This window comes from Miniopterus schreibersii, assembly GCF_964146895.1.
Source record: "Miniopterus schreibersii genome assembly, chromosome: 10".
Lineage (NCBI taxonomy): Eukaryota > Metazoa > Chordata > Mammalia > Chiroptera > Miniopteridae > Miniopterus > Miniopterus schreibersii.
Genome location: NC_138110.1, coordinates 65,031,542 through 65,175,346, shown reverse-complemented (window position 1 = coordinate 65,175,346; position 143,805 = coordinate 65,031,542). Strand labels below are relative to the sequence as shown.

At 43.0% G+C, this 143,805-nt stretch overlaps 4 protein-coding genes across 8 annotated transcripts; 1 reads left to right on the top strand and 3 right to left on the bottom strand.

The window, feature by feature from the left end:
• Positions 1-27,262: 27,262 nt before the first annotated feature.
• Positions 27,263-81,318, top strand: RNF24 (ring finger protein 24). Its single transcript, XM_081148360.1, has 6 exons — positions 27,263-27,532; positions 56,336-56,485; positions 69,124-69,166; positions 70,954-70,995; positions 74,412-74,491; positions 75,440-81,318. The coding sequence occupies exons 2-6, from the start codon at positions 56,343-56,345 to the stop codon at positions 75,576-75,578; spliced, it is 447 nt and encodes a 148-aa protein (XP_081004486.1). The 5' UTR covers positions 27,263-27,532; positions 56,336-56,342; the 3' UTR covers positions 75,579-81,318.
• A 3,525-nt stretch (positions 81,319-84,843) lies between these two features.
• Positions 84,844-103,359, bottom strand: PANK2 (pantothenate kinase 2). 2 transcript variants are annotated; one of them, XM_081148358.1, is made up of 7 exons: positions 102,507-103,359; positions 95,725-96,077; positions 92,657-92,910; positions 91,442-91,618; positions 88,393-88,516; positions 86,865-86,990; positions 84,844-84,978 (listed from the first exon to the last, which is right to left on the bottom strand). In XM_081148358.1, exons 1-7 carry the CDS (start codon positions 102,775-102,777, stop codon positions 84,928-84,930), a joined length of 1,356 nt encoding a protein of 451 aa, XP_081004484.1. In that variant the 5' UTR covers positions 102,778-103,359; the 3' UTR covers positions 84,844-84,927. The 2 variants fall into 2 exon arrangements, with proteins under 2 accessions (XP_081004484.1, XP_081004485.1); XM_081148359.1 differs by lacking the exon at positions 86,865-86,990 and having other exon boundaries at positions 102,507-102,881.
• A 6,778-nt stretch (positions 103,360-110,137) lies between these two features.
• Positions 110,138-127,684, bottom strand: MAVS (mitochondrial antiviral signaling protein). Of its 2 annotated transcripts, none has more exons than XM_081148356.1 (7): positions 127,600-127,684; positions 123,484-123,658; positions 121,853-122,027; positions 120,241-120,413; positions 119,344-119,500; positions 114,815-115,314; positions 110,138-113,889 (listed from the first exon to the last, which is right to left on the bottom strand). In XM_081148356.1, exons 2-7 carry the CDS (start codon positions 123,598-123,600, stop codon positions 113,446-113,448), a joined length of 1,566 nt encoding a protein of 521 aa, XP_081004482.1. In that variant the 5' UTR covers positions 123,601-123,658; positions 127,600-127,684; the 3' UTR covers positions 110,138-113,445. The 2 variants fall into 2 exon arrangements, with proteins under 2 accessions (XP_081004482.1, XP_081004483.1); XM_081148357.1 differs by having other exon boundaries at positions 123,484-123,613; positions 127,600-127,664.
• A 5,679-nt stretch (positions 127,685-133,363) lies between these two features.
• Positions 133,364-140,704, bottom strand: AP5S1 (adaptor related protein complex 5 subunit sigma 1). 3 transcript variants are annotated; one of them, XR_013999606.1, is made up of 4 exons: positions 140,401-140,704; positions 139,139-139,330; positions 137,057-137,848; positions 133,364-135,011 (listed from the first exon to the last, which is right to left on the bottom strand). XR_013999606.1 is itself a non-coding variant. In XM_081148355.1 (3 exons), the coding sequence occupies exons 2-3, from the start codon at positions 139,312-139,314 to the stop codon at positions 137,422-137,424; spliced, it is 603 nt and encodes a 200-aa protein (XP_081004481.1). In that variant the 5' UTR covers positions 139,315-139,330; positions 140,401-140,704; the 3' UTR covers positions 136,125-137,421. The 3 variants fall into 3 exon arrangements, 1 of the variants encoding a protein (XP_081004481.1); XR_013999607.1 differs by lacking the exon at positions 133,364-135,011 and adding an exon at positions 135,038-136,113; XM_081148355.1 differs by lacking the exon at positions 133,364-135,011 and having other exon boundaries at positions 136,125-137,848.
• Positions 140,705-143,805: the final 3,101 nt, after the last annotated feature.

The following is a 143,805-nucleotide window of genomic DNA, read 5'->3' as shown; positions in this document are numbered from 1 at the left end:
GCGTCATGAGAGGGTTTCAAGCAAAGATAGAACACAGTCTCACTTAGCCTCAGAAGGGTTACTCCGGCTACTGTGGTGAGACTTGCCTATGGCGGGGGTGAGGTTGGGGGAGAGAAATTAGGGTGGAAGCAGAGGCGAGGATGCTGCAGAGATCCAGGTGACAGGTGATGGTGGTCCAGACCAGCTGATAGCCAAGGAGGAAATAAGTGGTCAGGGGTTTTGAAGGCACATAAGATGGGGTTGCTGATAGCTTAGTTGAAGGATGTGGGCAAACAGAGGAGTGAAGGTTTCTGGCTGAAGTAACTAGTCCAGAACCATAATGAGATGGGGAAGACTGCAGAAAGAAAGGGTTTAGGGATACAGATGAGGAGTTCTGTCTTGGATATGAATTGTGACTGTGTGGGGGAAACGCAACTCCTCTGTCTTTCTAGCTGAGGTCTGTGGCTAACTTGGCGGGAAGTTTTCCAGTGGGGCAGGACAGCAAATCAAAACTCTGGGAGACTTCACAGTCCTTATATTTGCTTAAGTTGGTTTAATAATTGTTCCTCTCTTCTAGGACTTTGAGAGTAATGGCTATTCTGATCTTTATAAACAGCAGATTCAATAATAATAAAATAGCAGTGAGTTTCTGTTCCAAAAAACAACAACAAAAAAAACCTCTCGGGGAAAATAATGCTTGACCACAGAAATACTTGTACATGAATGTTCATAGTTTTATTCATAAAAATTAGAAACTGGAGACAATCCAAATGTCTACCAACAAGATAAGAAAATATTCATAGGCAAATTATGGCCTATCTGTAGAATGGAATAAATTCAGCAAGAAAAAGGAACAAACTACTAATCCGCACAACAACGTGGATGAATCTCCAATGCATTATGCTAAGCAAAATTAACCTTGCACAAAAGAGTACGAACTGTATGATTCTTTTATGTGACATCAGATTAGTCATTTCCTCTGGGGAAGAGTTGGGATTCACCAGGAGGGGCACAAAGGACCAGAACCAAGCTCAGCCTCTTGGGAATGCTTCCCAGAGCTCTGAGTCTGGGGTGAGGCCACAGAAAGCAGAGACAGTTGAGAACATGGCCACAGTCAGAGACAATGGTGCCAGCAGCAGCAGTGCCCAGCCACATTCCTCCGGTGGGCAGTCCTACTGATCAATCCCATCAGTCACCCCCCTGTAATCTTCTAATAAATCCTTCTTCTGCTTAAGCTTCTCAGAGCCATTTCTGTGGCTGAAACCAAATACCCTGGCTGGTAAATGCTGTGTGGAAAGCGCCCAGGAGTGAGTGTCAGATCTGGACAATATCCTAAGTCACTCTGGTTCATCAAGTCTCACCACACCAGTGATCAGACAGCCAGAAGGAGCTTGTCCCATGACCAGCCCAGTTCACAAGGGATAGCCATGGGGTAAGAAAGAACCCTTGGAAGGGTGAGGAGAGCTGCTAAGGGCAGCTGCAGGGCAAGCCAACTCAGCAAAAGCGTCTAATTTCAGCTGGATACGTGGGGGTTGTGGCAAACCAGCCTTGCTGGACTTAGTGGCAGGGCAGGGATGTTCATGGGATTGAGCTGAACCCACAGAGTTGGATCCTCACAACCTAGGCTGAGCACTAGGCAGTAGCAGCTTTCAAGGAATGAGGTCCCTGTGTAGAGAATGTCTTCTAGGGACGAAGCACAACCTGGGCTTCAGGGAGTTCTCAGGCAGAGGAAGAGACAGAGCACAAGGTGTAGAATACGACTTAGAGCTCACAGGTACACATGCACAAGTGCACGTGTACACACACACATACACACTGCACATATACCATGCACACACGGATTAGCCCCCTTGAAGGAGAACACAAGTAAAAGGTGGGAAAGTGCCAGGGCAGTCCTACTGATAGGGAGGAAGCCAAAGAGAGATCTGGCTGTGTCCACAAGGCAGCTTCTGTGGAAGCTTTGGTCAGGCTGGAGGCTGCTATTATGTTTTGGGCTAGGTAGAGTGTCCAGCTGGGGCAAGGGAAGGAGGATGGCCTCCTGGGATTTGGGTGTATCAGTTAGCTAGTGCTGAGTTGTGCAAAACTTGGTGGTTGAAAATAATAAGCATTTATTATTATTCATGAGTCTATGAGTCAGCTAGACAGTCTTGTATTGTCTGGGATCACTCTTGTGTCTTTACTGATCTTGACTGGGCTGTCTGACACATTTGGGTGCCAGCTAGTGGTTGGTGTAAGATAGCCTCAGCTAGGAAAATTGTCTCTGCTCCATGTGGTCTCTTTTCCTCCCATAGGCTAGTCTGAGCATGTTCACATGGTCATAGCAGCATTCAAGAGAGCAAGCAGAAATAGGCAAGGCTCAGAAAGGGCTCAACAACTTCTATCACCTTCCATCAGCCAAAGCAAGTCACAAGCCCAGACCAGATCCAAGAGATCAGGAAACAGACTCCACCTCTCAATGGGATGAGCTCTGAGATCAGGTCATAAAGGATGTGGATTCAGGGAGCGGTGAAGAATTAGGGCCACTTTTCAAATCACTCTGCTACATAGGGCAAAGGTGATCCTGGCATAGAATCCCCAGGTTTTCAAGCAAAACCCTCAACCACTCACTGGCTGCTTTGAGAACAGCCTCTGGCCCTTCTCCACAAGGGCCCCTCCCTCACTGGAGTCTGGACCAGGGAGAAACAGGGGGACAAGCCACTAGGAGTCCTGGAGGTCAGTCCTTGTCTCTGGTTCTGAGTGGGTACCAGAAGCGAAGGTGAGGCAGGAGAAAGGTCAAATGAAAAGAAAGAGTAGGAGGCTGAACATTCCCTTTCTGGCAACAAGGTCCTACCAACAAGGACAAGAAATAGGGGACAATTTTAGCACCTCTCACCCTCTCTCCTCCCTTGTCGGCTTCTCCTGGGCACCAAGTTCCCACGGATCCTCCTGACATCATCCAGGCCTCCCTCCTGGTAGGTCCCAGGCTCCAAAACCAAACCCTCTCAAATTACCCCAACTTCTAGCTTTTCACAGCTCTTCCCCTCCAGTCCCACTCATTATAGCTGTTGCAGAGGAATTAATCTGACAAAGCCTATCTCTCTTAGGGTCAGGGCAGTGTGGGCCAATGTGTTTCATTTCTAAGTGGCAACAGTAATGATACTAACAGCTTCCATTTATTGAGCACCTACTGTGTGCCAGGTCTTACGCTAAGTGTTTATCAGAGATTATGGGATTATGTTTATAGGGGCTAACTAGAGAACTCACTCGCTGGAGAGGGGTTGTAAGTCCTTGTCTGAAAGAGTCTGGTGATGATTAGCAATGTCTGTCCCAGATGTGAGAGAGGGCAGTGACAGCAGGCGTGCCCGGGTAGGATCTGTCTTAGTTCAGGCTGCTATAACAAATTACCATAGACAGGGTGGCTTAAACAACATACATTTATTTCTCACAGTTCTGGAGGCTGTAAAGTCCAAGATCAAGGTGCCGGCAGACCTGGTGTCTGCTGAGGGCCTACTTCCTGGTTTGCAGATGGCCATCTTCTTGTTGTATCCTCACAAGGCTGAGAGCAGAGAGAAGCAATTTCTCTTGTGTCTTTTTTTATAAAGTCACTAATCCCATTCATGTAGGCTCCACCTAATGACCTAACTACCCCCGAAGACCCTATCTCCTAATACCATCACATAGGGGGTTAGGATTTCAACATACGAATTTTGGAGGGACACAAACAGTCTATTACACCATGGCTGTGACCTTAGGCAAATTACTTAATCTCTCTGAACTTCCGAGATGATATTCACAGGGTTGTGAAAATTAAATGAGATCATGCTTATAAAGCAATTACCAGAGCACCTGGTATATAGCAAGTAGGAAATAAATGTTTACTATTTTAATCAGTGTTCCGATTACTCAGTCTAGAACAGGGACTACACATCTTACGTCCCTAGGGGTGAGGCAGGGTGAGGCTGCTGGCATTGTAAAGAGAACTCTGCACTGCAAAAGGTCAGGCTGCCCTGATTTTCAATGAAAAGACTCTGTTTGGGAACCACGTGAATAGCAGATACTGCTTTTTGGATTTTACCACTTCCAACCACCAGTAGCTGTGATTTTTTTCCCTGAGAGCTTTCTCTGGCCACTTGACCCCATTCTGATTATCTGTAATCAGGGAGTTAATATCCAACCCCAGTAGCTCTCAACTAAGGACTGATGGGAGTTGGTGTATAACAACCCCAGCTCCCTCGCCCCTCTGATGCCATCACTGAGCTGTGTGCACTGCACTGTCTACCAGACTTGCTGAGCAGGATTAAACTGCAGTCACCCACAGTGACTGAAATGCACTGGCTTCCTTCTCTCCCTCGTCTCACTTCTGAATCTCCTACTAGAGATCTTGGGACGAATTCACAAATAAGTTTCTTGCACTTGAATCTTTGTCTCAGGCTCCTGTGGAAAAGCAGCCTAAGAATCCACCTTTGGTGGGGACAGCTGTGCCACATTAGTTAGTGGTCATCCTCTGCTCAGCAGCTCAAGCCGCCTGAAAATTATAGACCCTTTGGGCTGCTCAATCAGAAACCATCTCCATCCCCAGGTATTCCAACTACAGACACCTTAAAGACAATTTTTCTCTCCTTTAAATCCCACTTCACACTCTCAGGGGCTCCTCTATGATTGTCAAGGCCATCTTGACCTGACGGTAGGGGTGACCTTGAGTGCCACCTCTAATAAATTAGTAGAAGCTACCTGGAGGCTCTATCCAGGGTTGGAGTATGCACATATAATTAGTGATGTCTGCCTTGAGCACTGGAATGGATAAGCAAAGGCCTCATGTCCACAACCCTGGCTCTAGAAGTAAATTAGACCCTCCGTGAGGAAGTTGGCTAAATTTTTCTTTAACATTCCTAGTCCACCAAGGCTCTCTCTGCCTCTTCCTGAGCCACTTCCTTCATCTGACTTGCCCCATCACAGTCAGCAAGCCTGTGTACTAAGCATGACCCCCCTTTTCTGGATGAGGAAACTGAGGCTCTGAAATATTAAGTGACTCTCCCAGCCCCACAGAACAGAGGTCTTTATTCAGGTCTACCTGACACCAAAGTCCCTACACTGTATCCTCTCATAGAAAAGGCAGTAGTAAAGGTCTTTAACCAAAGAGAACAGCCCAACACTCCTCTTTCTGTTAGAGACCTTCTGCCTACTGGTACACCCATCCTTTGTTGTCTTCTCCAGTCAGGTGGAGTAGAGGCTCTTTGGGGCCCAATGAGAAGCCCTACCCCCACCCCCAGCAACCCCCTGCCATTCCTCTGCCAGGCTTTGGCTCTACCTTCTGGGGTCCAGACTCTCTCATTTCCACCTGGGAATGCTATTTCTCAAGTATTTGCTGTCCTTGAGCAGCTGGCTCTCAGAGAGGGCTGGAGGCTGCCTGGGAAAGCTGAGGCGAAATTCTAACTGAAGCAGACATGACTGGGACACTTCCAAACCTCCAAGTTATGGAAAAATCCAGCAGCGGCCTTCCCAGGGTGGTGATTCAGCACTCCCACAGGCAGGGGGCTGTGACTGGGGGCTTCAGACCACAGCCTCTGCTCGGAGCCTGCTGACCAGGAGGCCTGCCTGCGGGGTTCAGCTCCCATTCTCTCCCAAGGAGCAGCTCAGGACTTTAAATACATTCCTGTTGCGGCACATCTGGCCTCCTGCTCCTTAGAGCCAGCAACTCTCTGCTCTGAGAAGCCTGGGGGCTGAGACTCAGACACACGGTCTCTCTGCCCACCAGCACAGACTTTAACTTGCCCCTCCCTGCCCCTGTGGAGATACCTAACAGGACAGCCTGTTGCTGGTGCCTGGTTTTGTGGACTGAGACAGCAGCAAGAGGTGTACAAGTGAGGGAGAGGGTGACAAAGCCACCAAGCTAGGGACAATGCAGGGGGTCAACAGGCTGACCTTGACGTCAGCTAGACCTGGCTTTAAATTCCTCCCTAACCAATGTTTTAGGTCATATTCTCTAGAATCAGAGATGGGGATTCATGCACACATAATTTACTAAGGAAATTATCTCAGGAGAAGGGAGGGAGGGAAGCAGGACAGGGCAGGGGAAGATGCTCACCAAGGATGGGGTCTCAGTGAAGTCTAACCTCAGCCTGATCCCTCACAGAGTTCTGGGGGCTAAATAGCCCAGAGTTGACCTCCCTTGAGGTAAGCAGGCCAGGCTTGTCCCCCTGTATCAATCAGTCACTGTCTACCTCTGGAGAATAGGGGGTCGGAAGTAGGAGAGGGGGGAAATAAGTTCCAAGAAGGTGCTTATTAAAAGCTGGGCATCAGCCTGGCTGGGCATGGCTCAGCGGTTGAGGGCCCACGTAGGATCCAGGAGATTGCAGTTTGACTCCCAGTCAGGGTACATGCCCAGGTTGTGGGCTCGATCCCCAGGCAGGGGCATGCAGGAAGCAGCCGATCCATGACAACTCTCTCATCATTGATGTTTCTATCTCTCTCTCCCTCTCCTTTCCTCTCTCTGAAATCAATAAAGATATATTTTTTAAAAAGCTGGGCATCAGCTTTTAGCCACCACACCACAGCACCTGGGGAATGAGACCCAGGTAGGGCACTAACATCAGCTCTTACACTAGGCAAGGTTCAGTTGACTCTTCTGTAAATTGGTTCGGGAAGAAAAGGTCTTGCTGCAAACTGGCTGCAAGCTGCCCAAATTGTTTGGCCTTACTTAATTTTCTTGTCTCAGTTTCCCTGTTCCACTTGCCTAGGAATTTTCCTAGCTTCTTACTATCCTGCTACATACAAAATGAGCATAAAACTTACCACACAGGTGTGTTGGGAAGTAAGCATAAGGCCCCCAACACAAGGTAAGTCCTTAGTGATGGGAAGCTACCATTCCTATTGCTTGTTGAAATTATTTTAGTGAGGTTAATTTTGTGTGTCAGCCTGGCTAGGCCATGGGTACCCAGACATTTGGTCAAACATTATTCTGGATATTACTGTGAGGGTGTTTTTGGATGAGGGTACGTTCAAATCAGTGGACTTTGAATAAAGCAGACTGTTCTCTATACTGTGGGTGGGCCTCATTTAATCAGTTGAAGGCCTGACTAGAGGAAGAGCCTGACCTCCCCCAAACAAAAGGTAATTTTGCAAGCAAACGGCCTTTGGACTTGAACTGTAACATAATCTCTTCCTTGAGTCTTCAGCCTGGTGATGGCTCACTCTGCAGATTCTGTACTTACCAGATTCTATAATTGTGTGAGTCAATTCTTTAAAATCTTTGCCTCTCTCTCTCTCTCTCTCTCTCTCTCCTTCTCTCTCTCTGACAAAAACAGATAGAAAGAAGAGCAGGAGGTGGGCAGCCCAGGGCTCAGTAACACTGTCCCAAGGGCATGTCCCTATCACCACGCAATCATGTTTGTAGGAATTTCATGAATTCTTGGGAATCAAGATAGAGTCCACTCTCCCAGCCTGCCCTGTAGCCACTGCATCAGTTCCCCAAGCAACCCCTTCAGGCAGGCACACTACTCCCCAGCCATCTCTCACCAGCCCTGCCTCCAGCTTCTCCCCACCTCACCCCTTGCTAGTCTAATGTGGTAGAGACATGGGGTAGGGGCGAGTTCTCAGAAAAGGGAGAGGGAAATCTAAAGGAGGAGCAATTGCCAGAGTTCACTGTTCCCACCCACTCCTGGTGATCTCACCAGGATGCTGAGGACCCAGGACTATCTCAAGGGGACAAAAGGGGATGTGAGGACCCCCAAATACCCTCTCCAATTAGCCTTGGCTCCATAATGTCCCCTCCTTTCTTCCTGCAATGAGGACTGGTAAATGCATTATTGTGCCCTGCCTCTGGCCTCTACAGAAAAGTTAGCACCTTAGACAGGGGCCAATAGTGGCCCCAATAGGAAGACACACCTTTGGAGAGAGCATGGCCCTGCTGACACCTTGATTTCAGACTTCCAGCTTCCAGGACTGTGAGAATAAATTTCTGTTGCTTTAAGCCACCTCATTTGTGGTACTTTGTTATGACAGTCCTAGGAAACGATACAGGGAGTTCACTAGATACTGTCCAACAGTTTGACAAAGTGCCAACAACTAAATTTCTGAGGGAAATCCAAGGATTAGATTCTGGAAATTGGTGGTCACACCCATGTACTGCCCTCCTCAGGGAGCTGTCAGAGCAGTCGGCTGCATTTCCCCAGGCCAATCATCCACCTTGAAACCATCACCATTGTCCTAATGTGGAAATAAAAGCTCAGGGAGGGTTAGTTACTTGCCCAAGATCACACAGCTGGCAAGGGGTGGGAGCAAGACTTGAATTCTGACTCTAAAGCCCAGGTTTTTGTGACACATGGGCCCCAAAGAGTATCTCCACCTGACACCACAAAGGCAGGTTCCTCCTCAGAGCTCCATCCTGCTGGCTCACTTCCTGATGCCTCAAACTGTGAGTCAGAGCAGCTGAAGACTTTATGAGCCCTCTAATGGGCTAACTACCTGACAATCTGATTATGCAAAAAGCCACATGTGAAACTCCCGCCCTCATGACCACATAATTTATAAGGAAATGAGTCTACCTTCTCCCAGGGCCTTTGGCTGCCTGCCCTTCATGAAGAATTAGGAGAGTTTTTTCAGGCCAAAGCAGGAAGCAAAGAGGACCTCCCTCCAGCCCTGCCCCACTCTCTATCCCCAGAACCTCCTCTGCTCCAGACTGCCCGTCCATCTGGGCTTCTACACAGTCGATTCCCCTTGCAGTGGGGACCTTTGGAGGAAGGAGGCTGGAGAAGAGGCAGGAGGAGGCAGTTGGGGGAAACAAAAGAAAGAAGGGGGTGTCTGAATGAAGAGACAGGCAGATGGGCTGGAGGGAATGGGGCCCTTCAGCTCCTGATACTCAGAAGCTGGAGCTGAGACAAAATCTACCAAATGAAACAGAAGTCTATTCCCTCTGTCCTGGATTGCCAGATCCAGACAGCAGGCTGGGTCCAGAATGGGACAATGGCCACTGTGCAGCAGTTCTCAGGACAGCTGTCCACCCCTGTTTCTTCCTCCAGCTTTCTGAGCAGAGGCTTCTCCGTTTTCTCTGATTCTCTCTGACCTCGGTCTCCTTCACTGCTTCTTCCTTTCTCCCCCACACCTAAGTCCTGGAAGCTGGACGTCTGAGACCAAGCTGTCAGCAGGGCCATGCTCTCTCAGAAGGTGTGTCTTTCTGAGGGAGTGGCCACTGTCCCGTCTATGGTGCTAACTCATCTGGAGAGGCTGGGGGCAGAGCACAAAAATGACTATTTGTCAGTCCTGATGACTATGGAAGGATCCAAAGGGTAGAAAGATAAGATGGAAGCATTAGAAGGAAGCCACAGTCACTATCTTCTCCGGCTTTGATCCCCGCAAGTTCCAGGGTGGAGGGAAACATGGGAGAGGGTTTATGGGCAAAGAGGTGGGGAACGGAAGAGGAGGGAGAAGAGAGAAGGGCCCCAAGGAGGAGGAGAGTGTGGGATATGTGCTTCTCAGCTGCTCCCCTGACAGGCCTCCCTCAGCAGGTGACAAGGATCCTGAAACCCCTGTTAACCCCTGCCAAGAAAAGTCTTTTCTGCCTCACCCACTCACCCACTCCCTCCTTCATATCCCTAACTTTCTTTTTCTATCACACTCGATTCCCGGACTCCATTCACTCCCCTCGTTTGCCGCTGTTTGTATCTCCAGTGCAGAGAACTTTGTCCAGCCCCTGCCAGCAGCTCAGTGTTTATGACATGAATTCATAGAAGAATCTCATTGATACACATGGAAGACTTTTAACAGGGAACAAGAGGCTTTATAGAAGCTGCAAATTTATAATTCTTCCCCAGCCTGCTACCAACCCGATGCCGGCACTTCTGAGTATGAAACCGTGGCCCCGTTTCCCATAACAAACCTACTTTCTCTTTCTTTCTCCCCTCCCGGGTCCCAGGGCCCCGCCCGCTCCTCTCTCCCTGCCATCCTGGATACCGTGAGAAGGCTCCACCCACCCTCAGTTGGCCTAGAGTTCCAGGCCACACTCCCTTCCTCTATTTTTATCTCATGTGCATTCTTGGCAGCCTTTAAAAATTCTCTCTGTAAAAATCCACGGGCTCCACCCTTACTCTGCCTCTCTGCAGCCCCACCTCAGACAAGGCCACTTCCTCAGAAGCGAACCCACCCTGCCTGTCTGTTCACTGCTCCTCTTGTTCCTTCCAGACCCCTGTCACCATTACCCTCATCTCACCTCTTTCACCTGCCTCCCCCCAGACAGGCACGCACAGGCACACAAACATACAGGCGCACATAAACACATATGCATACACATATACATATGTACACACACAAACATGCACTATACATGCACACATTATATGTATAACATATTATATATACATACATATATATAACTCCACTGAAATATGTCTTCCTCTGTTCATTTCTTCATTCTGTATCATAGCCCCTTTTGTCACCTTCCTCTTCCCACACAATGCTGGCTTACTCTAAGGAGGTGTTGCCAACTCACAGGCCCTTTATTATGGACCCTTACCTGTGGGCACTATGGTAAGCAGAATAATGGCCCCCCTCAAGAAGTCCACGTCCTAATTCTCAGGACTTGTGAATATGTTACCTTATATGGCATAAGGGTCTCTGTGATGAGATTAAATTAAGGATTTTGAGCCCTGGGTGGTATGACTCAGTTGGATGGGTATAGTCCCTTGCACCAAGGGGTTGCCAGTTTGATTCCTGGTCAGGGCACATACTCAGGTTGTGGGCTTGATCCCCCATAGGGGGCATACAGGAGGCAGCCGATCGATGTTTTGTTCTCACATGGATGTTTCTCTCTTTCCCTCTCCCTTTCTCTCTCTAAAAATCAATTTTTTAAAAAATCTCTAAAAAAAAAAAAAATTAAGGATTTTGAGTTGGGGAGATTATCCTGATTTATCCAGGTTGGCCTGATATAGTCACAAGGGTCCTTATAAAGGAAAGAGGGAAGGAGGCAGGAGGGTTAGAGAAGATGTAATGATAGAAACAAAAGAGAGAAAAATGTAAAGGTGTTACACTGCTGACTTTGAAGATGGAGAAAAGGGCCACGAGCCAAGGAATGCAAGGAGCTTCGAGAAGCTGAAAAGGCAAAGAAACAGGTCCTCTCCTAGATAAAGCCTCCAGAAGGAGTACAGAGCTGCCAACCCCTAGGTTTAGCACAGTGAATCCCATCTGGGACTTCTGACCTCTAAAACTGTAAGGTAACACATTTGCGTGGTTTTAAGCTCATCTGTTACAGCAGCAATAGGAAAATAATACAGGCATCAATTTGTACAACTCAAGTAGTAGCGTCCACCTGAGTAGCTGTTCATGGAAGCCCTGTTTGGTGATGCCCACATATAATGCCCGTGCTGGTTGCAGTCTGTCTGTGACTGAAGGATAATGGTGCCCTTTAACAGTTGCCATAGTTTAGATTCACCCTGGAAGAAGACTGAAACAAGAAATTGTATGCAAGCAGTTTAATTGAGAGGTGATGCCAGAAAACACTGATAAGGGAGTGGGAAAGTGCAACAAGGAAGGTAAGGCAGCCAATAAAGGTGTGTTACTAATGAGTTACTAGTGTAGGAACTCTTCCCACAGAGGAACTCTAAGAGTCAATGTGGAGCATGCCTCAGTGTTAGCCTACCCCCCACCCCCCAGGGAAGGGAGCTAGAGTGGTTATATACCTATTCCCATCAGTCACTGGTCTGAGGGCTGCCTGGAGGTGGTGAGAGAGTGTTCTGGTCTCTGGGCAGCACAAGCAGAACCACTTACTTGCTTTGGAGAAACCCTTCAGGCAAAGAGACATGAATTCTAGTAATAGAGCACACTAAAGTAATGAGTCCCAAGCAGTGAGGTGGGTGCCTATCCAGTCAGCAGTGTGTCCCCCACCTCAGAAAGAAAGCACCCCCATATTTGTGGCCTCCATACCTCTCCTGACTAGAGTGGAAAGGATACAGGCCCTGGTTTCTAATGAATACAGCTCTGTGGGATTCTGTAGACTGTCTCTCAATTTGCGTTTGTCTGGGGTTTTATCATGACTGGATTGATATAAGAAACAATAGTGTGCCCTTCTCAGTGCATCACATCAGGAGGTACATAATGTCAATAGGGTTACAACTAGTGATCTTAACCTTGAGCCCTTGGTTAAAGTGGTGTCTGCCAGGTTTCTCTACTTTTATATTTTTCCTTTATAATTAAATAATATGCTGGGGAGATACTTTGAGATTGTGTTTCTCATCAAATTTTCTCCCACTAATTTTAGTAACCATCAGTGGATCTGGCCTGCAACTGTTATTACCATAGGGTTTGCCTACCGTAGGGTGATTTTCTATTTCCCTTATTTTTTAGACCTAGTTTTAAGTTCTTTTGCACCTCAGTTTCCTCATCTGTAAGTAGAGGTAATAATTTTTCCTGCTAGAGACAAACAGCTACATTACATAAGGATCAAAGGATCCATTTGCCAGGAAAGCGCAAGAATCCTAAATGTGTGTACACCAAAAAGAGCATCAAATTATGTGATGCAAAAACTAATAGAGTTGAAAGGAGAAATAGACAAGTCCACAATTATAAGTGGAGACTTCCCATTCACAGCAAATGATAAAGCTATTAGAGAACCAACAAGACGTAGAACTGAACAACGCCATCAGCCAACAGGATATAATTGGCATATAAAAAATACTGCACCCACCAATAGCAAAACACATGTTCTTTTCAAGAACTCCTAGAATGTTCACCAAAATAAACCATATCCTAGGCCATAAAACAAACCTCAACTAATTTAAAATAATTAACACAGACAACAATATGATGATTACTAGAGGGGAAGAGGGGTGGGAGGAGGTAGAAGAAGATAAAGGAAGAATAAATGGTGATAGGAGGAGACTTGACTTTGGGTGGTGAACACAATGCAATATACAGATAATGTATTATAGAGTTATATACTTGAAACCTACATAATTTTATTAACCAATGTCACCCCAATAAATTCAATCAAAAATTTTTTAAAATAGTTGAAATTATACATACAAAGTATGTCCTCTGATCATAATGGGATCAAACTCGAAATCAATAATGGAAAGACAATATGAAAATCCCTCACATGTAAAAGCTAAATACACATCTCAATAATCCATCATCAAAGAGGTCTCAAGGGAAAATTTTTAAAATACATTGACCTGAATTAAAATACAACATATCGGAACTGGTGGGATGCAAATAAAGCAGTGCTGAAAGGAAAATTTAAAGGGCAAAATGCTTATATTAGGAAAAAGAAAAAGCCTCGAATCAATAATCTAAACTCCTACTTCAAGAAACTAGAAAAAGGAGAGCAAAATAAACCAAAATCAAGCTGAAGAAATGAAATAATAAAGAGAAGAGCAAAAATCAGTGAAATTGAAAACAAGAAGGCAACACAGAAAATCACTGAAACAAGAAGCTAGCTCTTTGAAAAATTTAATAAAGTTTATAAACTTTTTTAGCAACACTGATAAAGATAAGAAGGGAGAAGCCAAATATAACCAATATCAGGAATAAAACAGGATATCGCTTCATTCCTTAAGCCATTAAAAGGGTAATAAGGGAGTACTAAGAAAAACTTTGTGCTCAGAAGTTTGACAACTAAAAAGAAATGGACCAATTTCAATCTACTAAACTACCAAATTTCAACCAAGATGAAATAGATAATCTGAATAATCTTATAACCATTAAAGATATTGAATCTGTAATTTAAAAGCTCCTGAAAAAAATCTCCAAGTCCAGAAGTCTAACAAACACTTAAAGAAGAATTAACCCAAATTTTACACAACCTCTTCCAGAAAATAGAAGTGGGAACATTTTCCAACTCATTTTATGAGGTCAATATCACCTTGATACCAAAACCAGACAAAGACTATACAAAAAAAGAAAGAAAAGAAACAAAGAAATAAAGAGAGAGAAATCATGAATAAGTTTGGAGATATAATGTACAACATAGGACTATACTTAACAATACTACATTGTCTATTTGGAAGTTGCTAAGAGTAGATTTTAAAAGTTCACATATACAAAAAATTGTAACTATGCGAGGTAATGGATATGTTAACTAACCTTACTGTGGTATCATTTTGCAATATATACATATGTAAAGTCACTGTTTTATACCTTAATTTTATACAATGTTATATGTCAATTATATCTCAATATACCTAGGGAAAATAAAATAAAATGTACATGGAAAGGCCCAGGCCCTAGAATAGTTAAAACAAATATGTAAAAGAAGAAAAAAGTAAGAGGAATCAGTCTTCCCAATTTAGAGAGTTATTTATATAGCTATAGTAATCAAGAGTTTACGGTATTGGCAAAGGGTAGACACATAGATCAGTGGAACAGAGTAGAGAACCCAGAAATAGATCCACATGAATATGCCCAACTAATATTTTAAAAAGGTGCAAAAGCAACTCAATGAAGGAAGGATAGCTTTTTCAACAAATGGTGCTGGAACAGTTGGGCATCCAAAGGCAAAAAAAACCCAACACACATAAACACCTTCAACCTAAATATCATACCTTAAACAAAAATTAATTCAAAACGTGTCATGGGCTTACATGTAAAGTGTCAAATTTCAGAAAAAACTCAAGAGAAAATCTTCAGGATCTAAGGCTAGCTAAGCGTTCTTAAACTCGACACCCAAAACACAATCCATAAAACATTTCTTTTGATAATTGGACTTCATTAAAATTAAAAAATTTTGCTCTGTGAAAGATCATTTAAGAGGATGAAAAGAAAAGCCACAGACTGGGAGAAAATATTTTTAAACCAAGTATCCAACAAAAGACTAGTATCTCCAATATGCAAAGAGCTCCCAAAACTCCACAGTAAACAACAACGACAAAACAATTCAATTAGAAAAATGGGCAAAAGATCTGACCAAACATTTCACCAAAGAGGATATGCAGAAGGCAGATAACTACATGAAAAAAAGTTTGACTAATTATCCACTAGGGATATGCAACGTCAAAGTACAATGAGATGTCACAACGCACCTACCAGAATAGGTAAAATTAAAAGTTGTGACTACACCAAATGTTGGTGAGAATGAAGAGTATCTGGATCACTCATACACTGCTGGTGGGAATATAAATGGTACAGCCACTGCAGAAAACAATTTGGCAGTTTCTTATAAAACTAAACATACAACATATATCAAGATGGCGGCGCAGGTAACGGCTGCACCCGCCGCCTCCCGCAACCGCATCAAAATGACAACTAAAATACAGAACCGCCATCACTCAGAGCCTCCTGAAGTCTGGCTGAGCAGAAGCCCCAGAACCAGGGACCTGAAGAAGCACCGAGACCGGGACGAGGGGCAGAGACGCGGCCATGGGCCAGCACCTGGTGCCCCGGGTTAAACCCGGGAGGGAATCTCCCCGGGGGAGGTTTCCCAGGGGAGCGAGGGGTCCCAGCCCCACAGCAGGCCCCCAGCCCAGGGCTCCAGGGCCAGGAAGAGACGTCCCCACAACTCCGGGCTGTGAAACCAGCGGGGACTGTGGCTGAGGGTCGCGGAGGCTGCGGGAGCCCCAGCAGCTCCTCTAAAGGGCCCGCGCACGGACTCACTCGGACGCTCCCTCTGAGCCCAGCGCCGGGCAGCAGCTTGAAAGGACCCGGGACACTCCGGGAGGAACTGACCTGCCTGAAATTGGGGCGAGAGGTGGAGGGGCAGCTTCCTCCCAGGCAGAAGAGCTGGCAGAGGCCATTGCTCCTGTGGTGAGTCCTCCCCAACACAGCCGGCAGGCAGGCGCCATATTTGAATCGCCAGCACCTGACTCGCACCTTTGGCCCCGCCCTGTGATCCTGGAGGCCCCGCCCCTCCCCACCTGCAGCTCATCCAGGCCATTTCCAGGGGCTTTTCTATGCCAGTGGCCTCTCCAGTCTCATGCTTAGGACTTGCGTAAAATCTCTCAAACAAGCAGCAGCGTGCCCCATACAGCTTGACAAGCGGCCCCAGGCCTGGCAATAGCGGCAGCCTGCATTGGCTCATAGCTTGGCCTCTCCTGGACACCTCCAAGCCCAGAACAAGTAGCTGCCAACTACAGTTTGCTGTGTAGCTTATGCTGGGTGGCCCTGGGCAAGGCACTGGGACAGGCTGACTTTGCACCTCCCGGGAGGCCCCAGAGACAGTGCACCTGGTGGTCAGACTCAACCACGCTGGATTACAACCCTACCACATCCACGAGCGACACACTCAAGAGGCGCACTTGGTGAATACGAAAGCTCCACTGAAGTAAATCCTGTTCGTACAGGTGTCTCCAGCACAGCAGCTCTTTGGCTATAATTGTAGCTGGTCCTCACAGCTGATTGGCCTGGGGGTCAATTCCTCCAAGTGATGCCAACAGCAACCAAGGCTCAACTACAACAAGACAGTGCACACAGCCCACACAGGGGAGCACCTAGAAGGCCCAGCTCAGGTGACTGGGGAGGCTGAGGTGCTGGACCCTACAGGACACCTACTACACAAAGCCACTCTACAAATTCCAGGAGACATAGCAGCTCTACCTAACACATAGAAACAAACACCTGGAAGCAGCCAAAATGTGGAGGCAAAGAAACATGTCACAAAGGGAAGAACAGAAGGAATCTCTAGAAAAGGAACTAAATGAAATAGATCCAAGCAAGCTAACAGATACAGAGTTCAGAATTTTGTTTATAAGGATGTTTAAGCATATTATTAGGGAAATAACTGAGAAAATTGATAACATAATAAAGTACCAATTTGAAATGAAGGCTACATGAACTGAAATGAAGAGTAATTTACAGGGAATCAACAGTAGAGTAGAGGACACTGAAAATCAAATCAGCAATTTGGAACATAAGGAAACAAAAAACACCCAACCAGAAGAGCAAAAAGAAAAAAGAATCCAGAAATATGAAGATAGTATAAGGAATCTCTAGGACAACTTCAAGATTCGTATTATTGGGGTGCCAGAAGGGGAAGAAAGAGACCAAGAAATTGAAAACCTATCTGAAAAAATAATGACAGAAAACTTCCCCTTCCTGGGGAAAGAAATAGACTTACAAGTCCAGGAAGCACAGAGGGTCCCAAACAAGAGGTACCCAAAGAGGCCCACAGCAAGACACATCATACTTAAAATGCCAAAGGTTAAAGACAAAGAGAATCTTAAAAGCAGCAAGAGAAAAGCAGTTAGTTACCTACAAGGGGGCACCCATACGACTGTCAGCTGATTTCTCAATAGAAACCTTGCAGGCCAGAAAGGAGTGACAAGAAATATTTAAAGTAATGAAAAACATGGAGCTACAACCAAGATTACTCTACCCAGCAAAGCTATCATTTAGAATTGAAGGTCAGATAAAGAGCTTCACAAATAAGAAAAAGCTGAAGGAGTACATCACCACCAGACCAGCACTACAGGAAAAATTGAAGGGTCTTCTTTAAGAAGAAGCTAATGAACAAAAGAATCTGATGAACTAAATAGATCCAGAGACATTGACACAAGCAACAGACAATCATATTTCAGAGGAAAGAGGGAAGGGGGGTGGAGGGTGGGAAGAGATTAAGCAAAGAAGTTATATGCATATATGCATAACCCATGGACACATTCAATAACGGGGTGAAGGCCTGGGGAGGGAGTGGGAGCGAAGTGGAGGGGTCAATTGGGGGGGAAAGTGGAACACCTGTAATACTCTCAACAATAAAGATAAATTTCTAAAATATATAAAGAAGTAAAATAAAATAAAACTAATCATGCAAGTTCCATGTGACTCAGCAATACATTCCCAGGCATTTATCCCAGAGAAATTATATTTTCACAAAAGCCTGTATACAAATGCTCATCACTATTGTACTGTTTTGACTATGCATAATAGTGAAAACTGGACACAATCCAGATGTCCTTCAATGAGTGGGTGGTTAAATAAGCTGTGGGGCATCCATACCATGGAATACTACTCAGCAATAAAAAGGAACAAACTACTGATACATTCAACAACTTGAATGAATCTCCAGGGAATTATGCTGTGTAAAAAGAATCCCCAAAGGTTAAATACTGTATTATTTCCTTTATATAACATTATTGAAATGATAAAATTATATAGATGGAGAATCTATTAGTAGTTACTGGGAGTTAGGTACAGGCAAGAAGTGGGGGGGTAGTAGGATGGATGTGATTATAAAAAAGCAGCACAAGGGATCCTTGTAGTGATCAAACTTTTCTATATATGGTGTTCTATATGGTGGTGATTACATGAATCTACTTATGTGATAAATTTTATAAAACTAAATACAAACGTGCCTGTAAAACTGGAAAAAACTGAGTAAGATTGTTATATTATATCAATGTCAATTTCCTGGCTTTGGTATTGTGCTGTAGTTATATAAGATGTTATCATTGGGGGCAACTGGGTGAAGGGTACAAAAATATTTCTGTATTAGTACAACTTCATGTGAATCTACAATTATTTCAAAATTAAAAGTTAATTTTAAAGAAAGTCCACTAAGAAAAAAATACTAGAGGAATGTATGTGCAGACAATATGACATGATTGAGAGAATACCTTTGATTTGAGAGCAATCACTCACCCACACCTACACTAGAGTAAATCCCCAAGCTGGGTACTGAGGAGAGCTACATGATGGTGGATGTCTGAGAAAAGAAGCTCTACATTTTGTCTTCTTCTCCAATTGGTGTGGGAACTCCAAGTGAAAAAAGAACCCTGGGTAGGGCTCAGGGTGGCAATAAGATGCCCAACAACAACAACAAAAAGACTGCCCAACAGAGATGGCTGTGTGCACATAGGAAGTTGAGCCAGCCCTGTCAGGGTTCCCAAAAGTGTGGAAGTAATAGAATGAGTTGCATACATCTGTTAATAGCCCAGAAAATCTGAAGTGTCTGGATAATCCACCATGTCCCCTTGGCCTATCACAGAACCTTAGACTACTCTGTGAGTCAAGAGAGGAACAGGAGTTGGTTGAGATACCCAGCCCCCAAGGAATCGCAGTCAAGGATGAGAGTTGTGCGAGCAAGGACTCTTGTGAAATGATCACCAAAACAAGGTCAAAAGAGCAACATCTTGTATGATGCTGAGGCGGACAGTGATGATGCAGACCAGACACTATCTGCCAATGCTTTGGATTTCTGAAAGCACCCCCAGAAACTCAGCTGACAACTGGCTGACATCAACACAGAATGAAGTTCACAATAGAAGTTGTATTGGCTCCCTTCCTTTCCCTGCCTCATTTCTTCATTCCCCTAACTGGTGCTTCCTGGGATCACCTCCCACATCAACTACTTACATTTGAATTGTCTCAGAATCTTCTTTGGGTGATAACTAAAAACAAGAGAAGTGGTAATTGCTGATCAGTGTTTCAAACTAAATGTATTGTGTTAAATAAAAGAAGCCAGACTCAAAAGGCTTCATACTGTATGATTCCATTTATATAACACTGTAGAAAAGGTAAAACTATTGGGATAAAAAAAAATAGATCAGCGGTTGCCAGGGGTTAAAGAGTTGACTACAAAGGAGTAGCATGAGAGCATTTTTTTAGGGTAATGGAACTGTTCTGTAGCGTGATTGTGGTGGTGGTTACATGACTCTACACAATTTTCAAAACCCATAGACCCATAGAACTATGTATCATGAAGAATAAATTTCACAGAGACACAGATAGCCTTAAAGACACATGGAATTCACTTTGTCCATCTTTGACATTTACAGAGGATGATCCTGAGGTCCAGGGAGGGAAAGAGACTTTCTCAGGTCCCACAGCTACTTCAAGACAAAGCCAGGACTGGATACCATGCCTCAACAGTATTAGGCTAGTGCTCTTTTCAACAATAAGTGGGGTCTCTGTTATTTAGCCTATTTCCTAAAAAGTCTCTGCCTGTAAGAAAAACTTATTATAAAGATGGCACAATGGCAGTGGTCATCTTGGTGATGGCAGTTCCTATTATATCTGTGTCTTGAGTCTCTCTGCTCCAATTCTCCTCAGTTCACCCTATATTAGCCTCCTAGGGATTCCTATACCTCTGCCTATGTTGGATCCCCTGCTTCCTGTATTCTGTGTCTTTCTCTTTGGTTTTCTCCTTCAGTTTGGTAAAGTACATCCTTCAGTTACTTCCTGAAAAAAGAAAGCATAAGATTGTGCATATTTAAAGTTGTCTTTTTTTCTACTTGTCTCTTGATTGATAGTGAGGGTGGGTATAAAATTCTAGATTGGAAACAATTTTCCTTTAAAATTTTGAAGATATTATTCTAGTATTCTACCTCCCAGTGTTGCTGGAACAGTTCCAGTGAAGTGTGAAGCCGTTTTGATTCTTGAGATTTGGTATATAACTGTTGTTTTGTGTGCTTTCTTAAATTCAATTTGTGGAATCTTCTCGCACCTAGAATTCTGAAATTTCACAAGCTCATGCCTTGGTTGGGACTATTTTTACCCATTGCACTAGGCACATGGTGGGCCCTTTCAACCTGGAAATTTGTTTTTTCAGTTTGAGAAATTTTTCTTTAATTATCTCATGGATGATTTGCTTCCCTCGTTCTGGGATGCCTACTATCAGATGCTAAATTGTCTGGACTATTCCTCCTACGTTCCTCTTTTCTTTCCTATTTTTTTCATTGCTTTGTTTTTTGGGTCTATTTTGGGGAGGGAAACCCAGATTTTAACTCCCAAACCATCTGAGTTTTTCATTTCTATCATGTTTGTTTTTTATATTTTAAAAGTTTATTTTTGTTTTCTGCCTTCTAAAATGGCATCTTATTCATTTTTCAGAGGTGCAATATTATCTCTTGTCTTTGAGAATAAATCTTGGTTTCTTCTAAATTGCCCTTTTCTATTTATTTCTATTCTTAGTTTGCATGTTTTTTTTTATTTTATTGTTACTATTATTTGTTCTGTCTTCCATGTTATCAGTTTTCCTCAAATGTTCGATAATCTGTAGTAGATGTTATTGGTATCCTGCAGCTACCCCCAGCGGCTGTGAGTGCTGGTTGTTAATGAATCAGAGTTGCCCCTTTCTCTAGAGCAGTGATTTTTAACCTTCTTCATCTCATGGCACACATAAACTAATTACCAAAATTCTGCAGCACACCAAAAAATGCGGTATTTTTTGCCAATCTGACAAAAAAAAGAGAAGTACAATTTTTATTGATTTATAAAAATAATAATAGTAATTACCTACCCATTTGGCTCCAAAGTGACTTTTTAAAAAATCAGATGCTTATACTTATATACAAGGATTTCTGGTACCAAGAATTAACCAATCAGACACAACCTTATTATGCAACATGTCCAATAAGATGCAACTCTATTATATGACCTATATATTTATGGTTCAAGACAGGGCATTCACACTGGAGGGCTACTATTGTGTTGGCTGTTGTCATTTTTTTAATTTGACAATCTAAGGGAAAAGAGGTCAGTGGCCCTGACTAGATAGTCGGGCGTTGCATGTTTTAAAAATTCTGTGGCATACTGGTTGAAAATCGCTGCTCTAAAGAATTGACTTCAGCCAGGAGCTGCTTTGTCTGGAAGGTTGTGGCCACCTCCCTGGCAGCCCACAGCCAATGATTAATATGTGGACACAAAAAAACGCCTCTTGCATCAAGGTGAGATCAATTCTGTGATGCAGTTCACATTCCAGGGCTCTCTGTGGGATCAGACTGAGGCTAGACTCCAGCTGAGACCACAGCCTTGCTCTTAGCTCTTTTTACTGCCACTTCTAGAAAAGTTGGGAGGTAGGAAGGAGGGCTTCTTCTGAGAGACTACTCTCAATCAATCACGTGCACCCAAACCTCCCCTTCAGCCTCTATTTATAGGGAATCTAAAACATCATCCTTAGCTGTCTGCTCTTGATTAAGAGCAAAGTTTATTGAAAGGCCTGAGTGTGGGAGTCAGACTTGTCAACTCAGAAATTCACTATAGGGACATATGGGTGGTCATTTATTGGAAACTCCAATGCCAGTATCCTTAGTTCTTTCCTTTATGGAACAGAAGTACTTTAGGGCTGGTCAGAGTACCAGAGAAGAGGGGTGCAGTGTGGCTGCCAGTGATTGGGAAGTGAGCAGAAAAGAAAGCTGAGGATCTCAGGCTGCAGTGAGCAAATACTCACTTAATGCCCCTGTTCTTCTCATGAAACCTTTGTCCTCAGCTGTGCCTGGTGTCCTCAGCCCAGAGACCCTCTGTTTTACCCCCTTCAGACTAAATCTCCAGCCCTCTGCTTGGTGGGAGAGGGGCCCTGCGACATGAAGGGTGTGAGAGAGAAGCAAGGACTCTAACTGCTTCCCAATCACCTTTCACCCAGTTTTCCTGATTTTTGCTTGCTCTGTTCCAGAAGTATCTAAGACTGCCAATTCCTTTTTTTTTTCTTTTCAATTTTTAGTATTTACCATGAAAGTAGGTATGTTCTTAGCTTTCTCTGGGTTTCAACTTTCTTAGGACTGCTAAATCAATTACTATTCATCCATCTGTTTTCTAGCTCCCAAAATTCTTTTGGCTATTGTCTCTCCTGTTCTCTCTGTCCTCATAAGTTTGTGTCTTTTTTAAAAAATATCTCCTTATAGTAGTTTTAGTGGGTTTCAGGAGGGAGCAAAAGTAGATGTGCAGATTCAATTCACCATCTTAACCTGGGCTGGGGGTGGCCTTTGGTCATATTAAGAAGATATTTCCTCCCAGCATTCTCCTCCTATGAGCCCCATTGGATGATAGGCCAGTGAGAACTCTAGATAAAGGAGCCAGAGGCATGTGATGGAATCTGTGTCTCGATGGAGGAAACTCTCCCCTACAGAATTCAAGCTTCTTCCCCCAATCATGGCCTTCACCCGCCTCTGAGGGCATAAAGGGCTGAGTCCAGATTAAGTAAGTGGGTGGAAAGGGCAGAAAGCCAAGATAAACGAGGGAAGCCTGTCTAAAGGAGGTGCTGCAGTTGTGTGAGAAGCAAAGGATACTGGATCTCATCTTTCTAATGAGAGAGTTCATCCCTTCTAGCTCTGCTTCTATGACTGTAAGGCCAGAAGTCATTCCAGAAAGCCTGACTGTTTCTTGCCCTCCTTCTTTACTGTCCCTTGCTTTAGGATGAGGTGATGGTGGCTGAAAGCTATTTGGGTAGGTTGGATAGGTTGAAAAGAGGGAAGAAATAAGCCACTATAATTCCTTTTCCTGGAATGGTTGTGGGCAAAGATATCATCTCACTTCACTTCCTCCTTCAAGCTCAGACCTAAGAACCCCAAAAAGAGAAAAAGTTTGACACAGTTGGGTGCAAGAACTTAGGAGGGCCAGGAATTGTGGTGCTGATAGTAGAGGCTGTGTATCCAGTAGCAGGAGGAGGTGAGCTAGGCAGCTCACCTTGCTGCACCGATGTAACTTGAAAGTCCCCTGACAGTCATCTCTAAGCAGTGGGAAGTCAATGGATAAATACTCCAGCCTCTTTCGTCATCACCTGGGAGGACAGTGTGAGAATGTTACCACAAAGTTTCTCAGGGGGTTCCCAGCAGGATGGATCCCCAGTTGCCCATGGCAATAACTGGCCCATCAACACACCTTAGTTTTGGCTTCTCTTCCTTCCATATCTTGCTTTCCCATTTCTTTACTCCTATTTCCTGGGATCACCTCCCAAGTAAATTATTTGCACCTTAGCCCTTGTCTCAGGGTCTGCTCTTGGGAGAAGTCACACTAAGACAGGTGTCCTCCAACCCAAAAGTGAGTAAGAGCAGGCTGCACCACCCTGGGAAACAATGCTTCCATTTCATCTCTCTGTGTCTGGTCTCAGCTAGAAGGAGCTCACCACACAGGATCCTAAAACACATTTATATTTTTAGGAGCTCTGAGTTTTGTTTGGGTCATTGGGCCTGTGTGTGCCAAAAAAGGCAAAGGGAATTGTTGGTGGCTAGGAAAACAGAATGCTTGGCTCCTGCCTCAGATAGGAAACACAGCTCGGCTCAAAGCTACTGTGCACACAGGAACCTACACTTCCTCCCCGACTCACACTGTTTCATAGTCATGTACACTCATCTGACATTGAGAAGCAATTCCCATCACTCTAAGGGCAGGGTCACAACCCAGCTAGAGGTCCACATGGGCTGTGAGGAGGGGAGGACCAATGGGAGGATTCTAGCAGGAGGAGGCCCAACAGGAGACTCTTTGGAAAATCTCCTATGAAATGGCTCAGGGAACATAGGACCACACCTCAGTCTCTTACAGAAATGTGACTCTTCTGCTGACCCAGTCCAAGAGGTCAAAGCATTGAAGGGCCAGCCCTTGAAGGGGTTATTCAGAGCTCTAGACAATTAAGCAGTCAAATAATTGGCCAATACGAGGGATGTTTTTCTAGGATAGTGCCCACCATTCAACAGATGGATGGGCCCCACCAGGTGGGGAGAACAGTCAGAGGAGTTGGGCTACAGAGAAGCTTTGATTTCTAGCTTCTGTATGAAAGACTGATTTTTGCCTTTATTGGTAAGGCAGTCACTCAAAAAACTTGTATTGAGCCCTGGCTGGTGTGATTCAGTTGGTTGGAGCATCGTCCCCAAGAGATGGTGGGTTCAATTCCTGGTCAGGGCACATACCCAGGTTGCGGGTTCGATCCCCAGTTGAGGCACGTGCAGGAGGCAAATGATTGATCTCTCTCCCCCCTCTTCCTTTCTCTCTAGAATCAATAAAAACAAAACAAAAACTTGTATTGAGCACCACATCCAAGATGACTAAAATCAGCCTCTGCTCCCACTACAGTTACCATCAGAAAGCTGCTATTCCAAAATTAGTCATAGACATTTCATTTAAAATTAGATATCATCTCTTTCCCTGAAGGTAGAGGAGTGTTGACCATGTGGGTAGGAGCAGGGTTTTGTGAGAGATGGATTGGGGATGTTGAGAATGCTTTAAAGGAAGTATAATATAGGGAGAAGATGGGAGAAAACTGGGGAGAGAGATAGAAAGAGGGACACCCTCTGAAGGCCTAAGCAGTGAATTCTTTCCCTCCACCAAACCCCATCTTATGGAACAAGGGAACATGTTAGTTGAGAAAGCAACTACTTCAAGTCCTGGATGCCTGTTGTTGTGGGGTACCCACCTAAACTACCCATAAAAAATCCACATACCACCCCCTATATGCATTTTGGCTAGAGAAGGGGTGGTGGTAGAACCTTCTGTATCACTAGGCAGATAGGATCATGGACTAGTAGGTGAATCTCCAGCTGGAGATACCAGGAGACCAAAAACTCTGACTTCTACCCCAACATGGATAAGGGACAATCCACAACTGAGGACAGAAGGGCAAGATCCTGTCAAATGTGTTGTGGAAACTGTGAGGCCAGGTTCCACCTGTCCAGTCCTAAGGGGAGACTTCCTGGCTGATCCAAAGGGCAGTTGGGCTAACTGATGCCTCAACAAAATTTTCATAAGATGGGCCTCCTTGAAAAAAGCAACTGAACACAGCTCTACTCCTTATATCCTTACATTCTCTCTCCCTCTCTTTTTTTCTCTCTCTGTCCTGATTTTCACAAGGACAAAGGACATGAAGCTGGAGCCACTCCACCCTCTATCCTACAGCCTGTTTGGACTAGTGAATTTCTGGCCAAGCTTTCTAAACAAACAAAACAGGTTTCCAAACACTGGTCAGGGGAAGGAAGCCACAAGAAGGGAGGAGAAAGAAAAGGGAGCTGAGCTTTTCTCTCCTCTCTGGAGCCTCCCTTGCCCACCAGGGAACATCACCTCTCTCAGAAACTACTGGGTGACCACTGTACATCAGTCAGCTGCTAGGTCTTAAGGAAACATTGTTCCTACTGTCGAAGGGCTCACATTCTGGTCATGAAGGAAAATATGCAAATAAGTAGGAGCCCTAAGAGTGCCTGGTGCTGAGAAAAAAGTTGGTATAGGGCACCGGTGAGGATTCCAAAAGAAAGCCTGTCAACAAGGAGGGAACGGGAAGGAAGACTTCATAAAAAAAGTGACTTGTGAGTGTTCTTAGATAAGTGGTGCTTTCATAATAAAGAGAACAGCAAGAACACAGGCACTAAGGGTGAACACCATGGTACTGCTCTGGAAATGCCTGGAAAATCAGCCAAAGTGACAAGCGGGGCAGAAAAAGAGAAAAGAACAGAAACATAGCAACATGTAAATAGCGTGTAAGTTGAGTTGCATAAGCAGGGACTGAGATGTCAGCAAAAGACCTGGAGAGAGAAGAGGAGGCCTGATTTAGACAGAGTGAGAAGTTTCAGTAAATCAGAGTTGAGAAGGCCCTCCTGCTCCAAATGAGAGCTCTGAGTGAAGGGAGAGAAGGGAAAAGGATATCAAGGCTCTTGGCTTGAGTGGCAGGGGGGATGAGTGTTGACAGGCAGCTTTAAAGGAAGACTGCTTCTCCCACATCCTTCCTTTGGCTGTACTCTACCTAGCACATGCCTTCATCCATCTCTCACTTTGGGGACTGTGACAAGGGGGTAACTCCCTGAGATGTTCATTGATGTTTGTCTTTACTTCCCCCTTGCTTTGGAGGTTTGTGGTTTGCCAAAACAGAAGGAACTTGTTTGCAGGCACTTTCCATGATGACTTTTGCTTCCCAACATTAAGTCACTGAGCTGTTTATGGTTTATGTAAAGGGGCCTGGAAGGTAGAAGGTAGGAGAACCTCAGAGGGGGACATGGAGACTAAGGGAAAGGGAGGCCATCCCTTCTGTAAGCCCTGAGCTGCAGTGCCCACACAGTCAGCTGAGGAGCCTCAGAGGGGATGGCTGTGAGGTCTGCAGGAGCCTCCTAGTATCACCAAAGATTTTTTTAGGCCAGGACTGACACAGCCAAGGGTCTGGGAACAGGAGGGTGTGTCCGCAGAATACACTGTCTGCCAGAGAGACTTCCCCAGATCCTTGGAGCTGCATTAGATAGTCCCTAGGTCTTGGAATTACAGAGGGGGTGAGCCAAGGTCAGTTTCTTGCCTGCCCTGTGGAGTGGGAGCTAGGGGCTGAGGGGACTAGGTCAATGCAAATAAACAAAGGAATGCACTCTTTCCTGCATATCGATCTCCACTATCTGGTCAGATTCTGGGTCTCATTCATCACTGAGGTGCCAGCACTCAGCTGAGAGGACCTGCTACAGAAGAAACAGATGGAGGAAGCGTGCATGGTATTTCCATCAAACTAATGGGCACTCCTGTGCGCTGGGCCTCGCAGACTGGATGCCAGGAAGGGGATGGCGTTCCAAGGTTTCACTTTTAAAACTACTTATAGGACATGCAAAAGTACTAAAGATTAAGCCAGAGGGTCTATCCTTCGCAGCTCCGCCCTAGGGACTTTCCCAGCCGGCAAGGCGGGACCAGGCCCAGCAGAAGAGCACCGCGCCTGCGCACTGCAGACCCTGGAGCCGAAACGTCCTCAGCGAGGGGGTGGCGGGGAGAGAGACCGGGGCATCCGGGTCCCTCACCCCGCCCCACTGCATGAATGAGAGGCGCGGCGTCGGCCCCTCCCCCGCCGGGCCCGCCCCTCCCCCGGCAGCCGCTCGCAGTCCGCCGCCGCCACCTCAGCCGCACTAGGTCTCACAGACTCTTGCCGCTCGCAGCCCGCTGCCCGGCGCTGACGGTCCCGCACGCCCACTGCTGCCGCCTCCGGCGCTCCCGAGTGAGTGAACGCGCGAGGGCCAGGGCGCTGAGGCCCGTCGCCCCCGGGCTGGGGCTTAGGGGACCGGGCGGGTCCGGGTTCGGGATGCTGAGGAGACCGCGGGCCCGCGCGCCCTCGCCAGCCTCCCACACACTCGGGGCGCTGCGGGGGGGAGGGGCGGGGAGGAGTGGGACAGCCACCCCGGGCCCCGCGGGGCGCGGACGAGGGTCCGCCCCGGGTCGGAGGGTGAGTCTCGCACAAAGGGCTTGCGCGGGCTGTCATCGGGAGGCCACGGAGGGAAGGTCTGCGACGCCCCGCCCGCCCCGCCAGCCGGGGCCGGGCGTCGAGCCCCCGGGAGTGGGAGGCGGCTGGGATGTGCAGGAAGGCGGGGACGAGGGCGGCGAGAACGGCTGCCTCGGGGCTGGCCTGGGGGGCGCGGCGTGGCAGTGTTTTCCTGCTCCTCCCCTTTCTTTGTGGCGTTTGTCTCGTGCCCATTTGTCACTGTATAGCTGTGGTCTAGGGTGCGATCTCCCGCCTCGGCTTACTCATTAATTAAAGGCAGGTGCTGGTCTCCAGTCTGTGGGTGGGGGGCGCGTGAGCTTCCACACGCTTGAGAATTAAGGACCCTCCTTTGTTTCCAGAGACGGAATGGTGTGTGTGTGTGTGTGTGTGTGTCCTATGAAATGAATCAGAGATCATTAAAAAGGGTTCGAGGGAAAAAGACATATTACTTAATCAGACTTTCACCCAATTCTGTCTCTAATGTTCTTTCAAACGGTGTTTTGTTTGTTTGTTCCTTGCTGTAAAACCAGTGGGTTTCGTTAATTGAAAATGTATGTCTGTATTCTCATATATCTGTATATCTAGAACACTTTGTTTTTTGGGTTTAGTTAACGGTAAAATACTCGTATGTTTGTGCATGAGAATACTCCAGTACATACAGGAAACTGCTTTCTGGGTTTAGTTCACTTACAATATATCCTGATACTCATATGCTCGTCTATAGAAATACTCTAATATATACCTAGGACACTGTTTTCTCAGCTCCTCAGTACAGGCAGATTTTGTTTCTTCCTGCCTCTGTGTTAATAAGAAGGTGGTCCAGCAGGTTCTGTCCACCTTGCTTTTTTTTTTTCTTAATGCTTTGGCCCAGGGTTTTATTGCATATTACCCTGGCATGTGCCCTTGCTTTGATCTGAATTTTCCTGTATTCTGTTGTCTGGTTGTGCAGCCCAGCTCAATGGCTCCTCTTACAGGACTACTGGAAAACAGAACACCTTTTATCATTGTCTTCATCCCCAGAGAGAAGGAAACTCTGCAGGTTCCCACAGACTTTCCCTTCATCAGTAAGACTGCCTGCCTGACTTTGTTCTCTCCGTAAAGTTACTAAGACCAAGAGTTACAGGTTGATGTAGACCGATTAAAAAGAAGCAATTCTAGTAGCACCAGTTATTCCTTGTTATTTCCTTTGGACTTTTTTCTCTTTTTAAACCAGATTTTATAAGCTTTAGAAGATAGTTGATTGTATTACTAGTTTTTAAATACTTTTTATAATACAGTTTTACCCTTATAATTTTGCAGAGTGATGGGAAATTAGCTAAAGTTGGTTATAAGAAACACACCTCCAAAATATATTTTGATTGATTTTTTTTTTAATAAATATATCTTTATTGATTTCAGAGAGAGGAAGGGAGAGGGAGAGAGAGATAGAAACATCAGTGATGAGAGAGTCATTGGTTGGCTGCCTCCTGCATGCCCCTGACTGGGGATTGAGCCCATAACCCAGGCCTGTTCCCTGACCGGGAATCGAACTTCAGTCTCCTGGATCCTAGGTCAGTGCTCAACCTCTGAGCCATGCCAACCGGGCTTGATTGATCTTCTGATTCAAAATAGTGGTGGTAAAAAATTAGAAGGGCTTATTGGATGATATGAATAATTGAATTGGTTCAGTTTTAAGATTTTCTTTAAGATTCTTTTTTAATCACGGGTATTTTAATTCCTGGTAGTTTTCAGTGCACAATAAAATCTGAACTAAGCAGTCTTCCATAGCATTGTTTATGTATAATCTCTATTAAAAACATTTGCTTTGAATTTGAAGGGGAAAATTTCCATTGGTTGTATTGGGAGCCATTATTCTTGGTAAAATTCTTAGCTTATGTTAGCATGGTCAAATTCTCTTTTTGTAAATGTTAAAATGAGCCCAGCCAGGCATGGCTCAGTGGTTGAACATCAACCTAGGATCCAGGCGATCAGAGTTCGATTCCCAGTCGGGGCACATGCCTGGGTTGCGGGCTCGATCAATGAATCTCTTATCATTGATGTTTCTATCTCTCTCTCTCCCTCTCCTTTCCTCTCTCTGAAATCAATAAAGATATATTTTAAAAAAGAACAAAAAAGAAAAAAAATGTTAAAATGAGAAAAGTTGACTTTTCAGTTTAGAGAACTTTTGGTTTTATGATGTAGAATTTAAATAAAATTTTAATATCAATGAATTTTACTCAAAATAGGTTAACTTAAAAACAAGGGGTTCATTAACTTCCTTAACTAGTGTCACTAGTATTGAAGCAACCCCAATAATTTTATAAACTGCCCACAGTCTTTTTTTTTTTTTTTTTAGGAATCCCTTAAAACAAACCATAAGAGGAAGTCTTAGATAAACAAAGTAGTATAACCGGAATTATCACTGAAATAAGTTTGCATAGTACCACAATATTGTGGAACTTTAATTTTGCAAGAGTGACTTAGCTATTGTTTGAATCAGCAAAAGGAACCTAAAAACATCCTGGCCTTGTTCGGCGTTCTGTTAACCAAAATCTTTACCAACCCATAGTTTAGCATTTCCTATAGTATAATGATTAAAGAAAAGTTTCTAAAGTAATTTCTGTATCATCAAAATAGATTAAATTATGTTAAATGCTGTTTTAGTAGTAAATATATTCTTTATATTCATTAGAAATACTAATATTGTTATGATAGTGATGGTAATAGTAGGTATGGTGACAGTTACCCAAAACTGGGATACATTATCCCCCCAATAATGTCTGATGATAAAAAGTAGAATATTTTTTCTATTGAGCATTTTCTATCACTAATTGTTTTTTGTTTCAAGTGGCAGTTTATTCTAAAATCAGTAACAAAGTAACATTATTATAATGTATTAGCTTAAACTATATGAAATTGCCATTTTTTAGCAAAAAAATGGAGTAGTCAAAAATCAGCAATTTCATATGGTTCAACCACTTTCAACTCTCAGCAGTTTCTTCTGGTATTTATCTTTATTTCATTTTATTGTTTAAACTGCTATTTCTTGATTTTTCAACTTTGGATATTATCTATGGACTTCTGTTTTGGAAATTGAGGACTTAGTTGTCCCATACAGCCATCCTTCCATTCCCCACTCATACCTATACTTTACAGTTCCCAGTTAAGTCTGTTTTCAGTATTTATATGACTGTGACAATGTGTGGTATTCACAGATGAGCCATGTAGGGTACTAATATTACATATTCTTGTACAACTTTTGTTTCTCCTGAATTAAATAATTACCTCTTTTATTTATTTTTCACTTGCTTAGTTTTCTTTGTATCAGTCATTAATTCATCCTCAAATTCTATGACAGCCCTAGCCAGTTTGGCTCAGTAGTTGGAACATCGCCCCGTGGACTGAAGGGTGTTGGGTTCCATTCTGGTCCAGGGCACTTTCCTCCGTTGCAGGCTCAATCCCTGTCCCCAGTCAGGGTGCCTGAGGGAGACAACCAATCAACAACCAATCCATGTGATTCCCACATGTATACTTCCCTCCGTCCCTCCCTCCTCCCCCCCCTTTCTCTCCCCTTCTCCCTCTCGCTCTCGATTTCTCTCTCTCCCTCCCACTCTTTCTGAAAACTAATGGAAAAAATATCCTTGGGTGAGGATTTAAAAAAAAATGTATGACAGAACTAATAATCTTTCAATATTTTCAAATAACCTGTGTTTTATTTCTTTTTTCTAACTGTCATCTAAGACTTCCCTTTGTTATCATACTGGGAATTCCCTTTGCCTTCTTCCTGTGTTAGATCCTTTATTTCCTGGATCCTGTGTCTCCCTCATTCTTTAGTAGCTTCCTCAGAAAGGGCACATACAAACTTTGAAATTCCTTCCTAAATTCAGAAGTTAGTTGTATGTCTGGAAATGTCATTTTACCCTCACACTTGAGTAATGGTTTAACTGGATATTGAATTATAGATTGAAAATTAGTGTCCCTCTTTTGAAAGCATTGTTCCATTAGCTTCCAGTATTGCTCTTGAGAAATCTAATGCCATCCTAATCCCCATTTCCTTTTTCCTCCCACTCTGGAAAGTTTTAGGATCTTCTGTTTATCCCTGGTGTTCCTGATATTTCATGATGTTCTTTGAAACATCTTTTTAAATTTTTTTTTGCTCATGAGACGGATAATATTTTCCCTAAATAACTATATGGTATACACACACACACACACACACACACACACACACACACACACCCCATCTCACCCAATATGCTGTTTTTTTATGTTGTTGACATGCCTCCATCAAGAGGTAGAGTCTTTGTTCCCTCTCCTTGAACCTGTGCAGATATGAATGCTCCCCAGAATGTCTGGTCTTAAGACAAAATCATGATTTAGGAGTACAGTGGAATGATCAATAGCATGCACCTTGTGGGAGGGAGGCTGTTTTTTATTTTTTACTTTTAAATGGAATCATCACTGGCATCAGACAAAATTTCTTCAACCAATGAAATGCGGTCACCTTTGGAATCAACACAAAGGCTACCAGGTGCATTTTTAAAAACCCATTGTAGGATGTGACAGAACCATTCATGACCAAAAAAGAAACACTCTTTGAGCTTCATAAATATGTCATAACTAAATATGACATATATTATTTGCAAGAATTTCTGTGCTGAGAAGATGGAGATAAATGTAGCTATGTAGACCACAGCTTGATTGGACATTGTCAGTGACTTTGTGTTTATCTCATACTTTTTTTTCTAACTTTTTTTTACCCATCAATTTTTTTTCTATTTACAGCTGCCTTATCCCTCATCTAGCTTTTTCATGAGTGCACATTAGTGGCTGAATATTACTGGAGAACTTCAGAGTCATGATTAAAAATCTGAAGTGGGCTCTCAGCACTGCCCAGGAAAAAGCTACCAGATTCCTAATAAGATTTTTTGCCTATGACTAATAATTTCTCTCCACTCTTTAAACTCATAAGCAGCCCACCCCTTCCCATACTGATAAGCAGGCTTCATACTTCATTGAGGGTTTAGAAGTTATTAGACAGATACCCCTCCTCTTCCCCTCACTAAATCTAGAAATTTACCTTCCTTAGGGACCCGTGTTTTCTGTTGTCTTCCTATCGGAGGCCAACTCCTCTCCCACCGTATTCCCCCTCATAAATTCTCAAGAACTTGATTCCTGCATTTGTGCCTGCTCTCTTGCATTAGCAACTCTCCAGGATACCATTCATGTCAACATACACACATGCTCTGATATTGCCCATCTTTGAAAACAGAAGAAAAAATTTCGACAAGCAGCTTTTCCCTGACTTCCCATTCATCCCCTTCTGTTTACCTGCATGTGTATGTGTCTCAGAAGTCTGTATTTCCTCCCTACCTCTTGTGTAATACATAGCACTCTCTGAAAATACGTTGTTGACTGATATTTTTGTCTCTTACCTCTCCACTGGAAGGTCAGCTTCAGGAAGGCAAGGACCTCATCTATCCTGTTTACCTATGTCCCCCAGGACAACAACTGACACAAGTACCTACTCAGTTATATTGGCAAAAAAAGGCACAGCTGGCTTTTTTTTTAAAATATATCTTTATTTCAGAGAGAGAGAGAAGGAGAGAGAGAAACATCAATGATGAGAGAGTCATTGATCAGCTGCCTCCTGCACACCCCCACTGGGGATCAAGCCCACAACCCGGACATATGCCCTGACCAGGAATCGAACCAAGATCTCCTGGATCCTAGGTCGATGCTCAACCACTGAGCCACGCTGACTGGGCACAGCCGATATTTTTAACCTGGTAGAATGAATAGCTCTTTCCTCTTAAAAATTTCTAACAAAATAAATTTTTATTTATTTTTTTAAATTATTCACCACTTTTTGCTACACTTAGGGTTGAAAAAATTATGAAGACTGTATTAATGATTGAGTTTTTTTCCTACATTATATGACATTTCATTCTTTCATAAATATAATTTAACATTGGCAGTCTTGCACCTGGATTCTGGAGTCAGACTGCTTGGAGTTGAATATTAGCTCTCACTTTTTGCCATGTGACCTTGGCAGGTTTCCTAACTTCTCTGTTTCCTCATCTGCAAGATGTAAATAAGAGTAGTACCCACCTCGTATGTTTGTTATGTCGGTCAAATGAGATAACATGTAAAGTGCTAAATTCAATACTTGGTGTGGGGGTAAATGTAATGAAAAGGAATTATAGTTATTTGTATAGCCTTCTCCAATTTCTAATATTTGATATGACTTAGTCACTGTAATATTTTTGTCCAGAGTACTTATATCTCCTAGAGTATATTGACTATAAATGTGATTCAGTTGTTTTTAGTTTTATGGGTTTTTTTCTGATTCTATGCCTCTCTATTTCCCAGATTATCCCATGCGATAGATTGGTAAAATGATCTTGTGTGGTCATTTGATTAATCATTTTGATCACTTGATAAAATATTATTTCAAGCCAAGTCCTGTTCTTTATTTGGCTTGCCCAGGAGTGAGGTTCCTTCTTCATGTTATTCCACATTAAGTTTTCTTATTTTTGGAAATGGAACTTTTTAAACATCCAATACATCATCAACAGATTTTTTTAAGTAGCTGTAAGACACTGTTGTTTTTTCACTTACTAGCCAGCTGGGAAGATAAATATGTATAGCAATACAAAGTCCACCCTAGGGGCCACATGAGGGATAAAGATAGGCTTTGAAGAAGTTCAGAGTAGGAAAAGTTGTGTCCTGCCAGCCTTAAAGGAGACTTATACCTTTTTGCATGTTAAAATGTCTGTTTTAGCCTATTCCCACTATTATTTGTCTTGATTTTTATTTTGAAAGTTTGCTTAATAATCATGGGAATAGTTTAGATTTTAAGGCTAATAATATTCAAGCTAAAATTTAGAGCAGTTAATTTTAGAAATTGATTCTTGAAGTAATTAACTTAGCAGTTACTCTGCCTCTTTCTTTTCTTATTTAGGTAGGCAGTGGGGACTCCTCCAATTATCTGAGCATTTGTGACATCAGAGTGTAGTGTTGGGTAAATTTAGGGTTCAAAAAGAATGCCAGATGGTTTGAAAGGAATTGTGAGCACTCCAACTAGTGCAGTCCATTGAAAGCCAGCTGGCTGAGCCTCATCTGCTCTGGAGGTAGGAACCAGACACTTTGTTCCATGCCAGCTGGCCCAGGAGTAGCTGGCCAGTGGCCTTACTTTGGTTGGCCATTCCTGGGAAAGCCAGCCTGAGCCCTCCATCTGCCCTAAGGCCAGTCTGATACCAGAGAGTTGCTCTGTGCCTCCATGATGCTCTAGGCCTAGGGAGTTGGAGCAAGCCTGAATGACAAGGAAAGGAAGACACTTTTTAGAACCTCACATTAAGTTGTGAACTTGCTCTGGAAAAGTGTAATGCACTTGAGTTTGTTTTTTTAACATATTTATAGAGTCTTTTTTGTTTTAATGTTTTTATGGATTTCAGAGAGAGAGAAACAACTGTGATGAGAGACAATCATCAATCAGCTGCCTTCTGCACACCCCCTACTGGGGATCGAGCCTGCAACCCAGGCATGTGCCCTGTTGGGAATGAAACCATTACCTCCAGGTTCATGGGTAGGCTCAACCACTGAGCAACACCAGCTGGGCACACTTGAGTTTTTATGGATTCACTACTGTTAGATGTATTCGAGTTGCTATGGCTAAAGTATCTATAGTGAATGTTTTCATATTGTAAATAACTTCCAGTTGACCTGCTTTCGGAGTTCCTGTTTTTATTTATTGACTTTTCTTAAAGTGAGGTTTGCCTGTTCCTTTCGTTGTTTTCTTCTTCTAAAGCAGGGGTGGGGAACCTTTTTTCTGCCAAGGGCCATTTGAATATTTATAACATCATTCACAGGCCATACAAAATTATCAACTTAAAAGTTAGCTATGAAAAAAGCTCCTAGATTTATTGAATTTCGAGTCCCGTCTGCAGTTGTCTTGGCATGGCCAGACAAAATGACATTTCCCACCCCGTTCTAAAGCTGTGGTCATTTGGATTAGTAATAATTTTCATCTGTCATAAAGCTTACTCCTATATAAACCATGGACTTCGTCTGTAGGAGGTTAATTATGTGTGTTGTCTTAAAAACTGTGTCTCATTTTGTCTGTTATTTATATTTTCCTAAGTAAACAGATGTTTGTATCAGATACTGTTCTTCCTTTATCAAACTTATGTCATAATAATTTGAGAACAAAGGAAGTGCAAGTATGGTACTACAGGTATGAGCATTCAATTCATTTGATGACAGTGTTTATTGAATTCTCAAAATTAATAACTTCACAACAGCCTATCAGTATGTTTTATGTTACCTTAAAAAAATTTTTTCTGCTCTAGCTGATTTGTCTCAGTAGTTAGAGCATCGGCCCTTGGACTGAAGGGTCCCAGGTTCGATTCCGGCCAAGGGCATGTACCTGGTTGCAGGCTCAATCCCCAGCCCCAGTCAGGGTGTGCGGGAGGCAACCAGTCGATGTCTCTCTCACATCGATGTTTCTCTCTCTCTCCCCCCTTTCCACTCTCTCTGAAAAGCAATGGAAAAAATATCCTCGAGTGAGGATTTAAAAAAATTTTTTTCTGAATTTGGAGATTGAATGGTGCTGCATTACTTATGTTTATTAAATTCATCCAGGAAAACCAAAAAATTATGAACTACCTATACCTCCTTATTGTTCTTACCCAACTCTGAGAATAAAAAATTATGCTCAGTGCTGTAAACTTGAAATAGAATCTAGGTATATCCAGATAGGCTCTTCATCATAGATTGAAAGAGTTTGGGAGACAATGAAATACCAAAGTATGAGCTAATTTAATTTATGGGAAATGGGTGGGAAGGGAAGTCAAAGGTATAGACTTTCTTTTCCTTTAGTGCAAAAGAAATTGCAAAACTTTTTCAGAAATTTGTTGGACATCTCATGCTTGACTGTAATTAAACAAAAGTTTTTGGTTAAACTTATTGTCCTTGAAAACAAGCCTGAAGGAAGTTTTATGGTAATAAGAAAGATATTTTTTTTTAAATCATAGACGAGTATATCAATAGCCAGGGACAATATTGTACCCTGAAAATCATCTTTCACCTTAGCTAACCTATGCCAAAAATATTTTATGCCAGTAGTTTTACATGCATTGCTTATTTACTCCTTACAGCAGCAACCCTCAAAGGGTTGTTTATGGATGATAAAACAGAAAGTCAAAGAGGTGACCTGTTCAGGTTCAAAAAGTCAGGGGCCAGGTTTAAAACCCAAGACTTCATCCTTTAACCCACCACATAGTGCAGTTGATGTTGTCAACTTTCACAAGAATATATATCTTTACTATTTAGATACTATCTTGCACTGGCATTTTTGGAAGACCATTGATAAAGAAAATTTCAAAACCTTTGCAGAAAATAGCTGGAGAATAATATGAGATTTGGGGAGCATCTATATTTTGATGCTCTTGAAATAATCACTGCAAAACTACTGCAGTAAATAAAGATGAAAAAAATAAAAATGACTTGTTAGACTTAGAATGGGACAAAGAAGCTATATAGTTTCCTAAGGTTGCCCTAGCAAATTGTCACAAAATTGGTGGCCTAAAACAACAGAAGTTTACTCTCTCAAAGTTCTGGAGGCCAGAAGTCTGAAATCAAAGTGTTAGCAGGTCTGCTACATTCCCTCCAAAAACTAGGAGAGAGTCCTTCCTTGATTATTCCAGCTTTTGGTGGCTCCACATGTACCTTGGCTTATAGGCTACATAACTCCAATCTCTGCTTCTGTCTTCACATGGCCCTCTCCTCTTTCTGTCTCTAATAAAGACACTGTCATTGGATTTAGGGTCCACCTGGATAACCCCAAATGATTTCATCTCCAGATCCTTATCTTAATTATATCTGCAAAGACTCTTTTTCCAAATAAGGTCACATTCACAGGTTCCTGGGGTTAAGACATGAACATATCTTTTGGTGGGGGTCACCGTTCAACTGATTGCAGGTGGTAAGAACTTCCTTGGTGATCATTTTAATTTTGACTGCTCTATCACACAGAATCCCATATTAGATGAGTATTCAGTAGACCATGATACAAAATGGAGAATGGTATTGGAAGTATCGAAGGACCAAAGACTGAAGTTCGGAGGAAGGTTGGGGGAATAAAGGAAGGCTTCAAGGAGGCTGTATTACTTGTAACATCTTGAAGGATAGATAGACTTTTATGAGATGGTTGGGGTAGCCTGGAATATGCAGATAGTAGTAGTTGCAAAGATAGGGAGCCATCTTCATTTGACTAAAGTGTGGTACTTGGAGAAATAGTGGAGATTATGGTTGAATAATCCAAGCCAGTTCATGGGAGGCCTTTAGTGTTAGTTGATAAATTTGTACATTGTTCAGAGTTGCTTATCCAGGAGAACACTATATTACAAGGGTTTCTAGAAGGCCTTCAGAGCTATGATAAAACCCTTTGAAAAATGTGTAGATTTTTTTTCTATAGAAAGATTTTCAGCTTAAGAACCCCTGCTCTATTAGAAATAAAATCTTGCTTTATGCTTTGAAGATGTTTCTGGAAGATTATTGATTTCCTGTTTGGTTTACTTTAAACTACTTGGAAGATAATTTGAAAATGGAGCTCCACAGAGTCTTAGTCAACACTATCTGTGGAATACATTATAAATTTTGCATACTAAAAGTTAAAATATGCTTTCAGGAGGGATGTGAAGTAGGTCCTGGGTTCATAGAAAACTGATCAAATGATTACACAAAAAGAAAAACAGCATTCAGTTCAAAATGCAGCTGTGACTTTTCTTTGTATCAATTTTCTCTATTTCAGTTCGCTATCACTATCCATTTAGAACTCCAGAATTATATAAAATCATGGCACAGTTCTGAGGGGAGAAAACAGGCAGCTGCATTCCTAAAAATTCTTTTTTAATTTTTTAAATCCTCACCTGAGGATATTTTTTCCATTGCTTTTCAGAGAGAGTGGGGGGGGGGGAAACATTGATGTGAGAGACACACAATGATTGGGACTGGGCCGGGGATTGAGCCTGCAACCCAGTTCATGCCTTTGACCAGAATCGAACCGAGACCCTTCAGTCTGCAGGCCAACGCTCTAACCACTGAGGCAAACCAGCTAGGGCTTTTTTAAAAAATCTATTCTGTAAAACTGCTTGTTCTCTACTATGGGTTTTCAGTAGAATATGCTTCAGGAGTAAAACTATATTATATAGTTGTCTGTTTTAGTCTGATCAGGCTGCTATAACAAAATACCATAGTCTGGGTGTCTTATAAGCCACAAAAATTCCTTACCGTTCTAGAGGCTGGGAAGGCCAAGATCAAGGCCCTGGGAGATTCCGGGTCTGGTGAGGGCCACTTCCTGGTGCATAGACAGTACTTTTTGCTGATTCCTCACATAGTGGAAGGGACAGGGAAACTATCTGGGGCCTCTTTTATAGGGCACTAATCTCATTAATGAGGGCTCTATCCTCTTTACCTAATCACCTCCAGATATCACACTGGGATTTAGGTTTCAATATATGAACTTGGGGGGGAAGGGAGGACACAAACATTTAGTCTATAGCACTGAGCATATGATACAAGGAGAAAATTGATGCTTTCCATATAACTCACTCAGTTTTGTTTTGTTTTTAATATATCTTTATTGACTTCAGAGAGAGAAACATCAGTGATGAGAGAGTCATTGATTGGCTTCCTCCTTCATGCCCCCCACAGGGGACCAAGCCTGCAACCCGGGCATGTGCCCTAACTGGGAATGGAACCGAGATCTCCTGAATCATAGGTCAGTGCTTAACCACTGAGCCACACCAGCCAGGCAACTCACTCAATTTTTAAATAATCAAATACTGTGTTACTTTTTTTCATTGATCTATTTATATTCTGCCTGAGATTAATATTACTTAGTTGATTTACTTGTACTTTTTTTCAGGCTTCTCTGCTAATTTTTTAAAACATTTTTATTATAAATATTGTAAATATACTCAAGTAGAGAGATAGTACAACACATCCCCATATGCCCATCACTCAGATTCAACTATTATCAAGAATTTGCCATATTTGTTTCATTTATTTCTTTTTCTTTCATCTTTCTTTGCTGAGGTATTTTAAAGCAAATTCTAGGCATTTCTGTATATATACCCTGACATACTTCTATATGCATCTCTAAAAAATAAGAATGTTGTCTTATAGAACCAAAACATCATTCTCACACCTAATAAAATTGACAGTAACTCCTTGGTATCATCTAATAGCCAGACCCTATTCAGGCTTGCCCAATTGCCTCAAGAATATCTTTTTAGAGATGGCTTGTTCACAGTGGGATTCAGAGTCCACAGATCACAATTGGTCATTTTGTCTCTCATGTCTATTTTGATCTAGGGCAGTTTCTCCTCCCTCCCTCTCTCCCCACCTTTTTTTGTGTGCCATGAACTAGTTGCAGGAACCAGGTCAGTAGTACTGGAACTTCTCAAATTTGGGATTTGTCTATTTGCTTCATCGTGGTGTCAGTTTGTTGCTCTGTTACCTGTGTTTCCTACAAATGAAAGTTAATTCTAGAAGCTTGATTAAAATCAGGTTTAAGTTTTTTGGCAAGAATGCTTAGGAGGCCTGTTGTGTCTGGCTACCCCACTTCTTGTGATGCTAAAAGACCCCACTGATGATCATGTCAGTATCATTTATTTCCCCCAATGTGGCAAAATGGTGATTTTCTTATTTTGATATTTCTTCCATATTTACTAGCAGGAGTTCTGTAAATACCTTTACTTCATCAACTAGGGCTGTTTGGGGTTACCTTGAAGTACATTTTGTATGAGAGACTGCCAAATAATTTTATACTATTGTGTTCTTGATAAAAGATAATGAGTTTGTGAATCAGAATAAAAGGAATTGAATTTATCTTTTGTTTTAATGAGTATTACAATAAAATTCTGAGTTCTACAGCAAAATGTGGATGATTGCTTTTCTTTCACAAGTGAGATATATATGCCAATTGCTCTGAAAGTTAAAGTTGGAGATACATGAAAGCCTTTTATAGACTGGAATCAAGCAGTAGAGAGGAAAGAATACTAGGTAGGGATTTAAAAATTGGGGGGTTTCTGGAGTCAATTTGGCTCGGACCCTAAATGTCTAATCCATTCATTCTTCGTAGTGTGTGTGTGTGTGTGTGTGTGTGTGTGTGTGTCTAAAATATTGTTGGTGTATGTTTTTTCATGAAATTGTTTGTAGACTAAAGAAATTAAGGTTATGTGTTATAGAATTAATGTTTAAATATGTTTAAAGCCAGGGAGAATTCTCCGTTGAATATCATTCTTTTTATTTAAATTATACTTTATGGGAGAAAGTTCTATGATCATAGTTTCTCATAATACCTCTTGTATAACTTAATGTCTTCACATTTTTATTCAGTAAAATTACTGAATAAAGTTATGCCGAATAAAGCCTTACTTATTTGTCCTCCATTGTTCCTTAAGCAAGTTTGGTTTTAGTCATCTTCTCAACTTCTGTATTCTGGGGAAAATAAACTTGATATCAAATGAAAATTAAACAGGTCAGTATTCTTAGATTAGTGACCATTTCTAGACAACCTCTAAACATACTATTTGAGAAGGCCATTAAAAGTATGTGCTAGTGTGATTTCTCCTTAGGTAAACCCTTGCTATGATTATGCTGTTTATTTAAAAATAATAATACTGTGGGTCTTTTCTGAAAGATAAAGAATGTCATTATAAAAGAATGCCTCAAAAGACCATAGATGAGATCAGCATACTTATTTTATAGTCTGTTGAACTAAGCAAAAAAGCTGATTTTTCCTCATCAGGATACTAACATGGTTTTAGTGCTGAAAATTACGTTTTCCTACCTGTTGAATTAAGAGATGCTGTTGAACACTTACTGTGTGCAAGTTATTAGGCTAGGTGTTGATAGAGTTGATTTCAATTTTTGGCTGAAAATGGGAAGAGCCCTCTGAAAGTTGTGTTTCAACTATGTTGTCTCCTTGTCCTCGCTTAATGCAGCCAATAGTTCCTGGGCTTAGATCTCATCATGCAGCCTTTGTCCTGTTTCCTTGTTTGTTAAGTGCTGTCTGGGCTAGAGAGTGGTGCACACAGGGATTAGTGGAGTTGAAGCTCTGCTCTCTGGAGGCCCCAAAGCTTGTGTATTCTCCTTTTCTAACCTCTGCCAGAAACAAAGGTGGTTATTGTCTTTTAAGGGATGTTTCAATTATTTCATCCAGTATGCTGCTTTGATTTACCATCTTACCTTTATTCATGTTAATACATATTTATTGAGTATCTTTTAAGTGCCAGGTATTGTTCAGTCTTCATTTATAGAAATTGTACATCTTGTGGTAAGAAACTTGTTTCTTATTAATGAAGTTTCATGAAATTAAAACCCCTACATTTAATGAAGTCAAGGTATATAGTTTAATTCTGAATTTATTAGATCTGAGGTTGTAATTTTAATATTCTTCTGACATTTTACGTATGATCTCACTTAAAAGTTCCTTAAAGCTGAAGAAAATGGCTCCTCATGAAGAATTTCAGGATTTTCTTTAGGCTAAGATAACTCACCATAAATATAGTGAAATTGGTGGAGCCTGCATTTAGATTTTATTCAGACTAACTTCCAGCTCTTAAAAACCTAAGCATATATTTTTACACAAGTAAGTTGCAAGTTTATATTCATAAAGGCAAAAAAGAAGTAGGGTGATGTAGTGAAAAGCATGTGAGACTTGAATAAGTTCTGGCCCTACTATTTGTTAATAGTGTGACCTTGGTGAATCACTATCTCTCTTAGCCTCAAATAGGGATAGTTATAATGGAATGCTTCAGAGTTATTGAATTTATTATAATTGAAAAACTTCAGGGTTATTGTGAGTGTAATTTATCTCCTTTAATAAAGTGCCCTCATAATGATTGTTCTTGTTAGGCAAGGGATGGGACAATGGAAGAATGAACACAAAAACAATCTCAGTTCTCTTCTTTTCATAAATATGAGACCAGCTATGCTGCCAGCTAGCCTGGTTACTGAGCTGTGGCTGGTTAGAGGTTCTATTCCACTAGTGGTCAGATGATGTAAAAAATTCTGACTACTTAACTGCCCTGCACTTTCTTAACTTTTGAGGAGATTGTGGACATACCATTTTTGATGGTTGTCTTAAGTCAGTTCCTCCCCCCCCCTTTTTAAACAGCTTTATTGAGACTTAGTTTATATCCCATATAGCTCACCCATTTAAAGTATACAATGCATACTTTACATGGCTTTTGGTATGTTCACAGAGTTGTATATCCATTGCCACATCAATTTTAGAACATTCTCATTATCATTATCCCAGAAAGAAATCCTACTGCCTTAGCCATCACTTCCCAGTCATGCCACCCCTTTCCTGCCCTAAGCAGTCACTAATCTCTTTCTGTCTCTATAGATTTTCCTATTCTGGGCCTTTCAAAATGGAATCATATAACACGTGGTCCTTTGTGACTGGCTTCTTTTCATAACTTTGATATTTTCAAAGTTTATCCATGTTCTCTTTTTGTTATAGTAAGATGCTTAGAGGGACACTGACCTATCCTGTAGGAAGAAGGGATGAAGTGACCTTTTTAAAAATAAAGAATGTTGACTGGTGTTCCATAACTGGTATTAGTCACAAAGATGAGAAAAGCCCTATAAACAATTACTGTAGCTGCAAACCAAAGAATGGTGTTCCAGTATAGAATGTGGAAATGATTTATGCCATTTGTGTTTATGAATAATGTCATGATTGTTGGTACATCTTTCAATATGGATAACAATAATGTACAACTCTCTATGGGACTATTTTAACTAAAACTGTTGCACCGTCATTTTTATTTGCTATTTTTCCCTTGTAGCTAACTTTACTGCTCAGTGTTCTGCATAACTCAGACAAATTATATTATACCTTTAGCTACATGCTACATTTTTTATTTTTATGTGAGCCTGATGAGCTAAGTGCTAGGTATTTTATTTGGAGATAAGCAGTGATTATGTATTAGTATAAATGAGTTGTTGGAAACAGGATATATATAAATATAATCCTCAGAACATAAGCCCCCCTCAAATTTGTGGCTGTAGTTTAAAAAAAAAAAAAGCCAGCCATTTGACTTTGGAAAACTCAGCTTCTCTGTGCCTCAGGTTCTTCCTCTGTAAAAGTGGAGCAATTGATCTAATACTTAATTAGTGCTGACGATCTTTAACTCTGTGGTTCTGTGAAAATAATTAGTAAATGTATCATTGATGATTCCAGGCTACTACCTACATCATATCAGGAAAATTGCATTGTAATGTCAGATTTCCTGTGTTCTAACTAATTATCTAATATGTCATAACAAAAGGCTAATGGTATGTATAGTCTAAGCAAAAATCATGTTTTTCTAAAGTAGAATTAGGATCCATGGTCTGATATTCCAAATTGTCTATTAATACAAAATAATTTAAAATAGTACTCACCTAGCCCAGCCAACATGGCTCAGCAGTTGAGTGTCGACGTATGATCCAGGATATCGTGGTTCAATTCCCGGTCAGGGCACATGCCCGGGTTGTGGGCTCAACCCCTGGTACTGGACATGCAGGAATCAGCTCATCAATGACTCTCTCATCATTGATGTTTCTATCTCTCTCTCCCTCTCCCTTCCTCTCTCTGAAATCAATAAAGACATATTTTTTAAAAATAAAATAAAATAGTGCTCACCTAGAACATCAGTATGTTAGATAGATGGGTTCAGCTGTGAGTGACAGAAAACCTAAAATAAGTGCCTTAAAACAAGATTATGGAGCTTCATGGCATCAGGGACCTTTTACTGATTATCCCTTTTTCCCTCTTAGCACTCTACCCTCCTCTTGGATGTAAACCATATTCTTAGTGAGCAAGATGGTAGCATACACGTTACAGGGAGCAAGGTGGAGAAAGGGATGAAACAGAAGGTAGAAGTGCTGTATTAAGCATAATTCCCAGACACTTCTATGTGCATCCATTGCATTGGCTAGATTTGAGACTTGTGGCCATTCACAGCTGCAAGGAAGCTGGGAAATGTACCCATGTGCCCAGCTAAAAATTCTGATTAGAAGAAAGGGAAAAAAGGTTTTGGAATGTGAGGAGTCTACTACAATCTGGTTAATGATAAACAAGAGAAAACCAAGGAGCGTTTGCCATTTTTATCTCTTCCACTAAAGAAGGAAGGCTCCTTTAGTAGCTGTTTCTGGTAGCTGATACTGGTCCTCTAAATGGAAATGTCCTTTTAGAGGAGAAGAGCTGACAACGTCATGAAAACATCTCTTAAGAATATGTCATTTTCACCCTGGCTGGTGTGGCTTAATTGGTTGGAGTGTCCTCCCATGCACCCAATGATCTTGGGTTGGATCCCCAGTTGGGGTGGGTTCGGGAGGCAACCGATCAATGTTTCTCTCTCTCTCTTTCCCTCTCTCTAAAATCAATCAATAAATAATAAATAGACCTGGCAAATATGACTTAGTAGATAGAGGGTCGGCCTCCCACACTGAAGGGTCAAAGTTTCAATTCCTGGTCAAGGGCAGGTGCCTGTGTTGCAGATTTGATCCCCTCCCTGGTTGGGGCACTCTCCCCCTCCCTCCCACTGGACCACTCTCTCTAAAAATTGATGGAAAAAAATATCCTTAGGTGAGGATTAACAAAAATAAATAAATAATTTTTTAACAATGTCATTCTCTTTTCTGTAATTGGGTTAATGCACAGGATCTTCCAAGAGAGACCTGCTAGATACATTTCCTAGTTTTAATTCACGAGCTGATATTATGATTTATGAGCCAACCTCTTATGAGTTAGTTAATGTGAATTTTTCCCAACGAGCTCGGTAACCCCTGGGGCAACTGATCAGTCAGAGACTAAACCCAACTGTAGATATATAGTGAGCATATTGGGAACATATACCTATAAGGCTTCATCTGACCTGAACCACTTATCTCTCATTTCTGATCTTGAAGGGCGGGGAAGGGATCACACACTTGTATAGTCATTAATATATCCATCTATAAAATCAAAGTAATACTGTTTTGCATGATGAATATTGGTAGTGGTCTTGTAAAATGTTCTCAAGCAGTAAAGAGCTTCCAGGGCTAATGATATGGCAAGTTTTGACTCTTAAAAACCCACTTAGGTGAGGGGGGAAGGGGTCAATGGACAGAAAAGGGACATCTGTAATATTTTGAACAATAAAAAGCACATGCAAAAAAAACCCACTTAACCCTAGCTGGTTTGGTTCAGTGGTTAGAGCATTGGCCCTCAGACTCAGGTTCAGTTCTCATCAAGAACATATACCTTGTTTGCAGGCTCGATCCCCAGCCCCAATCCAGGGTGTGTGCAGGAGGCAACCAATTGATGTATCTCTTTCACATTAATGTTTCTATCTCTCTGTTTCTCATCCTTCCACTCTCTGAAAAGCAATGGAAAAAAATATCCGTGGGTGAAGATTAAAAAAAAAAAAGGAAAAAACCCACTTAGAGAATTATTCACTGTTCTGGAATGCTGTGACCTTTTCAGAATATTTGAGAATAAATAGTCAGCAAAACCAGACTCACCCTCCAAAATATTGAAATAACATCTTTCATCTGCTCAGCTGTTCCATTGCCTGCCTGAAGTCATCTTAAGGATGAAGTCTTCCCATATCTTTCTTAAAAAAACAAAATGATCCCGGTAAACAAAGGATACCATGCTTGGGACTATAATATCTAGAAGATTAAGTTAATTTTCACCAGTGTCAAAATACCAGGCAGCCTGTACACTTTTCTGGATTCATTACTATTTGAGGTTTGCTCAGTTAGTCATGAGCATCTTAGATGCTGCTTTATGTAGATAGAATTCTTTAAAAGTAAGATCCAAAAACCGATAGGCTTTTTTGATTTACACAGGAGTCCACTTGTAGCCCAGGCTCAAAGATTTGTATCTGAAACAGTGTGGCCCAGGGAGATGTGGCCGGGCTCAAATTATCCCTGACTCAGGAATATTCAAACATTAACCTCAATGCCAACCTTGCAACAAAAAACCAAAAGACCTTGATCATGATGATGAGCACTGCTGTATGCCAGGAACATCCCCCAGAGACAGATGTTGTAACTAGCCTTATTTTACACATGAGGAAATTGAGACTTTCCTACAGTTCCAGAGTGGGGAGTAGCTAAGCTCAGAGTCTGCAAATGCCTCAGCTATGGTATCTTCCATGGAGCCCTCTGATTTACCCTCATTTCCTGGCTAATGAATTTCTAAGCCACAGAGACACTGTTTTCTCTTTTCAGGGCTGTATTTTTCCTTTGTTAGCTTGTTCTCGTTTTACCACTCTAGAATTGCTTGTGGTTTTACTAAACTTCCTTGTTTCAGTTTTAGGACAAACAATATGCATTCAATTTATTCCTCTTCAGAGATTCTGAGCTCCTGTAGGAATTCTGAAAAACCAGTACCTTTTCTGGTAACTGAGAATTCACCAGTAAAGTATTAGAATTAATCTGCTCTACCCAGAACCCTCAAGAATGGGAGGGAGGTAACCTATCAAGGTTTATAAAGGACTCTCTTGCCACTTCTGCCACAGTAACTTGAACAGGGTCTAGAGATCGCACCTTCTCAAGGGTTCAGGGTTTGAAATAGAGTCACCCACAGCTCAGCAACTTTTTAAGCTGCAATTTAGAAAAGGAGGTCCATATGTAGAGCAAATTAAGCACCTTCTAATAAACTTTTGTATACTTGAATTTACTTATTAAGTTACCCAGTCTGTAGACTGAACAGACTCAAGTCCTTTAATTTAAAAGCAAATTAATCTTTCATGACTGCTCCGTTAAACAGCATTGTATTGATTTCTATCTGGTACCCTGTGCTTTTCCAGGGAGTTATAACTGATTGTGGATTTATTTTCTGTGAGCAGGTGTCTTAAATACAATTGACCTATCTAGATTATCACAGCCAACTCTTCCCTTTATTTTTTAAAATGTTTTTTAAATTTACTTTAGAGAGAGGAAGGGAGAGAGAAACATCTATTGGTTGCCTCCTGCACTCACCCCAACCAGAGATGGAACCCACAGGTGCACAGTTCTATAATACACCATCTGTACACTGTTTTGTGTGTTTACCTCTCCATGTCAAGTCTCTGTCTATCACCATTTATCCTCCCTATACCCTCCTCCACCTCACTCCACTCCTCACTCCCCCACCCCCTACAATCACCACACTGTTGTCCGTGTCTATGAGTTTTTGTCACTACTTTGCTTGTTAGTTCATTTTGTTCATTAGATTTCACATATGTGTGAAATCATATGGTACTTGTCTTTCTCTAACTGGCTTATTTCACTTTGTGTAATGCTCTCCAGGTCCATCCATGCTGTCACAAAGGGTAAGATTTCTTTTTTATATAGCCCAGTAGTATTCCATTGTGTAAATGTACCACAGCTTTTTTATTCACTCATCTCCTGATGGACACTTGGGCTGCTTCCAAATCTTGGCTATTGTAAATAACACTTCAGTGAACATAGGGGTGCATACATTCTTTCAAATTAGTGTTTCCCAGAAGTGAAATCGCTGGGACATAAGGCAGTTCCATTTTTAATTTTTTGAGGAAATTCCATACTGCTTTCCACAGTGCCTACACCAATCTGCGTTCCCACCAACAGTGCGTGAGGGTTTCCTTTTCTCCACATCTTCGCCAACACTTGTTTGTTGATTTATTGATGGTAGCCATTCTAACAGGTGTGAAGTGTTATCTCATTGTAGTTTTAATTTGCATTTCTCTGATGATTAGTGACGTTGAACATCTTTTCATATGTCTTATTGGCTGTCTGTATGTCCTCTTTGGAGACGTGTATATTCAGGTTCTTTGCCCATTTTTTAATTAGATTGATGTTGTTGGTTTTTCATTTTGTTTTTTGGTGTTGATTTTTCTAAGTTTTTTGTTTTTTTAAAATATATCTTTATTGATTTCAGAGAGAGGAAAGGAGAGGGAGAGAGAGAGATAGAAACACCGACGAGAGAGTCATTTATTGAGCCCGCAACCCGGGCATGTGCCCTGACCAGGAATTGAACCCTGATCGCCTGGATCCCAGGTCGACGCTCAACCACTGAGCCACGCCCGACCGGGCGGTTTTTCTAAGTTTTTTATAAATTTTGAATATTAACGCTTATCAGATTTATCATTGGCAAATATGTTCTTCCATTCATTGTCTTTTCATTTTATTGATGCAAAAATTGTTTAGTTTGATATAGTACCATTGTTTATTTTTTCTTCTGTTTCCCTTGCCTGAGAAAGGTATATCAGAAAATATTGCTAAGAGAAATGTCAGAGATTTTACTGCCTATGTTTTCTTCTAGAATTTTTATGGTCTTGAGTCTAACATTTAAGTCTTTAATCCATTTTGAGTTTATTCTAGTATATGGTGTAAGAAGGGGTCTCGTTTCATTTTTTTGCAAATATCTTCCCAAGATCTCCAACACCATTTATTGAATAGACTGTCCTTACCCCATTGTATGTTTGTACCTCCTTTGTCAAATATTAATAGACTATAAAGGCGTGATTATACTTCTGGGCTCTCTATTCTGTTCCATTGATCTGTATGTCTGTTTTTATGTCTGTATACTATGCTGTTTTGATTACTATGGCTTTGTAGTATAGTTTGATATCAGGTAGCATGATTCCTCCAACTTTGTTCTTCTTTCTCAAGATCACTGTTGCTATTTGGGGTCTTTTGTGGTTCCATGTAAATTTTTGGAATATTTGTTTTAGTTCTATGAAATACACCATTAGTATCTTGATAGGAATTGTGTTGAATCTATAGATTGCTTTGGGTAATATGGATGTTTTAATGGTGTTAATTCATCCTACCTATGAGCACGGTATATGCTTCCACTTATTTGTATCTTCTTCAGTTTTTTTCTATAGTGTCTTCAAATTTCCCAAGTACAAGTCTTTTACATCCTTGGTTAAATTTATTCCTAGGTACTTTATTCTTTTTGAACCAGTTTTGAATAGGATTATTCTCTTGGTTTCCCTTTCTGGTAATTCATTATTGGATTATAAAATTCACGCTTTTATAGAGTTAGAAATATTTATCTTATTTGAGAAAAATAACAGCAAAAGCACAATCAGTGCCCACCAACATTTGGTTCATAGTTAAGGAGTGATAGCAGGTGGGGAAATTGTGACAAATGAGAGCATGCTGACCTCATCCCAGGCATGCCCCTCCTCCCCTCTCAGTTGTGCAGCAACATGGCAGCTTAGAAGCCCCAAATCCACTCAGATCCAAGCAACTGTTGCCATGTAAGAATGAAGCCCCAGAGTTATCAGATCATCTGAGCTTTTCCCATGTAAAGTTGAAAATTGCAAATTTTATGTTAAATCTCCCAAATTTAAACTACTATCTCAGTTGTTAAAACTTTGTGTAGGTGAAACAAAACATATTCACAAGGCCTCAGAGTTTATGAACTCTGGCTGTATAGTTTTGCTTTTGGTTTCAGGATTATGCTTACCACGTTAAATAAGCTGAGACATTTTCCTTCCTCCCCTTCTCCCAGCTCCTTCTGTGGATCTGTAATTCTCTGGATAGCAGAGGAATTATCTGTAGAAGTTTAAATATGTTTTATTGACTTTTTTTTTTAGAGAAAGAGAGGAAAGGAAAGGGGCAGAGAGAGAAACATCAATGAGAAAAATATCAATACCTGGGCATGTGCCCCAACCAAGAATTGAACCAGTGACCTTTTGGTGTATGGGACAACGCTCAACAAACTGAACCACATTGGCCAGGGCTATCTGTAGAAGTTTAGATTGACTTCCATATCCATTACCCTCAGGGTCTGAGGCCTTTTTGTGAAGACAGTTTTATATTTTCAGGATTTTTTCTTGAGCCAGTTTTAGTTATTTATATTACTATAAAATCATGTATCTAATCTAGGTTTAAGTGAATTTTTTGTTTGTTTTAATTTTTCTATTTTTGTTTGACCTTTGTTAATGCCTTCTTTTGGTTTATTTTGTTTGATTTATTCTTTTTCTAGCTTTTACAGTAAATTCTTTTGTTCACTATTTTCATAATTCTTTTTAGATTGATAATACAAGTATTGAAGATTATGAATTTTTCTCTCAGTGCAATACTTTTCCCCCCCCAATGTGATTAATTTCTAAATGGTCTGTGGTTTGCTTTGACTACATCTTGCACCCTTCATTTCAGAAATGGTACACTGGAAAATATCCAATTAATACCAAAAAAGTCAGAAAAAGGACATGAGACATATAGAAAAGAAATGGCAAAATGCCACATAAATCCAAGCATAGAAATAATAATATTGAATACATTAGTCCAATTAAAAGACAGCCATTGGCTGACTGGATTAAAAAAAAACCCACACGGTCCAACTATACACCGTCTACAAGAGACATACTTTAGACTCAAAGACACAAAATGATAGAGAAAGATAAATCTTGCAAAGAATATGCATAAGAGAGCTAAAGTGGCTATGCCAATATCAGACAAAATAGATTTTAAAACAAAAGAAATTACTAAAGACAAAGACATTTTATAATAAAATAGTCAATCAGGAAGATACAATTTTAAACATTTGCTACCCTAACAGCTGAACCCCAAAATACATGAAGCAAAAACTGACAGAATTAAAGGGGAAAATAGGTAATTCAACAATAACAATTGAAAACTTCAATATCTCACTCTCAATAATGGGTAGTACAACTACACCAAAAATCACCAAGGATGCATAAGAGTTAAACAACACTATCAACCAACTTGACGTAACTGGTGTTTATGAAACACACTACCTAATGACAGCAGAATACACGTTCTTCTCAAGCATACATGGAACATCTCTCAAATGAAAATACAGCAAACCAAAATAATAGGATGACTAACCAATGCAATCTGCAGATTCAGTGTAGTCCCTATCAAAGTTCCAATCATCTTTCTGCAGAAATGGAAAAGCCAGTCATCAAATTCTTATGGAATTGCAAGGGGCCTCAAATAGCCAAAACAGTTTTGGGAAACAAGAAAACAGGGTTGGAAGACTTCACTCTTCCCAGTTTCAAAACTTACTATAAAGTTACAGTAATCAAAACTGTGGTACTGGCATAAAGATAGACATAGACCAATGGAGTATATTTGAGAGTCCAGAAATAAACCCCAAACATCTGTGACCAATTGATTTTTGACAAGAGTGCCAAGACCATTCAGTGGGCAAAGCATCGTCTAAAGAATGGTGCTGGACAGCTGGATATTCACATGCAAAAGAATAAAGCTGGACTTCCCCCTCATGTCCTATACAAAAACTAACTGAAAATGGACCACTGACCTAAAGATAAGACTAAAACTCAAAAGAAAACATAGAGGTAAATCTACATGATCTTGAACTGGCAATGGATTCTTAGATATGACATCAAAAGCATGAACCACAAAAGAAAAAAGAAAAGAAAAAGTAAGATAAATTAGGCCTTTAAATTTTTGTGCATCAAAGGACATCAAGAAAGTGAAAAGACAAACTACAATATGGGAGAAATATTTGTAAATCATATATTTAATAAGGGTTTAGTATCCAGAATACATAAAGAACTTTTACAACTTAATAAAAAGACAGCTCAATTTTAAAATGGGCAAAGTACTTAAATAGCCATTCCTCCAAAGATACACAAATGAAATAAGCACATGACGTGGTCCACATCATCATTAATTAGGGAAGTGCAAATTAAAACCACAATGAAATAGCACTTCACACCGGTGAGGATGGGTATTTAAAAAATAAAAAGCACAGAATAAATAAACAGGTGTTAGTGAGGATATTAAGAAATTTGAATCCTCATACATTACTGGTAGGAATGTAAAATGGTATATAGCCATGTGGAAAACAGTTTGGTGATTCCTCAAAAAGTTAAACATAGAATTATCATATAACCCAGTAATCCACTTCTAGGAATATACCCAAAAGAATTGAAAATAGTTACTCAAGCAAGTCCTTGAACACAAATGTTCATAGTAGCATTATTCACAATAGCCAAATGGTGGAGGAACCCAAAAGTCCATCAAGGAATGAATGGATAAACAAATTGTGGGATATATATACAATGGAGTATTATTCAGCCATGAAAAGAAATTAAGTACTGACACATACTGCAACATGGATATGAACCTCAAAAATGTTATGCAAAGTAAAAGAAGCCAGATAACAAAAAGTCTCATATAATGATTCCATATATATGAAATATCCAGAATAGGTAAATCCATAGAAACAAAGTAGTTTGGTGGTGGCTGGTTCTGCAGGGAGGGAAGGCATAGAGAGTAACTTCTTCATGGTACAGGGTTTTATTAAATTTAGAGAGATTAAATGTTTTGGATTTAGACAGAGGTAGTGGTTGCACAACACCCTGACTGGTATGGCTTGGTTGGGCATAGTCCCCTGCACTGAAAGGTTGCGGTCAGGGCACATGCCTGGGTTGTGGGCTCCATCACCGGTAGGGGGCATGGAGAAGGCACGGATCAATGTTGCGCTCTCACATCAATGTTTCTCCCTCTCTCCCTACCTCTCTCTCTCTCTCTTGCTCTCTCACTCTCTCTCTCCCCCCTCCTGCTCTCCCTCCCTCCCTCCCTCCGTCTACCTCTTCCTCTCTCTCTCTCTGTCTCTAAAAACCAATTCAAAATTTTTAAAAAATAATATAATGGGACATAGTTAAAGCAGAGGTTAGAGGGAAATGTATGTATTAGAAAAGAGTAAAGAATTCAAAGCAATAATCTACAGTTTCACTATAAAGAAGCTAGAAAAGGAAGAGCAAACTAAACCCAAAGCAAGTAGAAGGCAGGATATAATAAAAAGTATTAAATCACAGTCACAATTCTCATGTACCCTGTGTCTTTTGTATCTTGGTGAGAAATCCCACTGCTGATAAAATACTCATCATCCTGCCTATTTCTTTTCTTTAAAAAAAAAAAAAATAATAACATGATAAGATGGTTTAAAATTTAGGCTGATACTAGAAATTTCAGGAACTATGAATTATACAAGGGGGGAAAGGGTTTTCATGTAATTGAAGTCAGAAATTCCAGCATCCAGCAGTGCACTGTATATTCTGTTTCTCCTCTTCACTCCCACAAGGAGCAATTACTGAATAACTTTTACATTTGTAATACCTAAAAGGCAAAGAATGCTTATTACTAGGATGGTAAGTAGTATCTCTCTTGTTAAAGATTATCTTATTTTGAAAGATTACTAATACTCATGCTGAAAAGATATTATGATGAAAATATTATGAAATTAATGTATCACTAGACCAGGATTAATACCTTAGAGTAATACGCCATCTACTTAGACTGTTGGACCAACATATTAATCATGTAGCTAAGCAATTTCATTTATCTAAAGGGAGAAAAGTCCTAAAATGTATTCTGCATCGGTGTATCCTCTGCCAAGCCCCACCCTTCTTGTAATGGGTTGTAAGCCCCTGCCAAGAACGGAAGTCTCAGCATTCAGCCCTCAAGAGCACTGAGGCAGATGTCTCTTCCCTGTGACGACAGCACTACTTCTAATACCCTATGTGTCTGTGTGTCTGTTTAGAATTCCCCAAGAGTTCCTTAGTGGTGCCACCAAGTGCAAGGACCCCTACAGGGGCAACATTCTCACACCACAAGCTTACTCCCCTCTGACCTGAATTGATGGCTGCCTTAGGTCAGGATAGGTGTCCAATCCCTGCATATGGGAGTCAGGTTGGCAGGTCAGTTGACACAAAGCTTAGCAGTATGTGCAGAGGAGCTCTCTGAGAAAGGAGCACACTGGGTTTAGTGGAATCCTCTCCAGAGACATGATCTTTGTCAGGGCTTCTTTTATGTTATTTACTACTTTTATTTAATGTCATCCCTCCCCGCTGCCCCCCACACACACACACACATGCACATATTAAAACCTTAGATGAGATGAGAAAATTGAGGTATAGATGGGCCAAGTACTAACATCTAGTTAGTGACATCCTGGAGCCAACATCCAGAATTGCTTACTGCAAACCTGTTCCTTTTCCCACCACACCACTTTCTGTCCGTTTGCCTATTTCTCTATTAGTCCTGTCAGCATGGATGTTTAAATCTGTTATTTCCTAAACTGAGAGCTATTTTACCAAATCTAATTTGTCCTATGAAGGATATTTCTAAGGGATTGAAGGGTATTTCTAAGGAATTGGAAAGGGTTAGTGGACCCACTTTCAACATGGGGTGGGGAAGTGCCCCACACCCAGAGTTCTGAGACACTAACAGGATGTCCAAGCCCTGAATAACTTTTACATTTGTAATACCTAAAGCCCTGGCCAGTGTTGCTCAGTGGTTAGAGCATCAGCCTGTACACCAAAGGGTCGCAGGTTCGATCCCCAGTAAAGGGCACATACCTTGGTTGCGGGTTCACTCCCTGCCCCCAGTCAGGGCAGTCAGGGCATGTGCAGGAGACAACCAGTCTATGTGTCTCTCTCACATCGGATGTCTCTCTCCCCCCACCCCCCTCTTACTCTCTCTGAAAAGCAATGAGAAAAATATCCTCAGGTGAGGATTAAAAAAAAAAGTCCAAGAATTCAACCAAATTCTGACACTATCTACCCAAAGATAGCATCAGATTCCACAGGTTAACAGTTCAGTCCCACAATACTACATACACACACATACACTTCAGGCACCAGCCTCAAGCTTATTCCCTTACCTGTACTTCTGACCAACCAGCAATAGATTGAAGACTCCAGTGACCCCTCCAACGCAGAATGCCAATCACAAGTCCAGGTTGTTACCTGTACTTCTGACCAACTGTCTGTAACTCAGTGGTTCCGACAACGCCCTCCTTGGTTTCAATTAGTTTGCTAGAATGGCTCACAGAACTCTAGATCACTGGTTTATTACAAAAAGATATAACTCAGGAACAGCCAGATGGAAGAGATGCATAGGGGAAGGTGTGTTTGAAGGTGCATGGAGCTTCCATAACCTCTCCAGGCATATCATTTTCCCAGCACCTCCATGTGTTCACTGACCCTGAAGCTCTCCAAAAAAGGACCAAGGAGTTTTTATGCCCCCATCTCTATATAGCTTCCAAAACTCACCTCATTAATATAACAAAAGACACCTTTTCATTCTCAGCACTCAAAAAATTTTAAGTGTTTCCAGAACTGTAAGCCAGAAATGTGAACAAAAGACACATATATATACACTTTATAGCCTGCTTAATTTTTCCCACATATCTTTGTTTCCCTTGACATTAACATTTATGGAAAATTCCAGAAATAAACAATCCATAAATTTTAAGTTGAGTGCTGTTCTGAGTAGTATAGGAAATTTCTCACCATCCAGCCCTGGATGTGAATCATCCCTTTGTCCAGCATATCTACGCTGTACCTGTATAGAAAAAAAACGTGTTTTTTCCTATACGTACTGTATATAGGATTTGGTACTCTCCAGGAGTCCACTGAGGGTCTTAGAATGTATTCCCCAGGGATAAAGAGGGACTATTGTACATTTACAAAGATGATGCTATCTTGGTTCTTAGTCTTTATAACCTAATTTTTTAAATTCTTTTTTCCCCCACAGTTCATCCATGAGCTCGGATTTCCCACATTACAACTTCAGGATGCCTAATATTGGATTCCAGAATCTGCCTCTCAACATATATATTGTGGTTTTTGGCACTGCTATATTTGTCTTCATCCTTAGTTTACTCTTCTGTTGCTACTTGATTAGGTAATCAATTTTCATTCTGTGTTACTTTAGAATATGTTAAACAATCAGTAATAAATTAACTTTCTCCAGTTAGGTTAAAAAATACTATAAGTATTGTAGGGGAGGAAGAAAATTTCCTCTTCCCTTCTAGGTTCTTTCAACTGGTCTAATAATTACACTGACAAGAGACAGATTAACAAGAGAAAAATAGCCAAATTTAATTACATATGTACATATGGGAGCCCCACATACATGGGCAAGTCAGAGACCCCACATATATGAGAAGATTCAGAAACAAAGTTAAAACAAGATATATGTAGCCTTCTGAGCTAAGGACAAGGGACCGTGCCTTGGGGCTTCAGAGGGTAGGAAGGTCATTTGAAGGATGATAAGAAGAGCAGACATTCAGTAATTACATGCTTGTCCTGCCCTGTAGGTAATAAAAAGTCATTTATGATAATAACTGTTACTATAGGCAAAGCACCCAATTTAGTTTCAGTAAGGAAGAGATAAAGATTTCTCTTAGGCCCAGAGATCCTCAGTTGCTTTCAGCTTAAAATAATCTATAAATCAAAGTATCACATCTTGGGGAGGCTGTTGAGAACCATTTCAGAATGATAATTAGCAAATTTTTAAAACTTAAGGTGGCTTAACACTAACTTTCTGTGAGTTACTAATTAATAAAACACCTTTATACAGTCTTCATTCCTATCTGCTGATGAGGTGTTTTACTCTAGAAGGAAATTGCTCTCATTTGTTTTTCCAACATATTAGCATCTGGACTGGATGCACATATGTCATTTTCCCCAAGATTTAATATACTTTCACAGAGATTTGAAGATTGCTTTTCAGGAGGGTGCTACATCATTGTTAGCTAAAGTTATTGGGGATCAGAAAGCAATCTGCAAATAAGATCCAAGACTTTAAACAAATTCTTGTGGTCTCTCAAGAAGATTTTAAGCTCCCATTTGTGTTGACTTGGTCAGCTGTTCAGGTGATTGATTATCTGCATTAATCACAAAATATTCCACAAACTCTGCAGCACATGTACAGACAAGTGATGAAGGGTAACAAGTCACTTGAAGGAGTAATGGATTTGGCCAGTAAAGATTCACAGTTGACTGACTCATAATTGTTTAAGCGAGCATTTTTCTCTTTTTAAATATTTAAATAGGGCCTAATTTTCAAAGCCAAAACTCAAGACCAAAAATTTTTATACTGTATGGTTCAAAGAGCTTTATGGAATAAAATAATAGAAAATTGAATTTTATTATACAGCTATACATCTAACAGTTTTTAGTGTTTGGAGAGTATATGATTATGGTTAAGTTAAATACCATCATCAGGTATCTTTCAGCAGTAATTTACTATTGACCCCTGTGTTTTGGAGCACATATTTACTGACGGTCAAAGTTGAATGAATTTAGCGTGTAGTTTCTAATTTTCTGACAAGTGAATTTATAGTCTTCATAGAAACTGAGTCTTTTCTGAATTTCTCACAAAATGTAATCGTTCCCTGTATCTCATAGATATACTGGCTGCCTATGATTTTTAGGTCTTACTCAGAGAAATAAATACTTAGCTAATTATAGTATTTAGGAAACACTTTTTAAAAAAACTGTTTATTTTCAGAAATTTCCTTTTTCTAACATTTCTTTAATAATAGTTTGATAAATGTTATGTAAATAGTCAGCTTTTTTTTAAATTAGGGAATTAGCCATTATTAAACAGGACCTCACAGCATTAAAATATTTCCCTTTTTACCAGACCTACTAAATTTTTTGGAAATTTCTCTACAAATATACTGGCTTAATTCAAATTTGTGAATTTAATATTTGAAACCAAATTATTATTACTTCATTATTATTATTATTATTATTTTAATCCTCACCTGAGGATATTTTTTCCATTGCTTTCCAGATAGAATGGGGGGGTGGGGGGAGGGAGGGAGAGAGAGAGAAACATTGATGTGAGAGAGACACATCGATTGGTTGCCTCCCGCACACTCCCCAATTTCGGCCAGGGATTGAACCTGCAACCCAGGTACCTGCCTTTGGCTAGAATCAAACCCAGGACCCTTCAGTCCGCAGGCCAATGCTCCAGCCACTGAGCAGACTGGCTAGGGTGAAACCAAATTATTTTTTGAAAGAAGACAAAAATATTTTAAAAGGTTCATTAAGGAAGGGTTATCATATGTAAAATATTCTAAAGTGTATAGTTCATAGTATAGTTTTTATTCCTTTGTCCAAGAATTAATTAAGCCTTTGATTATTTTGTTTTATTTTAAGAAAAATGCTAATATACAAATTGTGATTCTGGGTAAGTTTTTTGAGAAGTAAGTTATGAAAAAATTTTAGCTCATTGTATTTCTTTCAATAATCAAGCAAATAAGTAAAGAGATAAAGAAAAACGATAGCAGTTATTTTCATGCATTATTATTGTACTTCATTTATCCTTTTTGCATCCTTTTTTATTATTCACTTAACAGAGCAAATAAGTAGGGATCTACTATACTAAAAATTATCTTTTTAAATCAGAGACACAAGTCATGTTCAAACGTTTCTAAACTTTATTTACAAGTCATTGGTACCATTTTGAAAATTTAATCATGATGTAAGGAGTGTTCCCTTTCTGATAATCCTAGTTTGTTACTTTTAACTTTTTAAAAGTTAAGTTTGGATTTAACAAGTCATTTATAGTTAATCAGGAGATTCATGAATTCAGTTTCTCTAAAATTAACCAGGCCCATTTTTTAATATAACTTAAGTTCTCCAACACCTTCCTAGGGGGCTCTTCTGTTCTCATGCAGAGAGATCTCTCCAGTCACAACCAGACTCATCAGACCCATTGGAGGAACACAGCTTAGATCTAAACTAGACACCCACTACCAACCCCATTCTTACACAACATTTTAGTATAGAATCTGGTGCCCATGACAGAGCTATGAATAGATCACTACTAGAACACAAAAAAAGGACATCTCACCTTGCTAGGAGTGATCCTATTTTATAATGAATCATATCATATTCTAATTTATGTTAATTATTTATCTCTCTCCCCAGATAGATTTTTGTCTGTTCTGTTTGCTCTATCCCAAACAACCAAAACTGAACAATGCCTGGCTCAGTATCAGTACTCAGTAAATGTTTGTTGGGTAAATGAAAGTATGGTGTTCCTAGTAGGAAGTCATTAGCTTACACATAGAACTGGAAATCAAGAAGTAGCAACACAAGAAAGGTATATTTAGAGAGATGGAAGTAAATATCAAAATAATGAGCTAAAGTGGGGGAAATGGTTATCTCTGGGGAAGAAGGCAAAAGACTGCTTTTTTTTTTGTTACTAACCCTGTAGAACTATATATGACATTGAAATATGTGCATATATAATATTGATAAAATTCAAAACTAAAAATAAAAGGAAAATATTGAGTTACCTAATAGATATTATAAGGTCTTGAACCAAGATAATGACAGTAAAGTTAGAAAGTGTGTTATGGATGGTTGTGAGAAATATTTGAAAGGTGAAAATGAACAGAATTTGGTGACTGGGCATTAAGGACAATAAAAGGATGAGCTTAGAACCTTTTCTGGACTTCTGGCTTAGCAGCTAGATAGATAGCAATCCCTTCACAAAGAAAATGGATGGCCAAGTTGGGGTGGAAGGATGGAAGTTTCTGTTTCACACATGGGAGAACTGAGTTTCCTCTGTAACAGTCAAGATATCTAGTATATATACATAGTTGGATATATAGGCCTAAAGCCTATGAGAAGTCTGGTCTGAAAATAAAATGTCATGTAATAATAGGTGGAAGCTGAAGCCAAGAGTGTCCCCTAGATAGAATGTGTATAGTGAAATAAAATGGCTCCAGGACAGAATCCTAGGGAAACATTAATATTTAAGAAGAGCCCATAGCCCTGGGTGGGTAGCTCAGTTGGAGCGTCATCCCAGTACGCCAAGGTTGCGGATTTGATCCCCAGTCAGGGCACATACAAGAAGCAACAAGTGAAAGCATAAATAAGTAGAACAACAAATCAATGTACCTGCCTCCCTTCCTCTCTCTCTCTTTCCCTCTCTCAAATCAATTTTTAAAAAAGAAGAAGAGCTATAAAAGACAAGTAAGGGATAGCAGGAGAAATGAGAAAATCATGAGAGGTGCCCCACAAGTAGGATTTCAATGGATTGAGTCAGTTGTGTCAGCTGCCCCCAGGAAGGTCTAGCAAGAAAAGAATTGAAAAGTCCCCTTGGGGAGAAAAAGGGACATCTGTAATATTTTAAACAAAAATAAAAATAAAATAATTTTTTTAAAAAACTGTCTGAAAAAAAGAAAAGTTCCCATACAGTTGACTTTTGAGCAACATGCATTTGAACTGCATGCATCCACATGTATGCAGATTTTTTTCAGTAAATACTGTAAATGTATTTTGTTATTTTCTTAATATTTTCTGTTCTCTAGCTTACTTTATTGAAGAATACAGTATATAATACATATAACACACAAGATTAACATACAATATACATATATTAGTCAACTGTTATCAGTAAGGCTTCTGGTCAACAGTAGGCTATTAGTAGTTAAGTTTGGGGGGAGTCAGAAGTTATATGTGGATTTTCAGTTGTGCAGGGGATTGGCACCCCTCACCCCTGCAAGAGTCAGCTGTACATTTGACAATTAGGTTTGCATCCATAATCTTAGAAAAGTTTCAGTAGCATGGGTACAGGGGTGATAAAAAGGGAGACTATGATGAGGCAACACTTGAGCAGCAGGTGAAAATGGATACAGGGAATATAACCTCTTTGAAGAATCATGGCTGAGAAGAGATTGGCAGAGGCGGGGGGCAGTTTGCTGTAGAATCAAGGGAATATTTTGGTGTTTGATTTTTTGAGATTTATAATATAAACATATTTATAATATAAACATATTTCTAAATATAATATTAAGGAGAATGAGCTAGTTGTGGAAAATTTGTGAGAAAGAATGAATCATGGAGGTGAGAAGAGACACACCTAAAAGTTATAGTGGTATTAGTCCTAAGCAGGAGAATACCTTCTTAAGACAGAGATGAAGGTGACTGCAGAAAACGGTGCATATATAGGTATGTGGGCTGGGAGTGAATGAGCTGTATACATGACGACTTCTTTGTGAAGTAGTTGAAAATGGTGGGGAAGGAGGTGATAGAATAAAGTTTGAGGAGAGTGGCAGGAGTTTGAAATAGAAGCTTAGAATACTGAGCTTGAATATACAGAATTAGAGATCAGCATGGAGGGTTTATTTGAGAATGGAGTCCACCGATCTGTAGTGGCCATAAGCTACAAGGTTTTATCCTTTTCTTTTTTGTTGTTTTATCCTTTTCTTTAGTACTGTTCAGCATTGCTCATCATGCCCTCTTAGATTTTTTTTAGGAATGAATATTTATTAAACACTTGGTATGTGTCAGACCCTCTGCTGTGTACTGCAGTTAAATAGATAATTTTATTATCTTTATTTTACAGAAGTTAATTAATTTTCCTACAACCATACATACAAAAGTTGGGACTCAAATTCAGTTGTGTCTGACCCCAGAACTTGTCCTCTTAATCACTTAAAAAATAATAATAAATTGTATTTGTCAGGCTTCATTCCAAAATAACAGATTTGTATAGTGAGGCTATTCTAAAGCCGTTATTTTAATTTTGAGCCTGGAATGAAGACTATACCTATTTTACTTTTTTAAAAAATAATGGCTAACAACTTACTTAAGAAAACAAAAATTTAAAATATTATTCCCCATTCTCATTTTTCACCAGATAAGTCACAATCTATATTACTGTTATAGCAAAAAGATACTTGTGTTTAACAAGTAGCAAATGCAAAATAAAATCATGCAATCTAAAATATTAGGTAATTGGTGGGGCTTAGAATATGAAGCTGTAATCAGAAGGGTGAAGTTAATTTAGGTAGAATTTCCTAGAGGGGATGAATTTTTGCGCCATGGATTGAATAAACAGATAAGCACAAAGCAACCCATGCTGTCGCTGAAAACAAGCATATCCAGAGTCAGATAAGCAAAGTAAATGTACAAATCAAGCCTCATTTTAATGGAGTTTATTTAATTCCTTTACATTTAAAAAGTACTGTACATTTCTCTCAGTAAAACAAGCGGACAAAAACTAAGGATATAGATTATTTGAACTACATAATAAATTTGTCCTAATTAAGATAAATGTATAGCTTTAAAAATCATATGTTAGACAAGAAACACCAAAAACCACTGATGTACATTTTCCTTTCATGGAGCTTAAAAAAAAAAAAAAAAGGCCAATTAAACCCAAAAGAAAAGAAAATAGAAGGAAGAAAATAAGCTAAGCACAGAAATCAATGAAATAGAAAACAAATATATAATAAAATCTTTGAAACTATAATTTGATTCTTTGGAAACATTAACAGAATTGATGAATCTCTAGAAAGACTGACCAGGAAAAGGAGGAGAGAAAAGATAAAATTACTAATGTCAGAAATGAAAAAGGGGACATTACTACAAATCCTAAAAATATTAAAAGATCGCAAAGGATATTATGAACAACTTGATGCCACTAAATTTGAAATTTTAGTTGAATTAGACATTTTCTTAGAAAAATATAGTATACCAAAACTGACACAAGAAATGGCATTTGTAAAAAAATCCACAACTAACATCATACTCAACAGTAAAAGACAAAGCTTTTCCTGTAAGGTCAGACACAAGACAAAGATGCTAGTTCTCACCACTGCTATTTAACATTGTGCTAGAAGTTCTAGTTAAAGCAGTTAAGCAAGAAAAAGAAATAGAAAACATCCAATTGTAAAGAAAGAAGTAAAACTATATGTAGACAATCCTGTAAAATTCGCACATAAAAAAATTTGGAACTAATTAAGCAAACTTTAAGGGTACCAAATCAACACACAAAAATCAGTTCTGTTTCTATAAACCAGCAAGGAACAATGTGAAAAGGAAATAAAGGAAATAATTCCATTTACAATAGCATCCAAGAGAATAAAATTCCTAGGAATAAATTTAACCAAGGAAGTGAAAAATTTGTACACTAATAACTACAAAACATTGCTGAGAGAAATTAAAGACCTAAATAAATGGAAAGATATACTATATTCATGGATTGGAAGACTTATTAAGATGACTACTCCTCAAAGCAATCTATAGATTTGATGCAGTCTCTATAAAAATTCCAATAGCCTTGTCCTAGCTATGTGGCTCAGTTTGTTGGAGCACCAAAAAAAAAAAGATTGAGGTTCGATTCCCAGTCAGAACACATACCTAGGTTGCAGGTTGGATCCCCAGTTGGGACAAGTATGGGAGGCAACCAATCAATGTTTCTCTCTCACATCTGTTTCTCTCACTCTACCCCTTCTTCTTCCCCACCCCCTCCCTGCCTCTCTCTCTAAAATCAATAAACAGCCCTGACCAGTTTTGCTCAGTGGTTAGAGTATTGGCCCACAGACTGAAGGGTCTAGGGTACAATTCCACTCAAGGGCACATACCTCAGTTGCAGGCGCCATCTCTGGCTCTGGTCGGGGTGTGTGCATGAGGCAACCAGTCGATGTTGCTCATGTCAATGTTTCTCTTTCCCTCCCCCTTCCACTCTCTCTGAAAAGCAATGGAAAAAAATATCCTCTGGTGAGGATTAAAAATATATACATATGGAAGTGTTGGTAAGGATGTGGGGAAAGAGAAACCCACATACATTACCAGGTGGGAGTGTAAAATGGTGCAGCTGCTGTGGAAAAGAGTTTAGCAGCTCCTCAAAAAGTTAAACAGAATTACTATATGACACAGAAATTTCACTTCTAGGTGAATGCCCAAGACAAATGAAGAGATGTGTCTACACAGAAACTTATACAGGAATGCTTATAGCAGCAGTTTTCATAATAGTCCAAAGATGTATACAACCCAAATGTCCACCAACAGATGAATGGATAAACAAATTGTAGCATATATTCAGCCATAAAAAGGAGTGAAGAACTGATATATACTACAATTAGGATGAGCCTCAAAAACACCATGCTAAATGAAAAGCCAGGCACAAAAGGTCACGTATTGCATGATTTCTTTTATATATATATTTTATATATTATCCATAATAGGCAAATCCATAGAGACAGCAGATTAGATGTTACCAGGAGATGGGAGAAGGGGGACTGGAGAGTGACTACTTAATGAGACCACATGTTTTTTGGAGGGTGATGGGAAAGTTTTGAAGCTAGAGCTAGTGGTTTGGTTGTACAACATTGTGACCACACTAAGCACCACTGAATTATACAGTTTAAGATTGTTAATTGTATGTTATGTGAATATAAATAAAGGAATATTAATGTTTTATTAAAGGAATAAAAAACTGACTTGAAGAAATCGAAAACATTAACAATTATATACCTAGTAAGAAATTGAATGTGTTATTAAAGCATTCCCACAAAGACTGCAAGCCAGGCAACTTCACCAGTGAATTCTTTCAAACATTTAAGAAAAACCACTTTTAAATGACTCTTCCAAAGAATAGAAGAAGTACTTCTCAACTCATATAATGAGGACAGCATAATTTTGATTAAAATTATGCAAAGCCTCACAGGGACATTAGAAGAAAGGAAATTATAGACTTATGTCTCTTATGAACAAAACATTAGTAAATCAAATTCAAGGATATGCAAAAAAGGGAGTATTTTACAACCAAGTGGGCTTTATTCCAGGAATGAAGGTATCAATACAATATACTACATTAACAGTTAAAGGGACGGTGGGGGCAGTGATGGGAAAAAAAGCATTGGATAAAAATAGCTATTCATGATTTTTAAAAATAAAAAACTAGGATATAAGAGAACTTTGGTATTTGAATCAAGGTTATGTACAAAAAATCTAGAGAAAACATCATACTTAGTAGTAGTAGAGGTATTGATAGGGACATTCACTATCATCATTTTTATTTAAACATTGCATTACAGGTGCTAGCCAATGAAGAAAAGAAAAGAAATAAAAGAAATGAAATAAAAAATAAAGAAGTAAAATATATTAAGATAAAAAAGGCAGAGCTTACACTCATTATTTGTAGACAAAATTATTGTATGTATTAAAATATCCAAACTATTCTACAGGTAAACCATTTAAAAATAGTAAGTGAACTTACCAAGTCATTAGATATAGGATCAATATACAAAAATAGTTTTTTCTATATAGAAGCAACAAAGAATTAAAAATGAAAATTATCATGTATAGTAGATCAAAAAATACCAAATACTTAGGAATAAATCTAATGAAAGATGTATAAGGATTCTGCCTAGAAATGTGTATAGAAATTAATATCTAATAAGTAGATTCATAGGTTGGAAACAATCTTGCAAAGTTCTTCCCCAGTTGATCTATAAATTCCATAAAATCTTAGTCAAAATCCCAACAGATTTTTTGTGGAAATTGACAAACTCATGAAATTGATATGGAAATGCAGAGGACCAAGAATAGACAAGACAATAGTTAAGAACAAAGCTTGAGGACTTACACTACCAGGAACCAAGGTTCTTTGAAAGAAGTGGTTAATTCCACAACTGGGGCATGGAAAATACAAGATGAGCCTGGAAATCTTTCAGTGCCAGTAAGCAAGGAAATGCATGGAAAAGGATTGGGCATGTTAAAGGACACAGAGGTCAACCTGATAGAGCTCTTAAACGCCAAACCTAAATCAATTTGAGCAACAAAATAATGATCATATTGAATAGTAACCCATAGACTAAACAAATATTCATGAGTCCATACTGATATAAATAAATGAGGGAGAAGGGGCATCTTACAGAATTCCAGTTAATACATAAGGAAACTACACACCACCAGGTGAACACTGCAGTAATTGTTGCAAGCAAGATGGGTGCTAAAACAGTGGGCAAAAGCTTGAGGATAAATAGGATATTTGCATAGTTTCAACATCACCAAGATGTTGATAGGTTTCAAATGGGAAAATAGTAACTACAGTGGAGAGACCCAGTATACACTTCCATAACCAAGTGATCATGGTTAATATATCAAAATCTTGAAAGAAAGGGATCCTGTCACAGATTGGGAGAGGCTAAGGAGACATAACTAGATGCGAGGTGGGATTTTGGATTGGATCATGGAACAGGAAAAGGACATTAGTGAAAAAACTGGTGAAATTCAAATACAGTCTGTTGTTTTGTTAATATATCAATGGTAATATCGATATATATATTAATTTACTTGTTTTTATCATTGTACTATAGTTGTGTGAGATATGAACATTGGAAAAGCTAGGAGAAAGGTATATGTAACTATTTTTTTGTAACTTTTCTGTAAATCTAAAATTATTTCAAAATATTAAAAAAAAAAAAAAAAAGAATTGCATGGTATTGACAAGGTTCATCCATTTCCCAGGGCTGCTGAAACCAAGTACCACAAACTGGGTGGCTTAAAACAACAGAAATTTAATCTCACCATTCTGGAGGTGGGAAGTTCAAAATCAAGGTGTCAGCAGAGGCATACTCCCTCTGAAGGCTCTAGGACAGGATCTTTCGTCACCTGTTCCTAGTTCCTGGTGTTTAACAGCAATCCTTGATATTCTTTGGCTTGTAACTGCATCACCTCAGTCTCCATCTCTGTCTTCACCTGACTTTCTTCCCAGTGTCTGTATTTCCTCTCCTCTTCTAAGAACATCAGTGATATTGGATTTAGGGTCCACCCTAATCCCAGTATTACCTCATTTTAACAATAATCTGCAAAGACTATTTTCAAATAAGGTTATATTCTAAGGTTCCAGTTAAGTATAAGTTTTGGGGGGACACTGTTCAATCCAGTACACAAGTATAAGCAAATAAACCAATGGAACAGAATAAAAACTCCAGAAACAGACTCACGTATTATGTCTGACTTAAAACAGATGTGCCACCACAACACAATGGGGAAAGGAGGATCTTTGTAATAAATGAGTCAAATGAAAATCTGCATTTGGATGAAAAGAATCTTGACCTCTACCTCAAGTCATACATAAAAGACTAATTTTATATAGATCATATACCTAAATGTAATAGATAAAATAACAAATTGTTTTCACTGTACTCACAAGACAACATCATGATCTGGGGTTAGGCAAATATTTCTTTAATTGGACACAAAAAGAACTGACATTGGGAAGAGTTGATAAATTGGACTTAATTTAAAATAAAAGCTTCTGCCGGGCCAGGCATGGCTCAGTGGTGGAGCATCAACCTAGGATCCAGGAGATCGAGGTTTGCTTCCTGGTCAGCACATGCCTGGTTTGCAGGCTCCATCCCCAGTTGGGGGCATGCAGGAGGCAGCTAATCAATGACACTCTCATCATTGATGTTTCAACTCTCTTTCTCCCCCTCTCTCTTCCCCTCTCTGAAATCAATAAAGATATATTTAAAAAGATACCATTAAGAGAATGAAAAGGTAAAAGCCACAGAGTAGGAGAAGATAATTGCAGTACATAGACCCAACAGAGGACTTGCATCTAAAATATATAAGGAACTCCTACAAATCAATAAGAAAAAGGTAGGCAACTCATTTTTTTAAATGGGCAAAAAACTCAAACAGGCATTTCATAAAAGAAGATATACAATTGGGAATAAGCATATGAAAGGGTTCTGCACAGTATTTGGGAAATGCAAATCAAAACTGAGATACCACTGAATACCCACCAGATTGGCTAAAAATTTTTAAACTGACCTTAGGAAGCAGTAGCAAAGATGTGGAGCAGCAAGAACTCTCATGCATTACCCATAGAGGTAGAAATCGCTACAAGCACTTTAGATCAGCAGTTCTATTCCTATGTATATACTCAACAGAAGTGAGTCTGTCTACTAAATGACATGTAGGAGAATTTGTGTAGCAGCTTTATTCATAGTAGCCCAAAACTGGAAGTAATATAAATATTTGTCAACAGTGGAATGGATAAATAAATTATATTTATTTATAGTGTTCATATGATGGAAAACTATATGTCAGTTAAAAAGAGAATTACTGCAACATGGAATAAATTTCAAAAGTAATTGTTGACTGAAAGAAGCCAACACAAAAGAGTATATACCAAATGATCCATTTATGTGAAATTCAAAACCAAGCATCTTTAGTCTACAATGATAGAAATCAGGATAGTTGGTACCCCTTAGGGGTGGATATTGATTGGGAGAATTCATATAAGGGGTGCTGGAAATGTATATCTTGATCTAGATGATAGTTACACTGGTGTGTTTGTGTGTGTGTGTGTGTGTGTGTCTGTGTGTGTATTTTAATATTTAGCTGAATTCTTAAGGTTTTTGTACATTACTAGATGTATAATACTTAAAATTTTTAAGAAAAATGTGATATATTAAATATTGTAACAAGTGGACTATCATCAATATAAAAAGAATTGAGGCTTTAAAATATTTGTACTGAAATTTTGTTTCAATGAGATTTTACTTGAACTTATATTTCAATAACATTTTATGGTTCACTGGTCACTTTCTCATGACATGGTAACAGATATGTCATTTGGGTGTATTTCAGGATAAAGATTCTGGATTTTAAACCATAAATGATATAAACTGATACCAAAATTAGCAGTTTCCTTATTTTTTTCAAATTGTTGTCTTAGAAATCTCAATATCACATTGTTCATTTGTCTTTTAGGCTAAGACATCAAGCACACAAAGAATTTTATGCCTACAAACAGGTGAGAAATTTACTTCAGATTGGCTTTGATAGTGTTTTTGACCAAAAAAAAAAAAAAATGAGAACTCATATTTCCACTCATTTTAAACTAGGACTTGTGTTCATTTTAGCATTTCACTTGCCAGTTTGCAGTACAAAATAGATCAGCTTTAAGCACTCTTCTTTCTAATTATTCGAAGTTATAGAAAGTTCACATGATACAATAATTTAACATGGAACTTAAGATAACATTTCGCTAAAGAGAAATGCTGTAGTTTATAATCCTTAAAGATTATATTAAATGAGATTCCATTAAATAATTTTTTTGCCTCCTTTATTAAAGACATACCAGTTCCTCAGAAATGACCAGCTCTGTTATAGTGATCTCATCTCCTCCCCTTTTGTACTTTAAATGTTAGCTCATGTCACACTACTAGAAGTCTACTTGGATCATCACTGATAACTCCAACCCCTTTGTACTATCCTTTTACTGATTTGTTCTTTAAAGTAATAAACTTAGCTTTACTTGAAGGCAAAATAAAATTTGGTTTTTTTTCTTCCATGTGTCACCCATTAACATTTTACCACTGACACCAAACAGTGGGCCTAGTTGTCCTTAATTTTTTTTTGGACCAAAGCATGAAATATTTTTTTTGTTCCTAGCTTTTTTGGCAAGAGGGTGCGTGGCAAGCTTCAGCTTACTTAAGCCTTTAACCTTGTTGACATGATGTTATAGCACCATCTCACCATTTTAGGATTACATACCTTTTTGTCCATCTTCTGCCTGGTTTCTTTGAAATCTGAGCCCATTGGAGAGTTCCTTAGATGTCCACACACTCTTCCCCATAGATCTCATGTGGGATTCATACACAGAGTAGACTGTTTTAGTTTTCTAAATAAATGAATCTTTTTATCTCAGTTCTATCATGATCTTGACAACCTACAAGATAGTTGTATGTTAAAAATGCTAACTAGAAAGTGAAATTGGCCTTGCTAGTCATTTAAAAGGTGAAATTGACTAATAGAGCTAATAAAGTCACAAGACATATGGTAAAAATTATCCTTAAAAAATACTGAATTTGAAATGTAATACATCCCTGAAACTGTGATTTGCCCTAAAGACTATTTTTGGTTCAGGAATATAATACACTCAAAATCGAGATTTTTCTCAAATTTCACTTGCCTGTTTTTTCACTTGATGATATGTAACTAACAAACTAAGTTTATTCTCAGAAATTTTCAATTGAAATAGTAACTTGCCCTCTTATCAATTGGCATTCTTTTAAACTGATATCCAGTCACTACAAAGTCAAGTTAGGAACAGCACTTGGATGAATTTTAAGCCTGTTGCATAACTCTAGATAGAGCAAAAGTTTTCTGAGGATAGTGATGCATAATATTGAGCAAAACTTCTAAGATTAAGATTGATCTTTTTAATCTTTTATAAATTACTAATCAGTCAGTCTCATCAGCCAGTGCTGTGTTTTACTGAACCATAAGGCAGTGAACCTCATTTATTTGCCCCCATGTTTGCACTTAATCCAGATGGGCATACTTAATGTCTTTTCCCAAAATTTAATCTGTTGTCACAGATTTAAAATTGCTTTCCAGAAGGATATTGCATCACTGCTCAAGGTCAAAGAATGTTGATTAAATGTTCTATCTCAAACTGTAAAAGAAATTCTCTTCAATATTGAATATAGGGGAAATGAGCTATATACACAAAAGAAAAATATTTGTAAGTATAATGAGAAATTTTTTTAATTACAGATTTAAATGGATATAAAAACATACTTTTTTGTCTTACAGGTTATATTAAAAGAGAAAGTAAAAGAACTGAATTTACATGAGGTAAGTTGCCTTAGAGGTATTTAATTTTTTTTGGAGACATGCTTAAACATCTTTATTTTCAGAAGTTGAAAAAAATTAGGTTTATTTTGATCAGATTAATAGACTATTTGAGGATGAGGTCATATAAAAGTCAATTGTATGAACTTATTTTTTTAAATATGTTTTTATTTTTTTAAGAGAGGAAGGGGGGGGGGAGAGAGAGAGAGAGAAAGGGAGAGAGAGAGAGAGAAACATCAATCGAATGCACCCTGACTGGGATCAAACCCGCAACCTGTGTATTTGCCCTGACTGGGAATTGAACCAGCGACCTTTCAGTGCATGGGACAGTGCTCAACCAACTGAGCCACACTGGTCAGGGCTGTGTGAAGACTTTAAAAGAGTAACATAACTTATGTTTTTAATAGGGATGGTCCCCATGTAAGATTGCATAGCAGCAGGGATGCTGCTCGCTGTCAGTGCTATATCATGAGTATGAGATAGATATAAGTTGGTTTTTCTACTCAAGGTGAATTTGCAGTAATTTCACTCTTGAAATTGTTCCCAGTAGTCCATTCTTACCAATGTCACAAAAAAGGCAGTGATTATTTCTTGGGGGTAGGAGTTTGGGGAGGTGAGGCAGAGGGAATAGAATAGGGAAGAATATACAAGGAGAGGTATATCCTTGGGATTATCTAGTGTTGAGGCTACATGGTTGTTGGTTCGTAGGTGTTCCCTATGTTATTAGGCTTTGTAACTTAAATACAAAAAAGTGTGTGTGTATCATGATGTATACCTTAAGACATAGTCTAAGAATTCTTTCTTGTTCTATTCCTTGTGTTGCCTCTAACTACAGATGTTCAGAATTTTTATTTTTAATTTTAGGGCCCTTTCTCTTTTCCGAGTTTTTAAGTTGGTGTTTAAAGCCAGGACTTGGAAAGCTGCACGTGTAATATCTATGTTTTATTACATTAACTGTGGTGAAGCTACATTGCCAGTCCTTTTAAAGACAGTTAGTTTGTGAAATTATTTGAATAATAAAAAAAATGATTTATATTATTGTTGAACACTTTGAAATCATTTACTGCTCCTTTGCTCTTTCTTCATATTTTTATTTTATTTTACTTTCTGTTTTTTAAATATATCTTTATTGATTTCAGAGAGAGGAAGGGAGAGGAAGACAGAAAGATAGAAACATCAATGATGACTGTTGTCATTGATCGGCTGCCTCCTGCACGCCCCCGACTGGGGATCGAGCCTGCAACCTGGGCAGGTGCCCTGACCTGGAATCAAACCGTGGTCTCCTGGATCCTAGGTCGATGCTCAACTGCTGAGCCACACCCAGCCAGGCTTTCTGCATATTTTTAATCAGAGTTTATATGTTACAGCATTTTAGACCTAACCTTGGATTGAACTCAAGCATCGATTACTGTTTGATTTTTAAACTTTTCCAAAAGTTAACTTTGGCATGTGGCCAAAATTAACATGAAGTAATACAGGGCAATCCCTTTTCTATTTGGGGTCTCTTTGATGGCCATAAATGAAAAGATTAAATCCTGACATACATTAGCAATATTGAATAACCAGGTTTGTCAGGAACAGAAGTCTTTTTACTGGTCTGACCCGTCAGTTTAGAATCTTTGTCCTGAGTAAGTGCACTGTGTTGCAGCATTGTATATCAGAGTCCGTATCCCAGCTGTACCCACCAATTTCAGATTCACTAGGTCTGACCAAGCTACTGATCCACCCTCCCCCCTGTTATTTGAAACTATAGTTAGGAAAACCTAACCTTGCTCTACAGCTTGTATTTAGAGACCATCATGCATTTTTCACAATTCATTTGGTCCTTTCCAGCTGCATTTCTTGGTAATGAAACTATTTTTGTCAAACTTTTGTGTATGTGTGAAGCCTAATTTTATAGTGACATGTAGCTTGGTCCTGTGTAAGCACATGGAATTTCAATATGGATACTGTTATTAATGAATAATTATAATAGTGAAAAATCAGAGATAAACTAAATGTCCATCAGTAGTGTAACAAATAAATAAAACACGATACACTGGAAGATTACCCACAAGAGAGGGGGAGAGGGAAGGAAGAAAACCTGATACGGTGATTCATGCAATGAGGCAGGCAAAATTAAGGAACAAGTTCTATCTATAAATACATCAATCAACCTGGAAAAATCTCTAATGGGGTCTTGATAAAAGCAAGTTGCAAAATGATATAAATGTTTATGTAAAATGAAATAAACACCAGATTGTTCATGGGTTTGTATACAGACTGCAAAGTGTTTTACTCTGTTTGAGAAGAACACGTAATGATCACACGGAGGATGAGAAAAGAGGAAAAAAACTAGGGGAAGTTGATCAAACAGATGTTAGTTTTGGTTTTGTTTTTTAATATGTTTTTACTGACTTCAGAGAGAGGCAGGGAGAGGGAAAGAGAGATAGAAACATCAGTGATGAGAGAGTCATTGATCAGCTGCCTCCTGCACGCCCACAAACCCAACTGGGAACCAAACCGTGACCTCCTGGTTCATGGGTCCATGATCAACCACTGAGCCACACCCAGCCAGCCCAATGTTAGTTTTATATGCAGTGTTCTTGATTTTAAAGAAGGAAAATAAGTGAACATTAAATTTTAAAATAATTATTGAATACGTAAAACATGGTAGACTTTGTACTAAACCACACAAAGCAGCATAAAATACTTACTAGTTTCTGCTCTCCAGAACTTATTCTCTTGCCCTAGCCGGTTTGGCTCAGTGGTTAGAGCACTGGCCTGCAGACTGAAGGGTCCTGAGTTTTATTCTGGCCAAGGGCATGTACCTTGGTTGCAGGCTCGATTCCTGGCTCCTGCCAGGGCACAAGTGGGAGGCAACCAATCAATGTGTCTCTCTCATATGGATGTTTCCCTCTCACTGTCTCTCTCTCTCTCCCCCTTCCACTCTCTCTGAAAAACAATGGAAAAAATAAACTCTGGTGAGGATTTAAAATAAAAAAATGTTACCATAGAAAGGAGAGCTCCAGGGCCTGCCCCAGGGCTTGAACAGTCCCCTTCCGGGGCTATGGTGCTGAGCAGGCAGAGCACCCCAGCAGAAAGTCAGCCCCTGAGCACACCCCAGGCAAGTTACATTATGTCCAGCCTATCTAGTGAGAATTAATCTAAGTCTTATTCTTCTAAGGCACTAAAGCAAAGGAAACTGCCTGTTGCTTTCTGTCTTCTCCCATCTGCCCTCCATCTTTAAAGACGTGACAGGAGGAGCAGAAGGCTCTTCTCAGAAGACCTTGCCCAGTTGAGCCTGTTTCTTTCAGTTAATGAACTGTGGGACATTGTAAACTCCTTCAAATGGCTGGGCCTTGGGGGTCTGCACTTTACTTTGTGGCCTGGGAGAGTGCTAGCAGACACTTTGTCTCATCAGTGAATTTATCTTTCAGCTCTGTGCAGTGTGTCTAGAAGACTTCAAGCCTCGAGATGAGTTGGGGATTTGTCCATGTAAGCATGCCTTCCACAGAAAGTGAGTATTGGCGTGGAATTATTTAAGGGGACCTGAGTTTGAGGCACATCTACCATCTTACTGGTGGGCTTGGGACATTGCCAGACAAGCTTGAAGGCTTCATGATGGGTCCATATACAGAAAGTACTGGGGGAGTGAGTGCATGACACTGCGAGAATTGGGGTTGTGGAATATGACCACCACAGCAGGACTTTGGGCAGAGAGCCAGACAAGCCAACACCTCCTGGGAGTCCAGGCTATAGCTGTTTAACTGGAACTTTCCAGTGAGAGCTTCCATTCCAAAAAACTTAATCAAAACCACAGTTATTTTAAATCAAGATATGTCTGAATGTAAAGGGTAGTGTGGGGCTCTCTCCTCCCTCTTTTTTTTTTTTTTAATCTTCACCTGAGGATATTTTTTCCGTTGCTTTTCAGAGGAGTGGAAGGGAGAGAGGGACTGATTTGAGAGAGACACATCGATTGGTTACCTCCCCCACATGCCCTTGGGTCCCAGGGCTGGGGATCGAGCCTGCAACTGAGGTACGTGCCCTTGGCCGGAATCGAACCTGGGACTCTTCAGTCTGCAGGCTAACGCTCTAACCACTGAGCAGAACTGGCTAGGGCTTGCCTCCCTCTTCTTGCAGATATATTCATATTCCCCATTCTCTTGCAATTTTATGCATTTTGCATTTCTATTAGAAAATTTTATTTCTCCTACTTCACACCACCGTCAGTGTACTTCTCCTTCTTTGAGAAACCGTGGATGACTGAGGGTACAGCATGCTTGGAGGCTCTGGTTCCTCCAGAGGGTAAAGTGCGTTCTCCACCGAGGGGTGGAGCTCCTCAGGACCTGGCTGTTCTGGGCAACAGAAGTGTTCAGCATGCAAGATGTGTGGGCAGGGTGGGGCAGGGTGGTGTACCATAAGCATGGGACTGATGTCTTCCCTCGTGTGGTGTCTCATTCTGCAGGTGCCTTATTAAGTGGCTGGAGGTTCGGAAAGTGTGTCCACTATGCAACATGCCAGTTCTGCAGCTGGCCCAGTTGCACAGTAAGCAGGACCGTGGACCCCCACAGGGGCCCCTGCCTGGGGCAGAGAACATTGTATAGCTTACCACAGGATCAAACTGTTGCAGGTTCCCACGTCCGCATAGAGGCAGGAGGAATACCAGTGCTCTCTGTGTTGGCTGCTCTAGCTGGGGTACCAGCTGCCACTTCCTTTGCCTCATGAAGAACTCTTGGGCCAACTAAGCTGAGAACCCAGACTTCTGGGTCTTGTGACAACCAAAGCGCGCTGACACTACCCCATGTCAAGAGAAAAGAAGTTGAATGAGCCTGTGGGTTTGGTTCAAGAAACTTCATGAGTCTCTTGCTGACTCAATTACATGCTGTCTCCTAGACACTTATCTCCATGTAAGGTGACTCTCAAGCAGAAGGGAAGATAAACACAAGTGTTAGAGAAGGGAACTGAGAACAGGTCTTTAAAGCCACCAACCCCCCCACCCTGTGGACAGATGAGCTTCTATGCAGACTGTGCATGCCTTAGCAGCAGCAAACCTTCCTGGCAGCCCCTGAGCCAAGTAAAACCAGCGGTTACCTCAACCGAAGCACGACCGGTTACCTGATTGGTGAGACAGTGCCAACAAGGCTTTTCACCTTATGTTTCTTTGATAAGGCCATCTTGGAACCCAAGGGCTTTGGTTACAGTGCCCCTCGCCGTGACTTCTCCTTCAGTTTCACAACACCTGCTTATCAAATTATCTAAGCTGAAAACATTAGATGCATTTGGAAAGGCCTGGTCAGAAGCCATTTCCTCTTATTTTCCCATGCCTACTTCACCAGTGAGGCCTGGCCAAGCCCCCCACCAGGATCCCCAACAGGGGGTGGGCCTCTCAGCCCTTGCTGTCCCTGTGTGCCCCAGGGGGTCTCAGTGCTACCCACATTCCCCCATGCAAAGTGTGGTTCCAGCATAGCCACTGGTCTTGGCCCACTATCTTGGGAGGTAGCCAATGGGAGCCTCTCAAGACAGCTGAGAATGGCTAGTCCTCCTGGCCCTGCTGATAGGATGCTGACCCCCTTGCCTCTCCCCTCCTTCCTTCCCTCTGTTCTCTTCCCCCTTTTGCCCTATCTCTGTTTCTACTTCAGAGAAAATGCCTGTCATTGACTTTTTAACAATTTAAAGCATCCCAAATAAGATCCCTCTGTAATTCTGTAGCTGGGGATCCACTTGAAATTGTAAATAGTTTCAGGAAGCTCCTGCAGGGCTGCTCATTCATTGCTGTGTGCCTCAGTATTCGGACTTGTGAAACTAATTGAAAGCGTCTTTATAGGAGAGAAATGCATGCTGTTCTTTGGCTTTCTGTCCAACTTTTCTAGAAATGACTCAGAGTCCGTTGGGATTCATGAATATTGTATAAATTAGCTAAGAACTTTCTAGTTCTTTCCCACACCCTGTTCACCTCCTTCCATTATAGGGCTGGGCTCCTGGGCTCCAGCTTTGCTCTGCTCCCACTGGTGTGAGTAGGGCAGTTTCTCACTGCAAACAGTCTCCATGGTATGGAGAGAGGATGGAGGATGCTTTGCAATTCTGCTTATGGCATGTATCCAGGAATTTTTTCTGGAATCCAGCCTCTACCGTCTTAGAATGGGAAAGGGAACCTGTCCTTGGCTCAGGTAGCTGGTCAAAGGATGAGGAAAATTCCTATCAGCCCAGAAAAGTGCTGGACAGAATCCAGTTTGGAAAATTACAAATCCACTTGGTCAGAATTGGTTGTTTCCTGTGTGACTTATTGTATGGTATTCCTATGGTATGCCAACTGGACTGTTTCTTAAACAGGGCAAGGAAAGTGTGGAATATTTTTATATGAAAGCCTTAGCCTGTTTGGCACCCATGAAAAGAACATTTGTACACTCAGACTTTCACCCTGTTTCTGCGTTCTGTTTGTAGCACAATAGAGTTGAATGCTGCAAAGTACCCAGTTTACAGTGAAATGTTTTCAGTGACCAATGTCAGAAGTAGGCTTACTTCTGGACTAGCCTCATTAATGACCAACACCCACCATTTTCCATGGAATGGCCTTGGGACAAATGTCATCTTGTTACAGGGTTCAAATAGGAAAGAGAATTTTTTTCCCCAGAAAAGGAATGCTTGCGCTCTATACTGCAAATTGCTTTGGCTCCGTTTTTGTAGGACTATAGCCTTTCAGTTGCAGCCTTTTTCTGTCCCTGTGTCAGTACCAAGAAGACAGCCTCACCAAGTCCCTGTATTTGTAGGGAGGCAAATTAATTCATTTCACTGTGTCACAGTCAAAAGCAAGTTGAGGTCGTTGGCATGCACTGGGCCAGACGCGCAAAGCCAGATAGTTTAGAGGAAAGCTCGAGAATGCTGTGTACTCTTCACTGGGCACTGTAGTGGGTCTGCTTTGCCCCATGAGGTGCCACTAATGTGACCTCAACACTTGTAAGTGTGGGGGCACTTTCTAAAATGCAGCTCTTCCACTAGGACGGGGCTGGGCATTGGCATGCTGAGTGCCCCCTCTACTCAGTCATCTCCCCTTTCTTGGCTTGGTATCCTTCTGCAGCATAGCCATTGTCACTTGGCAGTAGTTCCTGGAATTCTTAGCAACACAGCCTGAATGCATTTGCCACCCACATTTGGGTCCTCCTCCGCACTTCCCTGTACTGCACTGCTCTAACTGCACGTGGCTGGGGGTTAATCACAGTATTGTGTGACAAAGGTAAATTTCCATCTGGACCTTTTTTTAAAGAATGAGTCAAGGATCCCTTAATACACTTGGCTCAGGCTCACACCACACAGTGAGGCTGCCCTGTCCACATCTATCTCTGAGTGGGTGACCTTTTGTTAATCTGTAGACGTGTGGGTACTCCAATCTGCTTTGGGGCCACTGGCTAATAACATTTTACTTTGTCTTAATGCATCTTAAGCAGCTCCAAGATTGGTTACTAGTGTGCCATAGGTTATTGGAACAGAACTCAGCCCCACCCACCCCCAACTGGATTCCACTGGTGACTGAGTCATTATCTAATGGTTGCCACAGGCACAATTGAATTCAGCTGGCTTTAGAAATGGAACAAAACCAGCCTGACTTGGATTCTTGGTTATCTGCCACTTTACTTTGCCACAGAGTGATTGGGTTAGGCCTGCCCTTCCAGGGACCAGGACAAGACAAAAATGGCCAGAGGGGAATAGGTGGCCGATGCATGAGGAAGTCTGGGCTGAGGGATACAGGGGCCCTCCCTCCCACCATTGCCAGATAGTCAGTTCTTCACAAGTCTTGACAAATGAAGAGCATTTTCCCCAGTGCCAAGCCCCTTGAATCCATGACCTCAGGCCCTTTCCACAGCCCCACTCCAAAGTGTCATCTCCATGGCTTGATCCCACTCTGCTAAGCTATTCTCAATGACTGTAGTAATTACTTTTCTGAGAGGCTTTGTGGGAATTTCCCACTGGGAGGCATCTCCAAAGCTCTGGACATAAAAAGTGATCAGTGATTTCAATCATCTTTATTACTCACCAGGCAGGTGCCTTTCTGCCAGTTATCCTCTCAGAGCCAATTTCCTTATCCATCACCCAGGGATTGTAAGAACAGTATCTTTACTGGCTCTTGCAAGAATTAGCTGTGTCCATGGTCCAGCAGATGACAGGCCTGACTCATGGGAGCTGCTGATACTAGGCAACTTCGTCATGCAGGGCTCCCATTGTCCCAGGTCTGCTGGCTCCCTTCCTCCTCCCGATCTTCCCTAGTCACGTCCATCTGCCTCTGCCCAGTGCTCCCTGACTTGTTGCTCATTGCTTAATATGCCTTTTTAAATCCTGAATAGGTAATCCCTTCCCATGGTCCATAAGTCAGTCGTCTTGCATCCCTGACATCCAGCAAGCCCAACTTCTGGCCCCTGGAGCACCCAGTTTTGTTCCTTGTGTGTCCTTCCAGAGGTCATTGATGTATATACAGGCAAACACACGCACACACACACACACGTGTGTGTGTATTTACATGCATGTATATCATTTTCCTCCACTCAACTGATACTGGAGTATACTCAAGGAGCATTCCTATTTGTGTGGGAAGAGCCACACCGGAAGTCAGCCTATCTGTAAAAGGTGAGCCCAGAATGGGGGATGCTTTTGCAGTCACATCCCTTTTGAATAAGGCCTATTTTTATTGATTGCAGCACATGGGAATTCTAGTTTCCTATACAACCAAAAATTGCAGTCCCTCCCCTGCTCGTATCACAGATGTCCAAATACAGGAGCACAACCTGTTTCCAGACACTTTCTACTCTGTGACTACACAGGAGCAGGCTCTGTAGCCAAGAACAACAGTGCAGGCCTCTCATCCAGGTCCAGCAGCATAGCAGCCACCTGAACAAGCTGCCCCCAGCCCACACCACCTTGGCCAGTTCCAAGTGAAGCCCAAGTCCAGCAGTGATGCCTGATAACTGTCTTGCTTTCTTAGCTGAGCACCCATTTTTGAGGCAGGAGCTTGAGAAGCAGCAGCAACTGAAGGCCAAGGAACTGTCCTATCTTGCGAGGCAGATGTCTCAGATGTTGCTAAGCAAGTAAGTGATCAATCTCAAAATTCACCATAGATGTTCAGGTACATGGGTCAGGCTCCCCTCCCCACTGTAAGTGCGCACACACACACCTTCCCCCAAAAAATGCTTCCCATATTTTCCTAGCCCACTTTGTCCACTCCATGACATTACCCTGAAGTTCATTTCTGCCCCTGGAGAATATGAAAATTAAAGCTGCTTCCTTTAGGCAACGTGGGGAGCAGGCCATGGACTGCTGCCTCTCAGCCTTCACCCACCCCTCTGGTGTCCTGCCGCCCAGAGCTTCCCCAGGACGCAAAAGTGCATTTGGGCCCCTGACCTGAAACTTGAAAATGAACTGCATGTAAATCTCCACCCTTCTGTCATGTGTTAAATCTTGGCCCCTGGGTTAGTGTGTCTTTCACATTAGCTGTTATGAATTTGAGTAGAAATGTCTAAATTCACGATGTTTAAGTTCAGGTGAAATTTGCAGTTAACTGGAAAATGCTGGGTCATGGTTCTTTAGTAGGCAAGATTAACGTGCTTCCATTTGTGAGTATCAAGAGGAAAAGAGGCTTGTTCAATGTCATTTTTCCAGTTGTTTTAGAGCCCAAGTTGTTCCAAGATGCAAAATAGTTATCTCCACTTTTAGACCAAACATCAGCATTCTTTACTTACCTATCCAGTACTCACTTCTGTAGCTGTAGGATCAAGAAGACCCTGCCTACTCCAGGAGCATGTACCTAGAAAGGGAGCCCCACCAGTCAAGGGACTTGTCTGTACTTCGATGTAGCTCCTCTCACTTCCCTGTGCCAGTACAAGCCTAATGGATCTGCACCTTTGGCCAGCTGCACACTGTTCCTCTGTCTGCTCCTTCCCTCCCAGGTTCCACTAGATCAAGTAGGCAGATGGGACCAGTGTTAGAAGTCCCTCCTGGTGACGCCGTCTTCCAAGATAGTGTTCCTGATACCTGTCATCTCTGGATCTCTTGACACTGCGGGGAAGGTAGTTTAGTCCTGTAGTTTAGCGCACTGGGGTTCATTCACTAGATATTATATAACTCCGTCAAAAAAAGGTTTATGAAATGCTGAGCCTCAGGTTTCATAGACATGTTTGTACACTAAGAATTCTGCAGCAGAATATTTTTAAACATTCGCAGTTTTTTGTAAGCTATATTTTTGTATATTTAATTGCTATTTTAAAATTTTAATGCATTTTTTGCTAATTACTCATTTAAGAAATAAAACATGCATGTAATTGACTTAAACAAATGTAAATAAAGAGCAGATTTTGAAAACTACTTCGTGTTAATCACATACCCACTCGTGCTCACCCCGCTTAAGATTGTGTAGCAAGAGTTGGAAAGTCAAGGTGAGTAATTCTGATCAAAGTGAGCTGGTCATCAGCAACAGGTAATTGTGATGGAGTTTCTGGCCTGTCCTGCCATGGTGTGGGGTGAAGGTCAGAGGTGATGAGTAAAGCAGTAGGCCACAGTGAGGGAGAAAACAGAGAAGCCAAGGCCTCACCTACCACCCTGGCATCAGCTTTGCAGATGAGGCTGGACACACACAGGTAGTTTCCCAAGTAAAGACACTAGTGCTCAGGAAGGGAAAGTGGCAGCACTAGTCCTTACCTCAAACCTCTAACTATATCCCAGACCTGCAAATAACTTCAGAAGAGAAATCATCTCGGTCCAAAGTCATCCTGTGGTAGCTGCCATTTCTCCTCACCACCCCTCAGCAGATCAGCTTCTGCCCCATAGCTTTGGGGAGACTGTTCTCCTCAAGGCCATCACTGGGCCACCTCTTAATCCTCAATGCAGGTGTGTGGAGAGCCCCTCTCCCCTCAGTCTCCTAAGCAACAGACCCCTACCAGCCCCCTCTGACCTCACTTTTCTTTGCAGCCTTTCCCTTCTCTGTCCATCAACTGTTACTCTCACTCTACCTTAGTATTCACTAAATTCCCACCTAGTTTGCCCACCTGCATGCACCATCATCCTCAGGTATGTTATCCACAACCCAAATACCCAGCTGCTACTAGGTACCAACCACAGCTCAAAGCCAAACCTCCCCAATAAGCCTGTGCCTTTATAGAACCTTACTCCCCTACATCCAATCGTCACATCCCAACACAACCCTCTAACCATCTCCCCCCCCAGGGCCATCCACTGCTCTCATCTTGGTGCAGGCCACCTTCCTCACAACCACCCCCCACTGGCTCTGGGGGGGGGGGTGTTGGGTGGGACCCTCAGGCTACCATCTGAAGGGCAGACTAGAAAGGACAACTGCTGAGACAAGATGGCAGTGGTTTAAACCAGGGTGATGGCAATGGTGAGTGGAGACTGAGTTTACATGCGTCTCAAGCTGGAGGAAATGGAAATGTGGGGGCTGGATTCAGGGGAAAGGAAGTGGACACTTTTGTGTAGGGATGGCCTTGGAGATAGACAAGCAGACAGAAAGGCAATCACTGCCTTAGGACTGGAGCTCAGAGGCATGTGCTGGGCGTGCTACCTTGGAAGTTAGAGTCAAGGTGAATGCTGACGATGCTTAAGGAAATCAAGATTGCTCCTGGAGCTGGTTAGTATCAAACTGTCTTCAGAGAACAAGCTGGCAGAGACAGGGGCCTGGAAGGCACGAGGTCTACTGTGTTACAACTGAGGAAGGTGAGGACATAAAATATAAGATTTAGTGAGGAGACTCACTGGTGGACCTACCAAAAACCCTTCCATGGGGTGAGCGAGCTAAGGACAACCAACAAGCCTGGCTGGGCATGGCTCAGCAGTTGAGCATTGCCATAGGATCCAGGAGATTGCGGTTCGATTCCCAGTCTGGGCACATGCCTGGGTTGCAGGCTCGATCCCCAGCCTCTCAATGACTCTCTCCCTTAAATCAGTAATTTAAAAAAACAAAACACAAACACCACCGACAAAGGCAGCTTCTCAAGAGTGAACTTCAAGTGGGTCCTTGGAGGTGGGAGGCAAATGCAAGAAAGGGAAGGGGACCCTGCCTGTGGGACCTCAGACTAGTTTGCTTTTCTGAATTGTGGAGATCACAAAGGCTGCGTGAGACAACCCATGTAAAGCGCTGGCACAGCCTCTAAAGCACAAGTGGACCCATAACAGAGAGACCTGGGAGGCGGGCCCTGGGTGTCCACAAGAAGCCCCTCCAGCGCCCTCCCCCTCCTCTATCTTCCTGGAAGGGGGTGAGGGGCAGCTGTTCCTCTGCCCTAGCAAGTAGAGGAAGGCATGGGACGAGGGGCTCGACAAGTAACCACTGTGGTAACAGCGAATGGGTGGTAGCGCTGTCTGTGGTGGCTGAGGGGAAGGTGGGGCCACCAAGCACGTGACTGGAAGAAATTAGAACAAGATGGGGGGCGGGGCTCAGGCAAAGGTCAGGGAGTGCTGCAAGGGGCAGCAGCAGAGAAGACCTCGATCGCCACCCAAGGGCCACAATTTGCGTCCCTCCAGTTCTGCGGCCTGCACCAAGGCAGCAGCACCCACAACCGACTGATGCAGAGACGCTGCACAAAGGAGGCCGCCATCAGGAAACAGCCATGCCCTCACAAACCACGGGCACGGGCCTCTGCTGCCCCCATGCGGCCAAGACGGGAGGCGCCGCAGGACACCAGTCTACCAAGGAGTGCGCGGGAGCCCCACCTCCCTCAACTACCCAGCCCCACCCCCTGCACCCTTCCGTCCGTCCCTAGGAACCTTCCCTCCCAGATCCCTCCAAGGCCAGTCTCCTTGCCTGAAACCACCGGGTGCAAGAAGGCTGCGGAGCCTTGGAGTTTCCTTCTAGTCCAAAAGCTGCTTTCTACGGACCCTTCACTGCCTTCAACAGTGATGCAGACACCAAATTACACACAAAGACAAGACACAAACGTTGCTCTATCTCCAAGGGGAAGGTTTTTTAAAATTATTCTGCAGAGCAGAAAGAAAAGGTCCAAAGTCAATCTATACCAATACTCAAATCTCGAAACCTGTCTCTCAAGCAGCCTTTTGAGCCAGCCTGCCAGAGAAATCAGGACTGTGCCTGGGGACTGTTAAATGCAAAGACCAGGAGTGGGAGAAAAAGGTGGGAAGAACCCCACTCCGCTCCCCATGAGTTAATGGGCACTGCAATTCCTTGATTTCTATTAGCCTAAGCGTAACTAGATTCTCTCCCTTTTCCGGGGGGGGTTGTTCTTTTTGTCTGGTTTTAGTGTTCAAGATTATGCTTTTTGTAGTAGCTTGCTTACTTTCATCAGCCCAATACCCAAGGTAATTCTGCCCACAGAAGCCCTGTCTTTCCAGAGAGACCTTCCTAGGGTTTATGGTGTAAAGTAACCTGAACTGTCCTTCTAAAAGTTGCTTACTTGTCGAAGTTATAGGTACAGAATTAACCTGCCCAATTAAGTTTGCAGAACCTTGAATTAAAATATTTTTTTCAATATGTTCACAAAAAGGTTAAATGCACACCAGAGTTAATGCACAGGAGATATCCCCAAAGCCATACTGACAAAACTGTGATTAGATTATAACACATAGTAGCTTGCCTTACATTTAGCAAGTTCAACAGGACACAAAACCACAGTAAGCTGAACACAAAACAGCTCTCCCCTTAAGTGGCTCCAGTGAGTGACACTAAATTTCAAAAATATACAGGAGGTATTATATCCAATCCTCACTGCAATGGACATGGTCCACTTTATATCTACATACACATATACATATATAGCTTTCCTTACTGGTTATCAGTTTAGAATGAATTTTTAAGGGTTTATCTTGATGACTTAGAAAAATTCACTTGTCCTTTCTTGCTTTGATTCAGGTAATACACAATCATAAAATTAAGTAAGTCTCTTAAAAAAAAAATGTTCACAGATCCCATTGTGGAAGGTTCCAAGAACCCCCTTCCCCAGGTAACGATCAGGGGATCTTCAACAGCTCAAGAAGTGCTCCAACGGCTCCAAAATAACCCTGAAAACAAAATACACATAAAATAAGAGCAATTTTCCTTAGAATTATTTAAATTACCATAAATATGATTACTAGTGTTAAAGCCAACACTGCCCTTAATTCCTCACTCCCATTTTCTGAGCACTCATTTTGCTGAGCCCAGTATTTTTGATCCATGTTTGGGAATCCACTGTTGGGAAACTGAGGCTGGGAATTTAAAACACTGTTTTTGATTCACAGTTTGTTGAACCTATGGATGTGAAACCCATGGGTACAGAGGGCCACTGTATTTACTGGGGGTAAAAAAGCACATATACATGGACCTGTGCAATTCAAACTCATACATATTTCAAGACTTCAGAGAGCCTAAAATAATCTAAGTTCCATATGTGCAGATATCAACACTAGAGTCAGAAGCCTGAGTGCAAATAGAAAACAGAGACAAATGGACCAGCAATGCTAACCAGAGAGGAAACTTAAGTCAGCAGGCAGTAAGAATGACAATATAAAATCAAAATTTCATAAAGGATTCACATTATAACTAATGATATGAAGTTTAAAAAAAAGTTAACCTAAGAAATTAACCTCCGCCCTGGCCAGGTGGCTCAGCTGGTTGGAGCGTCATCCTATACACCAAAAAGGTTGTGGGTTCGATTCCCAGTCAGGGCACATACCTAGGTTGCAAGTTAGATCCCCAGTCGGGGTGAGTTCAGGAGGCGACTGATCAATGTTTCTTCACACTAATGTTTCTTTCTCTCCCTCTCCCTTCCTCTCTAAAACCAATAAACTTGGGCAAGGATTAAAAAAATAATAAAAAGAAATTAATCTCCATGTTCTACCGAGGAAAAGGCTCAAGAAGAGGTAGAAATTCAGCAGAAAAAAAGTTACACTAAAATATAACATTAAACATTTCTTCTTCTTCTAATATAAAGCAAAAAGATCGCAAAAAGCCAAGATGTATATAAAAGGTATAAGGAACAATAACTCGGTACTGATTTACTAACAATAACATTAGAAGTAATAAACAAGTTAGATGTCTTGAACTTTAAGCTTTTTGATACGGGGAATTTGTGCACTTTGGGTTAACTATGAACTTAAGCAACTTAAAAAGAAAAACTTAAAGCTATTTTAAAGGAAAGAGCAATCTTTATAGCACTTTAAATCCTTTGATTTCTGTTGATTCATATAAACACTGTGAAGAATAAATATGCACATATAATTTTGAAAACTGTTCATAATAACACTATCAAAAATCCAACAACACTTGAAATAGTTCAACTGCTCTACAGCCAAGGAGAGGAAAGAGAGTCCCTTCCATAGCTCTGGTTCTATTTTCCTCCAAAACTGAAAAAACTGAAAAAACAGAAAGGCACTTTCCAAAACAGGTTATCAGGTTGAACTCAATGATTCTTTTCCATTGTGTCATTTCTAGTCTGTCTACATATTAAGATTTTATGGTAGTGTGGTTCTAGTCCTGGAATGTTTTTTACTGATCTATTTGTTTTCAGAACACACATCTTAAATAAATAGCACATGAATATATCAATACATAAAAACTGACATCAAAAAATGAAAAAAGCAGAACCCAGAGTTAGTGCATTTATAAAGTACAATGGGAAAACTATAACGGATGGCTCAGAAAAGAATAAGGCTTGAGAAATACGGCTGAACGTTCATCAAGACTTCTTTAATACTGTTGAAGTTCACAACAGAATTAACCAAAAATCTACCTTGCATTGAATCCGGTAAGAAACAGCTTTTAAACATTACAATCAAAGTTGAACCCGATACAATTACAAAAATACTTGAGTACTATAGCCCATTTCACCTCTACTTCAAATTCCAACAGAATGTGAACTGCGTGCCCTTTATGTAGGTGACATATTGTAGGAAATAAGTCTGCTTACCTCATGTTCTGAAAAAAGTGCTTTCAACTGTCCCTTGGACCAATAATCCAAAGCATATGCCAAAAGCCGCATGGCGATCGTATTAACTCTCAAGAAATTTCCAACAAATACCACCTGGTTAATATTCTGAGCACATCAAAAGAAGGCAATTAGTTTTCACCTTAATTTCAGTTCTCTTGTAAAAGCTACCCCAGAGACCATGTGCATAGTTTTTAGCAGCAAATTGACTTCTGATTTTAAAAACGTATTTATATTTAATCCAATTGATTCAGGGCTACTTAATTTTATCTCCAAACAACTCTGGACCCACTTCAAAGCATGCCAGAAAATACCACAAGAGAAAACAGATTAGGAAAAATGTGTATTAAATATGACAAACAATAACTACTATTAAACTTTTATACAGATAGTAAAAAAAAAATAAGTGAATAGAACGCAATTCAAAGAAGGAAAGTGACCCAACAGGCAAATAATACAATACATATCACAGAAAAGAATTCAACCTCACCAGTTATTAAAAAAAAAAAAATTAACCTATATTTAGCAAAACAACTAAATGAAATTCCACCCCCAGTATTAGTCAAGTTTTGGTAAAACTGACCCATTCATTTACTACTCAAGATGATTTAAATTGGTGCAGCCCTTGTGCAAAGAAAGCACCTTGGCAATACCTATCAAGAGTCATAATATGGTCAGAGTCTTTAAGATGAAAAAATCTAACTTACACAAAAAGGAATCAAATATACAGCCATGAAATTTATATTTACATAAAAATTAAAAAGATATGTACGCCAACTAAAACCTTAAATAAGCACAGGAAAGGGAACATGCAATAAAGAAAATAGTGTTAACATTCAAATGAAGAATTTTTAATTACTTGATGCTGATCCAGTATCTTTTAATTAAAAATGAAACAATCCTTTTGTACCTTTTAAGGTTTCCTTTTTAAGCCACATGTATAAATAGGGACAAACTATAAAGCCGCATCAACGGGATCCCCCAGGGAAGGCCATTCTTGGTTCTTTCATAGCCCTGTACAATGCTGCTTGACCTGAATGCTACAAGGCAGCACTGTAAAGAAGCTGAAAGCACAAAGACAGCTCTGCTGCAGTGGAGGGGGAGCAGGGTGGGCACTGCTGGCCCGGCTCAGTCTTCTCCCAGCTTCAATGACTTCCTCTGGATTCCTTCCCAGGGACTCTAGAGCTCCACAATGAGCATGGAGTCTCAATTCAGCAACTCTATCCATCATTACCAACCAAGAGTGCCCCCCACCATCTGGCACACTGGCTACCTTCCTGCCTTCCTCTATTTTCTCCTCTAGCACCAGTGTTCATTTTCAGTAAGGAAAAAGTCAAGTAAGATTAATCTACACGTAAAGAGTTTTAACTTCGCCAATGAAACAAACTCCACCACATATGACTACAATTAGGCCCTGTTCGGACAAGATGGATGTTGTGTACAAGGTGGGGCCCACTTAGGATGTTCTGTCTTTTCCTCAGAGCAACGAAAGAAATTCATGTCCCCTTACTTCATTAAGGGCACACATTCTTGCTATCGAGCCAATGTTGTTGGTGATGGTGATCAAAGTTGCTCTGGCAAGGTCCTCTTTACTGACAGCCTCTCGCTTCTCCTTGCTCATCATGTTGCCAAAGCTGTGATGGGGAAAAAAGAAATCCCTTTGATAAACCAAAGTAAACACAGCCCAACAGAACTTGAATGTTACTTTACTAAGATAAAAGTGACTTTTAGAGCAATGTTCAAATTCTCAAACTTTTCATTACAAAAAATAAATAAGTAAGTAAAGGAGCATCTGCTCCAAGAGAAATGCCACTTCAAAGAGAGCCTTCAAGAATTTTGAATGAGCTTTCCACTGAAACATATCAACCTTTGATACCAGATAGGCACATATTCGGTTAGGATCTCATCAGATGGACTATAAAGCACTAACCACTGTTCCTTCTGCAACCAGGGAAAATTCCAAAAAGACACCTTTTTTAGCAATTCCTCCCCAACTGCCCAGCTTTTCCACTCAGCTGAAGGGTCACATTCACATCTGGTAAACTGCTTTATCCTAGCAAAACAAAGTGTAGACAGCCAGTCCCAAAGTAAACTATTTAAGAGTTTCAGACTTCCCTGAGGATCAAGAACTTCAAAGTACCTGACCTGCAGAATTGCTACACTAATAAATGCGACCAGAAAACAAACCCAACCAATCAGAAAAGGAAGTGATTACCAATGAGCAAATACTACAAAGATAGAAAATGAAATCTACAGCATTTGCGAAGTGCCTAAAATTAGTAAACAAGCATGTGTATATGAGTGCCTTTTCTATTATTAAAAACCATGTGTCCCAGTGCACACACAAAAACTTTATTTCCAAACAATCCAAAAATAAAATTAACGATTCAATTTACAATAGCATCAAAGAGAATAAAATACTTAAGAGATATATTTAACAAAAGTATAACACTTATACTCTGAAAACTACAAAACAATGGTGAAAAAAAGCAAAGACCTAAGTAGAAAGATATGCCATCTTCTTGGATCAAAAGACTAGATACTGTCAAGCTGACAATATTTTCAAAAGTGATCTATAGATTCAACACAATCCCTATCAAAGCCCCAGTTGTCCTTTTTTGCAGATACTGGCAAACTGATCCTAAAATTCATATAGAAAGCCAAGGGACGCAGACAAGCCAAAACAATCTTGAATAAGAACAAACTGAAGGACTCACACTTCCCCATTTCAAAACTTAATACAAAGCCGAAGTAATCAAAGCAATGTGGTACTGGCATAATGATAAACATCCAATGGAACAGAACTAAGTCCAGAAATAAACCATACATTTATGGACAATTATTTTTAACAAAGGGGCCAAGAAGTCAATGAGGAAAAAATCGTCTATTCAACAAACAGTGCTGGGAAAACTGTATATTCATACGCAAAAGAATGAATTTGGACCTCTACCTCATACCACACACAAAAAGTAACTCAAAACAGATCACAGGCCTAAATCTAAGAGTTAAAACTATAAAACTCTTAAAAAGAAAATACAAAAGTAAATCTTCAGGTTCTTAGGTTAGGCGATAATTTCTTATATGTAACACCAAAAGTATAAGCGATGAAAGATAAGATGGACTTCATCTTATCTATTTAAATTTAAAACTTCTATGCTGCAAAGGACACTATCATGGAAGTGAAAACAACAGAATGGGGAAAAATATTTGCAAATTACACATTTAATAAGGTACTTGTTTCTAGAACATATAAGAATTCTTACAACTCAATAGTAAAAAAACAATCCAACTACAAAATGAGCAAAAGACTTGAACAAACATTTCTCCAAAGATAGACAAATATTCAGTCAGTACATGAAAAGGTGTTCAACATCCTTAGTCATCCTTAGGGAAATGCAAATCAAAACCACAATGAGATCACTGTACACCTATTATGGCAGTTTAAACCAAAAGACAGACAATAAGGATGTGGAGAAATTTAAACTCTTATCTATTGCAGGTGGGACTGTAAAATGGTGCAGCCACATGATCCAGCAATTCCAGTCCTACATATATACCCAAGAGAATTCAAAACATTATGTCCACATGAATGTTCCTAGCAGCATTATACATAACCAAAAAGCTAAAATAACCCAAATGTTTATCAATTGATAGATAAAATGTTACATTAGCCACACAATAGAATCTTATCTAGCAATAAAAAGAACCAAAATACTGATTCATGCTACATGGATGACCCTTGAAAACATTAAGCTAACTAATAGAAACCAGTCACAAAAGTCACATATTGTATGATACTATTTATGTGTCCAGAAGAGACAACTCTAGAGTGACAAAATTAGTGTTTACCAGGGACTGGGAGGTGGAGAAATGCGGAGTGACAGCTAATGAATACAGGATTTTTTTTCTGGGATGATAAAAAGGTACTGAAATTTGCCCTGGCCAGCATGACTCAGTTGGATGAGCATCATTCCAAGCGCCCAAAGGTTGCCGGTTTGATTCCCGGTCAGGGGCAGGCTTGATCCCTAGAGTAAGGGGTGTGAAGGAGGCAGCCAATCAATGTTTCTCTCTCACATCAATGTTCTTCTCTCTCTCTCTCTAAAATCAAAAATATATATTTAAAATGTTGAAATTGGATTACGCTGTTAACTGCACAATTCTGTAAATATACTAGAAACCAATAAAGTTGGACACAATAAACAGGTGATTTTATAGTATGTAAAGCTGTTTAAAAGAAGATTAAAAAAAAGATATACCCAATTTTTTTTTTTTTTTTAATATGTCTTTACTGAGTTCAGAAAAGGAGAGGGATAGAGGTAGAAACACCAATGATGAGAGTCATTGATCGGCTGCCTCCTGCACATCCCCCACTGGGTATCAAGCCTAAAACCCGGACATGTACCCAGACCAAGGATTGAACACGCAACCTGGGTATGTGCCCTGACCAAGAATAGAATCCGCACAGGACAACGCTCCAACCAACTGAGTCAAACCAGCCAGGGCAACTCAATATTTAGTATTTTATTTCTGCATTTCATAGAACACACATGTCCTCTTACCTCGAAGCCACAGCCCAGCCTGGCAGTCCAAACCTCTCATAGTCCCCTCCATAAATGTCCCGTACTAGTTTATCCACTTTGGTGCTATCTCCACGAGATGCCATTTCAAGAGCTTCTTCAAAAGTGGTACAGCCAGTAAGCAGACAGCAGAGACCAAAAAAAGTTCCTCCTCCAAGACTGATTGAAAACAAACAACACAGTAACATTTTTTAAAAAAGGAAAATCATATTCACATATCAATCCACTCTTGCCTCAACCCAATCATGCAGATGCTACCGGTAAGAAACAAGTCTGAAAAGATAAAAACGGGTCCTTAATAGACACCTTGAAGATATACATTCATGTGCACCAACAAGCAACATGGAAAAATACAAGGCCCACCCACCTCTTCACCCATGTCTCCAGTTCAGTCTGGGCAACTGCTGAGTTCGAGGAACCTCAAGTACAAATCAGCCCATCACACCCACACCTAGGACCATGCTGGTGCCTCCTCCCCCACTCTCTCCAAGTGCAGGCCCTGAGTCATCTTCATACAAGCATCTTGCCACCCCGCTGCTCATCAGCCCCCTATCCAACAAGAACTCTTCCATGAATGCGGTCCCTCCCCCCCGGAAATTACTCCTTCATTCCTTAACTCACACCTGTTAAAAAACTTGTTTATCCCAATTCCCAGCTCCTTGGTTTTCTTCAAGTGATCTCTGATCCTTACATCAAAGTGTATTCCTTTCTCACCTGCAACCTAATTCTCCCTTTTCAGACTACCCTGCCCCAACCATTTTTTTATTGCTCAATATCTCAACTTCTAAACCTTACATCCTCCTCCAGCCACGCACCCAGGCGCATGTGTGTTTATACACATGTATAAAATCTAGGCCAGTTTCAAAGCTAGATCTTGTTGCCTTCTTACAGACACCACTGAGCTTTGGTTACGTTATGGTATATGCACACCATACACTATCTGAGGGCAGGGCAACTATGGGCTTGCTTAATTAGTCAGCTGATATTTTATGAAACTATGATAATGAAACCTGTTGCAATACAGATTAAAAGAAAGTAGGTCGGGAAATCAGAATTTTCAAAGAGAAACGTTTGCATAATCCCAGAAAAAGTTTTATCTTTCACATAATTTTAAACAGATTCTTAAAGGTGAACTTATATGCAACTCCTAAAAACTCAGTGTTAACCCATATGATATCAAGAATATAAAATACCTACCTGGTACCAGTGACCCGCTTGTAATTATCTTTGGAATATACTGCTAAGATGCTAACCCCAGAGCCAATGTTCACCAGAAGCAGAGGGTATGGATTTTTCAAATCAAACGGTAACTTCTGACATTTTTCAGAATCAGCAGGGTTTTCAAAGTAATAGCACTGTGACCGTCCATTGAATCCAACTGAGTCAATGTATAAAATTCCTTTTATTAAGCAATCTAGTTCATCAAGTTTGCAAAGCTGAAGATCACCTATCTGTAATGAAATAAAATGTTTTCAGACTTAACAAGCCAAACAGAAATAAAAACTCCATTTAATAAAACATCCCACCTACATTAAACAAACCATAAAAACACTCAAGGGTGTGTATTATTTATACATGCTTTACAGAACAAATCTGGAGACAACAGGGATGGACTGTTAAGACAGACTCCTGCTCCCACAGACCCAAATACACTCTACCTACAAACCACTGCAGCAGCTGGAGAAATGTGCCAACACTCAAGCAAAAAACAAGATGTCTGCTCACAGGCATGAAGCAGACGCACAGCCAAGGTCATAGTCCTATCAGAGAGCAGGCGCCAAAAACTCTAATTAGAAGGGGCCGGGGGTCAAACCTGCAACCCAGGCACGTGCCCTTGACCAGGAACTAAACCTGTGACCCGGAACTAAGCCCGTGACCCTTTAGTCCACAGGCCAACGCTCCACTACTTAGCCACACAACCAGAGCCAGAATCAGAATTTAAAACATTATTATCAATGCAACTTCATCTAAATAATAAATGATTCAATTACTATTTATATTATGGAATACTGTACAGAAATTAAGAATGAAAAAGATCTTCATTCAATAAAGAATTGAAGTGGGAAGAAATCCAAGATGTTATTAGTCAAAAAAGCAAGTTGAGAAATATTTTATAATGATCCAATTTGCCTATTTTTAAAACCATGTTTATATGTCTGTCACACACAGTCATGCATAGAAAAATTAAAAAAGATACATAAACTTTTTCCCGGCTTGTGTGCATCGTCCTGTGAACCAGGAGGTCATGGTTCAATTCCCAGTCAGGGCACATGCTCGGGGTTGTGGGCTCGATCCCCAGTGGCGGGTATACAGGAGGCAGCTGATCTAAGTTTCTCTCTCATTGATGTTTCTCTCTCCCTCTCCCTTCATCTCTGTGAAATCTATAAAAACATATTTAAAAAAAAAAAAAAAGACACATAAACTTTTAAAAGTGGTGACACTGGAGAGGGTATTAAGAAACTTCCACAGCCCTAGCAGGTTTGGCTCAGTGGTTAGATCGTCCGTCTGAGGACTAAAGGGTCCTGGTTCGATTGTGGCCAAGGGCACGTACCTCAGTTGCAAGCTCAATCCCCAGCCCGTCAGGGGTGCATGCAGGAGGCAACCAATCGATAAGTCTCTCTCACATCGATGTTTCTCTCTCTCCCCCTCCCTTCCCCTCTTTCTGAAAAAGCAATGAAAAAAATATCCTCGGGTAAGGATTAAAAAACCCCACAACTTTCCAAATTTTACTCTATGAACTTCTAACCCATCTGAATGTTTGCAAGCACATATACTCAATATATGTGACAAATGTAAAGATGCCTCAACCCCTAACACACCTATTTCAGTTGACAACCAAGGTCAGCCCTGCAAATTCTCCCCCCTCTAAGTCAACTCCCATTTGTTTTACATTTACATGCAATTTATTCTGATCCACAGTGGAGATAGAAGTTAATAGGTAACTTAATCCTTAATTAATCCCTAATTAAGAATATTAAGTTATGCCCTGGCTGGGTGGCTCAGTTAGTTGGAGCATCATCCTGTATACCGGAAAGGTTGAGGGTTAGACTCCCAGTGAGGGCACATACCTAGGTTATGGGTTGATCCCTGGTCAGGGAGCTTTTGGGAGGCAACCAATAGATGCCCTCCCCTCCCCTCCCCCGCACCCTTCCTCTGTAAAATCAAAAAAAACGTATTTTCTTAAAAAATAAAATAAAATCGCCCAGCCAGCATGGCTCAGCAATTGAGCATCGACCTATAACCCAGGAGATCACGGTTCCGTTTCCAGTTAGGGTACATCCCCAAATTGCAGGCTCGATCCCCAGCAGGGGGCGTGCAGGAGACAGCTTATCAATGACTCTCATTGATGTTTCTCTCTCTCCCCCTCTCCCTTCCTCTCTCTGAAATCAAGATATACTTTTTAAAATAAATAATAAAATAAAGCATATCCTAAGATGATGACTAAAAGGAAAAAACATACATATTAAGTTATTCCTCTGACTGAACCCAAGCCCTTGAACTGTTCATCGCTGTCCTTATTTCATCTGCTCAAGCCCTCGCTGCCAAGACCAATTTAAACACTGACTTCCTGACGCTTGAATCTCAAGTGCCAGCATTTTCATTTCTTAGGTAAGTCATTTTATACTGAAGGAAAACAAAATCAAGTGCCCACTCGAAATCCCCCTAGTGTCCAGACATGATCTAGAGACTCCTGTTAACAAGTGTGCTGCACAGAACACATCAGAAAGCATTTGGGGAGAGGAGGTTCTGCTGTCAACCATCTCCCACTGGTTTTGAGGCCTCAAAACCACCGCTCTGAACCGGAGTTCCTTAGTTTTTTAATTTTTTTTGTTCTTATTTGTATCTTCCTTGTTTGTTTGTTTTAGAAGTAAACTTGCCAAGAAACAATTTTGGGGACAAGAAAACTATAGGTACATTGGCAACAATTTTATGACATTAATTTTTTTTAATTCTTTTTCAATCTCACTGTTCCAGATTTAATGTTGTTGTTCCTCATAGGTAGTCCACTTACTCTGCTTAACACAGCTTCACTATTTTTTCATACTGAAATGGTTCTGACTCTCATTTCATCTGAACTGTGCAAAAAATAAACTATACAACAATCTCTACATGGCTAACTCCTATCACTAATTTATATTTAATCTTAATTTGACTCAAGAATATTCAAGTTCCATTAGAGATGGAAATGATTACACCACTTGCTATGGTATTATTTTTAACAATCAGATTACCATAAATTGTATATAAGCTAAAAAAATGCATACTGTGAGAAAATCCTGCTCAAATTTGTACGCTCCACCTCCAGTGGCACAAAAGACAGTGTGGAGACTCGAGAAGTTTTTATCTCTGCCCATTTGAATAAAAGCAGGCATGTCATGAGTGGGAAAGCGTATAAAGTGCAGATTGCCTTTGCGTCCACACAGAGTCAGGTCCTTCAGCTCCAGGTGTACATCCCGAATACCTGTGGACCCATAAGCCACATTGGAGGTCAGGTACTTCCGAATGCTTTTAAGACTTTCCACTTCTTCCTCTTCTTCTTCAGCAGTGATGTCTTTGGGTTCAAAATAAACCAGCTTGACTAGGGTTCCACCAATATCCAAGCCAAACCATGGAAAAACTAAATGGGGAAGAAAAGAGAGTCAGAACAGCTTTTTCATGAAAACTAAATTTATACTTACTAGATCAGAAACTTATTTCATATCCTGAGGTTTCCTAGGACTATATAAACAAAAAGATTTGGGAAAAAGAAACATGGTTGTCTAATTTGGAAGCATATCCTTTTTTTCATTTCATTTCATTTCAAAAATCAGAAAGAGCCCGGCCGGGTGTGGCTCAGCAGTTGAGTGTCCACCTAGGATCCAGGCGATCAGGGTTCAATTCCCGGTCAGGGCACATGCCCAGGTTGTGGGCTCAATCAATGACACTCTCATCATTGATGTTTCTATCTCTCTCTCTCCCTCTCCTTTCCTCTCTCTGAAATCAATAAAGATATATTAAAAAAAAAAAATCAGAAAGAAAAATGTCAGAATATTGAGCCAACCTAACCCTCTTATACAGACAAGCCCAAACTGAACTATGAAATATTAAAAAGCAACGAAATGACTATCCATGAACCTCAACTCTGAAAAAAGAAAAAAAAAAAGACTGAGAATAAAAATCTCCATCCTTCCCCTTGGCTTAGAGAAAAAATGTTGGAAGTTTTCAGAGCTTTGGTTTAGTACTCAAACTAGGGGTAGAGGAAAACTCCGAACCCTGTGTAACATATAAGCTCCAGGGTTCAACTTCTCTCAAAACCTAAAGTCCTTAAAAAGGGATTTCAATGGACTTCAACGAAACAGATATTTCGAAGTTCATATCTATTACCAAAAACAATCTTGCTTAAAAAAAAATGCTTCAGGAGATTCGATCAAGATGGACTGCAGATATATATGCCTTCCCCTCCCACTTTAAATCCCAAAAATAACTAAAGATACAGACTTATTGATATATTATTTTCTAAAATAATTCTGGAAATAAGAAGTGATACTATCAGCAGAACTAGGTTGATAAAGGCATTAACTGTCCAGAAACCTTAAAAGAGAAATGCTATAATTGGGAGCAGCTACAAAGGTGGGAGTAGCAATGGAGTGTTCCATCCAAGCTACAGACGGGGAGACTGCCATGAGGAAACAGGAGCTCTGGTGCAGTCATGAGTGATCTAGTAGGGAAATGTGGTACAACTGGACAGTCCAGCCACTTCCCTCTACTGAGAACCACTCCCCACCTCCCCTTTTCTTCCAGCCAATAGAGGCAAAGTCTTCAATGAGCACAGGCACTTGAGCCCAAGATTCACAACAGCACCCAAGTTGCTATTATCCAGAAGAAACAGGTGTTGTCCAATTCTGGCCATATGCCCCATCTCTCCCCTGATCCAATCTGACAGACTGGCAGTATATAGACACTGCATCCTCTGACAGGAAAACAGCAATCCTCAAACCAGTGATGATCACTTTACAAACCAGAATCACCAAAAAGGGAAATCAACACCACAAAAACAAGAAGCTAACCATGTGAAGAAAGAGTTGCAGGGACAAACATAAGAATCATAAATATCTCAGAGGTAAAATGAGATTTCATCCATAAAAAATGAATAAACTACCATTAAAAAATGAGAAATTAAATGACTGAGGCCCTGGCCAGATAATTCAGTTGGTTAGAGCATCACCCCAATATGCCAAGGTGGCAGGGTCAACAGTCAGGGCACATACAAGAATCAACCAATAACTGCATAAATAAGTGGAACAACAAATCAATTTTTAAAAAACAGGATAAGTGAAAAAACACTTATACAAATGGCTACATACTATGAGATTCCATTTATGTGAAACTCTAGAAAATGCAAACTAATCATTTCTGCATCTGATAGAAAGCGGATCATGGGCTGGGGAAGAGAGGGAGGGACAGACTAAACAAGGGCAGGAGAAAACTTTCTATGTAATCCAAATCATGACTGTTGAGGGGGTGAGGGGCTTCATGGGTGTACATTATCTGTCAAAATGTATGGAACTATACACTTATAATGAATGCAATTTACTTTATTGAAAGCATAAAGACGTTTACCAAAAAAAGGAGAAAAACTGATTTCCAAACTAAAGCTTAACAAGTACATTCAGCAACAAAATAGGCACAGAAAAAAAAATCTAAATAAGAAATCTTCCCAAAGTGCCTCTTGAGTATGAAGGATAGATACACAAAATATAGAACCAGAGTCTAACACTATTTTATATGAGTTCTAGAAATCTTCTGGGGGAGATAGGGGAGGAAGGACATTAATCATCAGGTTGAAAGATCCACTAAGTGTTAAACAGAATCAACTAGTGGAGAAAGGGAAGACTTGGACACATCATACAGAAATTTCAGGAAATCCTAAAAACTTCCAAAGGAAAAAAGTGAATTCCTACGAAGATACATAATCAGTTAAGGTAAAATTAGACTTCATCAGCAATACAGATGCTACAAGACAATGGATCAATAGCTTCAAAGTGATAAAGATTTTGAAACTCATATCCAGACAAATCAGCTTTCAAGTAGCAATGCAAAAGACAAATGCACCCGGCCAGGTGTGGCTCAGTGGTTAAGCATCAACCTAGGATCCAGGCGATCAGGGTTCGATTCCCAATCAGGGCACATGCCCGGGTTGCGGGCTGCAGCCGATCAATGACTCTCTCATCATTGATGTTTCTATCTCTCTCTCTCCCTCTCCCTTCCTCTCTCTGAAATCAATAAAGATATATTAAAAAAAAAAAAAGACAAATGCACCCCAATATAATTTTAAAAGCATCTAAGAGCCTGGCTGGCATGGCTCAGCAGTTGAGCATCAACCTATGATCCAGGAGATCAAGGTTCCATTCCCCATCAGGGCACATGCCTGGGTTGTGGGCTCAATCCCCGGTAGGGGGCATGCAGAAGGCAGCTGATCAAGGACTCTCTCATCATTGATGTTTCTATCTCTCTCCCCCTGTCCCTTCCTCTCTCTGAAATCAGTAAAGATATACTTAAAAAATAATAATAATAAGCTTATGAGCTATAATACGGTACAATGATAAGCAAAAGCAGCAATACATGCTAACTTTTGAAAAAATAAGTGATCTGGAACTAAAATATTTACATGATTTCAACACAAGAAGTGGAAGAGGGAAGAGAAAGAGAGGGAAGTGAAAGCAAGCAGCAGTTCTGTCTTTTTAGGGAAAGGATATGGACTCTCATTAATTCTAAACAATAAAGAAATGATGGTTTAAATGTATTAAACCATCCAGAAGCAGAAAAATGAACACGTGACCTTCAAATAAGTAGAGAAAAATCAGTGGTTTTGTTCATGACTGATCAATAAAAATCAAGCTTTGAAAAAGCCATCAAAACAGACAACTTTGTGGTAAGTATATCCAAGAGAGAAAAAAGATATAGCTTTTCCTTCAAAAAAAAAACAAAGATGAAAGAGTACATAACAGATTATACAAGTAAGCTTATATAAAACTGTAGAACAGTAAGTTTAAAATGTAAACTAAAACGGGATTAGCTAGAAAAAATAAGACTACAAAATGTGGCTCAAAATAAGGTAGAAAACACAGAAATCAAAAGCACTGAAGTTTTTGAAACAAAAACAGCAAAACAGCACCAGGCCCTAATGGTTTCCAGGAAAACCTTGAGGAGCTTCTAGGACACAAAAAAATCTAGAAAGATTCCCAAGTCATTCCTCATCAAAACTAGAAAAGTATCATATAACACAAATGCGAAAACATAAAATTATTAAACAATAGAATCAAGTTGTGCAGTAGGAGTAATACATCATACCGTGACCAACAGGGATTCTTCTCAGGAATGCAAGGATGGTTTTCACATTAGAAATTCCAATTAATGAGGCTTCCTTGCATTAGTAAATTGAAGGAGAAAAACCAAGATTTCTCAATATATTCCAAAAAATAAAAATTAAGAAAATAAACCAACGGAATAAAATTTTTAGTATTTGATACAAAAAACACAAATACCAATAGCTTTTGGCCTATAATCAGTAAAACCACCAGAAAATGACATAAGAATGTCATGCACAGCAAAAGTCAAATATTTAGAAAGACATAGCAATGCGAAGATGTATCCTCTTCCAGTAAGGATAATTAAACATTATTAAATTTCAATTCTCCCCAAATTAATCTAACAATTTTGTCAATGCAATTCTAAAGAGAACACTGTGGTTGACTCCTCAGAAGTCATTCTACCTCAATCCCTGGGAGAGTCCTGATTTTTTTTATACCAACAGAAATTCCATTCCCACTGACAGACTAATCCAACCTGGCAAGAATCATACAAAATCTACCCATCCTTGGTACCTAGAAGAAACAAAAAGTCTTCTCACTCTTAAAAAAGTGACAGTGCTGGCCCTGGCCGGTGTGGCCCAGCAGTTAGAGGGTCGGCCTGTGCATCAAAGAATTGCGGGTTCAATTTCCGGCCCCACTCTGGGAATGTGCCGGAGGCAATCAATCGATGTGTCCCTCTCACATCAATGTTTCTCTCTATCTCTACCTATCTCTCCCCCTCCCTCTCTCTAAACATCAATGAAAGAATATCCTCAGATGAGGATTAACAACAAAAAAAAACATACAACTTGACTCCCCAAAAACTTGTCCCACAGTATCTAAGGGGGAGTGGTTCCAGGACACCATGGATACCTAAATGTGAGGACGTGCAAGTCCCCCATATAAAATGGAACAGATCAATACATACAGTCGGCTCAGGTGAGGATTAAAAAAGAGAACTGAACCCAGGGAATCTGCATTTTTAACTCCCCAGGTCATTTTTATGCTCAAAATTTGGAAGTACCTAAAAATTTTCACCTCGAGTAAGAAAACCTTGAACACAAAAAAATCATGATTATGCTTGCTCTTAAAGTAATAAAGAAACAGCTACGAGAACATGAACAATCTGTAAATCACAGTGGTTAGGAGAAGATGCTATGAAGCTAAAATTCCTGAGTTGACAGTTCTGTTCACTAGCCATTTGACACTGGGTAAATGGGCCCCCGTTTTCTCATTTGTAGAACAGAATACTACCATCTACCTCAGAGTTGTGAGGGCTAATGAGCTATTAAGAAGTTATTAAGAAGAGTGCCTAAAAAATTTTTAATTAAAAGTAAAAGTTTTTAGAGTGTCTGACCCATGCAACACTCAAAATACAACACTCAAAATACAATACAAACTTATTTAGAATCCTTGTCGCCAATGGTCACAAACAGCTGGCTATACGGCTGTGAATTCTTATTTGCTGAATCTCTGGAATTTGCATCCATATCCAATGATATAGTACAAAACCATGAAGGAACAAATGTTTTGCACTGCTTAAAAATCAGGTGCTTCTCAAATAAAACATAAACCAGGTAATTGGCTCTAAAAATGGTATAGGTTGAGAGCAGAGGTTTTCCAAATCTCTTTCAAGAGGACAGGAAAAGACAAAATAACTGAAAACGCCCCAAACTTTTCATAGCAAAATATGGCTACATTTAATCATCAAAATCATGTATGTTAAAAGTGAAGCAACTGGGTGGTTGGACCAAGGTACAATAAAAACCAAACGCACATCCTGCCAATTTCACTCTCATAATCTGTATTTAAAGCAAGCTGATTTCCTGAAATACGAATTTGGCTACAGCAGCAAGAAAAAAAAAGTCTAACCATATGTAAAATGCTGCTAAATTGTAAGGCTCATATTAGAGTACCAGGACAGTGGATACTTTCAACAGCACCAACAGCGCTAAACAGAAGGCTTGAATTGAAGACCTATAATGAGGAGAAAATATTTGCACTAGATCTGAACACAGAAAAAAAAACTAATAATAAAATGGAGAAAACGATTCTCTAGGAAGAGCGTGTACAACTCCCAAGGCGAGATTCGTTTCCCCTCAAAACAGAAAGCCTTAACGCCCAGAATGCTCCAGGCCTGAACCGTGAATATCGGCAAAATAGATGTAAAGAAAATAGAGGCGATAACTAGGTGAGAGATGACCCGAATTCTCACGGGAAGAAAACAGTCAAGCTTAGTGCACACGGAATCCAGTTTTAGTCTTGCAGCAACTCAGGGGTCAATTAAGCATTTTCCAGTAAGCCCGAAATTTCCAGACAAAAAAGACTTAACGTCTTAGAGAGCAGCTCTTTGAAAACCCACAGAACACAGACATTGAGGATTCAAAGGATTTGGGGGGAGGGGAGGCAGTGGAAGTAAGTCAAAAGAAGCCTTCTCCAGCATAAAGTCACGTGACTCCCGGGCAAAGAATGCCCAAGGCTCTAAGAGGGAGAAAGGGTCCTGGGAAAGAGCCCTCCACTCCGACCACCGCGCGCGAGGGCCGAATCCCGAAGCCCCGGCGTTTGTGGGACCCCTGGCCTTCAACCCGCCATCTGCCCACGCACCAACCTGGGACCACAGTGCGGGGGGCACTGTCCCCGCGCGAGCGCGCGGGAAAAACGGCGGCCGGGCCGAAGGGGGCAGGGCGAGCCGCGAGGGCGCCCCGCCGGGCACTTACGCGGCCGCTTCTTCCTCAGGTTTTCCACGCGCTGGCGGGAGACCGAGGTAGGGCCGCTGTAGGATCCAGGTCGGTCCCGCCTAGCTCCCTCCGCCGAGGCCGAAGCCGAGGCCCCGACCGAGGGCGCCGACGCGCTGTTCGCCCGGAGCCGCAGCGACTCCTGCCACCGCCCATCTGGCTCCTCCGGCGCCGGCTCCCAGGTCGACGAGGCGGAGGTGGCGGCGGCCCTGCCGTGACGCTCCATGGGCGCGCCCAGCCGGCCCGCTCCCATTCGCAGCAGCCACTGCTGCCGCCCAAGCCAGCCCCCCAGCGCCGGACTTCTCGTTGCCTCCTCGGCACAGTCCAGCCGGAACAGAGGCGCACCCTCGGCCGGCCGCCTCTTCCGTTGCGCCAACGCGCAGCAAGCCAATCCCAGCAGCCTGGGGGAGGCCCGAAGGCCTCCTGTCCAATCGGCTCCCTGACGCGAGATGGATTGACTGCACCTGCGTCCAATGAGAGGCTCTCAGAAGGGAAGGGTTGGGGGAGGGTGGATCAGGGACCGGCCGAGGAGGGAAAGGCAGTGTGGCTGACTGGCGAGTGATGGCGGCGCCGCCGTGTGGTCGCGTGGGTGGAGCGGCCCTTACTCTCTCTTCCCTACGCACCCGCCCGCCCGGGTGGACTGGTCGGCGCCCCAGGACCCTAGAATTCTCCCAGGATGCCGCCGCGCTCCCCCGAGCCGCTCCGCGCTGCTCCGTCCCTTCCTTTCCCAGCGCCCTCCAGCCAGGCAGGGCCCTCGCAGCGTCTGTTGGCAGACGGAAAGGCTCGAAGTGCAGCTGACTTTAGCCTTTGTCCCTCCTCCTGGTTCCTCCGATGCGGTCCAGGACGTCAGCCCCTCTGCGCTATTTTTTACTACCACCCTCTCCCCCAGCACCGCCCCTGGCATGTTTGGGCAAAGCCCCCTTCACTCCGCCTGCGTTGGAGAAATGTTCCGGGTACCCGAAGGAATGATAGGACTGGGGTTGGTCTCTATGACAACTGGAAGAAGGAGGTGGGTTATAAATCCTTCGCCACCTTCCTGCGGTGAAGGAGGGAGTGTGGGAACAGGGAAGTAGGGTTGGCTTTTTGCAGGAGTCTGGTTCCCCTTTCTGTGTAGTGCACTAGGGGACGTAGAAAGATTTGGTCGCCTCCTTGGAGCCTGGGGGGCGAGGGGGTGCTTTTTTTTTTTTTTTTTTTTTTTAACATCTTGCTTTTTTTAAAAAAAAAAAAAAAAACATCTTACTGCCTTCTCTTTTAGGGTGAGAACATGGTCACCTCCAGCCCTGAGATCCTGACCTGACACCTACCAAAGGCCCTTCCAAGCACTGCTTTTCCCAGAGGTTACCCAAGCCTGTTATCCCACCTCCCCTCTGTACCTTAAAAGCACTCACTGTCAAATTTAACAGGACTTATCTTGCTTGCTAATTATTTCATAAGTACCTCCCCTGGGAAACTGTAAATATCCTTGGGTGATGGCCCTTATTTTCTTCACCTTTCCTGTAATGACTGCTAGTAGCAGGCTGAACAAGGAAGATGAGCTTTTCTCTTGCTTGTTGAGTCGAACTACTATGCTCACTGCACACTTCCTCCCCTCACTATAGGAAGAACTCTGGAACCCCAATTTCCTAACTCTGGAAATTCCAGTTCCTGCAGGAAGCTACCCCGGATGGATCCTACAGGAACCAAGAACAGCTATAACTGCTCTTCCAAATCTCAGTGCCCAGCATTGCCTATCTTTCTGCCTCCTTTCCCCCCACCACTACACACACAAAAAAAGGTGCTCCTGAATGTGAGGGAGGAAGCTTCTGTCCAAATCTGTGAGCTCCCATAGATCATCCTGAGGAATCAAAGAATCATCTGATGTTGCCAAGATGAACCTCAGCATCAAAACAACACTTAAAATATGTGTATGTAACTTTTTTTACAGTTTACAGAGTGCCTTTACATCTCACTTATTCTGCCCAGCAACATTTGGATGATGAGGCAACCTACCCAGGGGCACACAGTTTTTTCCATTTGATTCAGTGTTTAAGGAAGTATTTTTATGGAATTTTGTTACATAATTATGTAAAATAGTAACATGGCTCCAAAGTTAACAAAACAAGATATATCCAGAGAAGTGTTGCTTCAGTCCTTAAACTCTGTTTCCTTCCTCCCTCTCTCTGTGGTAACCATTTTTAAAATTAGTTCTTGGTCTACCCTTCCATAAAAATAGACAAGAGATTCCCATCTCAACTCTTATTTTTGGTTTTAGTAGTACTCATGGCTAAGAGTTATTACAGGGAAAGGATACAAAGCAAAATTGGCAAAGGGAGAGCTGCATGGGGTGAAGTCCAGAGGAAACCAGACCCAAGCTTCCAAGAGTCCTTTCCCAATAGAGTCACACAGGATGCCAAGCCTCAACTCAAAGCTTTATGTATTCATTCTTTCTTAAAGATTATATGCTATATTTTTTTCACTTTTTTTAATTTAACAGAACATCATGGAGTTCACTTCGTAGCAGTACATAGGTATTTCTAATTCCTATTTACAACTGCATAGCGCTCCAATTTGGAGATTCCATGGTTTATTAAGACAGTGGTCTGCTGATGGACACCTGGCTAATTTCCAGTCTTTGGCTATTTACAATGTGCCATAATGGTTGGCCTTGTTTGTACATCATTTTTTATTTTTGTCAATGTATCTTTGGCTTAGATTTTTAGAAATGGGATTGCTGGGTCAAAGAATAAATACGTATGTCATTTTACAGGACAGAGCCAAATTTCTTTCCATGGTAGAAAACTTCTAAAATGATGCTCCCAATTATTCCCACTTCCTGTAAATCGCCCCTTGAGTGCAATTTACAAAAATTATGAGATGTTGCCCTACCTGGTTGGCTCAGTGGTTAGAGTGTCAGCAGAAGGAATGAAGGGTCTCAGGTTCGATTCCAGTCCAGGGCACATACCTTGGTTGCAGGCTCCAGCCCCGGCCCTGGTCAGGGCATATGCAGGAGGCAACCAGTCGACGTGTCTCTCACATTGATGTTTCTCTTTCCCTCTCTCTCTCTCCCTTCCACTTTGAAAAGCAATGAAAAAAATGTCCTCAGCTGAGGATTAAAAAAAAATTACGAGGTGTCACTTTCAAGGTTAAGTTACAAAAGACTGACTTATGTTTTGCTCTCATGAACTCTCTCTAGTTCTTTCTCTTGCTTGCTCTAACAAAACAAGCTGCCATGTTGTATGCTGCCCTGTGGAGAAGCCCATGTGGTGAGGAACTGAGGGCGGCCTCTGGCCAACAGCCAACAAGGCAGTGAGGCCTGCAGAACAACATTCAGTGAAGAACAGTCAGCAACCATGTGAGTGAGCTTAGAAGCACATCCTTCCCCAGTCAAGCCTTGGGATGACTGCAGCCCCACCAACACTTTGACAGCAGCCTTGTGAGACACCCTGAGCCAGAAATCTTAACCCACAGAAACTGAGATATTAAATGTGTTGGTTTAAGCTATTAAGTTTTGGCATAATTTCTCAGGCAGGATTAGTTAACAGATACACCTCCATAGGAGTTGTGTTATGTATACTCTTTTTTTCAATCCTCACCTGAGGACACTTTTTCCATTCTTTTTCAGAGAGAGAGGAAGGAAGACAGAAACATCAATGTGAAAGAGACACATCAATTTGTTGCCTCCTGCTCATGCCCCAACCTGGATCGAGCCAGAACCAAGGTATGTGCCTTGGCCACAATCAAACCCAGTACCTTAGGTCAACACTCTAACCACTAAGCCAAACCTGCCAGGGCTTATGTATACTTTTTTTTTTTTAATCCTCACCTGAGGATATTTTTTCCATTGCTTTTCAGAGAGGGTGAAAGGGGGAGAGAAAAAGATAGAAACATCTATGTGAGAGACACATCAATTGGTTGCCTCCCGCTTGCACACTGACCAGGGCCAAGGATTTAACCTGCAACCGAGGTGCCTGCCCTTGACCAGAATTGAACCTGGGACCCTTCAGTCCGCAGGCCAACTCTCTAACCATTGAGCCAAACTGGCTAGGGCTTTATGTATACTCTTAACTGTTAGATGACTGTAGGGAGAGAATAGTACTGATTAATGGATTAAATGATGAGGTTAACTGATGAAGTCAGTCGGCAGTGGTCTTAAGTTGTATTGTGTGGGGCCCTGGTTCTGGCTTTGCCCTGTTCTCCATTTTGTCAATCGTTTGGGTAACTCATGCACATGGTGAAAAAATAATCAGAACCAGAGGGTCCTCAACCAACTGAAACAATAATCAAATTGTTTGGGTTGTTGTGGAAACCGAATTCAATTCAACAGAGACCTATAAGCTTGGCAACAATGCTTTGTGGGACACTAGAGGGAGCTATAGAGGAAGCTGGGGGCCAGAAGGCCCTTCACCCCACTGCTGTGAACAGGACCTCAAAGAGTGTCCATGGCCCCAAGCCTAGGATGAGATTAAGTCAGGGCTATCAAATGGCACAGAAGTACACAGAGAAAGGCAAGGAATGATGTCTATCAAGCCCCCAGAGAACAGAATTACAGGAGATGAAGGGCATTTTTACTTATTTGTCTTTCCTCAAAAGTCTCCTTAGAAATGCAGTGAGTCAGCACCTACCTTTAACAAGATCCCCAGAAGATTGATGGCTGTCCTGAAGTCTGAGAAACTGGCCTATATTACTATATAGTTTGGAATTTCAATTTTTTACAACAAGCATATGTTCATTAACATGTTTTAAAGAGAAGACTAGATTATAAGGAAGGTGAAATTCAGAAGGGAGATTGATCCATCTGGACAGAGTGGGAAGGGATAAGGGCACTGAGCCAGCCCAGAAGGTGACAGCCTGCCATGGCCCTGAGAACAGAGGATAATGTCTCCGAATAAAATACTCCCAAGAGTGAAGTCAGGAGGGAAAAGGGGGAGAGGTCCAGAACAAGCACTCCAAATTGAAAGTTCTCTTTATCTTCATGAGCAGGCATCTGGCCATAGTAAATCCTCAAACTGCAGGTTGAATGAAGGAAATGTCAAAGGTGAAAGGTTAACATGGTGGTGCTGTCCGGGCAGACTAAATAGCCATCTCAGATGGGTGAACTAAGAAAAACTAAATTTATTAAAAGGGGGTGGGAGATATCCAAAGGGGAAGGGCTACACAGCACTGAGCCAGAGTATTGGGGCCATGATGGCAGCAAAAAAATACTTGGAACAGTGAAACAAGAAAGCACAGAAGCAGCAGCAGGAGAGTCTAGGCCTGGTGCTTTGGCTCACTGAGAAGTCAGAGAGAGAAGGGGCCTTGGAGACAGGTTCAGGGGGTAAGCCCCATACGAGCTGCCGCTGCCCATTGTTCCCCTGGTTGCAAGTCTTGTGGGGTTACCTTGGAGGGATGGAGATGCTGCTGGCGTGCTCTCCTAGTGAGAAGTATGCTGGGTCCTTTGTCCTGATGGCATTTAAGTATTTAACTCTTTCTTACAGGCAGGAATCTTAGGGGAGGTCTCGGGAGGGTTTCAATAGAATATTCACCAGCTTTCCAGGTGTGCTGTTTCAGGGTCATGCTCTCCACTGGTTGGTCCACTGGTTGGTCGGTGCTAGGGCAGGGGGTCATTAGTCAATGTAGCTGGTCCTGAGGCAGCCACAGCACCACTTGTCTGGTTTTGCTGCTTATCTGGGCCTGGAGCTGAAATACAACGGAGGCCTAGAAGTTATCTTTAGGGTGGAAATGCTCAGGAGGTCTAAACGGCATGACCAGAGATATACTAGGGGAGGGGAGGTTCCACTGGGGACAATGTTCTTGTTTTCCCAGTTTTACCCCTTGCTAGGCATCCGGGGCTTCCCACTCTGGTGAATCTCGGTACCCAGGTTTCTGTACCTGGCCCATCTAACAAAAGGGTCTTAAGTTCTAGAAGTAAGAATAGCAGAATTGCTGCAAAAGAGTGTCACTGGACTCACAATTCTAAGGACATCATAACAGCAAATAAAAAAAGTAATTCTTTTAGCAATTACCAGATTCCTTTGGATAGGCCTCTCGACAGACGTTGATTCCCAGCTGCTTGTGATAATGAAAGGATTTTTCTTTCTTCTTATGTTAAGTACAAGAGAATTGATTAAATAAAAGACAGAGTCTGATTACTAGGAAATCAGTGATTCAGATGGCAAGGCAATGGCACCTGGGGAAGGAGGAGGAGGTACAGAAGAAGGAAGCAGTGCGGTGTCCATCTGTGCCAAGGACACTCAAGGGCTTTGGAAGAGGGAGGATTTGACATCACCTGGTCCAGCCTCAGGGTTTGTGGGTTCAGGAGGGTAAGGGATGCCAGGAGTTGGTTGTTGACACAGAACCAGAACCCAGGGCTTCCTCCACTTCTTCACCTTTCCCGCCCCCTCCTATATTTCTCTCCCCACTTCCACCCTTCATGCCACTCCTCCAGTTTCTGAGTACCTTTTTCAGTATGTATATTTTACTTTAATAAAACGGTGTGGGTTTAGGAAGGGGCATTATTATTTTTTTTTTAATGTTTTTATTGATTCAGGGAGAGGGAGAGAGAGATAGAAACATCAATGATGAGAGTCACTGATCGGCTGCCTACTACTGGGGATCGAGCCCACAACCTGGGTCTATGCCCCAACCAGGAATTGAACCAGTGACCTCCTGGATCATAGGCCGATACTCAACTGCTGAGCCACACCGGCCAGGCCAAGGGGCGTTATTTTTTGTTTTTGTTGCTGTTGGGGGGTTTTTTTACAGAAACTGCATTGAGTAAGTAGAAGGAAGGTATTGTCAAGAGGAAGGGAGAGAGAGAAACATCAATCTATTGGATACCTGCAACCCGGGCATGTGCCCTTAATGCTGGTAGATAAATTCCCATCATTTGGGGGAGAAGTTCTTGGCGCGCTGCTGAAAGTATTTTCAGGAGCCCCCAAGGGATGGAACATGGAAGAAGGCTGTGTTGGCGTGGGGTTACATTTCTCGGGTTGCAATGTCCCATTTCCCCCAAGCCAGTCTTGAAAGGGGGGCAGCTGGGAGTTCAGCGAAGTCAGTAGAGCCAGTGTCCAGAATTCCCATTCCATGTTGTAGCTGGGTGTGGTATAGTGTTCAGGCCATATTAAAGTCCATTAGTCCAAGTGTGGAGCCCAACATGGCTGTGCACCATGCTTGCACCAGGGAGCACAGCCCCCCTGCATCAGGAGTCCCAAGAGGGCATGTGTGTGTGTGTGTGTGTGTGTGAGAGAGAGAGAGCACGCAGGTGCGCACACGAGAGCGCATGCACTTCCTTTGGAAGTTTTTATATTTAGATTTGTGCGCTTGCAGTGGCCACACCCATCCTGGCCACTGACTCATTTTCAAGTGTGACTGACCCAAAATTAGTCTCCCACGTCACTCAGACCTTACTGGGCCTGGGTGTAAATTGCCTTTGTCCAGTCCCTTCCCCCATCAAAGAGCAGGGAACAGATTGGAATGTTAAATGCAGCTTTTTGGCAAAGTTGAACAAATAGCATGCTATACTATTTGGTCTCCCCTCCACTCCTTTCCTGTTAAATAACGTTATTACAACAGTGTATCAGGAATCTAAGCAGCAACCTTTTGGTGCTCTGGACAATGTTCAAACAAGTCACACCCTGCCAGGGCAAACCTGGAAAGAATTTTTATGAGTTTATTTGAACCAAACTGACGACAGAATCTCAAGGGATTGAGCCACACTGGCCGGGGCCATACATATTGCTTATATTTTTGTGCGTTTGAAAGTTTTCCGTAACAAAAAATGTTTCTTAAAAGCAGCTATGAATAATCCAAGGCCTGGCAGGTAAAACACAACTTCCTGATCTCTGACTAGAAATTCCCCATAAATGCAATTAAACCTGAGCACATCCAGAAGGGAAGGTGAGGGCATGGCATTGGTCTGTGTTCAGTAAATCACCAAGCAAGATCCGAAGGTGTTTTCCAGGGAGAGAGCAGCAGTGACCACTCTTGAGCTTTGAGAGAAATGTTTCAGCAGGAGAACGTGGTACCTTATATGCTTGTACTTTGGCAGTTCTTCCTCTTACCAAGTTTTTGACCGAAGGAGACGATAATGCAGCTGATTAAGAGGCCCCTATAAACAGAGGCAACACTGGCTAGAGAAAAAGATGTCATGGGGAGAGCAAGGGGATTTGTTCCTTTATTGGGATTGTGACGATCCTCATGAATGACAATCCTAAAGTACGCAGTACTCTTTTTGCTGTGTTTATTTGTGCTGGTTCATCGTGAGAAGCTGCCTTGCTGTTCCTGGGAGATGCCGGATTTTTTATTACTGATGTTTGGAGTAGATGTTGGTCTGTGATTGGTGGAGTGCACACATGCTGGCCCTTCTTGGTAGCACTGGTTTGTTTCCATGCCAGAGTCTGTGTGAGTGGTTGTGCATGCACCACTGGTTGCTCTCCAGGGGACTCTCAATCACAGGATTTCATAGGTTGTCACTGTCACACTTTTGCATTTTTTTACATCAGCGATTTTTTTTAAGTGATGTTTTTTATTTTATTTTTATTTTTTAAATATATCTTTATTGACTTCAGAGAGAGGAAGGGAGATGGAGAGAGAGAAACATCAACGATGAGAGAGTCCTCATTGATCTGCTGCCTCCTGCACGCCCCTGATGAGGGATCGGGCCTGCAACCCTGCATGTGCCCTGACGGGGAATCGAACCTCAATTTCCTGGATCCTAGGTCAATACTCAACCACTGAGCCACGCCTGGCCCAGCTACATCAGTGATTTTTTATATTAAAAGGTTGAGCCAAAAAAATAATAAACAGCATTCTTTGAGACTTCATATTACTTTCTTGAGATACTTTTTTCCAAAGATACCCTGGGATAGGAACACATTAAAACTAGTACTTATGAATGAATTGTTCACTGATCTGTGTACCTGGGAGGGAGGGGGAAGCACAGAGGACAGGTTAAGAGTAAGAATGTGGGGAGTGGTACAGAGAGCTTGAGTACGAACTCTTCTGGTTTCGGGGTACAGGTTGTTGGGTTTTGAGTGAGGGCTGAAGAGAAGTTCAGAGGTAGAGGTAGAGGTCATTAAAGGTAGAGGTTGCTGAAGTCCCTTAGGGCAGTGCAAAGAAAGACTGTAGCAGCCAAAGCAGGGTGCAGAACTCTGAAGGCTGACAGCACCTCCCATGTTTCCCCAGGACTTTAGTCCCTGTTCCTTGCAGAGCCCAAAAATGGAATCAGCTTCCAAGGGCTCCTTGCCTGCCCTTTGTCCTACGATGGCACCTGAAAAGAACCCACAAGGATACTCCAATTCATCTGGCTTCTAGGGGGCACCCCAGCCTCCACCCTGCACAGCTGCCTCAGTGGACGTGCCTTTTTCCCCACTCCCTAACAATTCCCCAATGCACAGGAGAAAGTAAGGGGAAAATATAAAGAGGGGGGGAGGCAGTAGGGTCTGAGTCTGCCTCTAAAGATGTAGCCAAGTGCTCCAGCCCCTCCAATTTGAACAGTGATAGCAACATGCTTCCCACCCTTAGTAAATGTCAGGAACCATTCTAAGATTTATTTAAACTCATTTAATCCTCACAACAACACTAGGAGAAAGATTGATAGATGATAGATAGATGATAGATAGATAGACAGATGATAGATAGATAGATAGATAGATAGATAGATAGATAGATAGATGATAGATAGATAGATAGATAGATAGATGATAGATAGATAGATGACAGATAGATGATAGATAGATAGATGATAGATGATAGATAGATAGATAGATAGATAGATAGATAGATAGATAGATAGATGATAGATAGATAGATAGATGATAGACAGATAGATGATAGATAGATGATAGATACACACACACACATAATTTTTTTTTTTTTACTACTCATCCCTTTCGCAGCTAAGAAAGCAGGCACAGAGGTTAACACCTTGCCCCAAAGCACAGAGAGGCAGAGCAGGATTCTGGCCTAGGCCTACAATACACCGCAGAGCTGCACCCTTACCCACTGGGCATTCTGCCTCTCCTGCCCTCATCTCTACCAGGGTGGGCAGGAGAGAGGTGGGAGCAGCATTTAGCGGCCACCTGCCCTGGGCCAGGCACTTGACAAACACCGGTATGCTTCAATCTCATTAGAACCCAGAGAAGGGTGAGCCATGATACTCATAGTCCATATGGGGAAGCAAGGCCAGAGAAGTGTGATCATCTATCTGCTCAGGCCACACAGCCCAGGAAGAGGTGAGCTGATATCCAAACTTCGGCCTGAGCTCTTCCCTGAAGGTCCCCTCCCCAACCCAAAGGGCCCCTTCCCAACCAGCATGGGGACTGGGAGAAAGGGAAAGAGGAGAAGGGGGTGAGGAGACTGGAAAGGGGCCTTCCCAGGGGTCCACAGGAACCTCCAGACCTCCTCCCCACCCTTGCCTGGCATGGGTAGAAGACCCAAGGGGCAGAGGACCAGAAGCAGCTCCAGGGTCTCATTGCTCTCAAGGGCAATGGCCTCAGTCTGAGCTGCTGTGGCTCCTCCTACCTGTACATCTGCTGTCAGCTGCCATGGACCATGGCAGGATGGGGAAGGGGGTGGGGTGTTGCCAACCCCCTGCACTCTTCAGCAGTACCCCTGATCCATGGGCTTGGGCAAACAGAGATAAAGCCTGGATGGAGGCCTCCTCCAGCAGACAAGAGCAACAACCCAGATTGCTGGGTGGCAGGTCTGGAGGGCACGGGGCAGCTCACAGCCCAGAAAACCAAGGATGGTAAGGGAGCTGCAGAGCATACCAGCTGAGACAGAAATGCTGCCTCCCAGGATTCAGTCGGCAATGGCACAGCCTCCACCCAAGGCTGTGGCTCCCTCTGACCCAGCATCTGCCAGTGCCAAAAAAGGGACAAGGTGAGGGGGACCAGCTCCATGGCTCAGGCTACATGTACCGATGGGAAGGGAGCAGACACATGGCAGGGAAGGCAGAGGGGCTTCACTGGAGTAGGCGCCGCCGGTACAGCACAGCCAGGAGTGTGGCCAGGAGTGCCGCGGCAGTAGCCGCCCCAAGCCAGGGAACCCACAGGGCCCTATCAACACACTGCACCTCTTCTTCCTGGAGCTGGGGGGCAGTTTGCAGCCCAGGGTTGCCTGCCAGGAGGTCAGCACTGGGACCCTCCACTACATGGATCCTATGGCTGTCCCCTGACATGTACTCATTCTCCTCTGGGGTGTTGTCAGGTCCTGCGTCCAAGCTGCTGCTGTAGCTGATGGCAAGGTCTGCGGAGCAGCCGGAGAATGGCTGGCCGTCTATCTTGGAAGACAGCCCACCTGGCTTGCTCAGCTCCAGCCCTGAGCCCCAGCTGTTGGAGTTGCTGTCTGCATAGGGTGAGCTGCCTCCAGCAGAGGCACCGGTGAGCGCTGGAGACACTGAAGTCTCCTGGTAAAAAATAAATTAAATAAATAAATAAACAAACAAACAAATAAGAGGATGGAAGGGACTGGGGATGGCAGGGGGACAAGCCAGGTTGGGCGGCCCCATTCCTAGGTCAGGGCATGAACTAGCACCCCAACCTTGTAATTCCCAGCCCATTGTGCCCATGAGACCACCCTCCCTTGGGGAGTCAGTCAACCCACTCATAGAGCAGAAAGGCACTAGCGGGGAGGAGAGCCAGGCCCTGCAGCAGCATCAGTGGTGACATCCTCCAGGGCAGCCCTGTCCTTATTCACTGGCCTGCTTGTGAATTTAACCCCACCCCTAGGAACCCTTGGTGGTGTGTGGCACCATCCTGCATCAACATTCAGCCTGGGCCTAAGGGCCATGGAATGGCCGACTACAGGGCCAGAGGCCTGGCCATGCACCCAAGAGGCCCCATGGGCTTGGTTCCTCTGGGCAGACAGCAGCAGTAGGGTGATGTATGCAGGCTTGGAGGAGCAGCTATAGGGGGCTGCTGGGTCAGAGCAGCTGCCCAGGCTGGCTGGGCTGGAACTGCTGTCTGTAAAACCCTGCATGGAGGAGCAGAGCAAAGTGTCGAGGCAGACAGGCCATCCTGCTCTCTCCCTCACCATTACCTCTTTTGAAAAATGGAATTACCAAGCTTACCAGGGAGCTGTGAGATCTAAATAGATTAATACATGTGACCAGTGGGGGTGGCCCACCATGCCTTACTCTCCTGAGACATCCACACTTAGAAGCTCTAATGATTATTATTACTCTAAAGGACATAGTGTGGGGTCTGGATGAGGCAACTTCTCAGCTGTCCCTATCCCCTCAGAAGCAGGCTCTGGACCAGCCCAAGCTGGAGACAGAATGGAGACTGGCAAGGGTCCAAGGACAGAGGGTCCTAGGAGGCGTGAGGACTCACCTCTGCGGGTCTGTTGCTACTCCTGATGATGGATGCTGTGTTGGCAGGCACCTTGCTGGGCACCAAGCTTGTGGGCATCCTGTGTTCAGGCACCAAGCCAGTAGGTACCTTGGGTGGCACCGTGCCAGCACGTGTTGAGTTGATAGGCAATTTGGATGGTGCTAGACTGGTGGGCACATTAGTGGACATTTTACCAGGGGTCTTTGAGCTGGTGGGCAACTTGGAAGGCACTGTGTTGGTAAATGCTGAGTGGAGGGGCACCGTGGAAGGTGCTATGCTGGTAGTCACAGAGTTGGTGGGCACTACTACCCCACTGGAGCAGATGGTAGCCTCAGCATGGTCATTAACACCCCCTGCAGAGGAGGAGGAGGTGCCAGTAGACAGAGCTGACATTGGAGGTCCAGGCAAGCGGCTTGCCCTGGGGGTGGAACGGGCCAGGGGCTGGAAGGAGACAGTTGGAGATACAGGCCCACGGGGTGATGTATGGCCGGAGACCATCCCTGGAGGTAGCAAAACAAAAGGGGAAACAAACCCACAGGTGGGCTGGGATCAGAAGGCTAGAAAAGGGTCCCTCTGCCCAAGCTCAACCCATCTCTACGGCATCAAGGCCTCCCTGCTTCCTACCCAGTACCTTTGGTCACTGCCCCCAGGCCTGAAGTCCCAACAGCTGCAGGCACATCCCTGGCCCTGTGTATTCTGTCCTTGACCTATGGCACTGAGTCTGTTCTCTCGTAAGAGTGAAATGGTCCATCACTCCAACAGCCTCTAGGAGCTTGAATATCATTAATTATCCACTCTTTTTCTTCTTCTGCCTGAGACACCCCCCTTTCCTCTGGTGTCTGCCTTTTCCATCTTCTCCTTAGCCTGGTGGAATCCTGGATGCTCCTCCCACTGCCATCTTTTCTCCCCACCCCACGCCCAACAGGAACAATCCTGGACGAAGGCTAGGGGCAGCAGGGTGGCTCAAGCAGAAGAGCTCATACCAGTCACGTGGTCCCAGAGGCCCAGCCAACCCCCAGAGCATGCAAATCTCCTAGGAGGCCTAAGGGCTTGAGATGGGGGGGGGGTGCAGGCACAAAGCCACCCCTGGGAGGCGGGCGTGCCCTGGGGGAAGCAAGAGGGAGCAGGTGGTGATCATCCGTAAGGCGGTTATATCAGAATTTTCCATGGAACTCTGAGAATGCACACACCAGGCCTAACAAAGGCCAGGAGTGATTCTGATGTGCCCCCCACCCCAAATATACCACCACAGAATCTTATGGGACCTGTCTACACATGACTGAAATCCAAGTGCCCTTTGCCTCTCTCAAGTCCACAGCAGCATTTCCTGAAAGGTACTGTAGGGCAAGCTGACACTACAAAATGCAAATGGATGCTTGGCGCACAATTTTGAGGTGACAGGAGTATAAGGCACTAAGATGGCTTCTCTAAGCCTTACTTGTGGGCCTTGTGGCTGTCCCAGGGGCACCGAGGGCTGGCTGAGCACCAGTGTCATGTGGAACACAGTTTGGGAAACAGTAGTGCAGAGAGATGCCAGCCTGGCAGTTCAGAGTGGGCAGCTCTATATTCCTAAGGGGGAGCACTGAGGTCTGGTGTGGGGATCCAGGCCCTTGGCTGATGAAGACCATACCTCCTCTGGGGCTGGGAAGTTTTAGTGATTTGCTGGGAGCTAGAGTCGGTTTTAGAGCAGGGTAGTATCCAAGGGCTCCCCTCCCAACAGCAGGCCCAGCCCTGTACTCTTCCCTTCTGCACTATCCTCCAGGTGCTGGCAGATCCCTTATAGAGTCCCTTTGGTAGAGTGCAGAAGTGGCCCTAATTCTCTTCTCCTTCCTGTACCCACGCCCTCAGCAATGTGACTTTGTCAGTCCTCTCATCTAAGGATGGAGTGTTTCCCTACTCCTTGACTCTGGGATGCCCCTGTGACTTGCTCTGGCCCACTGAATGAGGCAGGAGGAACACTGTGCCAGTTTTGAGCCTATGCCCCAGGAGCCCTCTTTCTCAGAACTCTGCTCAGCTGCCATAAAACAGGCTTGTTGCTGGAGGATGAGAGCCGCATGGAAGAGAACCAAGGTGCCCCAGACAACAGCCACAAGCAAAGCTTATGTGTACACTAGTGTGTGTACACTAGTGTGTGTACAAGAGGAAATTCTGCCAAAATCTGAACCAGCTGTACCAGCCCAAGTTGCTGACCCACAGAATCATGAACTAAATAAAAAGTTATATTTTAACACCTTGCTGATCAGCTGTTTCAAGCCAGAACTTGCCTGTGCAGCCAGCTACTTTTCTGCATTTGAATATTAAATGAAAGCATCTAATAAACTTTAATGTACTTTATCTTGTCATATCTTATATTTATATTACCATACATTGAAATTAAACGTATTGCATATATTTTAATATTTTTACATATTTTATTGAATTTTTTATATTTAATAATTTTTTTAGTGTGATATATTGTATAACATGTACCTACATGCAATGGTACTAAACAAGTTTTACATACATATCGTGTTTCACTACGCTTTCCCTTAGAAGAACATACTTTACACGCCCTAGTGGGATGTTTTTTACCACTGGTTACTATTTTTTGTAAAACATGATCTTTTAATTTTCCTGATAATCTGAATGGCGAATCTTTATTTGGAGGTCTTCTAGACATAATGGAAGAGGTGCTAGGTTGTGTGCTGCATTCGGCTGAATTTTCTGTAATCCACTTTCTAGCAATTTCGAGTAGAAAATTTTTGTACCTCATTTTTTTTTTTTTATTATTGTAGCAATAAATTTTAAACGCATTGAAAAAGGCACAATTTATCAAAAAGAAACCTACTTTTTTATACCATTTGATACTTTTGCGCAAGATACTGCTATATGCCAAATATTGATCTGCTCGATCGACTCCCTTCATGTATCTGTTGTAATCTACTATACACACAGGTTTCGTGATGTTACGTGTGGATATCGTAGAGGCATCATGAATGGTAGATATGATACGTACTGGCCTTTTATCTTTCCATGCAAGGAGGAGAATGGGACCTTTCCACAAAAACGTCGTTTCTCCTCTCTGAAGGCTCTTTGACTTTTCTTTTAGTAGTTCCAGCAGCCCATGGCTCTCCCTCATTGCTCCACAGACCAGTGTCTTGTTCTTCAATAGCAGTTCAGCTGTAGACATGCTGTTGTGATTATCTTGGTAAATATGATGCCAAGAACCAAGAAAAGGCCGTAAGATGGATAATACAGTCTGTTGTGACTTTTTGCCCTCACCCGTATATATCTCAAAGTTGCAAATATAGCCACTCTCACTCTCAGAAAGCATCCTTACTAAAATTCCATATTTTATTACTTTTGCCAGATTATACATCTTGAATCTGATGGGTCCTCTCCATGGGATCACTGCTTCATCAAGTGATAGCTGCTGTTTTGGTATATATAAAGATTTAAATTTTGAGATAAAGTGATCCAAAAGAGGTCTGACTTTGTAAAGACGGTTTGTGTTACATGTTATTTGTGAATTATCATTCAGATGAAAGAATGTAAGTATTTGCTCGAACCTCTTTCTAATCATAGTTTTTGAAAATATGGGTGATTCAAGTAAAGGATCAGTTGACCAGTAATCTGTCCATTCTGGCTTCTTCGTTAGTCCCATCAATATAATTAAGCCAAGAAACTTCTTTATATCCATATAAGTAACATCCGTCCATGGTGAAGTTTTAGCAGAGGTTTTACGGTATTTTTTCACTTGGTGATGGTATAAATTGGTTTGAGAAGCAATGAGATTGAAAAAATCCTCATCAAAAAATAAATTGATTACTTCACTTATACTTTGTGGGTCTTCAAATTGAACAGTTACACCTGAAATATTTTTATAATCCTCCAAGGCTGGTAAAATGTCTTTTTCTGCCCATTCTTCTTCAGAATCACTTTCACTGTTGGATACTATCACATTTCTCTTTTGCCTTTGTGATGGTCTAATGTCAGATTCATTACTATCTTCCAACAAAGTACTATTTTCCAGCTGACTACCAAAGTCACTCGGCCAATCAGACAAAGTGTCTGCACATAAGTCGCTCAAATGTTCTTCTCTGCCGCCACACGTCTTTTTAAACACTTTTGTCATAATGAAAGATGGATGGAAATAATTAGATGTATTGCTCATCACATCTCTGGAAATACTGACTGATGAGCTGAGGAAAAGGCGCACACAACGAGGAAAACTAGAGATAGCTGAAATAGGTGCCGAGCAGTGAAGTGCAAACACGAATTATCTCGTGACCAGTCAACGACATTTGGGAATGGAAACACAGGGTAACTCATGACTGGTCAGCAAGGTGTTAAGCTATTAAATTTTGGGGACTGTTTGTTATATAGCAAATGATAACCAATATACCTTCTACAGAATTGGGTTTCTCCCTGGGATAAACTCCCTTTATTCCCACCCTTGCGTCTTGTCCAAGGAAGCCAGAGGGGCAACTCTAACCCTCACCCTCACTTAGAAGTCAGAAAGGCCCTATAATTCCAGATTCTACACATACCTGTTGTGTGGGTACTGCCCAGTTCTACATCCTGCTTCTGAGGTCCACTGGAGGGCAGAGGGCTGAGGACTGCCATGTCAGAGGAAGGCTCCAGGGGGCCACTGGGCCTCTTCAGGTCAGCCCCAAAACTGGCTGTCTGTGGGACCTTCTTTGAACTCTGCAAGAGGCAAAATGTGAACAAGTTAGTTGTTTCTCCCAGGAACTAGCAAAGGATAGCTTATGCTGTGGAGCAACTCCTGCAGACCTCAGCCCATACCACAAAGCACAGGAAACAAGAAAGCAACTGCCTTGGCTTTAGTCATTGCCAGACCCTCTATCTATAGGTGACTTTAAAACCACCTCCTAGAAAACACATATACCATCCCCTAGGGAGTCCCTATCTTATCTGTCTGGTCTTGGAGAAAGGTCCCCCTCTGTAGAGCCACTGCACAGACCCCTTTCTTGGGTTTCAAGTCCACAGTTTGGTGTCTCCAGGACACCCATTGCCCATTCATCATATCCCACTAGAATCAGTCATCTTTCCCCCAAACTTCACTTTATTGGCAATAATTACAGCTCCACCATCCACCCACTACCCCATCACCTCCTTCTCCCTCACTCCCCCTCATGTGGTCAACCCCTGGTCTCTCAACATCTCACATGCACCACTTCAAAGACCTCAAACTGTGACCTCACAGCTGGTTGATGAGAGGACAGGGGCTGCCACAGAATGAAGCCTTGGTCAACAGTCTGGAAGCTGATCTGAGGCAGACACCCACCAGGGGAACCCTGGGGTTCTAAGCAGAGATTAGGCACAATTTGTGGGGTGTAGAAGAGGGCTTCTGGAAGGCTGGGTGAGCAGAAGTAGGCAGACAGTAACACAAAAGCAGCGGCAGAAGGTAGACGGTGAGGACACACCTCTCCCATGGAAGCGGGCAGCTGGGTGTCCTGGACAGGCATGGGGTAACTTTGCTCCTCGTCGCTGTAGCTTTTGTGGGAGGCACTGGGGGCCACAGCAGGTGTGGAGGGCCCTGGAGCCTCAGCAGAAACTGACGGTGGCTCCAGTGGGGCTGGTGGGCGTCTCTGGTTCACTGCAGGACAAAGATATAGTCATGTCAAGGAGGAATCGGGGGTGTTCTCAGTGACAGGAGAGGCCTGGGTGCTCTTGGACCCCCAGGACCATGGCTGTCTAAACTCCCACAGCTCCAAAAGCTATCCTGATATGAGATGCACTCCTCAGAGGAGACAAGCTTCACTGAGTGGGGGGCAGAAGTGGAAGGGGGGCAGGAGTTGGGGAAGACAAGAGGAGGAAGGTGGAGCAGGATGGGAAGGGAAAGTGTGGGGTGCCTCCCTGGCCTCTCACCGACCAGACTGGGTCAGCAGCCACCACTTCTCTGTCCCCAGGCATTCTGGGACCCAGTGGCTTTCTCCTCCTGTGGGTGGTTGTCACCACCAACTGGCCCCTGAACCTGATGCTGCCTTCTCCTCAGCCCCTCCCTTTTGCCCCCATCACCTACCCCTGGCCCCACCACAGCCCTCTGTATTCAGGGAATCACCATTAATCTCCACAAATAAAGAGACAAGTTGGGAGGGGGGGGAGGGGGAGGGGGAGGGGGGAGGGGGGAGGGGGGAGGGGGGAGGGGGAGGGGGAGGGGGAGGGGGAGGGGAGGGGAGGGGAGGGGAGGGGAGGGGAGGGGAGGGGAGGGGAGGGGAGGGGAGGGGAGGGGAGGGGAGGGGAGGGGAGGGGAGGGGAGGGGAGGGGAGGGGAGGGGGTAGAGAAAAATGATAGAAGACAAGCAGGGAGATGCTGTAAGGCTATAAATCTAGGCAGGGCTTCAAGAATGGTCTCTAGTATGAAATATAAATAGAGCTGGCTTTTGTTTTCCTCCCTTTCTGGTTCCTCAGACCATGACCTCACAAACCGCCCTGGGGGCTTTTGGCCTGGCAGGGAGTATGGAGGGGAGCTGAGGGGTAACTGGGGTGGAGAACCCAGAAGGCTCTAAGGGAAACCAGGGGAGGGGAAGAGATGAGGGGAAAGGAAAGAAGAAATCCATGACAGAGAAAGAGGAGACAGTAAAGGGAGGAAAAGAGGAGAGAGGAAGGTAGAGAGAGAAGGTGAACAGAGGGAGAGGAGATAGGACAGGGAAATGCGGGGTGGAAGGCAAATATCACAGCCACAAAGATGAGAGGAGGTTCCATTTGCTGAACACAGGGAGGTGCTCAGCTCCACCTAAGCACTCGACATGCTGACATCCCATGGTATCCACCACAGCCCCATGAGGTAGGTGTTGTCATTAGCCCTGTTTTATAGAGAAGACCGAGGCTCAGAGCAATTAAGGGACTTGGCCAAAGGGACACGGCTAATAAGTAGCTAAGCTGGGATCTAAACCCAGGTTTGTCTACTGCCCAAGAGTGATGGGAGGGACAGTGACAGAGGAAGGGAGGAGATACAGGGGTAAGAAGACTGGGAGAGTAGAGGGCAGGAGAATAGACAGGGGTTCCAACAGGAGGGCCAGGGCAGGAGGCTTACAGGGTAAGTTGCTCTGATAGACCTGGTCCACTTCGTCAGCAAGATCAGACAGCTCACAGGCCCTCAGTGCCCAGATAAGAGACTCCACCCAGCCACTCCGCCGCCGAAGGCTGTTGAAGAGTTCCCAAATGGTGTTCCGGTTCCCCCTGTTATCGTAGTGGGCTCGCAGTAGGTCCTGGAAGACACGGCCCATGGCCCTGCTCAAGGCAGGTGGTCCTGGCCCCTTTGCCCCTTTCCCACTCCAGAGGGGACAGCTGCAGAGAGGGGCACCACGCAGGCACAAGAAGGAGGCAGATATCTGAAACTGGGTCAGAGCCCAGGGCAAGGCTAAGGTCTGAGCTCAAGTTTAAAGGCAGCTACCAGAAAAGAGGCTCTTACTGTGTACTATGCTCTCTAGCTCAGGGCTTTGCGTGAATTATCTTATTTAATGCAATTATTTCTACTCTGCTGATGAGGAAGCTGAGGCTTCACAGAAGTAAGGCAGCAAAGATCCTACGCAGTGGGGCAGGAATCTGAACCCAGTTAGTCTGATGACAAAGCCTGGGGTTTGTTTATACAGCCTCCAAGGCAAAAGGGTTTGATTAGCAGAGGAGGAAAATTGTGTGTAGGAAACAGCAGATGAAGAAGGGCATAATGGGAAAGAGAGGAGGCTAACAGTAAGAACCAGGGAAGGTGAGGGACTGGGGAGATTTAAAGACGATGAAGCAGCTGCAGAGTTTTAAATCCACATGAATTCCCACATACAAACAAGCAACCAGATAGCAGAAACAAAACCCACAGAAAATATTTACTGAAGAACAGGAGACGGGGTATACCCACAAATCCCAAAATACAAGGGGGACGGGCCAAAACCCATCAGCCACAGACTGGTGCTACCAGCATCTGTGGGGAGGAAGCGGAGAAGAGGGGAGGTTGAATCTAAGAACAGTAAAAACTGGGAAGGTCTGGCCCACTTCATTAGGGGCCTACAGCAGATTCTGAGGAGGCTAGAGTGGTTTGGCACTCATGAACTTTCAAAACTGAGCCCTGGGCTCCATTCCAGAACAGGGTCCCACAAGGGGAATGGAATAAAAACTAAACCAGAACAGGCTTGCAGGCGTGGCTCAGAGGTTGAGCATCGACCTATGATCCAGGAAATTAAGGTTCGATTCCGGGTCAGGACGCCTTCCCCAGTTGCAGGGTCAATTCCCAGTGGGGGGCAAGGGGGTGTGCAAGAGACAGCCCATCAATGATGTCTCATCATTGATGTTTCTCTCTCTCTCCCTCTCCCTTCCTCTCTCTGAAATCAACAAAGATATATTAAAAGAAAGAAAAGGGGGGGGGGGGAGGGCTAAGCCAGACAAGGATGAGAGATGAAGAAAGACAGTTCTGATAAAAGTGGGTGTGGGGCCCAGAGCCTGGAAATTTCAGGCAGCCACAGCCATACTGCTGTATTGTTGAGCACTACACCAAAACGACACCAGAGGGAGCAGAAAAGGAGGAAAGGACACTGAACGACAAGTCAAGCTGAAAGTTAGAAAAGGGACAAGGAAGTGGGTTACACTGGGAAGGAAGGAGTTACCTCTGGCTTGAGTGAAACTATGAATTCCACAGCCCTGCCCCCAGTCTGGCTGCTGCCGCCCCTGGCTCACCTGGTCACTTGTGGTGAGGCAAGACAAGTAAGGCAGAATCTCCAGAACATGAACATGGTAAAAATTGCGGTAATGGTGGCGGATATACTCGTAAGTCTTCTCCTCAGCAAACGTCATCCCTCTCTGGGTTCTGAAGTGATGGAGGGCTCTAGCTCAATGGACTGAGGAAAAAAGACTGGAAGAAAACAGACTGCACATGACAACCAGACTGGAAGAGGGATTGGACAAAAGGCAATTCTTCCTTTCTCAACTCTGGAATTGTGGCTTTTCTTTTCAATCATCCTATTTTATTGTTGCCTGTGTCCCAGAGGCCCTCAAGGAATTTGCTTAAAAACAAATTGATGACCAAAAAGAATCAGATCCAGAAGATCTAGGGTCCATTTTTGCCCTGCAAGTTGGTCAGGGGGAGGGTCTGGCTCCTCACCATCATCCCCAAGTCTGTGTGTGCCCCTAGCAGCTGATAGCAGGAGGGCTCCACCTAGAAGTGCTGCTTCTTTGAGGTATACTGGGAGAAAAAGCAGCAGCAGCCCAACATGATAATAATAGGACCCATCCTACTAGAAAGGTAAAGAAAATGCAGTATTAAGAAGGGGGCTTGCTAGTTAGTGGAAGAGCAAAGAATTGAGGTCTTTGGGATCCAGGATGAGGTTCTTTCCAGAACATTACTGCAGGCCCACCATTTAAAGCTTGCTACATGCATGTTCTGAGGGTAGGAGGCTTGGTTCCACTGCCCTGAACTCACTGTTGACCTGGGGCAAGTTACCAGTCTTTTCCACGCTTATCCTCACCCCTAAAATGGCTCAGAGAGCTTGTTCTGACAATACAGTAGTTCTGCCTTATAAGCTTGAAATTTACAAGTGCCCCAAATACAAGCAATTACTGCCAGTCGCTTACACAGTACTTACCACAATGTGCAATTATAGATGCATTTGTTTGTTCATTTCTTATTTGCCTCCCCCTGGGGAGAGCTGCAGGGAATGAGACAAGATCTCTCCCCTCATCCAATTTACATTATATTTTGTGAAACGGATAACAAACCAGGAAATGTATACATAAGAATCCCAGCTAGTAATAAAAGTTACAAAAGCAAAGCAGGGTAATGAGACAGCCAGTGCAGAATGGCACGCTGCTTGAACTGGGACGATCAGAGGCAGCTTTCTGAATTGACCACTTGAGCTGAGCCATTCTTGGCTGTGAGATGGGTGTTCCCAGCAGAGGGCACAGCAAGTAAGAATTCCTAAGGTGGGAACAAGCTTGGCATGTCTGAAGAACAGAAAGCAGGTCCAGGTGGTCCGGTTTAGAAAGCTAGGGGGAGAGGCAGAGATCAAGGTCGAGGAGGTTGGGAGGGGTTGCTCACATATAGCAATATAGGAAAGGATGTTGGGTTTTATTTGGAGCGAAACAGGGAGCCACTGGTGGGTTCTGAGCAGGAAAGGGAGAGGATCTGATTTATGTTATGTTAAAGACCTCTCTGGCGGTAGTGAGGACCTTGGACTGTGGAGGGGCCAGGCTGGAAGCAAGGAGACAAGTCAGGAGGCCACAAGAGGAGACAACTACATGGTGGGTATGGCTGGGATGGTAACGATGGAAGTGGCGAGAGATGGATTCCTGGTGTTTTGTGGATTTGGGGGGTGAGGGAGAGAGAATAATCATAGATGGTGCCATAAAGCCAGCCAGGGAATTCAGGGGGAGGAGCAGCGTCAGGAGTCTCCAGAGCTCCATTTTGAGCAAGTGAAGCTTGAGATGCTATTGGATGTCCAAGTGGGTTTTCAGGGAGGGAAGGGGGCAGTGGAGAAGGCCAGGATGGAGTAGAAACATGGATGTCAGGCTTGAGGGAGACCTCAGGAGACAGTGCTGCAGAGCAGAGTACCCCAAAGCTGCTGAGACCACCAGTCCCTCACCACATGGGAAACAGGGCAGCAGTCAAGTCAAACTGCCTCACCACCTCACATCACGTGACTTGCTTTTCCAATCAGGTGCTACATTCCTGGTGAGACAAGTACTAATGACAGAGGTCAAAAGGATCAGGGGAGTGGAGCAGGGGTCTTCAGGAAACTTGAGGAGATGAGCAAAGAACAAGTCTGTGGTAGTTAACAGACCCTTTCTTCTTCCCTCCCATGGCAACCAGGGAGGTACCAGGAGAGAGTCAGGTGATACATTCTTCTGCATCCCAGCCTCAGCCCTTAAGACTCAGAGTCTAGGGGGCGTGAGTTCATAATATGTATGATCTCACCAAAGAGAAAGGAAGTCCAAACATACTGACAGCTGTCAGAGGGGAGTGGGGTTGTGGGGCTGGGTGAAAACGATGAAGGGATTAAGCAAAACAAAAACAAAAAAAACCCTCATAGACACAGACACAGTATGGTGATCACCAGAGAGAAAGGGGGGTGAGGGGAGGTAGAAGAGGGTAAAGGGGGGATAAACTGTGACAGAAGGAGACTTGACTGGGGGTGGTGAACACACAATACAACATACAGATGATGTATTATAGAATTTACACCTGAAACCTATATAATTTTATTAACCAATGTCAACCCAATAAATTCAATAAAAAATAAATAAATAAAGAGATATGTAACAAGGCCAGAATAATTTTTAAAAATTAAAAAGACGAATACTGGAGCAAGAAGAGACCAAAGACACTGAATGGAGAGCTAACAAACAGTACAGATGGGAAGAGAACTGCACAAGGATCGGCAAAGTGATCACAAATCACTAATTTGTGACAAAGTCATGTCACAAATTAGTGATTAAATTGTTTAGAAGACATTATGCATAAAACTAGCTCCCTATGAGAAAATAATATTAGATCCCAATCTTACACAATGGATAACAGAAAACTCCAAATGAATTAAAGTCCTAAATATAAAGGGTAAATTATAAAGAAAAGAGTAAATGTAGAAAGAACTTCTAACAAAATATTTAAGGATCTTAAGCACAGCTCTATGTTCATTCCCAAATATTCCAAATAAAAATTAAGCAAAAAAAAAAAAAAAAAAAGGAAGTCCATATTTGTTCACATTTATTGAGGGTCCACTACAAGCAGACACATCCTGAATTTCTTTCATTTAATCCTTGCCGCAAAGCCATGCGAGAACTGATGCCAAATTGCACAGCTGACCAGTGGCGTGGACAGGATTTGAACCCACGACTTGCTGCCTCACTGCAGCTCACCATACACCTTGACCCAAACAGCTCCCCCCCCCCCCCGCCCCCGTCAAGTTCAGGGAGGGGTTAAGGTCACTGGGCGGGGGGTCGCCGCCAGGCGAGGGTGTTCCCAGAAGGGTACATTTAGTCCCTCGTGAGACACGGCGATCCTCCCGGCAGGGCCGAGGGCCTTCTACCCGTGCCCTCCACGCCAGCGCGGTTCTCGGGTCGCTGCCTTCCCTTCTAGAGGTTTTTGAGGCTCCACAGCATTGCGGAGAACGTCGTTTTGGGGCTGTTTCGTTTTGTGTGTGTGTGGTTTTTGTTTGTGGTTTTTTCAATGTTTTCCTGGCACATCTTTACAATCTCAGAGAAGATGGGCGGCGGCGTGTTCGGGACCCACGCAGCGAGGAGTTTCCGACCCCACTGCCCTAGGGCGCTGAGGGCGCTGGAGAAACAGGCACCCACGCGGGAGGGGTGAGGCCGCCCGGCCTCGGCTCAGATTCCTAGATTCCTGGACCAGACCCAAGTCCACGGAGGGTGGGAGGCTTGCTCTTCGGGGTAGGTGTTACCACCAAACACTGTCAAGACTCTGGGGAGGGCGGTGACTCTCGACTCCCAGGCGCGGCCACGGCCGCGGGAGGTCGGTGCGCCCGGAGTAGGCCCCGCCCGGGGGTCACCCTGGGCCTGCGGGCCGCTGGAGCTCAGCAGCCAGCGCCCGTCTCCTTCTGGCCCAACCTCCCCCGCACGCCCCGCGCCACCCACCTCCCGACCCCCGGCGCTGGACGCGGCGCGCGGCGCCCCCGCTGCCCCGAGCCCCGCGCTCCCGGTCCCCTTCCCCCGCCCCTCAGACCCCGCGCGCCCCGGCGGACTCCGCGTCCTACTCGGCTCCTGCCTCCGCGGGACACCTCTCCGAAAGGCGACCGTGCGACCTGATCCCGAAGGACGGAGCGCACGGGGTGGCGACCTTACCTCGGGTAGCTACGACCCGGGGACCTGCGGACAGCCACAGACAGCCACCGACCGCCACCTGCAGCCCGGAACTCCCGGCGCGGGCGGGCGGGGCGGGGCCGGGGCCAGACGGCGGGGGCGGGACTTCGCCCGGGCTCGCGGGGGCCGCTGGGAGGCTGGGGGTCGCTCGGCTTCGGCTGGGGGTCTGGGCAGCTGGCCTCCCGCTCCCGACCGACCTAGGCTCTCGCTGGGGCCGCCAAGGCGCAGATTATTTTCTTTCCTAGTGCGTCGCAGCAGCGTTCGGGGGAAGTCCAGGGGCTGGCTGGAAACCAAGTGGGCGGCGGCCCTCGGAGTCTGGGCCAGCTGGGTTCCCACGCTTCCCAGGCGCAGCGACCCCCGGTCCCGCCGAGTAACGCGAGGGGGAGGGGCTGTGTTTATGTCCGCTCCTGGGCGCCCAGCGCCTGGCACACGGCTAGTGCTCAGTAGACGTCCCGTGACTCGCAAAGTTTCCATGGGCTGGAGAGCCCGGCCGGGAAACGAGCATGCTGGGCTGAGGCAGCCGGCTCTGGACGCAGGCCCGGGCCCCAGGGTTGGCTCTCCTGGCGCCCTGGGTGGGGGCCTCGAGTGCTGCGTGGGAGAAGTTTCCCCGCCCCAGGGGTACCTCGGCGCAGGGCTTGCCAACCGCCGTGCCCTTCCCCTGATGGGGCAGAGGACGCTTGCTGGGGCAGAAGCCAGAGCTCTTGAGCGTCTGCTGTGTTCCAGGTACAGGCTTCAAGCCCATGTCTTACGGCCCATTAAATCTCTCACAGTAACGAGGTAGAGGTTTATTTTTTTTTCTGTTCTAAAGAGAAATTTAAAGATTTGGGGATGTGTCTGGCCCGTTCTTACTCAAGTTTAAACGTAAGCCAACCCTATCACTCAGCAGTCACTCCTGGGCGTGCATCCACCTAGAAACATACACAGTAGAAAATGTTCATAGCGGTTTTAGCTGCAATAGGCAAACTCTGGAAACAACCCAAAGGTCCATCAGCAGGAGAATGGAGAGACAAACTCTGGTGTGCTCGCATCATGGAATAGTGTACAACAGTGAAACAGAACAAACTGTTGATACAGCATGGCTGCATCTCACAGGATGAACGAGCACCGTGGCTCATCAAGCCAAGCACAGAGAGTATGCTGTGAGTTCCCAGTCACAAGGTAAGGTTCAAAAAACAGGCAAAACTCATCTACATAAATAGAAATCATCCCAGCCCAGGTGGCGGGCGCAGTTGGTGAAGCTGGTCCTATGCACTGTGGTTGGGGGGGTTGCCCTTTCTGTCCCCCGTGGAGGCACATGCAGAGGGTGGCGAATGATGGATGTTTCTAACATCGGTATTTCTTTCTCTCTCCCTTTCTTTCTCTAAGCATGTCCTCAGGTGAGGATTAAAAAAAAGAAAAGAAAAATCAAATCACTAGTTACCTCTAGGGATGCTGAGGGGTGGGGTATAAGGGAGCCTTCTGGGGAGATGGATATATTGTGTGTCTTGATGTGAATGTTGGGTACATGGGCTTGTGCATATGTAAAAATGTATCAGCTGTACACTTACGATTATTACTTTATACTGCAACTTAAAAAGACACCTGCCCTGTCAGGTTTGACTCAGAGGTTAGAGAGTCAGCCTGTGGACCAAAGGGTCTCAGGTTCTTTTCCCGGTCAAGGGCATATGTCTCTGTTGCAGGTTCAATCCCCCGCCCCGGTGAGACTTGTGCAGGAGGCAACCAATCGATGTGTTGCTCTCCCATCCATGTCTCTCTATCTTTCTCCTTCTCCCTCCCTTCCACTCTCTCTGAAAATCGATGGAAACAATATCCTCCAATGAGGATTAAAAAAAAAAAAAAAGTCAGACACCTACAGGGTTAAAAGGTTTGGCCAAGATCATGTACAAATGCCTGAGTACATACCTGTCTCCAAAGCCAGTGCTCCCAAACTGAACCATAGGAAGATACCTGAACACTTTTCAGATGAGATTTTATTACTTTACTTGGTAACTTTGTGGGTATTTTACAATAGTCAGTATTTACAAAGTGTTTAAATCACACCTAAACTCAACTGTAATGGAGCCAGCTCTGCCTTGTTTAGCCAGGACGGGGTGAACATTGATTGGTTCAAAAATGACTCCTGCCTGCTACCCACCCCAAATCCAGTGACTTCGTATCTAAATCTTGCAGGCAGAGTATTGAGAGTGTGATGAACTTACTTTCAAATGCAGTTGTCACTCCTGTATTTGCTGGACTTCACAGGGCATTAAAAAAGAAAGAAAAAAAGAAATAGCTTCCTCAAAAACACTGTGAGATGCTTAGTCCACTTGGGATACTATATCAAAAATACCATAGACTGGGTGGCTTAGACAACAAACACATCAGTTCTGGAGGCTGGGAAGTCCAAGATCAAGGGGCTGGCAGATTCAGTGTCTGTTAAGGGCCGCTTCCTAGTTCATAGATGTAGTCTTCTCGCTATGTCCTCACATGGCAGAAGGAGCAAGGGAGCTCTCTGGGGTCTGCTTTAAAAGAGCACTAACCCCATTTCTAAAGGCTTCACTCTTATGACCTAATCACCTTCCAAAGACCCCACCTCCAAATCTCCAAATACCATCACATTGGGGATTAGGTTTTAATATATGAATGGGGGCAGGAGGGTACATAAACATTTAGTCAATAGCAGATCTCAACCATTAAGATGGCTATTATTAAAACAAACAAACAGAAAATGGCAAGTGTTTGGGTCAAATAAAACTAGCTATATTATCTTTTGCTGTTGATTGCATCCCACCCCATTTCATGAGTAGAATTCACTGATTATTATCTATTTATTACTAGAAGGGCAAGTCCAAAGAGTGATCTATATGCCAGGCTGCTTCCCCAGTGAGGGCCTTGGAGCCCTCCTCCCCAGTAAAGCCCATCTCTAGGCAGGTGGCCCATGTCTGCAGGCCAGTGCTCCAAGGAAGGCTGTGGTTCATGTGGTTCACATGTGATGACTCAGCAACCACCAGCTCATATTTCCTCCAGAGAACAAAGTCAGGCCCAAAGATAGTGCCAGAGGGCCCCAAAAAGGGACATGTTCTCATGTCTGAGTCCCTTCAGGGAACTCTTCAAAACTGAAAAACAAAATATAATCCCTGCCTTTACAATTTCATTTCAAATAAGTTTCTAAACTGCTACTTTTAAACTATTTTATATTTTCATCTGTCAGATTTATTACAAAAAATATATACTCAATAAAGTTGGGGAATTATATATGTCCATACACTTCATTTAAGGGAAAACAGGCATGTTTGATGAAGAAAATCAAAATCTGTACTCATAATGCCACCACCCAGGAGAAACTGCTAGTGATACTCGTGTCTTCTAGTGTTTTCTTTTCCTCTGGCTTCCTGGAGTCCCCCTTGCCTTGACCAGTCATGTGAGATGGTTCAAGTCATGATCTAGAATATAATGGGATCTCTAGTATGAGCTCTTACCTCTCAGGGGTCTCAGGAGGAGGGGGCTTGGACCATGGCCGCTCATGGGTTAGTCCCTGCTGCATCCAACTCCTCCAGAGCTGTCCAGCCCCTGTGGTCAGCATGGACCCCTCATCAGCCTCAGGGCAATGTGTTGCTGGTTAACTGCCACTCAGGGCTGCCATCTGCTATTCATTTCTGAGAACCACTGACATAAGTTGCTTGGCAGCAGACATTGATTGATTGATTTTTAATTCTCACCAGAGGACATTTTTTCCATCGCTTTTCAATGGAAGAGAGAGAGGGCAGAAGAGGGAAACATCAATATGAGAGAGACACAGCACCACATGGCTCTGTCTCAACATCTGGTTGATACAGGAACAGAGTCTGGCTGCTGAAACTGGCTCTAGATCCTCACATCTTTGTGTCCTTGCTGTCAGCAGAAGTGGCAGTGGGAAGATGGCCTTTACCCTCCAAATCTCTGATGGGGCACCTAATTGTCAGACCTTAGTTTATAGTCGTAACTCTAGCTACAAAGGAGTCTGGGCAATGTAGGTTTTTTCTTTCCAGCCTCCGCAAAATAGAGGAAAGCACCTTGTAGGGAAGTAGAGGGAGCCAGTTGTATCAGTTGGATTTGCAAGTAAGAAAGCTACCCTAAAACATATGAGCAACCATTTATTCAGCTCAGTTCTGAGTTAATTTCAGAGCATGGTAAATAGGGTTCTAAGGTCAGAAGGCTTGCATTGTGAAATCCAGAGACTGGGTTTACCTAATTCTTGGCCAACCAGTAGGGCCCATGATGTTTTAAAGGAGTCATCCTAACGTGAGGGGGAAAGCAGCTACTTCATTAAACAAAAACATTCATTCTATTTATCCTTACAGCAGCTCATTGTATGCCAATTGTACCTCATAAAACTGTAAACATTTTCCCAAAAAGGGGGGATATGTTAATTTTAATGTGATTAATAGAAAAGATGCAATTTTTTTTCCATCTAAGTTTGCAGAATCTCCTGAATTCTACGCATGGATCCTTTGAAGGTCTGTGACTCCAAGGTCCTATCATTGTCCCAATATTACCCTGACAATAACAATTTTTTCCCCGCATTCAGGGAAAAAAAAACTTTTTCTTGGGTAGAACATGCATTTTTAAAAATGTATCTTTATTGATTTGAGAGAGAGGAAGGAAGAGGGAGAGGAGAGTTGAAACATCAATGATGGGAGTCATTGATTGGCTGCCTCCTGCACGCCAGACTGGGGATTGAACCTGCAACCCGGGCATGTGCCCTGACCAGGAATTGAACCTCGATCTCCTGGATCATAGGTCGATATTCAACTGCTGAGCCATGCCTGGCAGGCAGAACATGTATTTATGTATTCCATGAAACACTCAAAGTTTAGGTCAGTGGGAAATAATTTTGATCAAAGAATTGTACCTTTCCTTCTCACACACCTCACTTTGTATTAGGAAATGACATTGTAATTCATTTCACTATATTACAAAACATTTGCAAGAAAATATTAAAAGCCCTGGCCGGTGTGTCTCGGTTGGATTGTCGTCTAGTACACCGACAGGTCATGGGTTGGGCTCCTGGTCAAGGCACATACCCAGGTTGCAGGCTTGGTTAGGGCATGTGTGGGAGGCAACAGATCAATGTTTCTCTCATGTTGATGTTTCTGTCTCTCCTCCCCCCACCTTCCTCTCCCTAAAAGCAATAAAAAAAATAAAACTCAAACACAAAAGGCAAGATGGGGTAAAATAAACTGTTTTTCCCCAAAAATGTCTGTGTGATCACACATTACCTTGAGTTGTCATAGTTCTTTGATCTTTAATTTGAAGCAGTTCCCTGTTTTGAAGAAGACAGGCCAGAATTTCCCTCTATGTGAGTTTGTGGTTTCTTCCTGATCAAATTCAGGTAAGCACTGTTGAATGTCAGAAGTGATTGTGTGTCCTTCTTGCACATCAGGAGGCAGGACATCATTTGTCTAATTACTGAGGATGCTCACTTTGATCACTTGGTAAAGGGAGTGCCCTCCACATTTCTCCTCTGTAGATTTACTATTTCTCCATTTTAAAATTTATTTTAAGGGTACGTTTATTAAAGCTGGGAACAGCCCCGCCAGTGTGGCTCAGCAGTTGAGCATTGACCTAGGATCCAGGTGATCCGGGTTCGATTCCCAGTCAGGGCACATGCCCGGGTTGTGGGCTCAATCCCCAGCCGGGGGCATGCAGGAGGCAGCCAATCAGTGACTTTCTTACCATTGATGTTTCTCTCCCTCCCCTTTCCTCTCTCTGAAATCAACAAAGACATATTAAAAAAAATAAAAAAAAAAATAAAAAAGGACTGACAGGTACTCCTATATACTCTTAAAAAAAATTTTTTTTTAAAAAAAGCTGGGGACAGTGAAATAAGGGCTTAGGACAGGAGAATCAACAGGAGAGAGTCTAGGTGGGGTGCCTTTGGCTTTCTAGAAATGTTATGGGAAAGAAATGAGCCAAGGCGGGCTGCTTTAGCTCACCGGGGAGTCAGAGAAAAGGGGGCCTTGGAAACAGGTTCAGGAATTAGCCCACGACGAGCTGCAGCTGCCCACTGCTACACTGGTTGCAAGCCTTGTGGGGTCCCCTAGGGTTTAGGAGATGCATGCCTGTGGGGAAGAAGAGGGGAAGGGAAAGGCATAAGCATGCTCCCAGGTGGGAGAGCATGCCACCATTTCCGCATTTTAAAGCATATATACTTTTGTTAATTTTTAGAGAGGAAGGTAGAGGGAGAGAAACATCAGTTGGCTGCTGCCTGCATGTCCCCTGCCAGGGTTCAATCGGGAATTGAACCGGCAACCTTTTGGTGCATGGGTTGATGCCCAACCGAGCCACACCAACAAGGGCTGTCAAAAAAACAAACAAACAAAAAATAAGGGCTGTCAGAGAATTTTAATGTCCTTTTACTTCTGATCAAGTCTCACTCCCAAGCAACACCTAGATAGTAAATGTTCTGCTCCCAGCTCTGGCTTAAGGTGGAAGCTTTGCTGGTTCAAAGACTTCTAGACCTTCAAGGCTTATATAATCGGGGTGGACATAGGTGTCTGTCATTCTGACCACTGCTAGGCTTTGCAAACTCAGGAGACTGTTTCAGAGAAGGGAGTTCTGATCACTTTACTCACCTTTTCTAGAGGCAGAAACCATAGGCCTGTGGCAATGCCCAATCATAACTGCCTTCTTTCAGAACATTAAGGAGAAAGATCATTTCTAGTCATTGGTAGTGATGTAGAAGGCAAGCCAACATAACTTATGTAGCAGGAAACTTGCAAATGTTACATGATTGCTTCCTTTGCTGTCATAAGCAGTTTATCATTTCAGAAAGGGACATGTAGTCCTGGGCTACCATCCTTGAGTGATAACAGACACAGTCTATTGTTTCTATTTGCTTCCCAGGAGAAAGAAAAAGTTGTTACATGGTAATATTGCGGAGACCCTGGCCCCAGGGGTCTCCTATAAACCACTTATTCATTCATGCATTCATTGATTCACTTGTTCAGCATATACTGGGTGCCTGCTATGTGCCAGGTGCTGTGCCAGGTGTTAATGTAGCAGAGACACAGTATAAACCCTCCTGGAGGTTTAACCTGATGGGGAAAGGAAACAATAAGTAACACACAAATAAACATATGCAATGGAGTGGGGTAGGTGGAGAAAGCTGTTAAAAAATTAGTACAGCTATACTTGCCTCTTAAGGGTAATGTATGATCATCTCTGGAAGGAAATACCTTTTTATGGTCCAGCTTACAGGCATTAGTGGGGAAGGAAGTCTTCTTGTGAATTTAATCATGCCCCATAAGAGTTTGTGATTTCAAAGCAAAATTGAAAATCTGCTTTGAGCTTATGAAGATGGACCCCCAGAACAGTCTTTTCAGCCTTTCTCTCTCCTTTTTTTTTTCTTTTTTTTCAGATTTTTCATTGACTTTCTAGAGAGAGAGGAAGGGAGGAGAAAGAGAGAAACATCGATGCGAGAGGGAAATATCGATCGGCTGCCTCCCGCACACCACCCACCAGGGATCAAGTCTACAACCCAGGGATGCATCCCAACCAGGAATCTAACCGGCAACCCCCTGGTGCATGGGAGGACACCCAAGCAACCAAGTCGCACTGGCCAGGGCTCTTTCTCTTTTTAAAGTGGTCACAGCTAAGCTACCATAATGTAGGCCTGGTACCAAGTTGGGTTGGGGAACAGCCTTAAACTGCTCAGTATAAACAGGAAAGAAGGAATGAACAGGAATGAAATGAGGGTGCTGGAGGCTAGAACACAGGAGGGAAACAGGGAAGTTATTGTTTAATGGGGACAGAGTTTCTGTTTCAGATCATATAAACAGATACAATATTGTGAATGTACTTAATGCCACAGAACTGTACACCTAAAAATGGTTAAAATGGTTAATGTTCAATTTTATGCTATATGTATTTTACATGAAATGAAAACAGTTTTTAATAAAAAATAAAAAAAAGGGAACAGCCTGAAAGTAGATGGTAGGCTGAGGCTCCAGAGTGGAAGGGAGGAGAATGGGAGGAAGGGAGAGCTAGGAATGATAGGACCCCTCTGGGGGAAATGAGCAAGACACTTAGGGAGTAGAAGTATCTAACAATCAATCTTAAGTTTTTTGCTCTCTCACTTTTAGGATAACTCTCCTCTATCCCCCTAAACTTTAGTAAAAGTCTGCTATATCCAAATGCCTGGGAAAGAGAGAGCAGGGCAAAGAAATGGGAGGAGCCACATGCCCTGAGACCCAAGTGAGACTGACAGTGCCACTGAAGCAGAAGAAGAGGAACAGTGATGCCGAAAAGACATATGATGTGCTGGGCAGTACTGAGGATCCCCTGCAGGAGGAGGGCTCAAGGAACTGGCACTGTCATACTAAGGAATGGACCAGCTCCACCGGCAGGGAGGGCCTGGAACCACCAGGAGGCAGAGATCAGAGTCTCATGAACTTCATAGCCTGTGGGCGCTCTCTTAGGTTAAGGTGGTTAAACTAGGTTTAACTGGATTAAACTGCATCCAGTGGGGCCTTTGCACTGCAGTAAAAATAAGAGATACATCTTCAGGAAGTGAATTTTATTTTCTGGTGCTTTTTGGGAACTGCCAATTTAAAAGGATTAGGGGGCCTGGAGGGGAGATGGCAGAGGTCAATTGGGGGAAAAGGGGGGAGAAAGGGGGGCATCTGTAATATTTTCAACAATAAAGATAAATTTTAAATAAATAAGAGGATTAGGGGCGAGGAGAGAGCTATGGATGATAGGAAAAGGAGAGCCGACTAGTACCTAACTGGAATCCCTGAAGAAACAAAAACAATGCAATATAATAGCTATTTAAAGATATAATTCAGGAAAATGTTTCAATGTTTCTCTCTCTTTCTCTCTCTCTCTTTCCCTTCCTCTCTCTAAAAATCAATAGAAACATATCCTCTGGTGAAGATTAAAAACAAAAAACTGTCTTGTGCTGGAAAAAAACCAAGAAGGCATCTGAAACCGCTTCCCAAGTGACCTTTGACACGCTTTCCTTCAATAGAATACTAAAAATCGCGCCCAGGGATGGAGACTTAACATTGAAATGATACATGCAATGTATGGCTAGGCATGTTCCAAGCATGTTTGGGAACTGCGCATGCTCCCTTGGAAATCTGAGAACTCTCCACCCTTCCTTGGGAATCTCTGCCCCTGAGGCTGCCTAACTACTCCCCCTGACCCCCAAACCCTTTAGGACTTCCCTAATGCCCCAGAATACGGGAGAGGGGATCTTTTGAGCACAACTCGCCCTTCTTAATTCCTTGGCCAAAGAATAAACTTTCTGATCTGCTTTACCAAACAGTTTCGTTGTATTGGCGCAAGCAACACTGAGCAGAACCACAACAATTTTGGGTCCCTGACCCATAGGGGTCAGTGACAAAATCATATAGGTGGTGCTTTTAATTCAAAATGAGAAAGATAACATCATCCAGGCCAGACTTCTTGCACCCACCTGAGGATACCTTCTCTTCCAGCAGATGAAGGAAGCCCATGATTATCTTGAGGCTGCCTGGAAGGCATGGGCTGGGCCCAAAAGGGGCTACAGAATCCCCCTGAACGACTGACATATTTATGAACCCAGTCTGAGTAAGTCATGTGGCAGCTCCAGGCACAGAATGTTCTATGATTCCACCCCTCCACCTTCTGCCTTGCCCCCTTTTCTGCCAGCTTGTCCCATCTACTTGTCCTGGGTGTGGCAGCACAGCAGAGCTGGGAGCAGGCTGGGTAGGAGGTGGATGCCAAGTTGCACCTTGCCGTGTGTCCGAACATCTTTGTCCTTCCTCCATGCCCTCTTGGAAAGTCCCGTTCAGTGAGGGGTCAGCGGGGCCAGGCAGCACTGAATTCCTTCTCCAGACCCTGGACAAACTGATCATTGAGGAAGAGCAGCTGACCATGGGGCAGGAAGCGGACAAGGATGCCCTCAATTCGATCAGCCCGCAGCAGGAGATTGGTGCCAGGGGCCAGCAGCCGGAGGTGGTCGAGAAGGAGGCGTGCCAGCAGCCTGAGTGTGCCCTCAGCAAGCAGCAGGTTCTCGTGGGCATCCAGCACCAGGGCGAAGCCTAATGAGAACACACCCAGCCACACCACCGTCCGAGGCTCCTGGAAAGGGTCCCCTGCCGCCAGGCGGAAGGCCCCTCGGGGGGCCTCATGCAGGGGCACTGGCTCATCTGAAGACTGGGGCTGCAGGTCTATGGGAGGCCTGCCAGATGCCTGCTGCTGCAGCCGGCACATGGACTCCACCTGCCTGGGAAGAGTGGGTGGGTCATCAACTTCTGTCATCCTCATGATCACCCCTGGAGCTGGGAGCTGCTATTATCTCCATATCTCAGATGTAGAAACTGAGCCCCAAAGAGACTAAATGACCTGTCCAGGGCCACAGAGAAGGAAGTGTGAGCTGGAACAGAAATCCAGGCTCCAGCCGCCAGGCCCTGAACGATTTCACTTAGTGTGGCCAAGAGAAGGCAGATTTTGAACACAGCTCCTAGGGCTGGAAAAGGGCATTAAGGGAAGAAATCCTGACCCACCTGCTTCACAGAGGCCTCCTCAACATAAAGAAAAGCAACAAATGAGAAGCAGTGTAAAAGCCACATCCAACCTGGGCTGTCCAAACTCTCTAACCACTTCCCATTCTGCAGCCCTCTCCAAATAAAAAGGAAAGGCCTTTCATTTGGCCACCCCAACTTTTGAAAGCACTCTCTCATCCCTCCTGAATTGCCCTCCAATTTGGGCTGTGCACAGGCTGGTCTTAAAGGAATGTGTTTGGTTTTCTGTGCCACAGGAGGAAGCAGAGGCCCAGAGGAAGAAGGGGATGGCAGGAGTCTGACACAGGACTATCCCAGAGTGTTAATCCCCCACCCAGAATGCACAGACCAGGAGATTTTGGCACCTGCTGACTTCGCCTGGGATGGGAAGGTCCAAGGCCAGACAACTCAGTTTGAGTGTCTCTCAAACTGAACTCTGGATCCCAGGCTTTTGGAAGGCCCTGAGCGTAAAGAGTTTCCATGTACCATGTTCTCTCTCCTACTTAGAGATGTATAAAGCCTCCAGGCACACTAGAGGCCCTGACAAGTCTTGCACTGTGAAGCATGTCTAATCTGTGCTGGTGTTTGGTTTGCCTGCCTACAGTCAAATCCCAGCTCTATTGCTTTCTAAGTGCATAACCTTGTGCAGGTTAAGTTCCTTAAACTCTCTGTACTTCAGTTTAGTCATCTGCAAGATGGGGATAATAACTGTATGTACCTCAAAAGACTGTTACAAGGATTAAATGAGTTCATATACATGAAATGCTCAAAACATAAATGCTTAGCATGTATTCAAGCTCAATAAATGTTAACTATAATAGTAATAATAGCATTATTATTTTCTTTAACCCTTTTTCACATAACATTTGTGAACAACTGTAAAAGGCTCTTTAGAAAATGCTACTCTAAACTTCCTCTCTGATTCTTAGTCCCCCTGTTTCTTGTGCCCCCCAGAAAACCTATCACAAATGTGTTCAATGAAGATGTGGGGCTGGACTGGGCTGGGTGGTTACCTGGCCACTGCCAAAATCTGCTCCTTACGGAGGAGCCTGTCCCTCTCAGCACCGTGTGGTCGTGGGTCATCGGGTGAATTCTCGGCACCAAAGACGCAGGAGTAGAGCACCCGGCAAAGGCCCGTGTCCTCAGCCTGTGGGGCCCTCAAGGTGTGGATGAGGAAGGCGTGGACCATGGCTCCAGGGTGGGTACTACAGGGAAGCCAGATACCTCAATGAGATGAGTGTAAAACCCCAAGAGGGGAAGCAACCACAGAAAGGGTCTGGCCTAGCAAGGTCTGGTAGTATGTTTGGAGGCTGGTGTGGCTGGTCACAGGTCCTCCTCAGCCACCCAAGACACACCCCAGCCTCTGAATAACAGTCTGGTCAGCACCACCTCTGCCCATTACAGCCTGGGGGTGAAGAAACCTGACAACCTCAGCCAGGCGTCTTCAAAAGGGTTGAAGTCAGGAGAGTCAAGGGAAGCTGGGGAGCTGCTCCAGACTGAAAGACTAGACAGACAAAACTGAAGGCAGCATGTGTTCCTGAATGGGATCCCAGGCCAAGAAAAACACAGTTTCAATAAAGGGCATTATTAGGACAACTGGAAGCATTAAATATAGACTACACATTAGATAACAGCTTTGATGAATATTTCCTGATTTTGAACATTGGGGTAATGTCCATCTTTCAGAAAATATGCACTGATATACCTCTAAACATAGAGGTAAAGGGGCATCACATCTGCAACTAACTTTATTATTAAGAGGGGTACGGGAGTTTTTTATTTAAAAATCCTTTCAATTTTCCCTATGTTTGAGATTATTTCAAAATAAAGACTAAATAATAATGATGATAAGGATGATCGTGATCATGATGGTGTCTGGCTGGCTCAGCAGCCAGCCAGCGTTCAAAGGCAGCGGGTACACAGTACGCAGATAAGTGTAGTTAAGGGTAAAAAGATCCTCGGTTTAAATTGGTTAAACAGGAAGAAGGTTCGCAAAGGCGCTGTCAGAACTGCAGCCCGCAGACCTGGTCCTGACCTCCAGTGACCCTCTAACCACAAGAAGAACACGTCATCAGCCCTCGCCTTGGCGTTTCCCCCACCGAGAAAAGGAAGCAGCAAAGACTCCTTGCGTCACTGCCTCGCGCAACCGTGCAGCGCAGTGCATTTTGGGGGTTGTAGTTCCTTGCTCCAGTCGGCCAGGCCTAAACCGGGCGCCGCACCCTGAGTGTGCTACCCCTTCAGCCCCGGGCCGCTCCCCTCGAGGCGTCGCACTCACCCCTCCTCTGGTCCCGCAGACTCCTAACAGGCCGCTTCCCTCGGCAGCGGGGCAGCAACGGCAGCTGCGCGGCCTCTAGGAGCCTGCGCACAGGCGTCGCGGGCGCGTGCACGAGGGCGACACAAGCAGGGTGGTGGCGTTCCAGGCGTTCTGATTTCTGGGCATCCGGCGCAGGCGACCTTCCTAATCGGACGAAAGATCCCGTCGCTCCGCCGGTCGTTGCCCACACCCGTCACTCCTGGCCGGGTTACGCTGGGTTCCGGCGTGAAGCCCTGGACCGGCCCAGCCCCAGTCCGCCGGCTCCGGTGGCCGCGAGGGGGCGCAGCGACCGGTCCCGCGGACCTTCAGAAAGAGGTCGGCTGGCCGCGTCGCCGCTAGAGGGCGGCGTTCAGGCCCCTGGTCCCTTCCGGCCCCGTGAGGCTCGCGGGGACCTGAACGTGGAGCCCGAGTTCTCAAACTGACCAATGTGCGTGGGAAACATTGGGGCGTCGGATAAAATGCGTATTCCTGGGAGTTACTACTTTGGGGGGAAATATGCATGTTTACGCGGTCCGCGGGGGGGGGGGTTCCTGGGCTGTGGGCTCCTGCACTGGGTTAAGACTCTGGCTCCGTTTGGAGTAGAGTGATTGAAACTCTGGTCCCAACCCTGTCACAGCTGCGTGTCCCTGGCGGGTCAGGCACTTCGCTGGGCCCCAGCGAAGCCCATAGGACTTAGTAGGCTAACTAGTTTTTCCTTTCACGCTCCAACCTCTAACGAGCTCCCTTCTGGTCATCAAAGGATAGTGAAGACACTTAGACCTTAAACTTGAAAGGGGCACAACCAGGTGCCAGGTTCCAGAGCCCTGCAGTGGGGTAAAAGCCCCAGTGAGGGTTTGGCCCGGAGCTGTTTGGGGCCCCGCAAGGTGCCTTGGGTCTCAGGGCCTGCCCTGGGTGCACTCCTCCCCGGCACAAATGCACACTCCTTTCCCTCCTGGCATGTGAACTGCTGGAGCCTCCCCAGGTGTGTCCCAGCCTTCTGTTTCCCCAAACCAACGCCCCCGCCTCGTCCGTTCCACCAGCGCACCGGCTGTTCCCGCGGCCTGCAAGGCTCTTTCCTCCCCTTTTTGTCCTTCAAATTGTGCTCAGACCAAAACTTAGGGGAAGCCTTCCTGTCCAAACTGCCCATTAGCCTTCAGGTGTCCCTTTTGCACCCAGGGTCTGCCTATGGTAGTGATGTCTCTCATGGAATCCAGCCTGGCTATGGAGCGCAGCTTCAGTCCCCAAGATCATACACAAAGCAGGCCTGGAGCCAACCTAAACACACTCCTTGATTACTGAAAAAATGGACAGGGCAGGGACCCTGGCTCCAGGGCCCTCCAAGGGCATGCACTCCGGGTCCTTCTGGCCATAGGCCTGGGCAGGGGGCCTAGAGGAGGTGGCCAGGGGCTGACCAGGGCATGTGGGCATTTTGACCACAAGTACGACACACAAATATATTTGTAGATGGAGGGGCAGGCCCAGAGAGTGTGGGGCCTCAGCCATAAGGCTGGGGGTGATGTTGGCTCAGTTCCTGGTCCCTGGTTCCTATCACTCTCAGCCAGGACTCATGTCTGCCAGCTGATTACAGCAGAGCTGGCAGAGGGCTCTGGTCACTGGGGGCTACCTGGCATCTGGAACACAGTATTCAGACCTCTGTCTACTCCTCAGGCAGTGAGTCCCATCCAAGTCCCAGGCCACCTGGGGGGCCAGCCTGTGTGAAGTGCATGGAGGAAACAGCAGTGAGAAGCTGGCCTGAATCACTATGCTGAAGGGAGTGGGGAACCCAAATGAAGTGGTATCCAGATAAGTGGGGCAGACTCAGGTGCCATTCCTGACTTTTTACAGCCCTCAGCCATGTGCCCCCTGGCTCAGTTGATTGGAGTGTCATCCCATACACAAAAAGGTGGTGGGTTCGATTCCCAGTCTGGGCACATACCCAGTTTGCAGGCTCAATCCCGGGTCAGGCAGCCAATCAAAGTGGTGATGTTTCTTTCCCCCCCCTTTCTCTCTCTTTCCCTCTCTCCCCCTCTCCCCCCCCCAAAAAAAATGAATTAAACAAAACAGCATGAATCAGGAATCATTAAAATTTAAAAAAACCATGTGTACCCCCTGACAATGGGCAAGGAGACACCTGATTGGTGGTGTTGCTCTTATACCAGTTACGGGCAAAACAGATGTACAGTCCTTAGCTCATTCTAGCTTGATGCCTGAGTTGGTGGCCAGAGCTGTTTTGTGCCTGGGGCACATAAAAAAACAAATAAACAATGCCCAGCCGGTGTGGCTCAGCAGTTGAGCCTCGACCCAAGAACCAGGAGGGCAGGGTTTGATTCCCTTCAGGGCACATGCCTGGGTTTCAGGCTCCATTTCCAGTCAGGGGTGTGTAGGAGGCAGCTGATCAATGATTCTCTCACATCATTAATGTTTCTCTCTCTTCCTCTCCCTTACTCTCTCTGAAATCATTAGAAACAAACCAACCAACCAAAAAAAGCCATGTGCTGAGGACAGTGAGTCAGGAAAGAGCCTAGGTCCCCAAGACGCCACAGAGCCTTCTTGCTGAGTGAGGAACACATGCTTTAATTTTGTTAAACTGCTGTGTGGGGGTTTCTCTTATGTGCAGCCTAACTCCTTCCTATGTGAGCCAGCATGTGAAATGGGCAGGATGGAGCATGGCACATAGTGGGCACTTAGTAAATCAATAAATGCCTGCAACTATTAATCCAGAGGCTGAACAGGAAAGCAGAGATGGAAAGCAAGTAGGCCCTTCTGGTCTGGTGGCAGCCCAGAGGCAGGCAGAGGAACAGGCTGAACTTCCCAGTTCTTCCTGGGGTTATAAGACCCGCCCTGAAGACAAAATGGAACAATCTAAGTGTGTTGGGGCAATATGTGTATATGTTCATGTGTGTGAGGCTTTTATAGTAGTTACCCTAGAGATTGCAGCAGGGCTAGGCCCACAGTTAATATGTAGAGATGTGGGTTTGTGGGATATGGATAGATGGATGTGTGTGTGTGCGCTTGTGAGAGAGAGACAGACAGACAAAAGAAGGGGAAAATGTAAAATTAAATAAAGCACAACAAAAAAAATTAAAGGAGCCTGAAGGAAGCAGACATATGGCTGGATTTGAAGCCAGGCCCACCTGCCTACATGGAACTGGGGGTGGGGCATGCCTTCCTGTCATTTTCTCTCCCCTCCCTCTGGCTCTGGGCAGAGGTGACCATAGCCTGATTCCCCAACCCTGCTCTTCTCAGTGGCTTTCTGAGCTTGGTGGGTTGCCTACAGACCCTCACATTGGCCCCTTCCCCACACCCCAACTCTCCTCTGCTTTCTACTCAGGTCAGGGTGAGACCTGCCCCACAGTGGCAGGCAGCTTGGTGCTAGCCTCTTCTGAT

Excerpts from the sequence above, each read along its gene's own strand:
- AP5S1 (XM_081148355.1), bottom strand. The coding sequence starts at position 139,314 with ATGGTCCACGCCTTCCTCATCCACACCTTGAGGGCCCCACAGGCTGAG. Across the intron at positions 137,849-139,138 it reads CAGATTTTGGCAGTGGCCAG|GCAGGTGGAGTCCATGTGCC; the intron begins GTAACCACCCAG and ends CACTCTTCCCAG.
- PANK2 (XM_081148358.1), bottom strand. The coding sequence starts at position 102,777 with ATGGGAGCGGGCCGGCTGGGCGCGCCCATGGAGCGTCACGGCAGGGCC. Across the intron at positions 96,078-102,506 it reads CCTGAGGAAGAAGCGGCCGC|TTTTTCCATGGTTTGGCTTG; the intron begins GTAAGTGCCCGG and ends TTCCCCATTTAG. Across the intron at positions 88,517-91,441 it reads GGCTGGGCTGTGGCTTCGAG|CTTTGGCAACATGATGAGCA; the intron begins GTAAGAGGACAT and ends TCCCCATCACAG.
- RNF24 (XM_081148360.1), top strand. The coding sequence starts at position 56,343 with ATGAGCTCGGATTTCCCACATTACAACTTCAGGATGCCTAATATTGGA. Across the intron at positions 56,486-69,123 it reads TTCTGTTGCTACTTGATTAG|GCTAAGACATCAAGCACACA; the intron begins GTAATCAATTTT and ends TTTGTCTTTTAG. Across the intron at positions 70,996-74,411 it reads AAGAACTGAATTTACATGAG|CTCTGTGCAGTGTGTCTAGA; the intron begins GTAAGTTGCCTT and ends TTTATCTTTCAG.
- MAVS (XM_081148356.1), bottom strand. The coding sequence starts at position 123,600 with ATGACGTTTGCTGAGGAGAAGACTTACGAGTATATCCGCCACCATTAC. Across the intron at positions 119,501-120,240 it reads TGCCCGCTTCCATGGGAGAG|AGTTCAAAGAAGGTCCCACA; the intron begins GTGTGTCCTCAC and ends TGCCTCTTGCAG. Across the intron at positions 113,890-114,814 it reads GTAGCAACAGACCCGCAGAG|GAGACTTCAGTGTCTCCAGC; the intron begins GTGAGTCCTCAC and ends ATTTTTTACCAG.